The 144,179-nt window shown below is 36.9% G+C and overlaps 1 long non-coding RNA gene across 5 annotated transcripts; it reads left to right on the top strand.

Moving 5' to 3' along the window:
• The first annotated feature begins 44,595 nt into the window (after positions 1-44,595).
• Positions 44,596-48,530, top strand: LOC146951649 (uncharacterized). Of its 5 annotated transcripts, XR_015027971.1 has the most exons (5): positions 44,596-44,761; positions 45,751-45,830; positions 47,103-47,238; positions 47,999-48,101; positions 48,255-48,530. It is a non-coding gene; the product is annotated as an uncharacterized LOC146951649 (long non-coding RNA). The 5 variants fall into 5 exon arrangements; XR_015027974.1 differs by lacking the exons at positions 47,999-48,101; positions 48,255-48,530 and adding an exon at positions 47,803-47,895 and having other exon boundaries at positions 44,599-44,761; XR_015027973.1 differs by lacking the exons at positions 47,999-48,101; positions 48,255-48,530 and adding an exon at positions 47,503-47,597 and having other exon boundaries at positions 44,599-44,761.
• Positions 48,531-144,179: the final 95,649 nt, after the last annotated feature.

The following is a 144,179-nucleotide window of genomic DNA, read 5'->3' as shown; positions in this document are numbered from 1 at the left end:
TAGGAAGGCCATAATGTGGCCGATTTGCATTGAATCTTAGCGTGTGACAATTCGTTGGATAGGTAAACAACATAACTACGACTTCCATGGGATATTTTTGCATTCTCTAAAAATTCGGCCAAAATGGAGGTTAAGAAAATCTCCTCGTTAATTTAGGACATAACTCGTTTTCGACCCATTTTTACTAGGAAGGCCATAAAGTGGAAGATTTGTATTGAATCTTAGCATGTGACAATTCGTTGGATAGGTAAACAACATACCTACGATTTCCATGGGATATTTTTGCATTCTCTAAAAATTCGGCAAAAAGGGAGGTTAAGAAAATCCCCTCGTTAATTTAGGACATTACTCGTTTTCGACCCTTTTTTACTAGGAAGGCCATAATGTGGCCGATTTGCATTGAATCTTAGCATGTGACAATTTGTTGGAAAGGTAAACAACATAACTACGACTTCCATGGGATATTTTTGCATTCTCTAAAAATTCGGCCAAAATGGAGGTTAAGAAAATCTCCTTGTTAATTTGGGACATTACTCGTTTTCGACCCTTTTTTAGTAGGAAGGCCATAATGTGGCCGATTTGCATTGAATCTTAGCGTGTGACAATTCGTTGGATAGGTAAACAACATAACTACGACTTCCATGGGATATTTTTGCATTCTCTAAAAATTCGGCCAAAATGGAGGTTAAGAAAATCTCCTCGTTAATTTAGGACATTACTCGTTTTCGACCCATTTTTACTAGGAAGGCCATAAAGTGGCCGATTTGTATTGAATCTTAGCATGTGACAATTCGTTGGATAGGTAAACAACATACCTACGATTTCCATGGGATATTTTTGCATTCTCTAAAAATTCGGCCAAAAGGGAGGTTAAGAAAATCCCCTCGTTAATTTAGGACATTACTCGTTTTCGACCCTTTTTTACTAGGAAGGCCATAATGTGGCCGATTTGCATTGAATCTTAGCATGTGACAATTCGTTGGAAAGGTAAACAACATAACTACGACTTCCATGGGATATTTTTGCATTCTCTAAAAATTCGGCCAAAATGGAGGTTAAGAAAATCTCCTTGTTAATTTGGGACATTACTCGTTTTCGACCCTTTTTTAGTAGGAAGGCCATAATGTGGCCGATTTGCATTGAATCTTAGCGTGTGACAATTCGTTGGATAGGTAAACAACATAACTACGACTTCCATGGGATATTTTTGCATTCTCTAAAAATTCGGCCAAAATGGAGGTTAAGAAAATCTCCTCGTTAATTTAGGACATTACTCGTTTTCGACCCTTTTTTTATAAGGAAGGCCATAAAGTGGCCGGTTTGTATTGAATCTTAGCATGGGACAATTCGTTGGATAGGTAAACAACATAGCTACGACTTCCATGGGATATTTTTGCATTTTTTAAAAATTCAGCCAAAATGGAGGTTAAGAAAATCCTTGCGTTAATTTGGGACATTACTCGTTTTCGACCCTTTTTTACTAGGAAGGCCATAATGTGGCCGATTTGCATTGACTTTTTTACTAGGAAGGCCATAATGTTGCCGATTTGCATTGAATTTTAGCGTGTGACAATTCGTTGGATAGGTAAACAACATAACTACGACTTCCATGGGATATTTTTGCATTCTCTAAAAATTCGGCCAAAATGGAGGTTAAGAAAATCTCCTCGTTAATTTAGGACATTACTCGTTTTCGACCCATTTTTACTAGGAAGGCCATAAAGTGGCCGATTTGTATTGAATCTTAGCATGTGACAATTCGTTGGATAGGTAAACAACATACCTACGATTTCCATGGGATATTTTTGCATTCTCTAAAAATTCGGCCAAAAGGGAGGTTAAGAAAATCCCCTCGTTAATTTAGGACATTACTCGTTTTCGACCCTTTTTTACTAGGAAGGCCATAATGTGGCCGATTTGCATTGAATCTTAGCACGTGACAATTCGTTGGAAAGGTAAACAACATAACTACGACTTCCATGGGATATTTTTGCATTCTCTAAAAATTCGGCCAAAATGGAGGTTAAGAAAATCTCCTTGTTAATTTGGGACATTACTCGTTTTCGACCCTTTTTTAGTAGGAAGGCCATAATGTGGCCGATTTGCATTGAATCTTAGCGTGTGACAATTCTTTGGATAGGTAAACAACATAACTACGACTTCCATGGGATATTTTTGCATTCTCTAAAAATTCGGCCAAAATGGAGGTTAAGAAAATCTCCTCGTTAATTTAGGACATTACTCGTTTTCGACCCTTTTTTTATAAGGAAGGCCATAAAGTGGCCGGTTTGTATTGAATCTTAGCAAGGGACAATTCGTTGGATAGGTAAACAACATAGCTACGACTTCCATGGGATATTTTTGCATTTTTTAAAAATTCAGCCAAAATGGAGGTTAAGAAAATCCTTGCGTTAATTTGGGACATTACTCGTTTTCGACCCTTTTTTACTAGGAAGGCCATAATGTGGCCGATTTGCATTGACTTTTTTACTAGGAAGGCCATAATGTTGCCGATTTGCATTGAATTTTAGCGTGTGACAATTCGTTGGATAGGTAAACAACATAACTACGACTTCCATGGGATATTTTTGCATTCTCTAAAAATTCGGCCAAAATGGAGGTTAAGGAAATCTCCTCGTTAATTTAGGACATTACTCGTTTTCGACCCTTTTTTACTAGGAAGGCCATAATGTGGCCGATTTGCATTGAATCTTAGCATGTGACAATTCGTTGGATAGATAAACAACATAACTACGACTTCCATGGGATATTTTCGCATTCTCTAAAAATTCGGCCAAAATGGAGGTTAAGAAAATCTCCTCGTTAATTTAGGACATAACTCGTTTTCAACCCTTTTTTAGTAGGAAGGCCATAATGTGGCCGATTTGCATTGAATCTTAGCGTGTGACAATTCGTTGGATAGGTAAACAACATAACTACGACTTCCTTGGGATATTTTTGCATTCTCTAAAAATTCGGCCAAAATGGAGGTTAAGAAAATCTCCTCGTTAATTTAGGACATTACTCGTTTTCGACCCATTTTTACTAGGAAGGCCATAAAGTGGCCGATTTGTATTGAATCTTAGCATGTGACAAATCGTTGGATAGGTAAACAACATACCTACGATATCCATGGGATATTTTTGCATTCTCTAAAAATTCGGCCAAAATGGAGGCTAAGAAAATCCCCTCGTTAATTTAGGACATTACTCGTTTTCGACCCTTTTTTACTAGGAAGGCCATAATGTGGCCGATTTGCATTGAATCTTAGCATGTGACAATTCGTTGGAAAGGTAAACAACATAACTACGACTTCCATGGGATATTTTTGCATTCTCTAAAAATTCGGCCAAAACGGAGGTTAAGGAAATCTCCTCGTTAATTTGGGACATTACTCGTTTTCGACCCTTTTTTAGTAGGAAGGCCATAATGTGGCCGATTTGCATTGAATCTTAGCATGTGACAATTCGTTGGATAGATAAACAACATAACTACGACTTCCATGGGATATTTTCGCATTCTCTAAAAATTCGGCCAAAATGGAGGTTAAGAAAATCTCCTCGTTAATTTAGGACATAACTCGTTTTCAACCCTTTTTTAGTAGGAAGGCCATAATGTGGCCGATTTGCATTGAATCTTAGCGTGTGACAATTCGTTGGATAGGTAAACAACATAACTACGACTTCCATGGGATATTTTTGCATTCTCTAAAAATTTGGCCAAAATGGAGGTTAAGAAAATATCCTCGTTAATTTGGGACATTACTCGTTTTCGACCCTTTTTTAGTAGGAAGGCCATAATGTAGCCGATTTGCATTGAATCTAAGCGTGTGACAATTCGTTGGATAGGTAAAAAAACATAACTACGACTTCCATGGGATATTTTTGCATTCTCTAAAAATTCGGCCAAAATGGAGGTTAAGAAAATCTCCTCGTTAATTTAGGACATTACTCGTTTTCGACCCATTTTTACTAGGAAGGCCATAAAGTGGCCGATTTGTATTGAATCTTAGCATGTGACAATTCGTTGGATAGGTAAACAACATACCTACGATTTCCGTGGGATATTTTTGCATTCTCTAAAAATTCGGCCAAAATGGAGGTTAAGAAAATCTCCTCGTTAATTTAGGACATTACTCGTTTTCGACCCATTTTTACTAGGAAGGCCATAAAGTGGCCGATTTGTATTGAATCTTAGCATGTGACAATTCGTTGGATAGGTAAACAACATACCTACAATTTCCATGGGATATTTTTGCATTCTCTAAAAATTCGTCCAAAATGGAGGTTAAGAAAATCTCCTTGTTAATTTAGGACATTACTCGTTTTCGACCCATTTTTACTAGGAAGGCCATAAAGTGGCCGATTTGTATTGAATCTTAGCATGTGACAATTCGTTGGATAGGTAAACAACATACCTACAATTTCCATGGGATATTTTTGCATTCTCTAAAAATTCGGCCAAAACGGAGGTTAAGGAAATCTCCTCGTTAATTTGGGACATTACTCGTTTTCAACCCTTTTTTAGTAGGAAGGCCATAATGTGGCCGATTTGCATTGAATCTTAGCGTGTGACAATTCGTTGGATAGGTAAACAACATAACTACGACTTCCATGGGATATTTTTGCATTCTCTAAAAATTTGGCCAAAATGGAGGTTAAGAAAATATCCTCGTTAATTTGGGACATTACTCGTTTTCGACCCTTTTTTAGTAGGAAGGCCATAATGTAGCCGATTTGCATTGAATCTAAGCGTGTGACAATTCGTTGGATAGGTAAAAAAACATAACTACGACTTCCATGGGATATTTTTGCATTCTCTAAAAATTCGGCCAAAATGGAGGTTAAGAAAATCTCCTCGTTAATTTAGGACATTACTCGTTTTCGACCCATTTTTACTAGGAAGGCCATAAAGTGGCCGATTTGTATTGAATCTTAGCATGTGACAATTCGTTGGATAGGTAAACAACATACCTACGATTTCCGTGGGATATTTTTGCATTCTCTAAAAATTCGGCCAAAATGGAGGTTAAGAAAATCTCCTCGTTAATTTAGGACATTACTCGTTTTCGACCATTTTTTTATAAGGAAGGCCATAAAGTGGCCGGTTTGTATTGAATCTTAGCATGAGACAATTCGTTGGATAGGTAAACAACATACCTACAATTTCCATGGGATATTTTTGCATTCTCTAAAAATTCGTCCAAAATGGAGGTTAAGAAAATCTCCTTGTTGATTTGGGACATTACTCGTTTTCGACCCTTTTTTAGTAGGAAGGCCATAATGTGGCCGATTTGCATTGAATCTTAGCGTGTGACAATTCGTTGGATAGGTAAACAACATAACTACGACTTCCATGGGATATTTTTGCATTCTCTAAAAATTCGGCCAAAATGGAGGTTAAGAAAATCTCCTCGTTAATTTAGGACATTACTCGTTTTCGACCATTTTTTTATAAGGAAGGCCATAAAGTGGCCGGTTTGTATTGAATCTTAGCATGAGACAATTCGTTGGATAGGTAAACAACATAGCTACGACTTCCATGGGATATTTTTGCATTTTTTAAAAATTCAGCCAAAATGGAGGTTAAGAAAATCCTTGCGTTAATTTGGGACATTACTCGTTTTCGACCCTTTTTTACTAGGAAGGCCATAAAGTGGCCGATTTGTATTGAATCTTAGCATGTGACAATTTGTTGGATAGGTAAACAACATACCTACGATATCCATGGGATATTTTTGCATTCTCTAAAAATTCGGCCAAAATGGAGGCTAAGAAAATCCCCTCGTTAATTTAGGACATTACTCGTTTTCGACCCTTTTTTACTAGGAAGGCCATAATGTGGCCGATTTGCATTGAATCTTAGCATGTGACAATTCGTTGGATAGATAAACAACATAACTACGACTTCCATGGGATATTTTCGCATTCTCTAAAAATTCGGCCAAAATGGAGGTTAAGAAAATCTCCTCGTTAATTTAGGACATAACTCGTTTTCAACCCTTTTTTAGTAGGAAGGCCATAATGTGGCCGATTTGCATTGAATCTTAGCGTGTGACAATTCGTTGGATAGGTAAACAACATAACTACGACTTCCATGGGATATTTTTGCATTCTCTAAAAATTTGGCCAAAATGGAGGTTAAGAAAATCTCCTCGTTAATTTGGGACATTACTCGTTTTCGACCCATTTTTACTAGGAAGGCCATAAAGTGGCCGATTTGTATTGAATCTTAGCATGTGACAATTCGTTGGATAGGTAAACAACATACCTACGATTTCCGTGGGATATTTTTGCATTCTCTAAAAATTCGGCCAAAATGGAGGTTAAGAAAATCTCCTCGTTAATTTAGGACATTACTCGTTTTCGACCCATTTTTACTAGGAAGGCCATAAAGTGGCCGATTTGTATTGAATCTTAGCATGTGACAATTCGTTGGATAGGTAAACAACATACCTACAATTTCCATGGGATATTTTTGCATTCTCTAAAAATTCGTCCAAAATGGAGGTTAAGAAAATCTCCTTGTTAATTTAGGACATTACTCGTTTTCGACCCATTTTTACTAGGAAGGCCATAAAGTGGCCGATTTGTATTGAATCTTAGCATGTGACAATTCGTTGGATAGGTAAACAACATACCTACAATTTCCATGGGATATTTTTGCATTCTCTAAAAATTCGGCCAAAACGGAGGTTAAGGAAATCTCCTCGTTAATTTGGGACATTACTCGTTTTCAACCCTTTTTTAGTAGGAAGGCCATAATGTGGCCGATTTGCATTGAATCTTAGCGTGTGACAATTCGTTGGATAGGTAAACAACATAACTACGACTTCCATGGGATATTTTTGCATTCTCTAAAAATTTGGCCAAAATGGAGGTTAAGAAAATATCCTCGTTAATTTGGGACATTACTCGTTTTCGACCCTTTTTTAGTAGGAAGGCCATAATGTAGCCGATTTGCATTGAATCTAAGCGTGTGACAATTCGTTGGATAGGTAAAAAAACATAACTACGACTTCCATGGGATATTTTTGCATTCTCTAAAAATTCGGCCAAAATGGAGGTTAAGAAAATCTCCTCGTTAATTTAGGACATTACTCGTTTTCGACCCATTTTTACTAGGAAGGCCATAAAGTGGCCGATTTGTATTGAATCTTAGCATGTGACAATTCGTTGGATAGGTAAACAACATACCTACGATTTCCGTGGGATATTTTTGCATTCTCTAAAAATTCGGCCAAAATGGAGGTTAAGAAAATCTCCTCGTTAATTTAGGACATTACTCGTTTTCGACCATTTTTTTATAAGGAAGGCCATAAAGTGGCCGGTTTGTATTGAATCTTAGCATGAGACAATTCGTTGGATAGGTAAACAACATACCTACAATTTCCATGGGATATTTTTGCATTCTCTAAAAATTCGTCCAAAATGGAGGTTAAGAAAATCTCCTTGTTGATTTGGGACATTACTCGTTTTCGACCCTTTTTTAGTAGGAAGGCCATAATGTGGCCGATTTGCATTGAATCTTAGCGTGTGACAATTCGTTGGATAGGTAAACAACATAACTACGACTTCCATGGGATATTTTTGCATTCTCTAAAAATTCGGCCAAAATGGAGGTTAAGAAAATCTCCTCGTTAATTTAGGACATTACTCGTTTTCGACCATTTTTTTATAAGGAAGGCCATAAAGTGGCCGGTTTGTATTGAATCTTAGCATGAGACAATTCGTTGGATAGGTAAACAACATAGCTACGACTTCCATGGGATATTTTTGCATTTTTTAAAAATTCAGCCAAAATGGAGGTTAAGAAAATCCTTGCGTTAATTTGGGACATTACTCGTTTTCGACCCTTTTTTACTAGGAAGGCCATAAAGTGGCCGATTTGTATTGAATCTTAGCATGTGACAATTTGTTGGATAGGTAAACAACATACCTACGATATCCATGGGATATTTTTGCATTCTCTAAAAATTCGGCCAAAATGGAGGCTAAGAAAATCCCCTCGTTAATTTAGGACATTACTCGTTTTCGACCCTTTTTTACTAGGAAGGCCATAATGTGGCCGATTTGCATTGAATCTTAGCATGTGACAATTCGTTGGAAAGGTAAACAACATAACTACGACTTCCATGGGATATTTTTGCATTCTCTAAAAATTCGGCCAAAATGGAGGTTAAGAAAATATCCTCGTTAATTTGGGACATTACTCGTTTTCGACCCTTTTTTAGTAGGAAGGCCATAATGTAGCCGATTTGCATTGAATCTTAGCGTGTGACAATTCGTTGGATAGGTAAACAACATAACTACGACTTCCATGGGATATTTTTGCATTCTCTAAAAATTCGGCCAAAATGGAGGTTAAGAAAATCTCCTCGTTAATTTGGGACATTACTCGTTTTCGACCCATTTTTACTAGGAAGGCCATAAAGTGGCCGATTTGTATTGAATCTTAGCATGTGACAATTCGTTGGATAGGTAAACAACATACCTACGATTTCCGTGGGATATTTTTGCATTCTCTAAAAATTCGGCCAAAATGGAGGTTAAGAAAATCTCCTCGTTAATTTAGGACATTACTCGTTTTCGACCCATTTTTACTAGGAAGGCCATAAAGTGGCCGATTTGTATTGAATCTTAGCATGTGACAATTCGTTGGATAGGTAAACAACATACCTACGATTTCCATGGGATATTTTTGCATTCTCTAAAAATTCGGCCAAAATGGAGGTTAAGAAAATCTCCTTGTTAATTTGGGACATTACTCGTTTTCGACCCTTTTTTAGTAGGAAGGCCATAATGTGGCCGATTTGCATTGAATCTTAGCGTGTGACAATTCGTTGGATAGGTAAACAACATAACTACGACTTCCATGGGATATTTTTGCATTCTCTAAAAATTTGGCCAAAATGGAGGTTAAGAAAATCTCCTCGTTAATTTAGGACATTACTCGTTTTCGACCCTTTTTTTATAAGGAAGGCCATAAAGTGGCCGGTTTGTATTGAATCTTAGCATGGGACAATTCGTTGGATAGGTAAACAACATAGCTACGACTTCCATGGGATATTTTTGCATTTTTTAAAAATTCAGCCAAAATGGAGGTTAAGAAAATCCTTGCGTTAATTTGGGACATTACTCGTTTTCGACCCTTTTTTACTAGGAAGGCCATAATGTGGCCGATTTGCATTGAATTTTAGCGTGTGAGAATTCGTTGGATAGGTAAACAACATAAGTACAACTTCCATGGGATATTTTTGCATTCTCTAAAAATTCGGCCAAAATGGAGGTTAAGAAAATCTCCTCGTTAATTTAGGACATTACTCGTTTTCGACCCATTTTTACTAGGAAGGCCATAAAGTGGCCGATTTGTATTGAATCTTAGCATGTGACAATTTGTTAGATAGGTAAACAACATACCTACGATTTCCATGGGATATTTTCGCATTCTCTAAAAATTCGGCCAAAATGGAGGTTAAGAAAATCCCCTCGTTAATTTAGGACATTACTCGTTTTCGACCCTTTTTTACTAGGAAGGCCATAATGTGGCCGATTTGCATTGAATCTTAGCATGTGACAATTCGTTGGATAGGTAAACAACATAACTACGACTTCCATGGGATATTTTTGCATTCTCTAAAAATTCGGCCAAAATGGAGGTTAAGAAAATCTCCTCGTTAATTTAGGACATTACTCGTTTTCGACCCTTTTTTTATAAGGAAGGCCATAAAGTGGCCGGTTTGTATTGAATCTTAGCATGGGACAATTCGTTGGATAGGTAAACAACATAGCTACGACTTCCATGGGATATTTTTGCATTTTTTAAAAATTCAGCCAAAATGGAGGTTAAGAAAATCCTTGCGTTAATTTGGGACATTACTCGTTTTCGACCCTTTTTTACTAGGAAGGCCATAAAGTGGCCGATTTGTATTGAATCTTAGCATGTGACAATTCGTTGGATAGGTAAACAACATACCTACGATATCCATGGGATATTTTTGCATTCTCTAAAAATTCGGCCAAAATGGAGGCTAAGAAAATCCCCTCGTTAATTTAGGACATTACTCGTTTTCGACCCTTTTTTACTAGGAAGGCCATAATGTGGCCGATTTGCATTGAATCTTAGCATGTGACAATTCGTTGGATAGATAAACAACATAACTACGACTTCCATGGGATATTTTTGCATTCTCTAAAAATTCGGCCAAAACGGAGGTTAAGAAAATCTCCTCGTTAATTTAGGACATTACTCATTTTCGACCCATTTTTACTAGGAAGGCCATAAAGTGGCCGATTTGTATTGAATCTTAGCATGTGACAATTCGTTGGATAGGTAAACAACATAACTACGACTTCCATGGGATATTTTTGCATTCTCTAAAAATTCGGCCAAAATGGAGGTTAAGAAAATCTCCTCGTTAATTTAGGACATTACTCGTTTTCGACCCTTTTTTACTAGGAAGGCCATAATGTGGCCGATTTGCATTGAATCTTAGCATGTGACAATTCGTTGGATAGATAAACAACATAACTACGACTTCCATGGGATATTTTCGCATTCTCTAAAAATTCGGCCAAAATGGAGGTTAAGAAAATCTCCTCGTTAATTTAGGACATAACTCGTTTTCAACCCTTTTTTAGTAGGAAGGCCATAATGTGGCCGATTTGCATTGAATCTTAGCGTGTGACAATTCGTTGGATAGGTAAACAACATAACTACGACTTCCATGGGATATTTTTGCATTCTCTAAAAATTCGGCCAAAATGGAGGTTAAGGAAATCTCCTCGTTAATTTAGGACATTACTCGTTTTCGACCCATTTTTACTAGGAAGGCCATAAAGTGGCCGATTTGTATTGAATCTTAGCATGTGACAATTCGTTGGATAGGTAAACAACATACCTACGATATCCTTGGGATATTTTTGCATTCTCTAAAAATTCGGCCAAAATGTAGGCTAAGAAAATCCCCTCGTTAATTTAGGACATTACTCGTTTTCGACCCTTTTTTACTAGGAAGGCCATAATGTGGCCGATTTGCATTGAATCTTAGCATGTGACAATTCGTTGGAAAGGTAAACAACATAACTACGACTTCCATGGGATATTTTTGCATTCTCTAAAAATTTGGCCAAAATGGAGGTTAAGAAAATATCCTCGTTAATTTGGGACATTACTCGTTTTCGACCCTTTTTTAGTAGGAAGGCCATAATGTAGCCGATTTGCATTGAATCTTAGCGTGTGACAATTCGTTGGATAGGTAAACAACATAACTACGACTTCCACGGGATATTTTTGCATTCTCTAAAAATTCGGCCAAAATGGAGGTTAGGAAAATCTCATCGTTAATTTAGGACATTACTCGTTTTCGACCCATTTTTACTAGGAAGGCCATAAAGTGGCCGATTTGTATTGAATCTTAGCATGTGACAATTCGTTGGATAGGTAAACAACATACCTACGATTACCGTGGGATATTTTTGCATTCTCTAAAAATTCGGCCAAAATGGAGGTTAAGAAAATCTCCTCGTTAATTTAGGACATAACTCGTTTTTGACCCTTTTTTACTAGGAAGGCCATAATGTGGCCGATTTGCATTGAATCTTAGCATGTGACAATTCGTTGGGTAGGTAAACAACATAAATACGACTTCCATGGGATATTTTTGCATTCTCTAAAAATTCGGCCAAAACGGAGGTTAAGAAAATCTCCTCGTTAATTTAGGACATTACTCGTTTTCGACCCTTTTTTACTAGGAAGGCCATAATGTGGCCGATTTGCATTGAATCTTAGCATGTGACAATTCGTTGGATAGATAAACAACATAACTACGACTTCCATGGGATATTTACGCATTCTCTAAAAACTCGGCCAAAATGGAGGTTAAGAAAATCTCCTCGTTAATTTAGGACATAACTCGTTTTCAACCCTTTTTTAGTAGGAAGGCCATAATGTGGCCGATTTGCATTGAATCTTAGCGTGTGACAATTCGTTGGATAGGTAAACAACATAACTACGACTTCCATGGGATATTTTTGCATTCTCTAAAAATTCGGCCAAAATGGAGGTTAAGAAAATCTCCTCGTTAATTTAAGACATTACTCGTTTTCGACCCATTTTTACTAGGAAGGCCATAAAGTGGCCGATTTGTATTGAATCTTAGCATGTGACAATTCGTTGGATAGGTAAACAACATAACTACGACTTCCATGGGATATTTTTGCATTCTCTAAAAATTCGGCCAAAACGGAGGTTAAGAAAATCTCCTCGTTAATTTAGGAAATTACTCGTTTTCGACCCTTTTTTACTAGGAAGGCCATAATGTGGCCGATTTGCATTGAATCTTAGCATGTGACAATTCGTTGGATAGATAAACAACATAACTACGACTTCCATGGGATATTTTCGCATTCTCAAAAAACTCGGCCAAAATGGAGGTTAAGAAAATCTCCTCGTTAATTTAGGACATAACTCGTTTTCAACCCTTTTTTAGTAGGAAGGCCATAATGTGGCCGATTTGCATTGAATCTTAGCGTGTGACAATTCGTTGGATAGGTAAACAACATAACTACGACTTCCATGGGATATTTTTGCATTCTCTAAAAATTCGGCCAAAATGGAGGTTAAGAAAATCTCCTCGTTAATTTAGGACATTACTCGTTTTCGACCCATTTTTACTAGGAAGGCCATAAAGTGGCCGATTTGTATTGAATCTTAGCATGTGACAATTCGTTGGATAGGTAAACAACATACCTACGATATCCATGGGATATTTTTGCATTCTCTAAAAATTCGGCCAAAATGGAGGCTAAGAAAATCCCCTCGTTAGTTTAGGACATTACTCGTTTTCGACCCTTTTTTACTAGGAAGGCCATAATGTGGTCGATTTGCATTGAATCTTAGCATGTGACAATTCGTTGGAAAGGTAAACAACATAACTACGACTTCCATGGGATATTTTTGCATTCTCTAAAAATTTGGCCAAAATGGAGGTTAAGAAAATCTCCTCGTTAATTTGGGACATTACTCGTTTTCGACCCTTTTTTACTAGGAAGGCCATAATGTGGCCGATTTGCATTGAATCTTAGCATGTGACAATTCGTTGGATAGATAAACAACATAACTACGACTTCCATGGGATATTTTTGCATTCTCTAAAAATTCGGCCAAAACGGAGGTTAAGAAAATCTCCTCGTTAATTTAGGACATTACTCATTTTCGACCCATTTTTACTAGGAAGGCCATAAAGTGGCCGATTTGTATTGAATCTTAGCATGTGACAATTCGTTGGATAGGTAAACAACATAACTACGACTTCCATGGGATATTTTTGCATTCTCTAAAAATTCGGCCAAAATGGAGGTTAAGAAAATCTCCTCGTTAATTTAGGACATTACTCGTTTTCGACCCTTTTTTACTAGGAAGGCCATAATGTGGCCGATTTGCATTGAATCTTAGCATGTGACAATTCGTTGGATAGATAAACAACATAACTACGACTTCCATGGGATATTTTCGCATTCTCTAAAAATTCGGCCAAAATGGAGGTTAAGAAAATCTCCTCGTTAATTTAGGACATAACTCGTTTTCAACCCTTTTTTAGTAGGAAGGCCATAATGTGGCCGATTTGCATTGAATCTTAGCGTGTGACAATTCGTTGGATAGGTAAACAACATAACTACGACTTCCATGGGATATTTTTGCATTCTCTAAAAATTCGGCCAAAATGGAGGTTAAGGAAATCTCCTCGTTAATTTAGGACATTACTCGTTTTCGACCCATTTTTACTAGGAAGGCCATAAAGTGGCCGATTTGTATTGAATCTTAGCATGTGACAATTCGTTGGATAGGTAAACAACATACCTACGATATCCTTGGGATATTTTTGCATTCTCTAAAAATTCGGCCAAAATGTAGGCTAAGAAAATCCCCTCGTTAATTTAGGACATTACTCGTTTTCGACCCTTTTTTACTAGGAAGGCCATAATGTGGCCGATTTGCATTGAATCTTAGCATGTGACAATTCGTTGGAAAGGTAAACAACATAACTACGACTTCCATGGGATATTTTTGCATTCTCTAAAAATTTGGCCAAAATGGAGGTTAAGAAAATATCCTCGTTAATTTGGGACATTACTCGTTTTCGACCCTTTTTTAGTAGGAAGGCCATAATGTAGCCGATTTGCATTGAATCTTAGCGTGTGACAATTCGTTGGATAGGTAAACAACATAACTACGACTTCCACGGGATATTTTTGCATTCTCTAAAAATTCGGCCAAAATGGAGGTTAGGAAAATCTCATCGTTAATTTAGGACATTACTCGTTTTCGACCCATTTTTACTAGGAAGGCCATAAAGTGGCCGATTTGTATTGAATCTTAGCATGTGACAATTCGTTGGATAGGTAAACAACATACCTACGATTACCGTGGGATATTTTTGCATTCTCTAAAAATTCGGCCAAAATGGAGGTTAAGAAAATCTCCTCGTTAATTTAGGACATAACTCGTTTTTGACCCTTTTTTACTAGGAAGGCCATAATGTGGCCGATTTGCATTGAATCTTAGCATGTGACAATTCGTTGGGTAGGTAAACAACATAAATACGATTTCCATGGGATATTTTTGCATTCTCTAAAAATTCGGCCAAAACGGAGGTTAAGAAAATCTCCTCGTTAATTTAGGACATTACTCGTTTTCGACCCTTTTTTACTAGGAAGGCCATAATGTGGCCGATTTGCATTGAATCTTAGCATGTGACAATTCGTTGGATAGATAAACAACATAACTACGACTTCCATGGGATATTTACGCATTCTCTAAAAACTCGGCCAAAATGGAGGTTAAGAAAATCTCCTCGTTAATTTAGGACATAACTCGTTTTCAACCCTTTTTTAGTAGGAAGGCCATAATGTGGCCGATTTGCATTGAATCTTAGCGTGTGACAATTCGTTGGATAGGTAAACAACATAACTACGACTTCCATGGGATATTTTTGCATTCTCTAAAAATTCGGCCAAAATGGAGGTTAAGAAAATCTCCTCGTTAATTTAAGACATTACTCGTTTTCGACCCATTTTTACTAGGAAGGCCATAAAGTGGCCGATTTGTATTGAATCTTAGCATGTGACAATTCGTTGGATAGGTAAACAACATAACTACGACTTCCATGGGATATTTTTGCATTCTCTAAAAATTCGGCCAAAACGGAGGTTAAGAAAATCTCCTCGTTAATTTAGGAAATTACTCGTTTTCGACCCTTTTTTACTAGGAAGGCCATAATGTGGCCGATTTGCATTGAATCTTAGCATGTGACAATTCGTTGGATAGATAAACAACATAACTACGACTTCCATGGGATATTTTCGCATTCTCAAAAAACTCGGCCAAAATGGAGGTTAAGAAAATCTCCTCGTTAATTTAGGACATAACTCGTTTTCAACCCTTTTTTAGTAGGAAGGCCATAATGTGGCCGATTTGCATTGAATCTTAGCGTGTGACAATTCGTTGGATAGGTAAACAACATAACTACGACTTCCATGGGATATTTTTGCATTCTCTAAAAATTCGGCCAAAATGGAGGTTAAGAAAATCTCCTCGTTAATTTAGGACATTACTCGTTTTCGACCCATTTTTACTAGGAAGGCCATAAAGTGGCCGATTTGTATTGAATCTTAGCATGTGACAATTCGTTGGATAGGTAAACAACATACCTACGATATCCATGGGATATTTTTGCATTCTCTAAAAATTCGGCCAAAATGGAGGCTAAGAAAATCCCCTCGTTAGTTTAGGACATTACTCGTTTTCGACCCTTTTTTACTAGGAAGGCCATAATGTGGTCGATTTGCATTGAATCTTAGCATGTGACAATTCGTTGGAAAGGTAAACAACATAACTACGACTTCCATGGGATATTTTTGCATTCTCTAAAAATTTGGCCAAAATGGAGGTTAAGAAAATCTCCTCGTTAATTTGGGACATTACTCGTTTTCGACCCTTTTTTAGTAGGAAGGCCATAATGTAGCCGATTTTCATTGAATCTTAGCGTGTGACAATTCGTTGGATAGGTAAACAACATAACTACGACTTCCATGGGATATTTTTGCATTCTCTAAAAATTCAGCCAAAATGGAGGTTAAGAAAATCCCCTCGTTAATTTAGGACATTACTCGTTTTCGACCCTTTTTTATAAGGAAGGCCATAAAGTGGCCGGTTTGTATTGAATCTTAGCATGGGACAATTTGTTGGATAGGTAAACAACATACCTACGACTTCTACGGGATATTTTTGCATTTTTTAAAAATTCAGCCAAAATGGAGGTTAAGAAAATCATTGCGTTAATTTGGGACATTACTCGTTTTCGACCCTTTTTTACTAGGAAGGCCATAATGTGGCCGATTTGCATTGAATTTTAGCGTGTGACAATTCGTTGGATAGGTAAACAACATAACTACGACTTCCATGGGATATTTTTGCATTCTCTAAAAATTCAGCCAAAATGGAGGTTAAGAAAATCTCCTCGTTAATTTAGGACATTACTCGTTTTCGACCCATTTTTACTAGGAAGGCCATAAAGTGGCCGATTTGTATTGAATCTTAGCATGTGACAATTCGTTGGATAGGTAAACAACATACCTACGATTTCCATGGGATATTTTTGCATTCTCTAAAAATTAGGCCAAAATGGAGGTTAAGAAAATCCCCTCGTTAATTTAGGACATTACTAGTTTTCGACCCTTTTTTACTAGGAAGGCCATAATGTGGCCGATTTGCATTGAATCTTAGCATGTGACAATTCGTTGGATAGGTAAACAACATAACTACGACTTCCATGGGATATTTTTGCATTCTCTAAAAATTCGGCCAAAATGGAGGTTAAGAAAATCTCCTCGTTAATTTAGGACATTACTCGTTTTCGACCCATTTTTACTAGGAAGGCCATAAAGTGGCCGATTTGTATTGAATCTTAGCATGTGACAATTCGTTGGATAGGCAAACAACATAACTACGACTTCCATGGGATATTTTTGCATTCTCTAAAAATTCGGCCAAAACGGAGGTTAAGAAAATCTCCTCGTTAATTTAGGACATTACTCGTTTTCGACCCTTTTTTACTAGGAAGGCCATAATGTGGCCGATTTGCATTGAATCTTAGCATGTGACAATTCGTTGGATAGATAAACAACATAACTACGACTTCCATGGGATATTTTCGCATTCTCTAAAAATTCGGCCAAAATGGAGGTTCAGAAAATCTCCTCGTTAATTTAGGACATAACTCGTTTTCAACCCTTTTTTAGTAGGAAGGCCAGAATGTGGCCGATTTGCATTGAATCTTAGCGTGTGACAATTCGTTGGATAGGTAAACAACATAACTACGACTTCCATGGGATATTTTTGCATTCTCTAAAAATTCGGCCAAAATGGAGGTTAAGAAAATCTCCTCGTTAATTTAGGACATTACTCGTTTTCGACCCTTTTTTATAAGGAAGGCCATAAAGTGGCCGGTTTGTATTGAATCTTAGCATGGGACAATTTGTTGGATAGGTAAACAACATAGCTACGACTTCCATGGGATATTTTTGCATTTTTTAAAAATTCAGCCAAAATGGAGGTTAAGAAAATCCTTGCGTTAATTTGGGACATTACTCGTTTTCGACCCTTTTTTACTAGGAAGGCCATAATGTGGCCGATTTGCATTGAATTTTAGCGTGTGACAATTCGTTGGATAGGTAAACAACATAACTACGACTTCCATGGGATATTTTTGCATTCTCTAAAAATTCGGCCAAAATGGAGGTTAAGAAAATCTCCTCGTTAATTTAGGACATTACTCGTTTTCGACCCATTTTTACTAGGAAGGCCATAAAGTGGCCGATTTGTATTGAATCTTAGCATGTGACAATTCGTTGGATAGGTAAACAACATACCTACGATTTCCATGGGATATTTTTGCATTCTCTAAAAATTCGGCCAAAATGGAGGTTAAGAAAATCCCCTCGTTAATTTAGGACATTACTAGTTTTCGACCCTTTTTTACTAGGAAGGCCATAATGTGGCCGATTTGCATTGAATCTTAGCATGTGACAATTCGTTGGATAGGTAAACAACATAACTACGACTTCCATGGGATATTTTTGCATTCTCTAAAAATTCGGCCAAAATGGAGGTTAAGAAAATCTCCTCGTTAATTTAGGAAATTACTCGTTTTCGACCCATTTTTACTAGGAAGGCCATAAAGTGGCCGATTTGTATTGAATCTTAGCATGTGACAATTCATTGGATAGGTAAACAACATAACTACGACTTCCATGGGATATTTTTGCATTCTCTAAAAATTCGGCCAAAACGGAGGTTAAGAAAATCTCCTCGTTAATTTAGGACATTACTCGTTTTCGACCCTTTTTTACTAGGAAGGCCATAATGTGGCCGATTTGCATTGAATCTTAGCATGTGACAATTCGTTGGATAGATAAACAACATAACTACGACTTCCATGGGATATTTTCGCATTCTCTAAAAATTCGGCCAAAATGGAGGTTCAGAAAATCTCCTCGTTAATTTAGGACATAACTCGTTTTCAACCCTTTTTTAGTAGGAAGGCCAGAATGTGGCCGATTTGCATTGAATCTTAGCGTGTGACAATTCGTTCGATAGGTAAACAACATAACTACGACTTCCATGGGATATTTTTGCATTCTCTAAAAATTCGGCCAAAATGGAGGTTAAGAAAATCTCCTCGTTAATTTAGGACATTACTCGTTTTCGACCCATTTTTACTAGGAAGGCCATAAAGTGGCCGATTTGTATTGAATCTTAGCATGTGACAATTCGTTGGATAGGTAAACAACATACCTACGATATCCATGGGATATTTTTGCATTCTCTAAAAATTCGGCCAAAATGGAGGCTAAGAAAATCCCCTCGTTAATTTAGGACATTACTCGTTTTCGACCCTTTTTTACTAGGAAGGCCATAAAGTGGCCGATTTGTATTGAATCTTAGCATGTGACAATTCGTTGGATAGGTAAACAACATACCTACGATTTCCATGGGATATTTTTGCATTCTCTAAAAATTCGGCCAAAATGGAGGTTAAGAAAATCCCCTCGTTAATTTAGGACATTACTAGTTTTCGACCCTTTTTTACTAGGAAGGCCATAATGTGGCCGATTTGCATTGAATCTTAGCATGTGACAATTCGTTGGATAGGTAAACAACATAACTACGACTTCCATGGGATATTTTTGCATTCTCTAAAAATTCGGCCAAAATGGAGGTTAAGAAAATCTCCTCGTTAATTTAGGACATTACTCGTTTTCGACCCATTTTTACTAGGAAGGCCATAAAGTGGCCGATTTGTATTGAATCTTAGCATGTGACAATTCGTTGGATAGGTAAACAACATAACTACGACTTCCATGGGATATTTTTGCATTCTCTAAAAATTCGGCCAAAACGGAGGTTAAGAAAATCTCCTCGTTAATTTAGGACATTACTCGTTTTCGACCCTTTTTTACTAGGAAGGCCATAATGTGGCCGATTTGCATTGAATCTTAGCATGTGACAATTCGTCGGATAGATAAACAACATAACTACAACTTCCATGGGATATTTTCGCATTCTCTAAAAATTCGGCCAAAATGGAGGTTCAGAAAATCTCCTCGTTAATTTAGGACATAACTCGTTTTCAACCCTTTTTTAGTAGGAAGGCCAGAATGTGGCCGATTTGCATTGAATCTTAGCGTGTGACAATTCGTTGGATAGGTAAACAACATAACTACGACTTCCATGGGATATTTTTGCATTCTCTAAAAATTCGGCCAAAATGGAGGTTAAGAAAATCTCCTCGTTAATTTAGGACATTACTCGTTTTCGACCCATTTTTACTAGGAAGGCCATAAAGTGGCCGATTTGTATTGAATCTTAGCATGTGACAATTCGTTGGATAGGTAAACAACATACCTACGATATCCATGGGATATTTTTGCATTCTCTAAAAATTTGGCCAAAATGGAGGCTAAGAAAATCCCCTCGTTAATTTAGGACATTACTCGTTTTCGACCCTTTTTTACTAGGAAGGCCATAATGTGGCCGATTTGAATTGAATCTTAGCATGTGAGAATTCGTTGGAAAGGTTAACAACATAACTACGACTTCCATGGGATATTTTTGCATTCTCTAAAAATTTGGCCAAAATGGAGGTTAAGAAAATCTCCTCGTTAATTTGGGACATTACTCGTTTTCGACCCTTTTTTATAAGGAAGGCCATAAAGTGGCCGGTTTATATTGAATCTTAGCGTGGGACAATTTGTTGGATAGGTAAACAACATAGCTACGACTTCCATGGGATTTTTTTGCATTCTCTAAAAATTCCGCCAAAATGGAGGTTAAGAAAATCTCCTCGTTAATTTGGGACATTACTCGTTTTCGACCCTTCTTTACTAGGAAGTCCATAATGTGGCATATTTGCATTGAATCTTAGCGTGTGACAATTCGTTGGATAGGTAAACAACATAACTACGACTTCCATGGGATATTTTTGCATTCTCTAAAAATTCGGCCAAAATGGAGGTTAAGAAAATCTCCTCGTTAATTTAGGACATTACTCGTTTTCGACCCATTTTTACTAGGAAGGCCATAAAGTGGCCGATTTGTATTGAATCTTAGCATGTGACAATTCGTTGGATAGGTTAATAACATAACTACGACTTCCATGGGATATTTTTGCATTCTCTAAAAATTCAGCCAAAATGGGGGTTAAGAAAATATCCTCGTTAATTTGGGACATTACTCGTTTTCGACCCTTTTTTAGTAGGAAGGCCATAATGTGGCCGATTTGCATTGAATCTTAGCGTGTGACAATTCGTTGGATAGGTAAACAACATAACTATGACTTCCATGGGATATTTTTGCATTCTCTAAAAATTCGGCCAAAATGGAGGTTAAGAAAATCTCCTCGTTAATTTAGGACATTACTCGTTTTCGACCCATTTTTACTAGGAAGGCCATAAAGTGGCCGATTTGTATTGAATCTTAGCATGTGACAATTCGTTGGATAGGTAAACAACATAACTACGACTTCCATGGGATATTTTTGCATTCTCTAAAAATTCGGCCAAAATGGAGGTTAAGAAAATCTCCTCGTTAATTTAGGACATTACTCGTTTTCGACCCATTTTTACTAGGAAGGCCATAAAGTGGCCGATTTGTATTGAATCTTAGCATGTGACAATTCGTTGGATAGGTAAACAACATAACTACGACTTCCATGGGATATTTTTGCATTCTCTAAAAATTCGGCCAAAACGGAGGTTAAGAAAATCTCCTCGTTAATTTAGGACATTACTCGTTTTCGACCCTTTTTTACTAGGAAGGCCATAATGTGGCCGATTTGCATTGAATCTTAGCATGTGACAATTCGTCGGATAGATAAACAACATAACTACGACTTCCATGGGATATTTTCGCATTCTCTAAAAATTCGGCCAAAATGGAGGTTCAGAAAATCTCCTCGTTAATTTAGGACATAACTCGTTTTCAACCCTTTTTTAGTAGGAAGGCCAGAATGTGGCCGATTTGCATTGAATCTTAGCGTGTGACAATTCGTTGGATAGGTAAACAACATAACTACGACTTCCATGGGATATTTTTGCATTCTCTAAAAATTCGGCCAAAATGGAGGTTAAGAAAATCTCCTCGTTAATTTAGGACATTACTCGTTTTCGACCCATTTTTACTAGGAAGGCCATAAAGTGGCCGATTTGTATTGAATCTTAGCATGTGACAATTCGTTGGATAGGTAAACAACATACCTACGATATCCATGGGATATTTTTGCATTCTCTAAAAATTTGGCCAAAATGGAGGCTAAGAAAATCCCCTCGTTAATTTAGGACATTACTCGTTTTCGACCCTTTTTTACTAGGAAGGCCATAATGTGGCCGATTTGAATTGAATCTTAGCATGTGAGAATTCGTTGGAAAGGTTAACAACATAACTACGACTTCCATGGGATATTTTTGCATTCTCTAAAAATTTGGCCAAAATGGAGGTTAAGAAAATCTCCTCGTTAATTTGGGACATTACTCGTTTTCGACCCTTTTTTATAAGGAAGGCCATAAAGTGGCCGGTTTATATTGAATCTTAGCGTGGGACAATTTGTTGGATAGGTAAACAACATAGCTACGACTTCCATGGGATTTTTTTGCATTCTCTAAAAATTCCGCCAAAATGGAGGTTAAGAAAATCTCCTCGTTAATTTGGGACATTACTCGTTTTCGACCCTTCTTTACTAGGAAGTCCATAATGTGGCATATTTGCATTGAATCTTAGCGTGTGACAATTCGTTGGATAGGTAAACAACATAACTACGACTTCCATGGGATATTTTTGCATTCTCTAAAAATTCGGCCAAAATGGAGGTTAAGAAAATCTCCTCGTTAATTTAGGACATTACTCGTTTTCGACCCATTTTTACTAGGAAGGCCATAAAGTGGCCGATTTGTATTGAATCTTAGCATGTGACAATTCGTTGGATAGGTTAATAACATAACTACGACTTCCATGGGATATTTTTGCATTCTCTAAAAATTCAGCCAAAATGGGGGTTAAGAAAATATCCTCGTTAATTTGGGACATTACTCGTTTTCGACCCTTTTTTAGTAGGAAGGCCATAATGTGGCCGATTTGCATTGAATCTTAGCGTGTGACAATTCGTTGGATAGGTAAACAACATAACTATGACTTCCATGGGATATTTTTGCATTCTCTAAAAATTCGGCCAAAATGGAGGTTAAGAAAATCTCCTCGTTAATTTAGGACATTACTCGTTTTCGACCCATTTTTACTAGGAAGGCCATAAAGTGGCCGATTTGTATTGAATCTTAGCATGTGACAATTCGTTGGATAGGTAAACAACATACCTACGATATCCATGGGATATTTTTGCATTCTCTAAAAATTCGGCCAAAATGGAGGCTAAGAAAATCCCCTCGTTAGTTTAGGACATTACTCGTTTTCGACCCTTTTTTACTAGGAAGGCCATAATGTGGCCGATTTGCATTGAATCTTAGGATGTGACAATTCGTTGGAAAGGTAAACAACATAACTATGACTTCCATGGGATATTTTTGCATGTTCTAAAAATTTGGCCAAAATGGAGGTTAAGAAAATCTCCTCGTTAATTTGGGACATTACTCGTTTTCGACACTTTTTTAGTAGGAAGGCCATAATGTAGCCGATTTGCATTGAATCTTAGCGTGTGACAATTCGTTGGATAGGTAAACAACATAACTACGACTTCCATGGGATATTTTTGCATTCTCTAAAAATTCAGCCAAAATGGAGGTTAAGAAAATCCCCTCGTTAATTTAGGACATTACTCGTTTTCGACCCTTTTTTATAAGGAAGGCCATAAAGTGGCCGGTTTATATTGAATCTTAGCATGGGACAATTTGTTGGATAGGTAAACAACATAGCTACGACTTCCATGGGATTTTTTTGCATTCTCTAAAAATTCAGCCAAAATGGAGGTTAAGAAAATCTCCTCGTTAATTTGGGACATTACTCGTTTTCGACCCTTCTTTACTAGGAAGGCCATAATGTGGCATATTTGCATTGAATCTTAGCATGTGACAATTCGTTGGATAGGTTAATAACATAACTACGACTTCCATGGGATATTTTTGCATTCTCTAAAAATTCAGCCAAAATGGGGGTTAAGAAAATATCCTCGTTAATTTGGGACATTACTCGTTTTCGACCCTTTTTTAGTAGGAAGGCCATAATGTGGCCGATTTGCATTGAATCTTAGCGTGTGACAATTCGTTGGATAGGTAAACAACATAACTATGACTTCCATGGGATATTTTTGCATTCTCTAAAAATTCGGCCAAAATGGAGGTTAAGAAAATCTCCTCGTTAATTTAGGACATTACTCGTTTTCGACCCATTTTTACTAGGAAGGCCATAAAGTGGCCGATTTGTATTGAATCTTAGCATGTGACAATTCGTTGGATAGGTAAACAACATACCTACGATATCCATGGGATATTTTTGCATTCTCTAAAAATTCGGCCAAAATGGAGGCTAAGAAAATCCCCTCGTTAGTTTAGGACATTACTCGTTTTCGACCCTTTTTTACTAGGAAGGCCATAATGTGGCCGATTTGCATTGAATCTTAGCATGTGAGAATTCGTTGGAAAGGTTAACAACATAACTACGACTTCCATGGGATATTTTTGCATTCTCTAAAAATTTGGCCAAAATGGAGGTTAAGAAAATCTCCTCGTTAATTTGGGACATTACTCGTTTTCGACCCTTTTTTAGTAGGAAGGCCATAATGTAGCCGATTTGCATTGAATCTTAGCGTGTGACAATTCGTTGGATAGGTAAACAACATAACTACGACTTCCATGGGATATTTTTGCATTCTCTAAAAATTCAGCCAAAATGGAGGTTAAGAAAATCCAGTCGTTAATTTAGGACATTACTCGTTTTCGACCCTTTTTTTTAAGGAAGGCCATAAAGTGGCCGGTTTATATTGAATCTTAGCATGGGACAATTTGTTGGATAGGTAAACAACATAGCTACGACTTCCATGGGATTTTTTTGCATTCTCTAAAAATTCAGCCAAAATGGAGGTTAAGAAAATCTCCTCGTTAATTTGGGACATTACTCGTTTTCGACCCTTCTTTACTAGGAAGGCCATAATGTGGCATATTTGCATTGAATCTTAGCGTGTGACAATTCGTTGGATAGGTAAACAACATAACTACGACTTCCATGGGATATTTTTGCATTCTCTAAAAATTCGGCCAAAATGGAGGTTAAGAAAATCTCCTCGTTAATTTAGGACATTACTCGTTTTCGACCCATTTTTACTAGGAAGGCCATAAAGTGGCCGATTTGCATTGAATCTTAGCATGTGACAATTCGTTGGATAGGTTAATAACATAACTACGACTTCCATGGGATATTTTTGCATTCTCTAAAAATTCAACCAAAATGGGGGTTAAGAAAATATCCTCGTTAATTTGGGACATTACTCGTTTTCGACCCTTTTTTAGTAGGAAGGCCATAATGTGGCCGATTTGCATTGAATCTTAGCGTGTGACAATTCGTTGGATAGGTAAACAACATAACTATGACTTCCATGGGATATTTTTGCATTCTCTAAAAATTCGGCCAAAATGGAGGTTAAGAAAATCTCCTCGTTAATTTAGGACATTACTCGTTTTCGACCCATTTTTACTAGGAAGGCCATAAAGTGGCCGATTTGTATTGAATCTTAGCATGTGACAATTCGTTGGATAGGTAAACAACATACCTACGATATCCATGGGATATTTTTGCATTCTCTAAAAATTCGGCCAAAATGGAGGCTAAGAAAATCCCCTCGTTAGTTTAGGACATTACTCGTTTTCGACCCTTTTTTACTAGGAAGGCCATAATGTGGCCGATTTGCATTGAATCTTAGCATGTGAGAATTCGTTGGAAAGGTTAACAACATAACTACGACTTCCATGGGATATTTTTGCATTCTCTAAAAATTCAGCCAAAATGGAGGTTAAGAAAATCCCCTCGTTAATTTAGGACATTACTCGTTTTCGACCCTTTTTTTTAAGGAAGGCCATAAAGTGGCCGGTTTATATTGAATCTTAGCATGGGACAATTTGTTGGATAGGTAAACAACATAGCTACGACTTCCATGGGATTTTTTTGCATTCTCTAAAAATTCAGCCAAAATGGAGGTTAAGAAAATCTCCTCGTTAATTTGGGACATTACTCGTTTTCGACCCTTCTTTACTAGGAAGGCCATAATGTGGCATATTTGCATTGAATCTTAGCGTGTGACAATTCGTTGGATAGGTAAACAACATAACTACGACTTCCATGGGATATTTTTGCATTCTCTAAAAATTCGGCCAAAATGGAGGTTAAGAAAATCTCCTCGTTAATTTAGGACATTACTCGTTTTCGACCCATTTTTACTAGGAAGGCCATAAAGTGGCCGATTTGCATTGAATCTTAGCATGTGACAATTCGTTGGATAGGTTAATAACATAACTACGACTTCCATGGGATATTTTTGCATTCTCTAAAAATTCAGCCAAAATGGGGGTTAAGAAAATATCCTCGTTAATTTGGGACATTACTTGTTTTCGACCCTTTTTTAGTAGGAAGGCCATAATGTGGCCGATTTGCATTGAATCTTAGCGTGTGACAATTCGTTGGATAGGTAAACAACATAACTATGACTTCCATGGGATATTTTTGCATTCTCTAAAAATTCGGCCAAAATGGAGGTTAAGAAAATCTCCTCGTTAATTTAGGACATTACTCGTTTTCGACCCATTTTTACTAGGAAGGCCATAAAGTGGCCGATTTGTATTGAATCTTAGCATGTGACAATTCGTTGGATAGGTAAACAACATACCTACGATATCCATGGGATATTTTTGCATTCTCTAAAAATTCGGCCAAAATGGAGGCTAAGAAAATCCCCTCGTTAGTTTAGGACATTACTCGTTTTCGACCCTTTTTTACTAGGAAGGCCATAATGTGGCCGATTTGCATTGAATCTTAGCATGTGACAATTCGTTGGAAAGGTAAACAACATAACTACGACTTCCATGGGATATTTTTGCATTCTCTAAAAATTTGGCCAAAATGGAGGTTAAGAAAATCTCCTCGTTAATTTGGGACATTACTCGTTTTCGACCCTTTTTTAGTAGGAAGGCCATAATGTAGCCGATTTGCATTGAATCTTAGCGTGTGACAATTCGTTGGATAGGTAAACAACATAACTACGACTTCCATGGGATATTTTTGCATTCTCTAAAAATTCATCCAAAATGGAGGTTAAGAAAATCCCCTCGTTAATTTAGGACATTACTCGTTTTCGACCCTTTTTTATAAGGAAGGCCATAAAGTGGCCGGTTTGTATTGAATCTTAGCATGGGAGAATTTGTTGGATAGGTAAACAACATAGCTACGACTTCCATGGGATATTTTTGCATTTTTTAAAAATTCAGCCAAAATGGAGGTTAAGAAAATCCTTGCGTTAATTTGGGACATTACTCGTTTTCGACCCTTTTTTACTAGGAAGGCCATAATGTGGCCGATTTGCATTGAATTTTAGCGTGTGACAATTCGTTGGATAGGTAAACAACATAACTACGACTTCCATGGGATATTTTTGCATTCTCTTAAAATTCGGCCAAAATGGAGGTTAAGAAAATCTCCTCGTTAATTTAGGACATTACTCGTTTTCGACCCATTTTTACTAGGAAGGCCTTAAAGTGGCCGATTTGTATTGAATCTTAGCATGTGACAATTCGTTGGATAGGTAAACAACATACCTACGATTTCCATGGGATATTTTTGCATTCTCTAAAAATTCGGCCAAAATGGAGGTTAAGAAAATCTCCTCGTTAATTTAGGACATAACTCGTTTTCAACCCTTTTTTAGTAGGAAGGCCATAAAGTGGTCGATTTGTATTGAATCTTAGCATGTGAAAATTCGTTGGATAGGTAAACAACATAGCTACGACTTCCATGGGATATTTTTGCATTCTCTAAAAATTCGGCCAAAATGGAGGTTAAGAAAATCCCCTCGTTAATTTAGGACATTACTCGTTTTCGACCCTTTTATTATAAGGAAGGCCATAAAGTGGCCGGTTTGTATTGAATCTTAGCATGGGACAATTCGTTGGATAGGTAAACAACATAGCTACGACTTCCATGGGATATTTTTGCATTTTTTAAAAATTCAGCCAAAATGGAGGTTAAGAAAATCCTTGCGTTAATTTGGGACATTACTCGTTTTCGACCCTTTTTTACTAGGAAGGCCATAATGTGGCCGATTTGCATTGAATCTTAGCGTGTGACAATTCGTTGGATAGGTAAACAACATAACTACGACTTCCATGGGATATTTTTGCATTCTCTAAAAATTCGGCCAAAATGGAGGTTAAGAAAATCTCCTCGTTAATTTGGGACATTACTCGTTTTCGACCCTTTTTTAGTAGGAAGGCCATAATGTGGTCGATTTGCATTGAATCTTAGCGTGTGATAATTCGTTGGATAGGTAAACAACATAACTACGACTTCCATGGGATATTTTTGCATTCTCTAAAAATTCATCCAAAATGGAGGTTAAGAAAATCCCCTCGTTAATTTAGGACATTACTCGTTTTCGACCCTTTTTTATAAGGAAGGCCATAAAGTGGCCGGTTTGTATTGAATCTTAGCATGGGAGAATTTGTTGGATAGGTAAACAACATAGCTACGACTTCCATGGGATATTTTTGCATTTTTTAAAAATTCAGCCAAAATGGAGGTTAAGAAAATCCTTGCGTTAATTTGGGACATTACTCGTTTTCGACCCTTTTTTACTAGGAAGGCCATAATGTGGCCGATTTGCATTGAATTTTAGCGTGTGACAATTCGTTGGATAGGTAAACAACATAACTACGACTTCCATGGGATATTTTTGCATTCTCTTAAAATTCGGCCAAAATGGAGTTTAAGAAAATCTCCTCGTTAATTTAGGACATTACTCGTTTTCGACCCATTTTTACTAGGAAGGCCTTAAAGTGGCCGATTTGTATTGAATCTTAGCATGTGACAATTCGTTGGATAGGTAAACAACATACCTACGATTTCCATGGGATATTTTTGCATTCTCTAAAAATTCGGCCAAAATGGAGGTTAAGAAAATCCCCTCGTTAATTTAGGACATTACTAGTTTTCGACCCTTTTTTACTAGGAAGGCCATAATGTGGCCGATTTGCATTGAATCTTAGCATGTGACAATTCGTTGGATAGGTAAACAACATAACTACGACTTCCATGGGATATTTTCGCATTCTCTAAAAATTCGGCCAAAATGGAGGTTAAGAAAATCTCCTCGTTAATTTAGGACATAACTCGTTTTCAACCCTTTTTTAGTAGGAAGGCCATAAAGTGGTCGATTTGTATTGAATCTTAGCATGTGAAAATTCGTTGGATAGGTAAACAACATAGCTACGACTTCCATGGGATATTTTTGCATTCTCTAAAAATTCGGCCAAAATGGAGGTTAAGAAAATCCCCTCGTTAATTTAGGACATTACTCGTTTTCGACCCTTTTATTATAAGGAAGGCCATAAAGTGGCCGGTTTGTATTGAATCTTAGCATGGGACAATTCGTTGGATAGGTAAACAACATAGCTACGACTTCCATGGGATATTTTTGCATTTTTTAAAAATTCAGCCAAAATGGAGGTTAAGAAAATCCTTGCGTTAATTTGGGACATTACTCGTTTTCGACCCTTTTTTACTAGGAAGGCCATAATGTGGCCGATTTGCATTGAATCTTAGCGTGTGACAATTCGTTGGATAGGTAAACAACATAACTACGACTTCCATGGGATATTTTTGCATTCTCTAAAAATTCGGCCAAAATGGAGGTTAAGAAAATCTCCTCGTTAATTTGGGACATTACTCGTTTTCGACCCTTTTTTAGTAGGAAGGCCATAATGTGGTCGATTTGCATTGAATCTTAGCGTGTGATAATTCGTTGGATAGGTAAACAACATAACTACGACTTCCATGGGATATTTTTGCATTCTCTAAAAATTCGGCCAAAATGGAGGTTAAGAAAATCTCCTCGTTAATTTAGGACATTACTCGTTTTCGACCCATTTTTACTAGGAAGGCCATAAAGTGGCCGATTTGTATTGAATCTTAGCATGTGACAATTCGTTGCATAGGTAAACAACATACCTACGATTTCCATGGGATATTTTTGCATTCTCTAAAAATTCGGCCAAAATGGAGGTTAAGAAAATCCCCTCGTTAATTTAGGACATTACTCGTTTTCGACCCTTTTTTACTAGGAAGGCCATAAGGTGGCCGGTTTGTATTGAATCTTAGCATGTGACAATTCGTTGGATAGGTAAACAACATAGCTACGACTTCCATGGGATATTTTTGCATTCTCTAAAAATTCAGCCAAAATGGAGGTTAAGAAAATCTCCTCGTTAATTTGGGACATTACTCGTTTTCGACCCTTTTTTAGTAGGAAGGCCATAATGTGGTCGATTTGCATTGAATCTTAGCGTGTGATAATTCGTTGGATAGGTAAACAACATAACTACGACTTCCATGGGATATTTTTGCATTCTCTAAAAATTCATCCAAAATGGAGGTTAAGAAAATCCCCTCGTTAATTTAGGACATTACTCGTTTTCGACCCTTTTTTATAAGGAAGGCCATAAAGTGGCCGGTTTGTATTGAATCTTAGCATGGGAGAATTTGTTGGATAGGTAAACAACATAGCTACGACTTCCATGGGATATTTTTGCATTTTTTAAAAATTCAGCCAAAATGGAGGTTAAGAAAATCCTTGCGTTAATTTGGGACATTACTCGTTTTCGACCCTTTTTTACTAGGAAGGCCATAATGTGGCCGATTTGCATTGAATTTTAGCGTGTGACAATTCGTTGGATAGGTAAACAACATAACTACGACTTCCATGGGATATTTTTGCATTCTCTTAAAATTCGGCCAAAATGGAGGTTAAGAAAATCTCCTCGTTAATTTAGGACATTACTCGTTTTCGACCCATTTTTACTAGGAAGGCCTTAAAGTGGCCGATTTGTATTGAATCTTAGCATGTGACAATTCGTTGGATAGGTAAACAACATACCTACGATTTCCATGGGATATTTTTGCATTCTCTAAAAATTCGGCCAAAATGGAGGTTAAGAAAATCCCCTCGTTAATTTAGGACATTACTAGTTTTCGACCCTTTTTTACTAGGAAGGCCATAATGTGGCCGATTTGCATTGAATCTTAGCATGTGACAATTCGTTGGATAGGTAAACAACATAACTACGACTTCCATGGGATATTTTCGCATTCTCTAAAAATTCGGCCAAAATGGAGGTTAAGAAAATCTCCTCGTTAATTTAGGACATAACTCGTTTTCAACCCTTTTTTAGTAGGAAGGCCATAAAGTGGTCGATTTGTATTGAATCTTAGCATGTGAAAATTCGTTGGATAGGTAAACAACATAGCTACGACTTCCATGGGATATTTTTGCATTCTCTAAAAATTCGGCCAAAATGGAGGTTAAGAAAATCTCCTCGTTAATTTAGGACATTACTCGTTTTCGACCCATTTTTACTAGGAAGGCCATAAAGTGGCCGATTTGTATTGAATCTTAGCATGTGACAATTCGTTGCATAGGTAAACAACATACCTACGATTTCCATGGGATATTTTTGCATTCTCTAAAAATTCGGCCAAAATGGAGGTTAAGAAAATCCCCTCGTTAATTTAGGACATTACTCGTTTTCGACCCTTTTTTACTAGGAAGGCCATAAGGTGGCCGGTTTGTATTGAATCTTAGCATGTGACAATTCGTTGGATAGGTAAACAACATAGCTACGACTTCCATGGGATATTTTTGCATTCTCTAAAAATTCAGCCAAAATGGAGGTTAAGAAAATCTCCTCGTTAATTTGGGACATTACTCGTTTTCGACCCTTTTTTAGTAGGAAGGCCATAATGTGGCCGATTTGCATTGAATCTTAGCGTGTGACAATTCGTTGGATAGGTAAACAACATAACTACGACTTCCATGGGATATTTTTGCATTCTCTAAAAATTCGGCCAAAACGGAGGTTAAGAAAATCTCCTCGTTAATTTAGAACATTACTCGTTTTCGACCCTTTTTTACTAGGAAGGCCATAATGTGGCCGATTTGCATTGAATCTTAGCGTGTGATAATTCGTTGGATAGGTAAACAACATAACTACGACTTCCATGGGATATTTTTGCATTCTCTAAAAATTCGGCGAAAATGGAGGTTAAGAAAATCTCCTCGTTAATTTAGGACATTACTCGTTTTCGACCCATTTTTACTAGGAAGGCCATAAAGTGGCCGATTTGTATTGAATCTTAGCATGTGACAATTCGTTGCATAGGTAAACAACATACCTACGATTTCCATGGGATATTTTTGCATTCTCTAAAAATTCGGCCAAAATGGAGGTTAAGAAAATCCCCTCGTTAATTTAGGACATTACTCGTTTTCGACCCTTTTTTACTAGGAAGGCCATAAAGTGGCCGGTTTATATTGAATCTTAGCATGTGACAATTCGTTGGATAGGTAAACAACATAGCTACGACTTCCATGGGATATTTTTGCATTCTCTAAAAATTCAGCCAAAATGGAGGTTAAGAAAATCTCCTCGTTAATTTGGGACATTACTCGTTTTCGACCCTTTTTTACTAGGAAGGCCATAATGTGGCCGATTTGCATTGAATTTTAGCGTGTGACAATTCGTTGGATAGGTAAACAACATAACTACGACTTCCATGGGATATTTTTGCATTCTCTTAAAATTCGGCCAAAATGGAGGTTAAGAAAATCTCCTCGTTAATTTAGGACATTACTCGTTTTCGACCCATTTTTACTAGGAAGGCCTTAAAGTGGCCGATTTGTATTGAATCTTAGCATGTGACAATTCGTTGGATAGGTAAACAACATACCTACGATTTCCATGGGATATTTTTGCATTCTCTAAAAATTCGGCCAAAATGGAGGTTAAGAAAATCCCCTCGTTAATTTAGGACATTACTAGTTTTCGACCCTTTTTTACTAGGAAGGCCATAATGTGGCCGATTTGCATTGAATCTTAGCATGTGACAATTCGTTGGATAGGTAAACAACATAACTACGACTTCCATGGGATATTTTCGCATTCTCTAAAAATTCGGCCAAAATGGAGGTTAAGAAAATCTCCTCGTTAATTTAGGACATAACTCGTTTTCAACCCTTTTTTAGTAGGAAGGCCATAAAGTGGTCGATTTGTATTGAATCTTAGCATGTGAAAATTCGTTGGATAGGTAAACAACATAGCTACGACTTCCATGGGATATTTTTGCATTCTCTAAAAATTCGGCCAAAATGGAGGTTAAGAAAATCTCCTCGTTAATTTAGGACATTACTCGTTTTCGACCCATTTTTACTAGGAAGGCCATAAAGTGGCCGATTTGTATTGAATCTTAGCATGTGACAATTCGTTGCATAGGTAAACAACATACCTACGATTTCCATGGGATATTTTTGCATTCTCTAAAAATTCGGCCAAAATGGAGGTTAAGAAAATCCCCTCGTTAATTTAGGACATTACTCGTTTTCGACCCTTTTTTACTAGGAAGGCCATAAGGTGGCCGGTTTGTATTGAATCTTAGCATGTGACAATTCGTTGGATAGGTAAACAACATAGCTACGACTTCCATGGGATATTTTTGCATTCTCTAAAAATTCAGCCAAAATGGAGGTTAAGAAAATCTCCTCGTTAATTTGGGACATTACTCGTTTTCGACCCTTTTTTAGTAGGAAGGCCATAATGTGGCCGATTTGCATTGAATCTTAGCGTGTGACAATTCGTTGGATAGGTAAACAACATAACTACGACTTCCATGGGATATTTTTGCATTCTCTAAAAATTCGGCCAAAACGGAGGTTAAGAAAATCTCCTCGTTAATTTAGAACATTACTCGTTTTCGACCCTTTTTTACTAGGAAGGCCATAATGTGGCCGATTTGCATTGAATCTTAGCGTGTGATAATTCGTTGGATAGGTAAACAACATAACTACGACTTCCATGGGATATTTTTGCATTCTCTAAAAATTCGGCGAAAATGGAGGTTAAGAAAATCTCCTCGTTAATTTAGGACATTACTCGTTTTCGACCCATTTTTACTAGGAAGGCCATAAAGTGGCCGATTTGTATTGAATCTTAGCATGTGACAATTCGTTGCATAGGTAAACAACATACCTACGATTTCCATGGGATATTTTTGCATTCTCTAAAAATTCGGCCAAAATGGAGGTTAAGAAAATCCCCTCGTTAATTTAGGACATTACTCGTTTTCGACCCTTTTTTACTAGGAAGGCCATAAAGTGGCCGGTTTATATTGAATCTTAGCATGTGACAATTCGTTGGATAGGTAAACAACATAGCTACGACTTCCATGGGATATTTTTGCATTCTCTAAAAATTCAGCCAAAATGGAGGTTAAGAAAATCTCCTCGTTAATTTGGGACATTACTCGTTTTCGACCCTTTTTTAGTAGGAAGGCCATAATGTGGCCGATTTGCATTGAATCTTAGCGTGTGACAATTCGTTGGATAGGTAAACAACATAACTACGACTTCCATGGGATATTTTTGCATTCTCTAAAAATTCGGCCAAAACGGAGGTTAAGAAAATCTCCTCGTTAATTTAGGACATTACTCGTTTTCGACCCTTTTATTATAAGGAAGGCCATAAAGTGGCCGGTTTGTATTGAATCTTAGCATGGGACAATTCATTGGATAGGTAAACAACATAGCTACGACTTCCATGGGATATTTTTGCATTTTTTAAAAATTCAGCCAATATGGAGGTTAAGAAAATCCTTGCGTTAATTTGGGACATTACTCGTTTTCGACCCTTTTGTACTAGGAAGGCCATAATGTGGTCGATTTGCATTGAATCTTAGCGTGTGATAATTCGTTGGATAGGTAAACAACATAACTACGACTTCCATGGGATATTTTTGCATTCTCTAAAAATTCGGCCAAAACGGAGGTTAAGAAAATCTCCTCGTTAATTTAGGACATTACTCGTTTTCGACCCTTTTATTATAAGGAAGGCCATAAAGTGGCCGGTTTGTATTGAATCTTAGCGTGTGACAATTCGTTGGATAGGTAAACAACATAACTACGACTTCCATGGGATATTTTTGCATTCTCTAAAAATTCGGCCAAAATGGAGGTTAAGAAAATCTCCTCGTTAATTTGGGACATTACTCGTTTTCGACCCTTTTTTAGTAGGAAGGCCATAATGTGGTCGATTTGCATTGAATCTTAGCGTGTGATAATTCGTTGGATAGGTAAACAACATAACTACGACTTCCATGGGATATTTTTGCATTCTCTAAAAATTCGGCCAAAATGGAGGTTAAGAAAATCTCCTCGTTAATTTAGGACATTACTCGTTTTCGACCCATTTTTACTAGGAAGGCCATAAAGTGGCCGATTTGTATTGAATCTTAGCATGTGACAATTCGTTGCATAGGTAAACAACATACCTACGATTTCCATGGGATATTTTTGCATTCTCTAAAAATTCGGCCAAAATGGAGGTTAAGAAAATCCCCTCGTTAATTTCGGACATTACTCGTTTTCGACCCTTTTTTACTAGGAAGGCCATAAGGTGGCCGGTTTGTATTGAATCTTAGCATGTGACAATTCGTTGGATAGGTAAACAACATAGCTACGACTTCCATGGGATATTTTTGCATTCTCTAAAAATTCAGCCAAAATGGAGGTTAAGAAAATCTCCTCGTTAATTTGGGACATTACTCGTTTTCGACCCTTTTTTAGTAGGAAGGCCATAATGTGGCCGATTTGCATTGAATCTTAGCGTGTGACAATTCGTTGGATAGGTAAACAACATAACTACGACTTCCATGGGATATTTTTGCATTCTCTAAAAATTCGGCCAAAACGGAGGTTAAGAAAATCTCCTCGTTAATTTAGAACATTACTCGTTTTCGACCCTTTTTTACTAGGAAGGCCATAATGTGGCCGATTTGCATTGAATCTTAGCGTGTGATAATTCGTTGGATAGGTAAACAACATAACTACGACTTCCATGGGATATTTTTGCATTCTCTAAAAATTCGGCGAAAATGGAGGTTAAGAAAATCTCCTCGTTAATTTAGGACATTACTCGTTTTCGACCCATTTTTACTAGGAAGGCCATAAAGTGGCCGATTTGTATTGAATCTTAGCATGTGACAATTCGTTGCATAGGTAAACAACATACCTACGATTTCCATGGGATATTTTTGCATTCTCTAAAAATTCGGCCAAAATGGAGGTTAAGAAAATCCCCTCGTTAATTTAGGACATTACTCGTTTTCGACCCTTTTTTACTAGGAAGGCCATAAAGTGGCCGGTTTATATTGAATCTTAGCATGTGACAATTCGTTGGATAGGTAAACAACATAGCTACGACTTCCATGGGATATTTTTGCATTCTCTAAAAATTCAGCCAAAATGGAGGTTAAGAAAATCTCCTCGTTAATTTGGGACATTACTCGTTTTCGACCCTTTTTTAGTAGGAAGGCCATAATGTGGCCGATTTGCATTGAATCTTAGCGTGTGACAATTCGTTGGATAGGTAAACAACATAACTACGACTTCCATGGGATATTTTTGCATTCTCTAAAAATTCGGCCAAAACGGAGGTTAAGAAAATCTCCTCGTTAATTTAGGACATTACTCGTTTTCGACCCTTTTATTATAAGGAAGGCCATAAAGTGGCCGGTTTGTATTGAATCTTAGCATGGGACAATTCATTGGATAGGTAAACAACATAGCTACGACTTCCATGGGATATTTTTGCATTTTTTAAAAATTCAGCCAATATGGAGGTTAAGAAAATCCTTGCGTTAATTTGGGACATTACTCGTTTTCGACCCTTTTGTACTAGGAAGGCCATAATGTGGTCGATTTGCATTGAATCTTAGCGTGTGATAATTCGTTGGATAGGTAAACAACATAACTACGACTTCCATGGGATATTTTTGCATTCTCTAAAAATTCGGCCAAAACGGAGGTTAAGAAAATCTCCTCGTTAATTTAGGACATTACTCGTTTTCGACCCTTTTATTATAAGGAAGGCCATAAAGTGGCCGGTTTGTATTGAATCTTAGCGTGTGACAATTCGTTGGATAGGTAAACAACATAACTACGACTTCCATGGGATATTTTTGCATTCTCTAAAAATTCGGCCAAAATGGAGGTTAAGAAAATCTCCTCGTTAATTTGGGACATTACTCGTTTTCGACCCTTTTTTAGTAGGAAGGCCATAATGTGGTCGATTTGCATTGAATCTTAGCGTGTGATAATTCGTTGGATAGGTAAACAACATAACTACGACTTCCATGGGATATTTTTGCATTCTCTAAAAATTCGGCCAAAATGGAGGTTAAGAAAATCTCCTCGTTAATTTAGGACATTACTCGTTTTCGACCCATTTTTACTAGGAAGGCCATAAAGTGGCCGATTTGTATTGAATCTTAGCATGTGACAATTCGTTGCATAGGTAAACAACATACCTACGATTTCCATGGGATATTTTTGCATTCTCTAAAAATTCGGCCAAAATGGAGGTTAAGAAAATCCCCTCGTTAATTTCGGACATTACTCGTTTTCGACCCTTTTTTACTAGGAAGGCCATAAGGTGGCCGGTTTGTATTGAATCTTAGCATGTGACAATTCGTTGGATAGGTAAACAACATAGCTACGACTTCCATGGGATATTTTTGCATTCTCTAAAAATTCAGCCAAAATGGAGGTTAAGAAAATCTCCTCGTTAATTTGGGACATTACTCGTTTTCGACCCTTTTTTAGTAGGAAGGCCATAATGTGGCCGATTTGCATTGAATCTTAGCGTGTGACAATTCGTTGGATAGGTAAACAACATAACTACGACTTCCATGGGATATTTTTGCATTCTCTAAAAATTCGGCCAAAACGGAGGTTAAGAAAAACTCCTCGTTAATTTAGAACATTACTCGTTTTCGACCCTTTTTTACTAGGAAGGCCATAATGTGGCCGATTTGCATTGAATCTTAGCGTGTGACAATTCGTTGGATAGGTAAACAACATAACTACGACTTCCATGGGATATTTTTGCATTCTCTAAAAATTCGGCCAAAACGGAGGTTAAGAAAATCTCCTCGTTAATTTGGGACATTACTCGTTTTCGACCCTTTTTTAGTAGGAAGGCCATAATGTGGCCGATTTGCATTGAATCTTAGCGTGTGACAATTCGTTGGATAGGTAAACAACATAACTACGACTTCCATGGGATATTTTTGCATTCTCTAAAAATTCGGCCAAAACGGAGGTTAAGAAAAACTCCTCGTTAATTTAGAACATTACTCGTTTTCGACCCTTTTTTACTAGGAAGGCCATAATGTGGCCGATTTGCATTGAATCTTAGCGTGTGACAATTCGTTGGATAGGTAAACAACATAACTACGACTTCCATGGGATATTTTTGCATTCTCTAAAAATTCGGCCAAAATGGAGGTTAAGAAAATCCCCTCGTTAATTTCGGACATTACTCGTTTTCGACCCATTTTTACTAGGAAGGCCATAAAGTGGCCCATTTGTATTGAATCTTAGCATGTGACAATTCGTTGCATAGGTAAACAACATACCTACGATTTCCATGGGATATTTTTGCATTCTCTAAAAATTCGGCCAAAATGGAGGTTAAGAAAATCCCCTCGTTAATTTAGGACATTACTCGTTTTCGACCCTTTTTTACTAGGAAGGCCATAAAGTGGCCGGTTTGTATTGAATCTTAGCATGTGACAATTCGTTGGATAGGTAAACAACATAGCTACGACTTCCATGGGATATTTTTGCATTCTCTAAAAATTCAGCCAAAATGGAGGTTGAGAAAATCTCCTCGTTAATTTGGGACATTACTCGTTTTCGACCCTTTTTTAGTAGGAAGGCCATAATGTGGCCGATTTGCATTGAATCTTAGCGTGTGACAATTCGTTGGATAGGTAAACAACATAACTACGACTTCCATGGGATATTTTTGCATTCTCTAAAAATTCGGCCAAAACGGAGGTTAAGAAAATCTCCTCGTTAATTTAGGACATTACTCGTTTTCGACCCTTTTTTACTAGGAAGGCCATAATGTGGCCGATTTGCATTGAATCTTAGCATGTGACAATTCGTTGGATAGATAAACAACATAACTACGACTTCCATGGGATATTTTCGCATTCTCTAAAAATTCGGCCAAAATGGAGGTTAAGAAAATCTCCTCGTTAATTTAGGACATTACTCGTTTTCGACCCATTTTTACTAGGAAGGCCATAAAGTGGTCGATTTGTATTGAATCTTAGCATGTGAAAATTCGTTGGATAGGTAAACAACATAGCTACAACTTCCATGGGATATTTTTGCATTCTCTAAAAATTCGGCCAAAATGGAGGTTAAGAAAATCCCCTCGTTAATTTAGGACATTACTCGTTTTCGACCCTTTTATTAGAGAATGCAAATCGGACATTACTCGTTAATTTTTAGAGAATGCAAAAATATCCCATGGAAGTCGTTGTTATGTTGTTTACCTATCCAACGAATTGTCACATGCTAAGATTAAATGCAAATCGGCCACTTTATGGCCTTCCTAGTAAAAAAGGGTCGAAACGAGTAATGTCCTAGATTAACGAGGGGATTTTCTTAACCTCCATTTTGGCCGAATTTTTAGAGAATGCAAAAATATCCCATGGAAGTCGTAGTTATGTTCTTTACCTATCCAACGAATTGTCACATGCTAAGATTCAATACAAATCGGCCACTTTATGGCCTTCCTAGTAAAAATGGGTCGAAAACGAGTAATGTCCTAAATTAACGAGGAGATTTTCTTAACCTCCATTTTGGCCGAATTTTTAGAGAATGCAAAAATATCCCATGGAAGTCGTAGTTATGTTGTTTACCTATCCAACAAATTGTCACACGCTAAGATTCAATGCAAATCAGCCACATTATGGCCTTCCTACTAAAAAAGGGTCGAAAACGAGTAATGTCCCAAACTGACGAGGAGATTTTCTTAACCTCCATTTTGGCTGAATTTTTAGAAAATGCAAAAAAATCCCATGGAAGTCGTAGCTATATTGTTTACCTATCCAACGAATTGTCCCATGCTAAGATTCAATACAAACCGGCCACTTTATGGCCTTCCTTCTAAAAAAGGGTCGAAAACGAGTAATGTCCTAAATTAACGAGGGGATTTTCTTAACCTCCATTTTGGCTGAATTTTTAGAGAATGCAAAAATATCCCATGGAAGTCGTAGTTATGTTGTTTACCTATCCAACGAATTGTCACATGCTAAGATTAAATGCAAATCGGCCACTTTATGGCCTTCCTAGTAAAAAAGGGTCGAAAACGAGTAATGTCCTAGATTAACGAGGGGATTTTCTTAACCTCCATTTTGGCCGAATTTTTAGAGAATGCAAAAATATCCCATGGAAGTCGTAGTTATGTTGTTTACCTATCCAACGAATTGTCACATGCTAAGATTCAATACAAATCGGCCACTTTATGGCCTTCCTAGTAAAAATGGGTCAAAAACGAGTAATGTCCTAAATTAACGAGGAGATTTTCTAAACCTCCATTTTGGCCAAATTTTAAGAGAATGCAAAAATATCCCATGGAAGTCATAGTTATGTTGTTTACCTATCCAACGAATTGTCACACGCTAAGATTCAATACAAATCGGCCACATTATGGCCTTCCTACTAAAAAAGGGTCGAAAACGAGTAATGTCCCAAATTAACGAGGAGATTTTCTTAACCTCCATTTTGGCTGAATTTTTATAGAATGCAAAAATATCCCATGGAAGTCGTAGTTATGTTGTTTACCTATCCAATGAATTGTCACATGCTAAGATTCAATACAAATTGCCCACTTTATGGCCTTCCTAGTAAAAATGGGTCGAAAACGAGTAATGTCCTAAATTAACGAGGAGATTTTCTTAACCTCCATTTTGGCCAAATTTTTAGAGAATGCAAAAATATCCCATGGAAGTCATAGTTATGTTGTTTATCTATCCAACGAATTGTCACATGCTAAGATTCAATACAAACCGGCCACTTTATGGCCTTCCTTCTAAAAAATGGTCGAAAACGAGTAATGTCCTAAATTAACGAGGGGATTTTCTTAACTTCCATTTTGTCTGAATTTTTAGAGAATGCAAAAATATCCCATGGAAGTCGTAGTTATGTTGTTTACCTATCCAACGAATTGTCACATGCTAAGATTCAATACAAATCGGCCACTTTAAGGCCTTCCTAGTAAAAATGGGTCGAAAACGAGTAATGTCCTAAATTAACGAGGAGTTTTTCCTAACCTCCATTTTGGCCGAATTTTTAGAGAATGCAAAAATATCCCATGGAAGTCGTTGTTATGTTGTTTACCTATCCAACGAATTGTCACATGCTAAGATTAAATGCAAATCGGCCACTTTATGGCCTTCCTAGTAAAAAAGGGTCGAAACGAGTAATGTCCTAGATTAACGAGGGGATTTTCTTAACCTCCATTTTGGCCGAATTTTTAGAGAATGCAAAAATATCCCATGGAAGTCGTAGTTATGTTGTTTACCTATCCAACGAATTGTCACATGCTAAGATTCAATACAAATCGGCCACTTTATGGCCTTCCTAGTAAAAATGGGTCGAAAACGAGTAATGTCCTAAATTAACGAGGAGATTTTCTTAACCTCCATTTTGGCCGAATTTTTAGAGAATGCAAAAATATCCCATGGAAGTCGTAGTTATGTTGTTTACCTATCCAACAAATTGTCACACGCTAAGATTCAATGCAAATCAGCCACATTATGGCCTTCCTACTAAAAAAGGGTCGAAAACGAGTAATGTCCCAAACTGACGAGGAGATTTTCTTAACCTCCATTTTGGCTGAATTTTTAGAGAATGCAAAAAAATCCCATGGAAGTCGTAGCTATATTGTTTACCTATCCAACGAATTGTCCCATGCTAAGATTCAATACAAACCGGCCACTTTATGGCCTTCCTTCTAAAAAAGGGTCGAAAACGAGTAATGTCCTAAATTAACGAGGGGATTTTCTTAACCTCCATTTTGGCTGAATTTTTAGAGAATGCAAAAATATCCCATGGAAGTCGTAGTTATGTTGTTTACCTATCCAACGAATTGTCACATGCTAAGATTCAATACAAATCGGCCACTTTATGGCCTTCCTAGTAAAAATGGGTCAAAAACGAGTAATGTCCTAAATTAACGAGGAGATTTTCTAAACCTCCATTTTGGCCAAATTTTAAGAGAATGCAAAAATATCCCATGGAAGTCATAGTTATGTTGTTTACCTATCCAACGAATTGTCACACGCTAAGATTCAATACAAATCGGCCACATTATGGCCTTCCTACTAAAAAAGGGTCGAAAACGAGTAATGTCCCAAATTAACGAGGAGATTTTCTTAACCTCCATTTTGGCTGAATTTTTATAGAATGCAAAATATCCCATGGAAGTCGTAGTTATGTTGTTTACCTATCCAATGAATTGTCACATGCTAAGATTCAATACAAATTGCCCACTTTAAGGCCTTCCTAGTAAAAATGGGTCGAAAACGAGTAATGTCCTAAATTAACGAGGAGATTTTCTTAACCTCCATTTTGGCCAAATTTTTAGAGAATGCAAAAATATCCCATGGAAGTCATAGTTATGTTGTTTATCTATCCAACGAATTGTCACACGCTAAGATTCAATGCAAATCAGCCACATTATGGCCTTCCTACTAAAAAAGGGTCGAAAACGAGTAATGTCCCAAATTAACGAGGAGATTTTCTTAACCTCCATTTTGGCTGAATTTTTAGAGAATGCAAAAATATCTCATGGAAGTCGTAGTTATGTTGTTTACCTATCCAATGAATTGTCACATGCTAAGATTCAATACAAATTGCCCACTTTATGGCCTTCCTAGTAAGAAAGGGTCGAAAACGAGTAATGTCCTAGATTAACGAGGGGATTTTCTTAACCTCCATTTTGGCCGAATTTTTAGAGAATGCAAAAATATCCCATGGAAGTCGTAGTTATGTTGTTTACCTATCCAACGAATTGTCACATGCTAAGATTCAATACAAATCGGCCACTTTATGGCCTTCCTAGTAAAAATGGGTCGAAAACGAGTAATGTCCTAAATTAACGAGGAGATTTTCTTAACCTCCATTTTGGCCAAATTTTTACAGAATGCAAAAAAATCCCATGGAAGTCGTAGCTATATTGTTTACCTATCCAACGAATTGTCCCATGCTAAGATTCAATACAAACCGGCCACTTTATGGCCTTCCTTCTAAAAAAGGGTCGAAAATGAGTAATGTCCTAAATTAACGAGGGGATTTTCTTAACCTCCATTTTGGCTGAATTTTTAGAGAATGCAAAAATATCCCATGGAAGTCGTAGTTATGTTGTTTACCTATCCAACGAATTGTCACATGCTAAGATTCAATACAAATCGGCCACTTTAAGGCCTTCCTAGTAAAAATGGGTCGAAAACGAGTAATGTCCTAAATTAACGAGGAGTTTTTCCTAACCTCCATTTTGGCCTAATTTTTAGAGAATGCAAAAATATCCCATGGAAGTCGTTGTTATGTTGTTTACCTATCCAACGAATTGTCACATGCTAAGATTAAATGCAAATCGGCCACTTTATGGCCTTCCTAGTAAAAAAGGGTCGAAAACGAGTAATGTCCTAGATTAACGAGGGGATTTTCTTAACCTCCATTTTGGCCGAATTTTTAGAGAATGCAAAAATATCCTATGGAAGTCGTAGTTATGTTGTTTACCTATCCAACGAATTGTCACATGCTAAGATTCAATACAAATCGGCCACTTTATGGCCTTCCTAGTAAAAAAGGGTCGAAAACGAGTAATGTCCTAGATTAACGAGGGGATTTTCTTAACCTCCATTTTGGCCGAATTTTTAGAGAATGCAAAAATATCCTATGGAAGTCGTAGTTATGTTGTTTACCTATCCAACGAATTGTCACATGCTAAGATTCAATACAAATTGCCCACTTTATGGCCTTCCTAGTAAAAATGGGTCGAAAACGAGTAATGTCCCAAATTAACGAGGAGATTTTCTTAACCTCCATTTTGGCTGAATTTTTAAGAAATGCAAAAATATCCCATGGAAGTCGTAGCTATGTTGTTTACCTATCCAACGAATTGTCCCATGTTAAGATTCAATGCAAACCGGCCACATTATGGCCTTCCTACTAAAAAAGGGTCGAAAACGAGTAATGTCCCAAATTCACGAGGAGATTTTCTTAACCTCCATTTTGGCTGAATTTTTAGAGAATGCAAAAAAATCCCATGGAAGTCGTAGCTATGTTGTTTACCTATCCAACGACTTGTCCCATGCTAAGATTCAATACAAACCGGCCACTTTATGGCTTTCCTTCCAAAAAAGGGTCGAAAACGAGTAATGTCCTAAATTAACGAGGGGATTTTCTAAACCTCCATTTTGGCTGAATTTTTAGAGAATGCAAAAATATCCCATGGAAGTCGTAGTTATGTTGTTTACCTATCCAACGAATTGTCACATGCTAAGATTCAATACAAATCGGCCACTTTATGGCCTTCCTAGTAAAAATGGGTCGAAAACGAGTAATGTGCTAAATTAACGAGGAGATTTTCTTAACCTCCATTTTGGCCAAATTTCACTACTACAAAATATATATTTAACATCATAGGAGTTTTTGTTTTCACATCAGCACAGAAAATATCTGAAGGGAAAATTACACACAGTGAGTTTTTACATCAGTTGACATAAGCACATGATGGGAATTCCTAATAGCATATAACATTTACATCAGTGCATAATTGAAATGATGGGAAAAACACGCGGTGGCATTTTTGCAATTTAAGTGAAAATTTTGACTATCTTATTCACATCAGTGGTTAGAAGTTAGAACTACCTGAAGTCAAAACAAATTTTCAACCTTATCCTTTCCTCCATTTGTAAAACGCATCACACGTTGTATCTTTTTCACTCAGTCAAAAAACGCTCGCTTTGCTGTTCAATCGGAACACTCGCCGTCCAAGCCCTTGGTTGTTCAATCGACTCCTCTCAATCGGTGAGTTCTCTCTCTCTCTCTCTCTCTCTCTCTCTCTCTCTCTCTCTCTCTCTCTCTCTCTAAATTTTCAATTGAAACCCTAACCCCTTTACTGTTAAAATAAAATCGTGAAACCCTAATCCTTTTCAATCAGTGGAACACGATTTTACAAATTACAAATTAGGGATGATTTTCAATCAGTGGAACACGATTTGGATATGAATTGGGTTTTATTAGTTTCATGTGTTTGTTGGTTTGTTTGTCAGATTTGATGAAATTAAAATTTTGTAGCTTAAATTTTGAACTGGGTGTTCTTATTGAGGTTCAGTTGTTTGTTAGATTTGATGAAGATAAAATCGTACTTTTTTTTTGTAGCTTGAATTTTGAATTGGGTGTTTTTAGGATTTGTTTAGTTTTAGGTATCAACCATATAAAATGGTTAGGGAAAAAAGTGTCAACTACTCTGTTTATTTTTTTTATCAGTAGCAATGGAGTTCAATATTCTGGGATTTACAAGTCCACTTGACATAAATTAAGAACAAAAGAAAAAAAATTATGCCATGAAATTAGGAATAAGTTTTAGTTCTTTGTACCTTGCTGCAGATTTGTTACTTAGTTTCCTTTTATCAGGACAGATTTTAAGCCATTAGTGTAGCTCTATTATTGGAAAGTAGTAATAAGGAATAGTCTATATAATGTAAATACATTGTACAATTGTCACCATAGAATGATGTTTACGATATTTCCTTTCAACTAACGGTATATTTTCCCTAGTAAGTAATAACAACCAGAGTAAGAGATGCCTGACAGGACAAGTGACTTGAAAATGTAACATAAATAATTAAATTATTGAATGAGGAATTGAGTGTATTTAAGGTACATATGTGATATATTGAGTACTCAGGCTTAATTTCTCATGTTTTTTAAGGGTAAAATATAAATAAGCATTTAAATAGGTTTTAGATTATATGATTATCTCAGGTATAACTTCTCAGACATAACTTCTTCAGGGCACAACTTGAAATAAAACTAGAATGCTGGGATGGTTTACTTTGAAGCTGTAGCGTTTTAGGACCTTGACACTTGCCAGGTTCACTTGTTTATCATGTTTGTTTATCATGTTTGTTTATCATAAGAGTGTTAATTTCTCCTATTATAGTGTAAATTTCTCCTATTATAGTGTAAATATTTCAATGTAATTGTTTATATGATTGATGATTTATTCTGTAACAAATATGATAAAGGGATCCCTTTTAGATAGTGGTTCTGTCTTTGATAGAATGTAAGCTTGTAATCTTCATGAAGGTTGTCTATTACAAGCTGAGCAGCTTCCATGAAATTTGTGTGGAGAGTTTCAGCTTCGAGCATTTGTACTTTATTCTAATGTTCTACATATGATCAGTCCAATTAAATAGGGGTAATAACAAAAAGAAAATAAATTGTTATGAATGTCAAACTCTTGTGCATGTTGGTGTTTTGATTAGTGTTTTTAAGATTGTAATGGTCCTTTTAGTGATGCATGTAGTCAACCCTTGCTTCCAATTCTGAGTGCAGAAAACTCAAACCTTGGGGTAGTTTCAAGTATAGATCACTCTTAGTTTTGTAGATTTTCTAGATGTGCTTTTCTTCTTAGTTTTCTATTTAGTACTATATGTGTATTTGTTGCTCATCTAAATTACTCCCTCCGTTTCAAAATGAGTGTCACTTTAGCCAAAAAAAATTGTTTCAAAATGAATGTCGTTTTACATTTCCAATACAACTTTAATTTTTTTCTTCCAACTTTACCCTCTCAAACTTTTCTCTCACACAATTTTCAATGCAACTTTAAGTTTGTCTTTTTCTAATAAAGTAAGGACAGTTTAGTAAAAGCGTTGTATCCAATGATTATTTCATTCCATTTCTTAATCTGTGTGCCAAAGCCTAAAGCGACACTCATTTTGAAACGGAGGGAGTAAGATTTAGGGGCTATAGTTGAAAAATGAATATAGGATATTTACTTGTTCATGTCAGTTCAGTCAAGTTAGTTAAGGAATATATAATAGCAATATTTGAAAGCCACACCGACAAAGTAACTATAAAAAATTGATAAGTAAACCCATTATGCACTACTACAAAATATATATCAAGTTGAATATAATAATCTTCAGTTTTACTCTACTAGTATGTTTATTGCTTAATGTGTGAAATTCATGTACATCTGAGTTTATTATTATTTTTTCTCATGTTTTTTTGAATAATTATGAATTATTGAGTGAGAAGGTTAATCGTATGATGTTTAAGTTTCATTGTTTGACCACTGCCAATTATCATTATTATGGCTTAAAACACTTTCCCTTCCTCGCTTTTGATTTCATTTTTGTAGATTTCGTTTGATTTGACTGTCCTTCTCACTTTACAAAAACTTCTTCTCGATCGAGCACTACCTGTACGAGAAAGGAGTATCAGTGATCTTCATCGTCCTTATATTCTCACAGCAAGCAAGTATCAACTCAGATAAGGTTTGTGTTTTTTCTTCTTCTTACTTCACCATGTATGTTGGAGCAGTTACCCATGTTCAAGGAAATCAACTACCTTGTGTGTTTCAAGTATTGCTTACAATCAATGCTCCATTTCTTTGAGTCCCACCACTGTTGTGCTTACAAAGTGTTCGACGTATGGGATTTTTGTACTGTGATCCTTACTCTTTGTTTTCGATTGTCACATTGTAAATCTCGGATGCTCCTTGATTGCTGATATTGTTTATTATTACGTGACTTGTCCAGCTCAATTCTCTCTTTTGGTTGATGCTGATGTTAGGGGATTTACTGCCCCACGTTTAGTTTGTCTTCTTTTTCAGGCTTCGACCCTATGTAATTAAAAAAAAACTTAGCCACCATACTCACAATGACAGTTTTTGCGTGTCATCTAAGAGATTTCTAGCTAGTAGTAATCTCGTACCTCCGCGTAAGTAGTTACGTAGCTTAAGCACCAAGTTTTTTACTTGGTCAAACTCCAAGTCTTCTAAGTTCTAATAGTTATGTAGGCATCACAATTCCTTTATAAAAATGGTCATTCATTTGTAGCCAAGAAAGCAACCTAATGGCAATGATTGTGGATACTATGTGATGAAGAATATGCTAGATATCATCTCTGCTAATATTACTAAGTCTTGGATGGAGGTATTTTAATTTTATGATAACATGTTTATACTACATGTATTGTCAAATATAAACATATCCTTATTAATATTAATTACTTATATTAACCTACACATTGTAGGTCTTCAATGATCCAACGCCATTAACTGATGATGACTTATATGATTTGCGAAACCAATGGGCAACTTGTTTTCTTGACTTGTATAAGGCTTAGGATTTACATGGTATGTTTCAAAGCCAATCTCATAATTTGACATTTGTAGAGAGTAGAATTTTGAACGGACTTGTATCTGTGTTAATGTGTGGTGGTTTTGGTGTGTCAAGTGCGTCTGCAGTTGAGATAACTTTTTCAATTGATTTGTTTTTTTTTTTTGTAGCTGAAAATTGATTATGATGTGGCTGAGATGAGACATTGCCGATGCTTACGACTGAGATGAGATGAGATGCTTTTTGCAGCTGAAGTTTAGCGTATTTACGATGATGATTCTGCTGTGGATTATTTTTTGTTTGAAATTTCTACTTAAGTTGTTGGATTATTTCTACCTATATTGTATTCAGATGCCTCTTTTCTAGCTTGGAATATTGACGTGGAAAATTGAGGATTGATTATGTAATATCCAATTAGATAATATAACTCTTTTTTTGCATTAAAATTATCCATAATTTGTTTTCATATTATTACTATAAAAAAAAAGCAGGGGTCAAGCTTATTTGATAAGCCATTTAAAAAAAATTAAAAAAAAATTTATTTCACTACAGTGGATTTGAAAAAACTGATGTGAAATATACGTATTTAACTTCAGTGTCGAACGTACAACTGATGTGAAAACTGTTGGGTTAATTTTCAAAGTGCGTCTATTACATCAGTGCAAGCGGACCTGATGTAGAAATTCAATATTTCACATCAGTTGAAACCTGATGTGAAAGGATACTGACTTACCACATCATATCGGTTTACATCGGTTAGAAACTGATGTAAAAAGTCAATTCCAACTGATGTAAAAACTAATTTCTGTAGTAGTGTTTTTACAGAATGCAAAAAAAATCCCATGGAAGTCGTAGCTATATTGTTTACCTATCCAACGAATTGTCCCATGCTAAGATTCAATACAAACCGGCCACTTTATGGCCTTCCTTCTAAAAAAGGGTCGAAAATGAGTAATGTCCTAAATTAACGAGGGGATTTTCTTAACCTCCATTTTGGCTGAATATTTAGAGAATGCAAAAATATCCCATGGAAGTCGTAGTTATGTTGTTTACCTATCCAACGAATTGTCACATGCTAAGATTCAATACAAATCGGCCACTTTAAGGCCTTCCTAGTAAAAATGGGTCGAAAACGAGTAATGTCCTAAATTAACGAGGAGTTTTTCCTAACCTCCATTTTGGCCTAATTTTTAGAGAATGCAAAAATATCCCATGGAAGTCGTTGTTATGTTGTTTACCTATCCAACGAATTGTCGCATGCTAAGATTAAATGCAAATCGGCCACTTTATGGCCTTCCTAGTAAAAAAGGGTCGAAAACGAGTAATGTCCTAGATTAACGAGGGGATTTTCTTAACCTCCATTTTGGCCGAATTTTTAGAGAATGCAAAAATATCCTATGGAAGTCGTAGTTATGTTGTTTACCTATCCAACGAATTGTCACATGCTAAGATTCAATACAAATCGGCCACTTTATGGCCTTCCTAGTAAAAAAGGGTCGAAAACGAGTAATGTCCTAGATTAACGAGGGGATTTTCTTAACCTCCATTTTGGCCGAATTTTTAGAGAATGCAAAAATATCCTATGGAAGTCGTAGTTATGTTGTTTACCTATCCAACGAATTGTCACATGCTAAGATTCAATACAAATTGCCCACTTTATGGCCTTCCTAGTAAAAATGGGTCGAAAACGAGTAATGTCCCAAATTAACGAGGAGATTTTCTTAACCTCCATTTTGGCTGAATTTTTAAGAAATGCAAAAATATCCCATGGAAGTCGTAGCTATGTTGTTTACCTATCCAACGAATTGTCCCATGTTAAGATTCAATGCAAACCGGCCACATTATGGCCTTCCTACTAAAAAAGGGTCGAAAACGAGTAATGTCCCAAATTCACGAGGAGATTTTCTTAACCTCCATTTTGGCTGAATTTTTAGAGAATGCAAAAAAATCCAATGGAAGTCGTAGCTATGTTGTTTACCTATCCAACGAATTGTCCCATGCTAAGATTCAATACAAACCGGCCACTTTATGGCCTTCCTTCTAAAAAAGGGTCGAAAATGAGTAATGTCCTAAATTAACGAGGGGATTTTCTTAACCTCCATTTTGGCTGAATTTTTAGAGAATGCAAAAATATCCCATGGAAGTCGTAGTTATGTTGTTTACCTATCCAACGAATTGTCACATGCTAAGATTCAATACAAATCGGCCACTTTATGGCCTTCCTAGTAAAAATGGGTCGAAAACGAGCAATGTCCGAAATTAACGAGGAGATTTCCTTAACCTCCATTTTGGCCGTATTTTTAGAGAATGCAAAAATATCCCATGGAAGTCGTAGTTATGTTGTTTACCTATCCAACGAATTGTCACATGCTAAGATTCAATACAAATCGGCCACTTTATGGCCTTCCTAGTAAAAATGGGTCGAAAACGAGTAATGTGCTAAATTAACGAGGAGATTTTCTTAACCTCCATTTTGGCCAAATTTTTACAGAATGCAAAAAAAATCCCATGGAAGTCGTAGCTATATTGTTTACCTATCCAACGAATTGTCCCATGCTAAGATTCAATACAAACCGGCCACTTTATGGCCTTCCTTCTAAAAAAGGGTCGAAAACGAGTAATGTCCTAAATTAACGAGGGGATTTTCTAAACCTCCATTTTGGCTGAATTTTTAGAGAATGCAAAAATATCCCATGGAAGTCGTAGTTATGTTGTTTACCTATCCAACGAATTGTCACATGCTAAGATTCAATACAAATCGGCCACTTTATGGCCTTCCTAGTAAAAATGGGTCGAAAACGAGCAATGTCCGAAATTAACGAGGAGATTTCCTTAACCTCCATTTTGGCCGTATTTTTAGAGAATGCAAAAATATCCCATGGAAGTCGTAGTTATGTTGTTTACCTATCCAACGAATTGTCACATGCTAAGATTCAATACAAATCGGCCACTTTATGGCCTTCCTAGTAAAAATGGGTCGAAAACGAGTAATGTGCTAAATTAACGAGGAGATTTTCTTAACCTCCATTTTGGCCAAATTTTTACAGAATGCAAAAAAAATCCCATGGAAGTCGTAGCTATATTGTTTACCTATCCAACGAATTGTCCCATGCTAAGATTCAATACAAACCGGCCACTTTATGGCCTTCCTTCTAAAAAAGGGTCGAAAACGAGTAATGTCCTAAATTAACGAGGGGATTTTCTTAACATCCATTTTGGCTGAATTTTTAGAGAATGCAAAAATATCCCATGGAAGTCGTAGTTATGTTGTTTACCTATCCAACGAATTGTCACATGCTAAGATTCAATACAAATCGGCCACTTTAAGGCCTTCCTAGTAAAAATGGGTCGAAAACGAGTAATGTCCTAAATTAACGAGGAGTTTTTCCTAACCTCCATTTTGGCCGAATTTTTAGAGAATGCAAAAATATCCCATGGAAGTCGTTGTTATGTTGTTTACCTATCCAACGAATTGTCACATGCTAAGATTAAATGCAAATCGGCCACTTTATGGCCTTCCTAGTAAAAAAGGGTCGAAACGAGTAATGTCCTAGATTAACGAGGGGATTTTCTTAACCTCCATTTTGGCCGAATTTTTAGAGAATGCAAAAATATCCCATGGAAGTCGTAGTTATGTTGTTTACCTATCCAACGAATTGTCACATGCTAAGATTCAATACAAATCGGCCACTTTATGGCCTTCCTAGTAAAAATGGGTCGAAAACGAGTAATGTCCTAAATTAACGAGGAGATTTTCTTAACCTCCATTTTGGCCGAATTTTTAGAGAATGCAAAAATATCCCATGGAAGTCGTAGTTATGTTGTTTACCTATCCAACAAATGGTCACACGCTAAGATTCAATGCAAATCAGCCACATTATGGCCTTCCTACTAAAAAAGGGTCGAAAACGAGTAATGTCCCAAACTGACAAGGAGATTTTCTTAACCTCCATTTTGGCTGAATTTTTAGAGAATGCAAAAAAATCCCATGGAAGTCGTAGCTATATTGTTTACCTATCCAACGAATGGTCCCATGCTAAGATTCAATACAAATCGGCCACTTTATGGCCTTCCTAGTAAAAATGGGTCGAAAACGAGCAATGTCCGAAATTAACGAGGAGATTTCCTTAACCTCCATTTTGGCCGTATTTTTAGAGAATGCAAAAATATCCCATGGAAGTCGTAGTTATGTTGTTTACCTATCCAACGAATTGTCACATGCTAAGATTCAATACAAATCGGCCACTTTATGGCCTTCCTAGTAAAAATGGGTCGAAAACGAGTAATGTCCTAAATTAACGAGGAGATTTTCTTAACCTCCATTTTGGCCAAATTTTTACAGAATGCAAAAAAAATCTCATGGAAGTCGTAGCTATATTGTTTACCTATCCAACGAATTGTCCCATGCTAAGATTCAATACAAACCGGCCACTTTATGGCCTTCCTTCTAAAAAAGGGTCGAAAATGAGTAATGTCCTAAATTAACGAGGGGATTTTCTTAACCTCCATTTTGGCTGAATTTTTAGAGAATGCAAAAATATCCCATGGAAGTCGTAGTTATGTTGTTTACCTATCCAACGAATTGTCACATGCTAAGATTCAATACAAATCGGCCACTTTATGGCCTTCCTAGTAAAAATGGGTCGAAAACGAGCAATGTCCGAAATTAACGAGGAGATTTCCTTAACCTCCATTTTGGCCGTATTTTTAGAGAATGCAAAAATATCCCATGGAAGTCGTAGTTATGTTGTTTACCTATCCAACGAATTGTCACATGCTAAGATTCAATACAAATCGGCCACTTTATGGCCTTCCTAGTAAAAATGGGTCGAAAACGAGTAATGTCCTAAATTAACGAGGAGATTTTCTTAACCTCCATTTTGGCCGAATTTTTAGAGAATGCAAAAATATCCCATGGAAGTCGTAGTTATGTTGTTTACCTATCCAACAAATGGTCACACGCTAAGATTCAATGCAAATCAGCCACATTATGGCCTTCCTACTAAAAAAGGGTCGAAAACGAGTAATGTCCCAAACTGACAAGGAGATTTTCTTAACCTCCATTTTGGCTGAATTTTTAGAGAATGCAAAAAAATCCCATGGAAGTCGTAGCTATATTGTTTACCTATCCAACGAATGGTCCCATGCTAAGATTCAATACAAATCGGCCACTTTATGGCCTTCCTAGTAAAAATGGGTCGAAAACGAGCAATGTCCGAAATTAACGAGGAGATTTCCTTAACCTCCATTTTGGCCGTATTTTTAGAGAATGCAAAAATATCCCATGGAAGTCGTAGTTATGTTGTTTACCTATCCAACGAATTGTCACATGCTAAGATTCAATACAAATCGGCCACTTTATGGCCTTCCTAGTAAAAATGGGTCGAAAACGAGTAATGTCCTAAATTAACGAGGAGATTTTCTTAACCTCCATTTTGGCCAAATTTTTACAGAATGCAAAAAAAATCTCATGGAAGTCGTAGCTATATTGTTTACCTATCCAACGAATTGTCCCATGCTAAGATTCAATACAAACCGGCCACTTTATGGCCTTCCTTCTAAAAAAGGGTCGAAAATGAGTAATGTCCTAAATTAACGAGGGGATTTTCTTAACCTCCATTTTGGCTGAATTTTTAGAGAATGCAAAAATATCCCATGGAAGTCGTAGTTATGTTGTTTACCTATCCAACGAATTGTCACATGCTAAGATTCAATACAAATCGGCCACTTTATGGCCTTCCTAGTAAAAATGGGTCGAAAACGAGCAATGTCCGAAATTAACGAGGAGATTTCCTTAACCTCCATTTTGGCCGTATTTTTAGAGAATGCAAAAATATCCCATGGAAGTCGTAGTTATGTTGTTTACCTATCCAACGAATTGTCACATGCTAAGATTCAATACAAATCGGCCACTTTATGGCCTTCCTAGTAAAAATGGGTCGAAAACGAGTAATGTGCTAAATTAACGAGGAGATTTTCTTAACCTCCATTTTGGCCAAATTTTTACAGAATGCAAAAAAAATCTCATGGAAGTCGTAGCTATATTGTTTACCTATCCAACGAATTGTCCCATGCTAAGATTCAATACAAACCGGCCACTTTATGGCCTTCCTTCTAAAAAAGGGTCGAAAATGAGTAATGTCCTAAATTAACGAGGGGATTTTCTTAACCTCCATTTTGGCTGAATTTTTAGAGAATGGAAAAATATCCCATGGAAGTCGTAGTTATGTTGTTTACCTATCCAACGAATTGTCACATGCTAAGATTCAATACAAATCGGCCACTTTAAGGCCTTCCTAGTAAAAATGGGTCGAAAACGAGTAATGTCCTAAATTAACGAGGAGTTTTTCCTAACCTCCATTTTGGCCTAATTTTTAGAGAATGCAAAAATATCCCACGGAAGTCGTTGTTATGTTGTTTACCTATCCAACGAATTGTCACATGCTAAGATTAAATGCAAATCGGCCACTTTATGGCCTTCCTAGTAAAAAAGGGTCGAAAACGAGTAATGTCCTAGATTAACGAGGGGATTTTCTTAACCTCCATTTTGGCCGAATTTTTAGAGAATGCAAAAATATCCTATGGAAGTCGTAGTTATGTTGTTTACCTATCCAACGAATTGTCACATGCTAAGATTCAATAAAAATCGGCCACTTTATGGCCTTCCTAGTAAAAAAGGGTCGAAAACGAGTAATGTCCTAGATTAACGAGGGGATTTTCTTAACCTCCATTTTGGCCGAATTTTTAGAGAATGCAAAAATATCCTATGGAAGTCGTAGTTATGTTGTTTACCTATCCAACGAATTGTCACATGCTAAGATTCAATACAAATTGCCCACTTTATGGCCTTCCTAGTAAAAATGGGTCGAAAACGAGTAATGTCCCAAATTAACGAGGAGATTTTCTTAACCTCCATTTTGGCTGAATTTTTAAGAAATGCAAAAATATCCCATGGAAGTCGTAGCTATGTTGTTTACCTATCCAACGAATTGTCCCATGTTAAGATTCAATGCAAACCGGCCACATTATGGCCTTCCTACTAAAAAAGGGTCGAAAACGAGTAATGTCCCAAATTCACGAGGAGATTTTCTTAACCTCCATTTTGGCTGAATTTTTAGAGAATGCAAAAAAATCCCATGGAAGTCGTAGCTATGTTGTTTACCTATCCAACGACTTGTCCCATGCTAAGATTCAATACAAACCGGCCACTTTATGGCTTTCCTTCCAAAAAAGGGTCGAAAACGAGTAATGTCCTAAATTAACGAGGGGATTTTCTAAACCTCCATTTTGGCTGAATTTTTAGAGAATGCAAAAATATCCCATGGAAGTCGTAGTTATGTTGTTTACCTATCCAACGAATTGTCACATGCTAAGATTCAATACAAATCGGCCACTTTATGGCCTTCCTAGTAAAAATGGGTCGAAAACGAGCAATGTCCGAAATTAACGAGGAGATTTCCTTAACCTCCATTTTGGCCGTATTTTTAGAGAATGCAAAAATATCCCATGGAAGTCGTAGTTATGTTGTTTACCTATCCAACGAATTGTCACATGCTAAGATTCAATACAAATCGGCCACTTTATGGCCTTCCTAGTAAAAATGGGTCGAAAACGAGTAATGTGCTAAATTAACGAGGAGATTTTCTTAACCTCCATTTTGGCCAAATTTTTACAGAATGCAAAAAAAATCCCATGGAAGTCGTAGCTATATTGTTTACCTATCCAACGAATTGTCCCATGCTAAGATTCAATACAAACCGGCCACTTTATGGCCTTCCTTCTAAAAAAGGGTCGAAAACGAGTAATGTCCTAAATTAACGAGGGGATTTTCTTAACCTCCATTTTGGCCGAATTTTTAGAGAATGCAAAAATATCCCATGGAAGTCGTAGTTATGTTGTTTACCTATCCAACGAATTGTCACATGCTAAGATTCAATACAAATCGGCTACTTTATGGCCTTCCTAGTAAAAATGGGTCGAAAACGAGTAATGTCCTAAATTAACGAGGAGATTTTCTTAACCTCCATTTTGGCCGAATTTTTAGAGAATGCAAAAATATCCCATGGAAGTCGTAGTTATGTTGTTTACCTATCCAACAAATGGTCACACGCTAAGATTCAATGCAAATCAGCCACATTATGGCCTTCCTACTAAAAAAGGGTCGAAAACGAGTAATGTCCCAAACTGACAAGGAGATTTTCTTAACCTCCATTTTGGCTGAATTTTTAGAGAATGCAAAAAAATCCCATGGAAGTCGTAGCTATATTGTTTACCTATCCAACGAATGGTCCCATGCTAAGATTCAATACAAATCGGCCACTTTATGGCCTTCCTAGTAAAAATGGGTCGAAAACGAGCAATGTCCGAAATTAACGAGGAGATTTCCTTAACCTCCATTTTGGCCGTATTTTTAGAGAATGCAAAAATATCCCATGGAAGTCGTAGTTATGTTGTTTACCTATCCAACGAATTGTCACATGCTAAGATTCAATACAAATCGGCCACTTTATGGCCTTCCTAGTAAAAATGGGTCGAAAACGAGTAATGTCCTAAATTAACGAGGAGATTTTCTTAACCTCCATTTTGGCCAAATTTTTAAAGAATGCAAAAAAAATCCCATGGAAGTCGTAGCTATATTGTTTACCTATCCAACGAATTGTCCCATGCTAAGATTCAATACAAACCGGCCACTTTATGGCCTTCCTTCTAAAAAAGGGTCGAAAACGAGTAATGTCCTAAATTAACGAGGGGATTTTCTTAACCTCCATTTTGGCTGAATTTTTAGAGAATGCAAAAATATCCCATGGAAGTCGTAGTTATGTTGTTTACCTATCCAACGAATTGTCACATGCTAAGATTCAATACAAATCGGCCACTTTAAGGCCTTCCTAGTAAAAATGGGTCGAAAACGAGTAATGTCCTAAATTAACGAGGAGTTTTTCCTAACCTCCATTTTGGCCGAATTTTTAGAGAATGCAAAAATATCCCATGGAAGTCGTTGTTATGTTGTTTACCTATCCAACGAATTGTCACATGCTAAGATTAAATGCAAATCGGCCACTTTATGGCCTTCCTAGTAAAAAAGGGTCGAAACGAGTAATGTCCTAGATTAACGAGGGGATTTTCTTAACCTCCATTTTGGCCGAATTTTTAGAGAATGCAAAAATATCCCATGGAAGTCGTAGTTATGTTGTTTACCTATCCAACGAATTGTCACATGCTAAGATTCAATACAAATCGGCCACTTTATGGCCTTCCTAGTAAAAATGGGTCGAAAACGAGTAATGTCCTAAATTAACGAGGAGATTTTCTTAACCTCCATTTTGGCCGAATTTTTTGAGAATGCAAAAATATCCCATGGAAGTCGTAGTTATGTTGTTTACCTATCCAACAAATGGTCACACGCTAAGATTCAATGCAAATCAGCCACATTATGGCCTTCCTACTAAAAAAGGGTCGAAAACGAGTAATGTCCTAAATTAACGAGGAGATTTTCTAAACCTCCATTTTGGCCAAATTTTAAGAGAATGCAAAAATATCCCATGGAAGTCATAGTTATGTTGTTTACCTATCCAACGAATTGTCACACGCTAAGATTCAATACAAATCGGCCACATTATGGCCTTCCTACTAAAAAAGGGTCGAAAACGAGTAATGTCCCAAATTAACGAGGAGATTTTCTTAACCTCCATTTTGGCTGAATTTTTATAGAATGCAAAAATATCCCATGGAAGTCGTAGTTATGTTGTTTACCTATCCAATGAATTGTCACATGCTAAGATTCAATACAAATTGCCCACTTTAAGGCCTTCCTAGTAAAAATGGGTCGAAAACGAGTAATGTCCTAAATTAACGAGGAGATTTTCTTAACCTCCATTTTGGCCAAATTTTTAGAGAATGCAAAAATATCCCATGGAAGTCATAGTTATGTTGTTTATCTATCCAACGAATTGTCACACGCTAAGATTCAATGCAAATCAGCCACATTATGGCCTTCCTACTAAAAAAGGGTCGAAAACGAGTAATGTCCCAAATTAACGAGGAGATTTTCTTAACCTCCATTTTGGCTGAATTTTTAGAGAATGCAAAAATATCTCATGGAAGTCGTAGTTATGTTGTTTACCTATCCAATGAATTGTCACATGCTAAGATTCAATACAAATTGCCCACTTTATGGCCTTCCTAGTAAGAAAGGGTCGAAAACGAGTAATGTCCTAGATTAACGAGGGGATTTTCTTAACCTCCATTTTGGCCGAATTTTTAGAGAATGCAAAAATATCCCATGGAAGTCGTAGTTATGTTGTTTACCTATCCAACGAATTGTCACATGCTAAGATTCAATACAAATCGGCCACTTTATGGCCTTCCTAGTAAAAATGGGTCGAAAACGAGTAATGTCCTAAATTAACGAGGAGATTTTCTTAACCTCCATTTTGGCCAAATTTTTACAGAATGCAAAAAAATCCCATGGAAGTCGTAGCTATATTGTTTACCTATCCAACGAATTGTCCCATGCTAAGATTCAATACAAACCGGCCACTTTATGGCCTTCCTTCTAAAAAAGGGTCGAAAATGAGTAATGTCCTAAATTAACGAGGGGATTTTCTTAACCTCCATTTTGGCTGAATTTTTAGAGAATGCAAAAATATCCCATGGAAGTCGTAGTTATGTTGTTTACCTATCCAACGAATTGTCACATGCTAAGATTCAATACAAATCGGCCACTTTAAGGCCTTCCTAGTAAAAATGGGTCGAAAACGAGTAATGTCCTAAATTAACGAGGAGTTTTTCCTAACCTCCATTTTGGCCGAATTTTTAGAGAATGCAAAAATATCCCATGGAAGTCGTTGTTATGTTGTTTACCTATCCAACGAATTGTCACATGCTAAGATTAAATGCAAATCGGCCACTTTATGGCCTTCCTAGTAAAAAAGGGTCGAAACGAGTAATGTCCTAGATTAACGAGGGGATTTTCTTAACCTCCATTTTGGCCGAATTTTTAGAGAATGCAAAAATATCCCATGGAAGTCGTAGTTATGTTGTTTACCTATCCAACGAATTGTCACATGCTAAGATTCAATACAAATCGGCCACTTTATGGCCTTCCTAGTAAAAATGGGTCGAAAACGAGTAATGTCCTAAATTAACGAGGAGATTTTCTTAACCTCCATTTTGGCCGAATTTTTTGAGAATGCAAAAATATCCCATGGAAGTCGTAGTTATGTTGTTTACCTATCCAACAAATGGTCACACGCTAAGATTCAATGCAAATCAGCCACATTATGGCCTTCCTACTAAAAAAGGGTCGAAAACGAGTAATGTCCTAAATTAACGAGGAGATTTTCTAAACCTCCATTTTGGCCAAATTTTAAGAGAATGCAAAAATATCCCATGGAAGTCATAGTTATGTTGTTTACCTATCCAACGAATTGTCACACGCTAAGATTCAATACAAATCGGCCACATTATGGCCTTCCTACTAAAAAAGGGTCGAAAACGAGTAATGTCCCAAATTAACGAGGAGATTTTCTTAACCTCCATTTTGGCTGAATTTTTATAGAATGCAAAAATATCCCATGGAAGTCGTAGTTATGTTGTTTACCTATCCAATGAATTGTCACATGCTAAGATTCAATACAAATTGCCCACTTTAAGGCCTTCCTAGTAAAAATGGGTCGAAAACGAGTAATGTCCTAAATTAACGAGGAGATTTTCTTAACCTCCATTTTGGCCAAATTTTTAGAGAATGCAAAAATATCCCATGGAAGTCATAGTTATGTTGTTTATCTATCCAACGAATTGTCACACGCTAAGATTCAATGCAAATCAGCCACATTATGGCCTTCCTACTAAAAAAGGGTCGAAAACGAGTAATGTCCCAAATTAACGAGGAGATTTTCTTAACCTCCATTTTGGCTGAATTTTTAGAGAATGCAAAAATATCTCATGGAAGTCGTAGTTATGTTGTTTACCTATCCAATGAATTGTCACATGCTAAGATTCAATACAAATTGCCCACTTTATGGCCTTCCTAGTAAGAAAGGGTCGAAAACGAGTAATGTCCTAGATTAACGAGGGGATTTTCTTAACCTCCATTTTGGCCGAATTTTTAGAGAATGCAAAAATATCCCATGGAAGTCGTAGTTATGTTGTTTACCTATCCAACGAATTGTCACATGCTAAGATTCAATACAAATCGGCCACTTTATGGCCTTCCTAGTAAAAATGGGTCGAAAACGAGTAATGTCCTAAATTAACGAGGAGATTTTCTTAACCTCCATTTTGGCCAAATTTTTACAGAATGCAAAAAAATCCCATGGAAGTCGTAGCTATATTGTTTACCTATCCAACGAATTGTCCCATGCTAAGATTCAATACAAACCGGCCACTTTATGGCCTTCCTTCTAAAAAAGGGTCGAAAATGAGTAATGTCCTAAATTAACGAGGGGATTTTCTTAACCTCCATTTTGGCTGAATTTTTAGAGAATGCAAAAATATCCCATGGAAGTCGTAGTTATGTTGTTTACCTATCCAACGAATTGTCACATGCTAAGATTCAATACAAATCGGCCACTTTAAGGCCTTCCTAGTAAAAATGGGTCGAAAACGAGTAATGTCCTAAATTAACGAGGAGTTTTTCCTAACCTCCATTTTGGCCTAATTTTTAGAGAATGCAAAAATATCCCATGGAAGTCGTTGTTATGTTGTTTACCTATCCAACGAATTGTCACATGCTAAGATTAAATGCAAATCGGCCACTTTATGGCCTTCCTAGTAAAAAAGGGTCGAAAACGAGTAATGTCCTAGATTAACGAGGGGATTTTCTTAACCTCCATTTTGGCCGAATTTTTAGAGAATGCAAAAATATCCTATGGAAGTCGTAGTTATGTTGTTTACCTATCCAACGAATGGTCACATGCTAAGATTCAATACAAATCGGCCACTTTATGGCCTTCCTAGTAAAAATGGGTCAAAAACGAGTAATGTCCTAAATTAACGAGGAGATTTTCTAAACCTCCATTTTGGCCAAATTTTTAGAGAATGCAAAAATATCCCATGGAAATCATAGTTATGTTGTTTACCTATCCAACGAATTGTCACACGCTAAGATTCAATGCAAATCGGCCACATTATGGCCTTCCTACTAAAAAAGGGTCGAAAACGAGTAATGTCCCAAATTAACGAGGAGATTTTCTTAACCTCCATTTTGGCTGAATTTTTAGAGAATGCAAAAATATCGCATGGAAGTCGTAGTTATGTTGTTTACCTATCCAATGAATTGTCACACGCTAAGATTCAATACAAATTGCCCACTTTATGGCCTTCCTAGTAAAAATGGGTCGAAAACGAGTAATGTCCCAAATTAACGAGGAGATTTTCTTAACCTCCATTTTGGCTGAATTTTTAAGAAATGCAAAAATATCCCATGGAAGTCGTAGCTATGTTGTTTACCTATCCAACGAATTGTCCCATGTTAAGATTCAATGCAAACCGGCCACATTATGGCCTTCCTACTAAAAAAGGGTCGAAAACGAGTAATGTCCCAAATTCACGAGGAGATTTTCTTAACCTCCATTTTGGCTGAATTTTTAGAGAATGCAAAAAAATCCCATGGAAGTCGTAGCTATGTTGTTTACCTATCCAACGACTTGTCCCATGCTAAGATTCAATACAAACCGGCCACTTTATGGCTTTCCTTCCAAAAAAGGGTCGAAAACGAGTAATGTCCTAAATTAACGAGGGGATTTTCTAAACCTCCATTTTGGCTGAATTTTTAGAGAATGCAAAAATATCCCATGGAAGTCGTAGTTATGTTGTTTACCTATCCAACGAATTGTCACATGCTAAGATTCAATACAAATCGGCCACTTTATGGCCTTCCTAGTAAAAATGGGTCGAAAACGAGCAATGTCCGAAATTAACGAGGAGATTTCCTTAACCTCCATTTTGGCCGTATTTTTAGAGAATGCAAAAATATCCCATGGAAGTCGTAGTTATGTTGTTTACCTATCCAACGAATTGTCACATGCTAAGATTCAATACAAATCGGCCACTTTATGGCCTTCCTAGTAAAAATGGGTCGAAAACGAGTAATGTCCTAAATTAACGAGGAGATTTTCTTAACCTCCATTTTGGCCAAATTTTTACAGAATGCAAAAAAAATCCCATGGAAGTCGTAGCTATATTGTTTACCTATCCAACGAATTGTCCCATGCTAAGATTCAATACAAACCGGCCACTTTATGGCCTTCCTTCTAAAAAAGGGTCGAAAACGAGTAATGTCCTAAATTAACGAGGGGATTTTCTTAACCTCCATTTTGGCTGAATTTTAAGAGAATGCAAAAATATCCCATGGAAGTCGTAGTTATGTTGTTTACCTATCCAACGAATTGTCACATGCTAAGATTCAATACAAATCGGCCACTTTAAGGCCTTCCTAGTAAAAATGGGTCGAAAACGAGTAATGTCCTAAATTAACGAGGAGTTTTTCCTAACCTCCATTTTGGCCTAATTTTTAGAGAATGCAAAAATATCCCATGGAAGTCGTTGTTATGTTGTTTACCTATCCAACGAATTGTCACATGCTAAGATTAAATGCAAATCGGCCACTTTATGGCCTTCCTAGTAAAAAAGGGTCGAAAACGAGTAATGTCCTAGATTAACGAGGGGATTTTCTTAACCTCCATTTTGGCCGAATTTTTAGAGAATGCAAAAATATCCCATGGAAGTCGTAGTTATGTTGTTTACCTATTCAACGAATTGTCACATGCTAAGATTCAATACAAATAGGCTACTTTATGGCCTTCCTAGTAAAAATGGGTCGAAAACGAGTAATGTCCTAAATTAACGAGGAGATTTTCTAAACCTCCATTTTGGCCAAATTTTTAGAGAATGCAAAAATATCCCATGGAAGTCATAGTTATGTTGTTTACCTATCCAACAAATTGTAACACGCTAAGATTCAATGCAAATCGGCCACATTATGGCCTTCCTAGTAAAAAAGGGTCGAAAACGAGTAATGTCCCAAATTAACGAGGAGATTTTCTTAACCTCCATTTTGGCTGAATTTTTAAGAAATGCAAAAATATCCCATGGAAGTCGTAGCTATGTTGTTTACCTATCCAACGAATGGTCACATGCTAAGATTCAATACAAATCGGCCACTTTATGGCCTTCCTAGTAAAAATGGGTCAAAAACGAGTAATGTCCTAAATTAACGAGGAGATTTTCTAAACCTCCATTTTGGCCAAATTTTTAGAGAATGCAAAAATATCCCATGGAAATCATAGTTATGTTGTTTACCTATCCAACGAATTGTCACACGCTAAGATTCAATGCAAATCGGCCACATTATGGCCTTCCTACTAAAAAAGGGTCGAAAACGAGTAATGTCCCAAATTAACGAGGGGATTTTCTTAACCTCCATTTTGGCTGAATTTTTAAGAAATGCAAAAATATCCCATGGAAGTCGTAGCTATGTTGTTTACCTATCCAACGAATTGTCCCATGTTAAGATTCAATGCAAACCGGCCACATTATGGCCTTCCTACTAAAAAAGGGTCGAAAACGAGTAATGTCCCAAATTCACGAGGAGATTTTCTTAACCTCCATTTTGGCTGAATTTTTAGAGAATGCAAAAAAATCCCATGGAAGTCGTAGCTATGTTGTTTACCTATCCAACGACTTGTCCCATGCTAAGATTCAATACAAACCGGCCACTTTATGGCTTTCCTTCCAAAAAAGGGTCGAAAACGAGTAATGTCCTAAATTAACGAGGGGATTTTCTAAACCTCCATTTTGGCTGAATTTTTAGAGAATGCAAAAATATCCCATGGAAGTCGTAGTTATGTTGTTTACCTATCCAACGAATTGTCACATGCTAAGATTCAATACAAATCGGCCACTTTATGGCCTTCCTAGTAAAAATGGGTCGAAAACGAGCAATGTCCGAAATTAACGAGGAGATTTCCTTAACCTCCATTTTGGCCGTATTTTTAGAGAATGCAAAAATATCCCATGGAAGTCGTAGTTATGTTGTTTACCTATCCAACGAATTGTCACATGCTAAGATTCAATACAAATCGGCCACTTTATGGCCTTCCTAGTAAAAATGGGTCGAAAACGAGTAATGTCCCAAATTAACGAGGAGATTTTCTTAACCTCCATTTTGGCTGAATTTTTAGAGAATGCAAAAATATCTCATGGAAGTCGTAGTTATGTTGTTTACCTATCCAATGAATTGTCACATGCTAAGATTCAATACAAATTGCCCACTTTATGGCCTTCCTAGTAAGAAAGGGTCAAAAACGAGTAATGTCCTAGATTAACGAGGGGATTTTCTTAACCTCCATTTTGGCCGAATTTTTAGAGAATGCAAAAATATCCCATGGAAGTCGTAGTTATGTTGTTTACCTATCCAACGAATTGTCACATGCTAAGATTCAATACAAATCGGCCACTTTATGGCCTTCCTAGTAAAAATGGGTCGAAAACGAGTAATGTCCTAAATTAACGAGGAGATTTTCTTAACCTCCATTTTGGCCAAATTTTTACAGAATGCAAAAAAATCCCATGGAAGTCGTAGCTATATTGTTTACCTATCCAACGAATTGTCCCATGCTAAGATTCAATACAAACCGGCCACTTTATGGCCTTCCTTCTAAAAAAGGGTCGAAAATGAGTAATGTCCTAAATTAACGAGGGGATTTTCTTAACCTCCATTTTGGCTGAATTTTTAGAGAATGCAAAAATATCCCATGGAAGTCGTAGTTATGTTGTTTACCTATCCAACGAATTGTCACATGCTAAGATTCAATACAAATCGGCCACTTTAAGGCCTTCCTAGTAAAAATGGGTCGAAAACGAGTAATGTCCTAAATTAACGAGGAGTTTTTCCTAACCTCCATTTTGGCCTAATTTTTAGAGAATGCAAAAATATCCCATGGAAGTCGTTGTTATGTTGTTTACCTATCCAACGAATTGTCACATGCTAAGATTAAATGCAAATCGGCCACTTTATGGCCTTCCTAGTAAAAAAGGGTCGAAAACGAGTAATGTCCTAGATTAACGAGGGGATTTTCTTAACCTCCATTTTGGCCGAATTTTTAGAGAATGCAAAAATATCCTATGGAAGTCGTAGTTATGTTGTTTACCTATCCAACGAATGGTCACATGCTAAGATTCAATACAAATCGGCCACTTTATGGCCTTCCTAGTAAAAATGGGTCAAAAACGAGTAATGTCCTAAATTAACGAGGAGATTTTCTAAACCTCCATTTTGGCCAAATTTTTAGAGAATGCAAAAATATCCCATGGAAATCATAGTTATGTTGTTTACCTATCCAACGAATTGTCACACGCTAAGATTCAATGCAAATCGGCCACATTATGGCCTTCCTACTAAAAAAGGGTCGAAAACGAGTAATGTCCCAAATTAACGAGGAGATTTTCTTAACCTCCATTTTGGCTGAATTTTTAGAGAATGCAAAAATATCGCATGGAAGTCGTAGTTATGTTGTTTACCTATCCAATGAATTGTCACACGCTAAGATTCAATACAAATTGCCCACTTTATGGCCTTCCTAGTAAAAATGGGTCGAAAACGAGTAATGTCCCAAATTAACGAGGAGATTTTCTTAACCTCCATTTTGGCTGAATTTTTAAGAAATGCAAAAATATCCCATGGAAGTCGTAGCTATGTTGTTTACCTATCCAACGAATTGTCCCATGTTAAGATTCAATGCAAACCGGCCACATTATGGCCTTCCTACTAAAAAAGGGTCGAAAACGAGTAATGTCCCAAATTCACGAGGAGATTTTCTTAACCTCCATTTTGGCTGAATTTTTAGAGAATGCAAAAAAATCCCATGGAAGTCGTAGCTATGTTGTTTACCTATCCAACGACTTGTCCCATGCTAAGATTCAATACAAACCGGCCACTTTATGGCTTTCCTTCCAAAAAAGGGTCGAAAACGAGTAATGTCCTAAATTAACGAGGGGATTTTCTAAACCTCCATTTTGGCTGAATTTTTAGAGAATGCAAAAATATCCCATGGAAGTCGTAGTTATGTTGTTTACCTATCCAACGAATTGTCACATGCTAAGATTCAATACAAATCGGCCACTTTATGGCCTTCCTAGTAAAAATGGGTCGAAAACGAGCAATGTCCGAAATTAACGAGGAGATTTCCTTAACCTCCATTTTGGCCGTATTTTTAGAGAATGCAAAAATATCCCATGGAAGTCGTAGTTATGTTGTTTACCTATCCAACGAATTGTCACATGCTAAGATTCAATACAAATCGGCCACTTTATGGCCTTCCTAGTAAAAATGGGTCGAAAACGAGTAATGTCCTAAATTAACGAGGAGATTTTCTTAACCTCCATTTTGGCCAAATTTTTACAGAATGCAAAAAAAATCCCATGGAAGTCGTAGCTATATTGTTTACCTATCCAACGAATTGTCCCATGCTAAGATTCAATACAAACCGGCCACTTTATGGCCTTCCTTCTAAAAAAGGGTCGAAAACGAGTAATGTCCTAAATTAACGAGGGGATTTTCTTAACCTCCATTTTGGCTGAATTTTAAGAGAATGCAAAAATATCCCATGGAAGTCGTAGTTATGTTGTTTACCTATCCAACGAATTGTCACATGCTAAGATTCAATACAAATCGGCCACTTTAAGGCCTTCCTAGTAAAAATGGGTCGAAAACGAGTAATGTCCTAAATTAACGAGGAGTTTTTCCTAACCTCCATTTTGGCCTAATTTTTAGAGAATGCAAAAATATCCCATGGAAGTCGTTGTTATGTTGTTTACCTATCCAACGAATTGTCACATGCTAAGATTAAATGCAAATCGGCCACTTTATGGCCTTCCTAGTAAAAAAGGGTCGAAAACGAGTAATGTCCTAGATTAACGAGGGGATTTTCTTAACCTCCATTTTGGCCGAATTTTTAGAGAATGCAAAAATATCCCATGGAAGTCGTAGTTATGTTGTTTACCTATTCAACGAATTGTCACATGCTAAGATTCAATACAAATAGGCTACTTTATGGCCTTCCTAGTAAAAATGGGTCGAAAACGAGTAATGTCCTAAATTAACGAGGAGATTTTCTAAACCTCCATTTTGGCCAAATTTTTAGAGAATGCAAAAATATCCCATGGAAGTCATAGTTATGTTGTTTACCTATCCAACAAATTGTAACACGCTAAGATTCAATGCAAATCGGCCACATTATGGCCTTCCTAGTAAAAAAGGGTCGAAAACGAGTAATGTCCCAAATTAACGAGGAGATTTTCTTAACCTCCATTTTGGCTGAATTTTTAAGAAATGCAAAAATATCCCATGGAAGTCGTAGCTATGTTGTTTACCTATCCAACGAATGGTCACATGCTAAGATTCAATACAAATCGGCCACTTTATGGCCTTCCTAGTAAAAATGGGTCAAAAACGAGTAATGTCCTAAATTAACGAGGAGATTTTCTAAACCTCCATTTTGGCCAAATTTTTAGAGAATGCAAAAATATCCCATGGAAATCATAGTTATGTTGTTTACCTATCCAACGAATTGTCACACGCTAAGATTCAATGCAAATCGGCCACATTATGGCCTTCCTACTAAAAAAGGGTCGAAAACGAGTAATGTCCCAAATTAACGAGGGGATTTTCTTAACCTCCATTTTGGCTGAATTTTTAAGAAATGCAAAAATATCCCATGGAAGTCGTAGCTATGTTGTTTACCTATCCAACGAATTGTCCCATGTTAAGATTCAATGCAAACCGGCCACATTATGGCCTTCCTACTAAAAAAGGGTCGAAAACGAGTAATGTCCCAAATTCACGAGGAGATTTTCTTAACCTCCATTTTGGCTGAATTTTTAGAGAATGCAAAAAAATCCCATGGAAGTCGTAGCTATGTTGTTTACCTATCCAACGACTTGTCCCATGCTAAGATTCAATACAAACCGGCCACTTTATGGCTTTCCTTCCAAAAAAGGGTCGAAAACGAGTAATGTCCTAAATTAACGAGGGGATTTTCTAAACCTCCATTTTGGCTGAATTTTTAGAGAATGCAAAAATATCCCATGGAAGTCGTAGTTATGTTGTTTACCTATCCAACGAATTGTCACATGCTAAGATTCAATACAAATCGGCCACTTTATGGCCTTCCTAGTAAAAATGGGTCGAAAACGAGCAATGTCCGAAATTAACGAGGAGATTTCCTTAACCTCCATTTTGGCCGTATTTTTAGAGAATGCAAAAATATCCCATGGAAGTCGTAGTTATGTTGTTTACCTATCCAACGAATTGTCACATGCTAAGATTCAATACAAATCGGCCACTTTATGGCCTTCCTAGTAAAAATGGGTCGAAAACGAGTAATGTCCTAAATTAACGAGGAGATTTTCTTAACCTCCATTTTGGCCAAATTTTTACAGAATGCAAAAAAAATCCCATGGAAGTCGTAGCTATATTGTTTACCTATCCAACGAATTGTCCCATGCTAAGATTCAATACAAACCGGCCACTTTATGGCCTTCCTTCTAAAAAAGGGTCGAAAACGAGTAATGTCCTAAATTAACGAGGGGATTTTCTTAACCTCCATTTTGGCTGAATTTTTAGAGAATGCAAAAATATCCCATGGAAGTCGTAGTTATGTTGTTTACCTATCCAACGAATTGTCACATGCTAAGATTCAATACAAATCGGCCACTTTAAGGCCTTCCTAGTAAAAATGGGTCGAAAACGAGTAATGTCCTAAATTAACGAGGAGTTTTTCCTAACCTCCATTTTGGCCTAATTTTTAGAGAATGCAAAAATATCCCATGGAAGTCGTTGTTATGTTGTTTACCTATCCAACGAATTGTCACATGCTAAGATTAAATGCAAATCGGCCACTTTATGGCCTTCCTAGTAAAAAAGGGTCGAAAACGAGTAATGTCCTAGATTAACGAGGGGATTTTCTTAACCTCCATTTTGGCCGAATTTTTAGAGAATGCAAAAATATCCCATGGAAGTCGTAGTTATGTTGTTTACCTATTCAACGAATTGTCACATGCTAAGATTCAATACAAATCGGCTACTTTATGGCCTTCCTAGTAAAAATGGGTCGAAAACGAGTAATGTCCTAAATTAACGAGGAGATTTTCTAAACCTCCATTTTGGCCAAATTTTTCGAGAATGCAAAAATATCCCATGGAAGTCATAGTTATGTTTATTACCTATCCAACAAATTGTAACACGCTAAGATTCAATGCAAATCGGCCACATTATGGCCTTCCTAGTAAAAAAGGGTCGAAAACGAGTAATGTCCCAAATTAACGAGGAGATTTTCTTAACCTCCATTTTGGCTGAATTTTTAAGAAATGCAAAAATATCCCATGGAAGTCGTAGCTATGTTGTTTACCTATCCAACGAATTGTCCCATGTTAAGATTCAATACAAACCGGCCACTTTATGGCCTTCCTTATAAAAAAGGGTCGAAAACGAGTAATGTCCTAAATTAACGAGGGGAATTTCTTAACCTCCATTTTGGCTGAATTTTTAGAGAATGCAAAAATATCCCATGGAAGTCGTAGTTATGTTGTTTACCTATCCAACGAATTGTCAAACGCTAAGATTCAATGCAAATCGGCCACATTATGGCCTTCCTACTAAAAAAGGGTCGAAAACGAGTAATGTCCCAAATTAACGAGGATATTTTCTTAACCCCCATTTTGGCTGAATTTTTAGAGAATGCAAAAATATCCCATGGAAGTCGTAGTTATGTTGTTTACCTAACCAACGAATTGTCACACGCTAAGATTCAATGCAAATCGGCCACATTATGGCCTTCCTAGTAAAAAAGGGTCGAAAACGAGTAATGTCCCAAATTAACGAGGAGATTTTCTTAACCTCCATTTTGGCTGAATTTTTAAGAAATGCAAAAATATCCCATGGAAGTCGTAGCTATGTTGTTTACCTATCCAACGAATGGTCACATGCTAAGATTCAATACAAATCGGCCACTTTATGGCCTTCCTAGTAAAAATGGGTCAAAAACGAGTAATGTCCTAAATTAACGAGGAGATTTTCTAAACCTCCATTTTGGCCAAATTTTTAGAGAATGCAAAAATATCCCATGGAAGTCATAGTTATGTTGTTTACCTATCCAACAAATTGTAACACGCTAAGATTCAATGCAAATCGGCCACATTATGGCCTTCCTAGTAAAAAAGGGTCGAAAACGAGTAATGTCCCAAATTAACGAGGAGATTTTCTTAACCTCCATTTTGGCTGAATTTTTAAGAAATGCAAAAATATCCCATGGAAGTCGTAGCTATGTTGTTTACCTATCCAACGAATGGTCACATGCTAAGATTCAATACAAATCGGCCACTTTATGGCCTTCCTAGTAAAAATGGGTCAAAAACGAGTAATGTCCTAAATTAACGAGGAGATTTTCTAAACCTCCATTTTGGCCAAATTTTTAGAGAATGCAAAAATATCCCATGGAAATCATAGTTATGTTGTTTACCTATCCAACGAATTGTCACACGCTAAGATTCAATGCAAATCGGCCACATTATGGCCTTCCTACTAAAAAAGGGTCGAAAACGAGTAATGTCCCAAATTAACGAGGGGATTTTCTTAACCTCCATTTTGGCTGAATTTTTAAGAAATGCAAAAATATCCCATGGAAGTCGTAGCTATGTTGTTTACCTATCCAACGAATTGTCCCATGTTAAGATTCAATGCAAACCGGCCACATTATGGCCTTCCTACTAAAAAAGGGTCGAAAACGAGTAATGTCCCAAATTCACGAGGAGATTTTCTTAACCTCCATTTTGGCTGAATTTTTAGAGAATGCAAAAAAATCCCATGGAAGTCGTAGCTATGTTGTTTACCTATCCAACGACTTGTCCCATGCTAAGATTCAATACAAACCGGCCACTTTATGGCTTTCCTTCCAAAAAAGGGTCGAAAACGAGTAATGTCCTAAATTAACGAGGGGATTTTCTAAACCTCCATTTTGGCTGAATTTTTAGAGAATGCAAAAATATCCCATGGAAGTCGTAGTTATGTTGTTTACCTATCCAACGAATTGTCACATGCTAAGATTCAATACAAATCGGCCACTTTATGGCCTTCCTAGTAAAAATGGGTCGAAAACGAGCAATGTCCGAAATTAACGAGGAGATTTCCTTAACCTCCATTTTGGCCGTATTTTTAGAGAATGCAAAAATATCCCATGGAAGTCGTAGTTATGTTGTTTACCTATCCAACGAATTGTCACATGCTAAGATTCAATACAAATCGGCCACTTTATGGCCTTCCTAGTAAAAATGGGTCGAAAACGAGTAATGTCCTAAATTAACGAGGAGATTTTCTTAACCTCCATTTTGGCCAAATTTTTACAGAATGCAAAAAAAATCCCATGGAAGTCGTAGCTATATTGTTTACCTATCCAACGAATTGTCCCATGCTAAGATTCAATACAAACCGGCCACTTTATGGCCTTCCTTCTAAAAAAGGGTCGAAAACGAGTAATGTCCTAAATTAACGAGGGGATTTTCTTAACCTCCATTTTGGCTGAATTTTTAGAGAATGCAAAAATATCCCATGGAAGTCGTAGTTATGTTGTTTACCTATCCAACGAATTGTCACATGCTAAGATTCAATACAAATCGGCCACTTTAAGGCCTTCCTAGTAAAAATGGGTCGAAAACGAGTAATGTCCTAAATTAACGAGGAGTTTTTCCTAACCTCCATTTTGGCCTAATTTTTAGAGAATGCAAAAATATCCCATGGAAGTCGTTGTTATGTTGTTTACCTATCCAACGAATTGTCACATGCTAAGATTAAATGCAAATCGGCCACTTTATGGCCTTCCTAGTAAAAAAGGGTCGAAAACGAGTAATGTCCTAGATTAACGAGGGGATTTTCTTAACCTCCATTTTGGCCGAATTTTTAGAGAATGCAAAAATATCCCATGGAAGTCGTAGTTATGTTGTTTACCTATTCAACGAATTGTCACATGCTAAGATTCAATACAAATCGGCTACTTTATGGCCTTCCTAGTAAAAATGGGTCGAAAACGAGTAATGTCCTAAATTAACGAGGAGATTTTCTAAACCTCCATTTTGGCCAAATTTTTAGAGAATGCAAAAATATCCCATGGAAGTCATAGTTATGTTTATTACCTATCCAACAAATTGTAACACGCTAAGATTCAATGCAAATCGGCCACATTATGGCCTTCCTAGTAAAAAAGGGTCGAAAACGAGTAATGTCCCAAATTAACGAGGAGATTTTCTTAACCTCCATTTTGGCTGAATTTTTAAGAAATGCAAAAATATCCCATGGAAGTCGTAGCTATGTTGTTTACCTATCCAACGAATTGTCCCATGTTAAGATTCAATACAAACCGGCCACTTTATGGCCTTCCTTATAAAAAAGGGTCGAAAACGAGTAATGTCCTAAATTAACGAGGGGAATTTCTTAACCTCCATTTTGGCTGAATTTTTAGAGAATGCAAAAATATCCCATGGAAGTCGTAGTTATGTTGTTTACCTATCCAACGAATTGTCAAACGCTAAGATTCAATGCAAATCGGCCACATTATGGCCTTCCTACTAAAAAAGGGTCGAAAACGAGTAATGTCCCAAATTAACGAGGATATTTTCTTAACCCCCATTTTGGCTGAATTTTTAGAGAATGCAAAAATATCCCATGGAAGTCGTAGTTATGTTGTTTACCTAACCAACGAATTGTCACACGCTAAGATTCAATGCAAATCGGCCACATTATGGCCTTCCTACTAAAAAAGGGTCGAAAACGAGTAATGTCCCAAATTAACGAGGATATTTTCTTAACCCCCATTTTGGCTGAATTTTTAGAGAATGCAAAAATATCCCATGGAAGTCATAGTTATGTTGTTTACCTATCCAACGAATTGTCACACGCTAAGATTCAATGCAAATCGGCCACATTATGGCCTTCCTACTAAAAAAGGGTCGAAAACGAGTAATGTCCCAAATTAACGAGGATATTTTCTTAACCCCCATTTTGGCAGAATTTTTAGAGAATGCAAAAATATCCCATGGAAGTCGTAGTTATGTTGTTTACCTATCCAATGAATTGTCACATGCTAAGATTCAATACAAATCGGCCACTTTATGGCCTTCCTAGTAAAAATGGGTCGAAAACGAGTAATGTCCTAAATTAACGAGGAGATTTTCTTAACCTCCATTTTGGCCGAATTTTTAGAGAATGCAAAAATATCCCATGGAAGTCGTTGTTATGTTGTTTACCTATCCAACGAATTGTCACATGCTAAGATTAAATGCAAATCGGCCACTTTATGGCCTTCCTAGTAAAAAAGGGTCGAAAACGATTAATGTCCTAGATTAACGAGGGGATTTTCTTAACCTCCATTTTGGCCGAATTTTTAGAGAGTGCAAAAATATCCCATGGAAGTCGTAGTTATGTTTTTTACCTATCCAACGAATTGTCACATGCTAAGATTCAATACAAATCGGCCACTTTATGGCCTTCCTAGTAAAAATGGGTCGAAAACGAGTAATGTCCTAAATTAACGAGGAGATTTTCTTAACCTCCATTTTGGCCAAATTTTTAGAGAATGCAAAAATATCCCATGGAAGTCATAGTTATGTTGTTTACCTATCCAACGAATTGTCACACGCTAAGATTCAATGCAAATCGGCCACATTATGGCCTTCCTAGTAAAAAAGGGCCGAAAACGAGTAATGTCCCAAATTAACGAGGAGATTTTCTTAACCTCCATTTTGGCTGAATTTTTAAAAAATGCAAAAATATCCCATGGAAGTCGTAGCTATGTTGTTTACCTATCCAACGAATTGTCCCATGCTAAGATTCAATACAAACCGGCCACTTTATGGCCTTCCTTATAAAAAAGGGTCGAAAACGAGTAATGTCCTAAATTAAGGAGGGGATTTTCTTAACCTCCATTTTGGCCGAATTTTTAGAGAATGCAAAAATATCCCATGGAGGTTGTAGTTATGTTGTTTACCTATCCAACGAATTGTCACACGCTACGATTCAATGCAAATCGGCCACACTATGGCCTTCCTACTAAAAATGGGTCGAAAACGATTAATGTCCCAAATTAACAAGGATATTTTCTTAACCCCCATTTTGGCTGAATTTTTAGAGAATGCAAAAATATCCCATGGAAGTCGTAGTTATGTTGTTTACCTATCCAACGAATTGTCACACGCTAAGATTCAATGCAAATCGGCCACATTATGGCCTTCCTACTAAAAAAGGGTCGAAAACGAGTAATGTCCCAAATTAACGAGGATATTTTCTTAACCCCCATTTTGGCTGAATTTTTAGAGAATGCAAAAATATCCCATGGAAGTCGTAGTTATGTTGTTTACCTATCCAACGAATTGTCACACGCTAAGATTCAATGCAAATCGGCCACATTATGGCCTTCCTACTAAAAAAGGGTCGAAAACGAGTAATGTCCCAAATTAACGAGGATATTTTCTTAACCCCCATTTTGGCTGAATTTTTAGAGAATGAAAAAATATCCCATGGAAGTCGTAGTTATGTTGTTTACCTATCCAACGAATTGTCACACGCTAAGATTCAATGCAAATCGGCCACATTATGGCCTTCCTACTAAAAAAGGGTCGAAAACGAGTAATGTCCCAAATTAACGAGGATATTTTCTTAACCCCCATTTTGGCTGAATTTTTAGAGAATGCAAAAATATCCCATGGAAGTCGTTGTTATGTTGTTTACCTATCCAACGAATTGTCACACGCTAAGATTCAATGCAAATCGGCCACATTATGGCCTTCCTACTAAAAAAGGGTCGAAAACGAGTAATGTCCCAAATTAACGAGGATATTTTCTTAACCCCCATTTTGGCTGAATTTTTAGAGAATGCAAAAATATCCCATGGAAGTCGTAGTTATGTTGTTTACCTATCCAACAAATTGTCACACGCTAAGATTCAATGCAAATCGGCTACATTATGGCCTTCCTACTAAAAAAGGGTCGAAAACGAGTAATGTCCCAAATTAACGAGGAGATTTTCTTAACCTCCATTTTGGATGAATTTTTAGAGAATGCAAAAATATCCCATGGAAGTCGTAGTTATGTTGTTTACCTATCCAATGAATTGTCACATGCTAAGATTCAATACAAATCGGCCACTTTATGGCCTTCCTAGTAAAAATGGGTCGAAAACGAGTAATGTCCTAAATTAACGAGGAGATTTTCTTAACCTCCATTTTGGCCGAATTTTTAGAGAATGCAAAAATATCCCATGGAAGTCGTTGTTATGTTGTTTACCTATCCAACGAATTGTCACATGCTAAGATTAAATGCAAATCGGCCACTTTATGGCCTTCCTAGTAAAAAAGGGTCGAAAACGATTAATGTCCTAGATTAACGAGGGGATTTTCTTAACCTCCATTTTGGCCGAATTTTTAGAGAGTGCAAAAATATCCCATGGAAGTCGTAGTTATGTTTTTTACCTATCCAACGAATTGTCACATGCTAAGATTCAATACAAATCGGCCACTTTATGGCCTTCCTAGTAAAAATGGGTCGAAAACGAGTAATGTCCTAAATTAACGAGGAGATTTTCTTAACCTCCATTTTGGCCAAATTTTTAGAGAATGCAAAAATATCCCATGGAAGTCATAGTTATGTTGTTTACCTATCCAACGAATTGTCACACGCTAAGATTCAATGCAAATCGGCCACATTATGACCTTCCTAGTAAAAAAGGGCCGAAAACCAGTAATGTCCCAAATTAACGAGGAGATTTTCTTAACCTCCATTTTGGCTGAATTTTTAAAAAATGCAAAAATATCCCATGGAAGTCGTAGCTATGTTGTTTACCTATCCAACGAATTGTCCCATGCTAAGATTCAATACAAACCGGCCACTTTATGGCCTTCCTTATAAAAAAGGGTCGAAAACGAGTAATGTCCTAAATTAACGAGGGGATTTTCTTAACCTCCATTTTGGCCGAATTTTTAGAGAATGCAAAAATATCCCATGGAGGTTGTAGTTATGTTGTTTACCTATCCAACGAATTGTCACACGCTAAGATTCAATGCAAATCGGCCACATTATGGCCTTCCTACTAAAAAAGGGTCGAAAACGAGTAATGTCCCAAATTAACGAGGTATTTTCTTAACCCCCATTTTGGCTGAATTTTTAGAGAATGCAAAAATATCCCATGGAAGTCATTGCTATGTTGTTTACCTATCCAACGAATTGTCACACGCTAAGATTCAATGCAAATCGGCCACATTATGGCCTTCCTAGTAAAAAAGGGTCGAAAACGAGTAATGTCCCAAATTAACGAGGAGATTTTCTTAACCTCCATTTTGGCTGAATTTTTAAAAAATGCAAAAATATCCAATGGAAGTCGTAGCTATGTTGTTTACCTATCCAACGAATTGTCCCATGCTAAGATTCAATACAAACCGGCTACTTTATGGCCTTCCTTATAAAAAAGGGTCGAAAACGAGTAATTTCCTAAATTAACGAGGGGATTTTCTTAACCTCCATTTTGGCTGAATTTTTAAAGAATGCAAAAATATCCCATGGAAGTCGTAGTTATGTTGTTTACCTATCCAACGAATTGTCACATGCTAAGATTCAATACAAATCGGCCACTTTAAGGCCTTCCTAGTAAAAATGGGTCGAAAACGAGTAATGTCCTAAATTAACGAGGAGTTTTTCTTAACCTCCATTTTGGCCGAATTTTTAGAGAATGCAAAAATATCCCATGGAAGTCGTTGTTATGTTGTTTACCTATCCAACGAATTGTCACATGCTAAGATTCAATGCAAATCGGCCACTTTATGGCCTTCCTAGTAAAAAAGGGTCGAAAACGAGTAATGTCCTAGATTAACGAGGGGATTTTCTTAACCTCCATTTTGGCCGAATTTTTAGAGAATGCAAAAATATCCCATGGAAGTCGTAGTTATGTTGTTTACCTATTCAACGAATTGTCACATGCTAAGATTCAATACAAATCGGCTACTTTATGACCTTCCTAGTAAAAATGGGTCGAAAACGAGTAATGTCCTAAATTAACGAGGAGATTTTCTTAACCTCCATTTTGGCCAAATTTTTACAGAATGCAAAAATATCCCATGGAAGTCGTAGTTATGTTGTTTACCTATCCAACGAATTGTCACACGCTAAGATTCAATGCAAATCGGCCACATTATGGCCTTCCTAGTAAAAAAGGGTCGAAAACGAGTAATGTCCCAAATTAACGAGGAGATTTTCTTAACCTCCATTTTGGCTGAATTTTTATGAAATGCAAAAATATCCCATGGAAGTCGTAGCTATGTTGTTTACCTATCCAACGAATTGTCCCATGTTAAGATTCAATACAAACCGGCCACTTTATGGCCTTCCTTATAAAAAAAGGGTCGAAAACGAGTAATGTCCTAAATTAACGAGGGGATTTTCTTAACCTCCATTTTGGCTGAATTTTTAGAGAATGCAAAAATATCCCATGGAAGTCGTAGTTATGTTGTTTACCTATCCAACGAATTGTCACACGCTAAGATTCAATGCAAATCGGCCACATTATGGCCTTCCTACTAAAAAAGGGTCGAAAATGAGTAATGTCCCAAATTAACGAGGATATTTTCTTAACCCCCATATTGGCTGAATTTTTAGAGAATGCAAAAATATCCCATGGAAGTCGTAGTTATGTTGTTTACCTAGCCAACGAATTGTCACACGCTAAGATTCAATGCAAATCGGCCACATTATGGCCTTCCTACTAAAAAAGGGTCGAAAACGAGTAATGTCCTAAATTAACGAGGAGATTTTCTTAACCTCCATTTTGGCCGAATTTTTAGAGAATGCAAAAATATCCCATGGAAGTCGTTGTTATGTTGTTTACCTATCCAACGAATTGTCACATGCTAAGATTAAATGCAAATCGGCCACTTTATGGCCTTCCTAGTAAAAAAGGGTCGAAAACGATTAATGTCCTAGATTAACGAGGGGATTTTCTTAACCTCCATTTTGGCCGAATTTTTAGAGAGTGCAAAAATATCCCATGGAAGTCGTAGTTATGTTTTTTACCTATCCAACGAATTGTCACATGCTAAGATTCAATACAAATCGGCCACTTTATGGCCTTCCTAGTAAAAATGGGTCGAAAACGAGTAATGTCCTAAATTAACGAGGAGATTTTCTTAACCTCCATTTTGGCCAAATTTTTAGAGAATGCAAAAATATCCCATGGAAGTCATAGTTATGTTGTTTACCTATCCAACGAATTGTCACACGCTAAGATTCAATGCAAATCGGCCACATTATGACCTTCCTAGTAAAAAAGGGCCGAAAACCAGTAATGTCCCAAATTAACGAGGAGATTTTCTTAACCTCCATTTTGGCTGAATTTTTAAAAAATGCAAAAATATCCCATGGAAGTCGTAGCTATGTTGTTTACCTATCCAACGAATTGTCCCATGCTAAGATTCAATACAAACCGGCCACTTTATGGCCTTCCTTATAAAAAAGGGTCGAAAACGAGTAATGTCCTAAATTAACGAGGGGATTTTCTTAACCTCCATTTTGGCCGAATTTTTAGAGAATGCAAAAATATCCCATGGAGGTTGTAGTTATGTTGTTTACCTATCCAACGAATTGTCACACGCTAAGATTCAATGCAAATCGGCCACATTATGGCCTTCCTACTAAAAAAGGGTCGAAAACGAGTAATGTCCCAAATTAACGAGGTATTTTCTTAACCCCCATTTTGGCTGAATTTTTAGAGAATGCAAAAATATCCCATGGAAGTCATTGCTATGTTGTTTACCTATCCAACGAATTGTCACACGCTAAGATTCAATGCAAATCGGCCACATTATGTCCTTCTTAGTAAAAAAGGGTCGAAAACGAGTAATGTCCCAAATTAACGAGGAGATTTTCTTAACCTCCATTTTGGCTGAATTTTTAAAAAATGCAAAAATATCCAATGGAAGTCGTAGCTATGTTGTTTACCTATCCAACGAATTGTCCCATGCTAAGATTCAATACAAACCGGCTACTTTATGGCCTTCCTTATAAAAAAGGGTCGAAAACGAGTAATTTCCTAAATTAACGAGGGGATTTTCTTAACCTCCATTTTGGCTGAATTTTTAAAGAATGCAAAAATATCCCATGGAAGTCGTAGTTATGTTGTTTACCTATCCAACGAATTGTCACATGCTAAGATTCAATACAAATCGGCCACTTTAAGGCCTTCCTAGTAAAAATGGGTCGAAAACGAGTAATGTCCTAAATTAACGAGGAGTTTTTCTTAACCTCCATTTTGGCCGAATTTTTAGAGAATGCAAAAATATCCCATGGAAGTCGTTGTTATGTTGTTTACCTATCCAACGAATTGTCACATGCTAAGATTCAATGCAAATCGGCCACTTTATGGCCTTCCTAGTAAAAAAGGGTCGAAAACGAGTAATGTCCTAGATTAACGAGGGGATTTTCTTAACCTCCATTTTGGCCGAATTTTTAGAGAATGCAAAAATATCCCATGGAAGTCGTAGTTATGTTGTTTACCTATTCAACGAATTGTCACATGCTAAGATTCAATACAAATCGGCTACTTTATGACCTTCCTAGTAAAAATGGGTCGAAAACGAGTAATGTCCTAAATTAACGAGGAGATTTTCTTAACCTCCATTTTGGCCAAATTTTTACAGAATGCAAAAATATCCCATGGAAGTCGTAGTTATGTTGTTTACCTATCCAACGAATTGTCACACGCTAAGATTCAATGCAAATCGGCCACATTATGGCCTTCCTAGTAAAAAAGGGTCGAAAACGAGTAATGTCCCAAATTAACGAGGAGATTTTCTTAACCTCCATTTTGGCTGAATTTTTATGAAATGCAAAAATATCCCATGGAAGTCGTAGCTATGTTGTTTACCTATCCAACGAATTGTCCCATGTTAAGATTCAATACAAACCGGCCACTTTATGGCCTTCCTTATAAAAAAAGGGTCGAAAACGAGTAATGTCCTAAATTAACGAGGGGATTTTCTTAACCTCCATTTTGGCTGAATTTTTAGAGAATGCAAAAATATCCCATGGAAGTCGTAGTTATGTTGTTTACCTATCCAACGAATTGTCACACGCTAAGATTCAATGCAAATCGGCCACATTATGGCCTTCCTACTAAAAAAGGGTCGAAAATGAGTAATGTCCCAAATTAACGAGGATATTTTCTTAACCCCCATTTTGGCTGAATTTTTAGAGAATGCAAAAATATCCCATGGAAGTCGTAGTTATGTTGTTTACCTAGCCAACGAATTGTCACACGCTAAGATTCAATGCAAATCGGCCACATTATGGCCTTCCTACTAAAAAAGGGTCGAAAACGAGTAATGTCCTAAATTAACGAGGGGATTTTCTTAACCTCCATTTTGGCTGAATTTTTAGAGAATGCAAAAATATCCCATGGAAGTCGTAGTTATGTTGTTTACCTATCCAACGAATTGTCCCATGCTAAGATTCAATACAAACCGGCCACTTTATGGCCTTCCTTATAAAAAAGGGTCGAAAACGAGTAATGTCCTAAATTAACGAGGGGATTTTCTTAACCTCCATTTTGGCCGAATTTTTAGAGAATGCAAAAATATCCCATGGAGGTTGTAGTTATGTTGTTTACCTATCCAACGAATTGTCACACGCTAAGATTCAATGCAAATCGGCCACATTATGGCCTTCCTACTAAAAAAGGGTCGAAAACGAGTAATGTCCCAAATTAACGAGGTATTTTCTTAACCCCCATTTTGGCTGAATTTTTAGAGAATGCAAAAATATCCCATGGAAGTCATTGCTATGTTGTTTACCTATCCAACGAATTGTCACACGCTAAGATTCAATGCAAATCGGCCACATTATGGCCTTCCTAGTAAAAAAGGGTCGAAAACGAGTAATGTCCCAAATTAACGAGGAGATTTTCTTAACCTCCATTTTGGCTGAATTTTTAAAAAATGCAAAAATATCCAATGGAAGTCGTAGCTATGTTGTTTACCTATCCAACGAATTGTCCCATGCTAAGATTCAATACAAACCGGCTACTTTATGGCCTTCCTTATAAAAAAGGGTCGAAAACGAGTAATTTCCTAAATTAACGAGGGGATTTTCTTAACCTCCATTTTGGCTGAATTTTTAAAGAATGCAAAAATATCCCATGGAAGTCGTAGTTATGTTGTTTACCTATCCAACGAATTGTCACATGCTAAGATTCAATACAAATCGGCCACTTTAAGGCCTTCCTAGTAAAAATGGGTCGAAAACGAGTAATGTCCTAAATTAACGAGGAGTTTTTCTTAACCTCCATTTTGGCCGAATTTTTAGAGAATGCAAAAATATCCCATGGAAGTCGTTGTTATGTTGTTTACCTATCCAACGAATTGTCACATGCTAAGATTCAATGCAAATCGGCCACTTTATGGCCTTCCTAGTAAAAAAGGGTCGAAAACGAGTAATGTCCTAGATTAACGAGGGGATTTTCTTAACCTCCATTTTGGCCGAATTTTTAGAGAATGCAAAAATATCCCATGGAAGTCGTAGTTATGTTGTTTACCTATTCAACGAATTGTCACATGCTAAGATTCAATACAAATCGGCTACTTTATGACCTTCCTAGTAAAAATGGGTCGAAAACGAGTAATGTCCTAAATTAACGAGGAGATTTTCTTAACCTCCATTTTGGCCAAATTTTTACAGAATGCAAAAATATCCCATGGAAGTCGTAGTTATGTTGTTTACCTATCCAACGAATTGTCACACGCTAAGATTCAATGCAAATCGGCCACATTATGGCCTTCCTAGTAAAAAAGGGTCGAAAACGAGTAATGTCCCAAATTAACGAGGAGATTTTCTTAACCTCCATTTTGGCTGAATTTTTAAAAAATGCAAAAATATCCAATGGAAGTCGTAGCTATGTTGTTTACCTATCCAACGAATTGTCCCATGCTAAGATTCAATACAAACCGGCTACTTTATGGCCTTCCTTATAAAAAAGGGTCGAAAACGAGTAATTTCCTAAATTAACGAGGGGATTTTCTTAACCTCCATTTTGGCTGAATTTTTAAAGAATGCAAAAATATCCCATGGAAGTCGTAGTTATGTTGTTTACCTATCCAACGAATTGTCACATGCTAAGATTCAATACAAATCGGCCACTTTAAGGCCTTCCTAGTAAAAATGGGTCGAAAACGAGTAATGTCCTAAATTAACGAGGAGTTTTTCTTAACCTCCATTTTGGCCGAATTTTTAGAGAATGCAAAAATATCCCATGGAAGTCGTTGTTATGTTGTTTACCTATCCAACGAATTGTCACATGCTAAGATTCAATGCAAATCGGCCACTTTATGGCCTTCCTAGTAAAAAAGGGTCGAAAACGAGTAATGTCCTAGATTAACGAGGGGATTTTCTTAACCTCCATTTTGGCCGAATTTTTAGAGAATGCAAAAATATCCCATGGAAGTCGTAGTTATGTTGTTTACCTATTCAACGAATTGTCACATGCTAAGATTCAATACAAATCGGCTACTTTATGACCTTCCTAGTAAAAATGGGTCGAAAACGAGTAATGTCCTAAATTAACGAGGAGATTTTCTTAACCTCCATTTTGGCCAAATTTTTACAGAATGCAAAAATATCCCATGGAAGTCGTAGTTATGTTGTTTACCTATCCAACGAATTGTCACACGCTAAGATTCAATGCAAATCGGCCACATTATGGCCTTCCTAGTAAAAAAGGGTCGAAAACGAGTAATGTCCCAAATTAACGAGGAGATTTTCTTAACCTCCATTTTGGCTGAATTTTTATGAAATGAAAAAATATCCCATGGAAGTCGTAGCTATGTTGTTTACCTATCCAACGAATTGTCCCATGTTAAGATTCAATACAAACCGGCCACTTTATGGCCTTCCTTATAAAAAAAGGGTCGAAAACGAGTAATGTCCTAAATTAACGAGGGGATTTTCTTAACCTCCATTTTGGCTGAATTTTTAGAGAATGCAAAAATATCCCATGGAAGTCGTAGTTATGTTGTTTACCTATCCAACGAATTGTCACACGCTAAGATTCAATGCAAATCGGCCACATTATGGCCTTCCTACTAAAAAAGGGTCGAAAATGAGTAATGTCCCAAATTAACGAGGATATTTTCTTAACCCCCATTTTGGCTGAATTTTTAGAGAATGCAAAAATATCCCATGGAAGTCGTAGTTATGTTGTTTACCTAGCCAACGAATTGTCACACGCTAAGATTCAATGCAAATCGGCCACATTATGACCTTCCTAGTAAAAAAGGGTCGAAAACCAGTAATGTCCCAAATTAACGAGGAGATTTTCTTAACCTCCATTTTGGCTGAATTTTTAAAAAATACAAAAATATCCCATGGAAGTCGTAGCTATGTTGTTTACCTATCCAACGAATTGTCCCATGCTAAGATTCAATACAAACCGGCCACTTTGTGGCCTTCCTTATAAAAAAGGGTCGAAAACGAGTAATGTCCTAAATTAACGAGGGGATTTTCTTAACCTCCATTTTGGCCGAATTTTTAGAGAATGCAAAAATATCCCATGGAGGTTGTAGTTATGTTGTTTACCTATCCAACGAATTGTCACACGCTAAGATTCAATGCAAATCGGCCACATTATGGCCTTCCTACTAAAAAAGGGTCGAAAACGAGTAATGTCCCAAATTAACGAGGTATTTTCTTAACCCCCATTTTGGCTGAATTTTTAGAGAATGCAAAAATATCCCATGGAAGTCATTGCTATGTTGTTTACCTATCCAACGAATTGTCACACGCTAAGATTCAATGCAAATCGGTCACATTATGGCCTTCCTAGTAAAAAAGGGTCGAAAACGAGTAATGTCCCAAATTAACGAGGAGATTTTCTTAACCTCCATTTTGGCTGAATTTTTAAAAAATGCAAAAATATCCAATGGAAGTCGTAGCTATGTTGTTTACCTATCCAACGAATTGTCCCATGCTAAGATTCAATACAAACCGGCTACTTTATGGCCTTCCTTATAAAAAAGGGTCGAAAACGAGTAATTTCCTAAATTAACGAGGGGATTTTCTTAACCTCCATTTTGGCTGAATTTTTAAAGAATGCAAAAATATCCCATGGAAGTCGTAGTTATGTTGTTTAGCTATCCAACGAATTGTCACATGCTAAGATTCAATACAAATCGGCCACTTTAAGGCCTTCCTAGTAAAAATGGGTCAAAAACGAGTAATGTCCTAAATTAACGAGGAGTTTTTCTTAACCTCCATTTTGGCCGAATTTTTAGAGAATGCAAAAATATCCCATGGAAGTCGTTGTTATGTTGTTTACCTATCCAACGAATTGTCACATGCTAAGATTCAATGCAAATCGGCCACTTTATGGCCTTCCTAGTAAAAAAGGGTCGAAAACGAGTAATGTCCTAGATTAACGAGGGGATTTTCTTAACCTCCATTTTGGCCGAATTTTTAGAGAATGCAAAAATATCCCATGGAAGTCGTAGTTATGTTGTTTACCTAGCCAACGAATTGTCACACGCTAAGATTCAATGCAAATCGGCCACATTATGACCTTCCTAGTAAAAAAGGGCCGAAAACCAGTAATGTCCCAAATTAACGAGGAGATTTTCTTAACCTCCATTTTGGCTGAATTTTTAAAAAATGCAAAAATATCCCATGGAAGTCGTAGCTATGTTGTTTACCTAGCCAACGAATTGTCACACGCTAAGATTCAATACAAATCGGCCACATTATGGCCTTCCTACTAAAAAAGGGTCGAAAACGAGTAATGTCCCAAATTAACGAGGTCTTTTCTTAACCCCCATTTTGGCTGAATTTTTAGAGAATGCAAAAATATCCCATGGAAGTCATTGCTATGTTGTTTACCTATCCAACGAATTGTCACACGCTAAGAGTCAATGCAAATCGGCCACATTATGGCCTTCCTAGTAAAAAAGGGTCGAAAACGAGTAATGTCCCAAATTAACGAGGAGATTTTCTTAACCTCCATTTTGGCTGAATTTTTAAAAAATGCAAAAATATCCAATGGAAGTCGTAGCTATGTTGTTTACCTATCCAACGAATTGTCCCATGCTAAGATTCAATACAAACCGGCTACTTTATGGCCTTCCTTATAAAAAAGGGTCGAAAACGAGTAAGTTCCTAAATTAACGAGGGGATTTTCTTAACCTCCATTTTGGCTGAATTTTTAAAGAATGCAAAAATATCCCATGGAAGTCGTAGTTATGTTGTTTACCTATCCAACGAATTGTCACATGCTAAGATTCAATACAAATCGGCCACTTTAAGGCCTTCCTAGTAAAAATGGGTCGAAAACGAGTAATGTCCTAAATTAACGAGGAGTTTTTCTTAACCTCCATTTTGGCCGAATTTTTAGAGAATGCAAAAATATCCCATGGAAGTCGTTGTTATGTTGTTTACCTATCCAACGAATTGTCACATGCTAAGATTCAATGCAAATCGGCCACTTTATGGCCTTCCTAGTAAAAAAGGGTCGAAAACGAGTAATGTCCTAGATTAACGAGGGGATTTTCTTAACCTCCATTTTGGCCGAATTTTTAGAGAATGCAAAAATATCCCATGGAAGTCGTAGTTATGTTGTTTACCTATTCAACGAATTGTCACATGCTAAGATTCAATACAAATCGGCTACTTTATGACCTTCCTAGTAAAAATGGGTCGAAAACGAGTAATGTCCTAAATTAACGAGGAGATTTTCTTAACCTCCATTTTTGCCAAATTTTTATAGAATGCAAAAATATCCCATGGAAGTCGTAGTTATGTTGTTTACCTATCCAACGAATTGTCACACGCTAAGATTCAATGCAAATCGGCCACATTATGGCCTTCCTAGTAAAAAAGGGTCGAAAACGAGTAATGTCCCAAATTAACGAGGAGATTTTCTTAACCTCCATTTTGGCTGAATTTTTATGAAATGCAAAAATATCCCATGGAAGTCGTAGCTATGTTGTTTACCTATCCAACGAATTGTCCCATGTTAAGATTCAATACAAACCGGCCACTTTATGGCCTTCCTTATAAAAAATGGGTCGAAAACGAGTAATGTCCTAAATTAACGAGGGGATTTTCTTAACCTCCATTTTGGCTGAATTTTTAGAGAATGCAAAAATATCCCATGGAAGTCGTAGTTATGTTGTTTACCTATCCAACGAATTGTCACACGCTAAGATTCAATGCAAATCGGCCACATTATGGCCTTCCTACTAAAAAAGGGTCGAAAACGAGTAATGTCCTAAATTAACGAGGGGATTTTCTTAACCTCCATTTTGGCTGAATTTTTAGAGAATGCAAAAATATCCCATGGAAGTCGTAGTTATGTTGTTTACCTATCCAACGAATTGTCACACGCTAAGATTCAATGCAAATCGGCTACATTATGGCCTTCCTACTAAAAAAGGGTCGAAAACGAGTAATGTCCCAAATTAACGAGGATATTTTCTTAACCCCCATTTTGGCTAAATTTTTAGAGAATGCAAAAATATCCCATGGAAGTCGTAGTTATGTTGTTTACCTATCCAACGAATTGTCACATGCTAAGATTCAATACAAATCGGCCACTTTAAGGCCTTCCTAGTAAAAATGGGTCGAAAACGAGTAATGTCCTAAATTAACGAAGAGTTTTTCTTAACCTCCATTTTTGCCGAATTTTTAGAGAATGCAAAAATATCCCATGGAAGTCATTGTTATGTTGTTTACCTATCCAACGAATTGTCACATGCTAAGATTCAATGCAAATCGGCCACTTTATGGCCTTCCTAGTAAAAAAGGGTCAAAAACGAGTAATGTCCTAGATTAACGAGGGGATTTTCTTAACCTCCATTTTGGCCGAATTTTTAGAGAATGCAAAAATATCCCATGGAAGTCGTAGTTATGTTGTTTACCTATTCAACGAATTGTCACATGCTAAGATTCAATACAAATCGGCCACTTTATGGCCTTCCTATTAAAAATGGGTCGAAAACGAGTAATGTCCTAAATTAACGAGGAGATTTTCTTAACCTCCATTTTGGCCAAATTTTTATAGAATGCAAAAATATCCCATGGAAGTCGTAGTTATGTTGTTTACCTATCCAACGAATTGTCACACGCTAAGATTCAATGCAAATCGGCCACATTATGGCCTTCCTAGTAAAAAAGGGTCGAAAACGAGTAAAGTCCCAAATTAACGAGGAGATTTTCTTAACCTCCATTTTGGCTGAATTTTTAAAAAATGCAAAAATATCCCATGGAAGTCGTAGCTATGTTGTTTACCTATCCAACGAATTATCCCATGCTAAGATTCAATACAAACCGGCCACTTTATGGCCTTCCTTATAAAAAAGGGTCGAAAACGAGTAATGTCCTAAATTAACGAGGGGATTTTCTTAACCTCCATTTTGGCTGAATTTTTAAAGAATGCAAAAATATCCCATGGAAGTCATAGTTATGTTGTTTACCTATCCAACGAATTGTCACACGCTAAGATTCAATGCAAATCGGCCACATTATGGCCTTCCTAGTAAAAAAGGGTCGAAAACGAGTAATGTCCCAAATTAACGAGGAGATTTTCTTAACCTCCATTTTGGCTGAATTTTTAAAAAATGCAAAAATATCCCATGGAAGTCGTAGCTATGTTGTTTACCTATCCAACGAATTGTCCCATGCTAAGATTCAATACAAACCGGCCACATTATGGCCTTCCTACTAAAAAAGGGTCGAAAACGAGTAATGTCCCAAATTAACGAGGAGATTTTCTTAACCTCCATTTTGGATGAATTTTTAGATAATGCAAAAATATCCCATGGAAGTCGTAGTTATGTTGTTTACCTATCCAACAAATTGTCACACGCTAAGATTCAATGCAAATCGGCTACATTATGGCCTTCCTACTAAAAAAGGGTCGAAAACGAGTAATGTCCCAAATTAACGAGGAGATTTTCTTAACCTCCATTTTGGATGAATTTTTAGATAATGCAAAAATATCCCATGGAAGTCGTAGTTATGTTGTTTACCTATCCAATGAATTGTCACATGCTAAGATTCAATACAAATCGGCCACATTATGGCCTTCCTAGTAAAAATGGGTCGAAAACGAGTAATGTCCTAAATTAACGAGGAGATTTTCTTAACCTCCATTTTGGCCGAATTTTTAGAGAATGCAAAAATATCCCATGGAAGTCGTAGTTATGTTGTTTACCTATCCAACAAATTGTCACACGCTAAGATTCAATGCAAATCGGCCACATTATGGCCTTCCTACTAAAAAAGGGTCGAAAACGAGTAATGTCCCAAATTGACGAGGAGATTTACTTAACCTCCATTTTGGCTGAATTTTTAGAGAATGCAAAAAAATCCCATGGAAGTCGTTGTTATGTTGTTTACCTATCCAACGAATTGTCACATGCTAAGATTAAATGCAAATCGGCCACTTTATGGCCTTCCTAGTAAAAAAGGGTCGAAAACGCGTAATGTCCTAGATTAACGAGGGGATTTTCTTAACCTCCATTTTGGCCGAATTTTTAGAGAATGCAAAAATATCCCATGGAAGTCGTTGTTATGTTGTTTACCTATCCAACGAATTGTCACATGCTAAGATTAAATGCAAATCGGCCACTTTATGGCCTTCCTAGTAAAAAAGGGTCGAAAACGAGTAATGTCCTAGATTAACGAGGGGATTTTCTTAACCTCCATTTTGGCCGAATTTTTAGAGAATGCAAAAATATCCCATGGAAGTCGTAGTTATGTTGTTTACCTATCCAACGAATTGTCACATGCTAAGATTCAATGCAAATCGGCCACTTTAAGGCCTTCCTAGTAAAAATGGGTCGAAAACGAGTAATGTCCTAAATTAACGAGGAGATTTTAACCCCCATTTTGGCTGAATTTTTAGAGAATGCAAAAATATCCCATGGAAGTCATAGTTATGTTGTTTACCTATCCAACGAATTGTCACACACTAAGATTCAATGCAAATCGGCCACATTATGGCCTTCCTAGTAAAAAAGGGTCGAAAACGAGTAATGTCCCAAATTAACGAGGAGATTTTCTTAACCTCCATTTTGGATGAATTTTTAGATAATGCAAAAATATCCCATGGAAGTCGTAGTTATGTTGTTTACCTATCCAACAAATTGTCACACGCTAAGATTCAATGCAAATCGGCTACATTATAGCCTTCCTACTAAAAAAGGGTCGAAAACGAGTAATGTCCCAAATTAACGAGGAGATTTTCTTGACCTCCATTTTGGATGAATTTTTAGATAATGCAAAAATATCCCATGGAAGTCGTAGTTATGTTGTTTACCTATCCAATGAATTGTCACATGCTAAGATTCAATACAAATCGGCCACATTATGGCCTTCCTAGTAAAAATGGGTCGAAAACGAGTAATGTCCTAAATTAACGAGGAGATTTTCTTAACCTCCATTTTGGCCGAATTTTTAGAGAATGCAAAAATATCCCATGGAAGTGATAGTTATGTTGTTTACCTATCCAACGAATTGTCACACGCTAAGATTCAATGCAAATCGGCCACATTATGGCCTTCCTACTAAAAAAGGGTCGAAAACGAGTAATGTCCCAAATTGACGAGGAGATTTACTTAACCTCCATTTTGGCTGAATTTTTAGAGAATGCAAAAAAATCCCATGGAAGTCGTAGCTATGTTGTTTACCTATCCAACGAATTGTCCCATGCTAAGATTCAATACAAACCGGCCACTTTATGGCCTTCCTTTTAAAAAAGGGTCGAAAACGAGTAATGTCCTAAATTAACGAGGGGATTTTCTTAACCTCCATTTTGGCTGAATTTTTAGAGAATGCAAAAATATCCCATGGAAGTCGTAGTTATGTTGTTTACCTATCCAACGAATTGTCACATGCTAAGATTCAATACAAATCGGCCACTTTAAGGCCTTCCTAGTAAAAATGGGTCGAAAACGAGTAATGTCCTAAATTAACGAGGAGTTTTTCCTAACCTCCATTTTGGCCGAATTTTTAGAGAATGCAAAAATATCCCATGGAAGTCGTTGTTATGTTGTTTACCTATCCAACGAATTGTCACATGCTAAGATTAAATGCAAATCGGCCACTTTACGGCCTTCCTAGTAAAAAAGGGTCGAAAACGAGTAATGTCCTAGATTAACGAGGGGATTTTCTTAACCTCCATTTTGGCCGAATTTTTAGAGAATGCAAAAATATCCCATGGAAGTCGTAGTTATGTTGTTTACCTATCCAACGAATTGTCACATGCTAAGATTCAATGCAAATCGGCCACTTTAAGGCCTTCCTAGTAAAAATGGGTCGAAAACGAGTAATGTCCTAAATTAACGAGGAGATTTTAACCCCCATTTTGGCTGAATTTTTAGAGAATGCAAAAATATCCCATGGAAGTCGTAGCTATGTTGTTTACCTAGCCAACGAATTGTCACACGCTAAGATTCAATGCAAATCGGCCACATTATGGCCTTCCTACTAAAAAAGGGTCGAAAACGAGTAATGTCCCAAATTAACGAGGTCTTTTCTTAACCCCCATTTTGGCTGAATTTTTAGAGAATGCAAAAATATCCCATGGAAGTCATTGCTATGTTGTTTACCTATCCAACGAATTGTCACACGCTAAGATTCAATGCAAATCGGCCACATTATGGCCTTCCTAGTAAAAATGGGTCGAAAACGAGTAATGTCCTAAATTAACGAGGAGATTTTCTTAACCTCCATTTTGGCCGAATTTTTAGAGAATGCAAAAATATCCCATGGAAGTCGTAGTTATGTTGTTTACCTATCCAACAAATTGTCACACACTAAGATTCAATGCAAATCGGCCACATTATGGCCTTCCTACTAAAAAAGGGTCGAAAACGAGTAATGTCCCAAATTGACGAGGAGATTTACTTAACCTCCATTTTGGCTGAATTTTTAGAGAATGCAAAAAAATCCCATGGAAGTCGTTGTTATGTTGTTTACCTATCCAACGAATTGTCACATGCTAAGATTAAATGCAAATCGGCCACTTTATGGCCTTCCTAGTAAAAAAGGGTCGAAAACGCGTAATGTCCTAGATTAACGAGGGGATTTTCTTAACCTCCATTTTGGCCGAATTTTTAGAGAATGCAAAAATATCCCATGGAAGTCGTTGTTATGTTGTTTACCTATCCAACGAATTGTCACATGCTAAGATTAAATGCAAATCGGCCACTTTATGGCCTTCCTAGTAAAAAAGGGTCGAAAACGAGTAATGTCCTAGATTAACGAGGGGATTTTCTTAACCTCCATTTTGGCCGAATTTTTAGAGAATGCAAAAATATCCCATGGAAGTCGTAGTTATGTTGTTTACCTATCCAACGAATTGTCACATGCTAAGATTCAATGCAAATCGGCCACTTTAAGGCCTTCCTAGTAAAAATGGGTCGAAAACGAGTAATGTCCTAAATTAACGAGGAGATTTTAACCCCCATTTTGGCTGAATTTTTAGAGAATGCAAAAATATCCCATGGAAGTCATAGTTATGTTGTTTACCTATCCAACGAATTGTCACACACTAAGATTCAATGCAAATCGGCCACATTATGGCCTTCCTAGTAAAAAAGGGTCGAAAACGAGTAATGTCCCAAATTAACGAGGAGATTTTCTTAACCTCCATTTTGGATGAATTTTTAGATAATGCAAAAATATCCCATGGAAGTCGTAGTTATGTTGTTTACCTATCCAACAAATTGTCACACGCTAAGATTCAATGCAAATCGGCTACATTATAGCCTTCCTACTAAAAAAGGGTCGAAAACGAGTAATGTCCCAAATTAACGAGGAGATTTTCTTGACCTCCATTTTGGATGAATTTTTAGATAATGCAAAAATATCCCATGGAAGTCGTAGTTATGTTGTTTACCTATCCAATGAATTGTCACATGCTAAGATTCAATACAAATCGGCCACATTATGGCCTTCCTAGTAAAAATGGGTCGAAAACGAGTAATGTCCTAAATTAACGAGGAGATTTTCTTAACCTCCATTTTGGCCGAATTTTTAGAGAATGCAAAAATATCCCATGGAAGTGATAGTTATGTTGTTTACCTATCCAACGAATTGTCACACGCTAAGATTCAATGCAAATCGGCCACATTATGGCCTTCCTACTAAAAAAGGGTCGAAAACGAGTAATGTCCCAAATTGACGAGGAGATTTACTTAACCTCCATTTTGGCTGAATTTTTAGAGAATGCAAAAAAATCCCATGGAAGTCGTAGCTATGTTGTTTACCTATCCAACGAATTGTCCCATGCTAAGATTCAATACAAACCGGCCACTTTATGGCCTTCCTTTTAAAAAAGGGTCGAAAACGAGTAATGTCCTAAATTAACGAGGGGATTTTCTTAACCTCCATTTTGGCTGAATTTTTAGAGAATGCAAAAATATCCCATGGAAGTCGTAGTTATGTTGTTTACCTATCCAACGAATTGTCACATGCTAAGATTCAATACAAATCGGCCACTTTAAGGCCTTCCTAGTAAAAATGGGTCGAAAACGAGTAATGTCCTAAATTAACGAGGAGTTTTTCCTAACCTCCATTTTGGCCGAATTTTTAGAGAATGCAAAAATATCCCATGGAAGTCGTTGTTATGTTGTTTACCTATCCAACGAATTGTCACATGCTAAGATTAAATGCAAATCGGCCACTTTATGGCCTTCCTAGTAAAAAAGGGTCGAAAACGAGTAATGTCCTAGATTAACGAGGGGATTTTCTTAACCTCCATTTTGGCCGAATTTTTAGAGAATGCAAAAATATCCCATGGAAGTCGTAGTTATGTTGTTTACCTATCCAACGAATTGTCACATGCTAAGATTCAATGCAAATCTGCCACTTTAAGGCCTTCCTAGTAAAAATGGGTCGAAAACGAGTAATGTCCTAAATTAACGAGGAGATTTTAACCCCCATTTTGGCTGAATTTTTAGAGAATGCAAAAATATCCCATGGAAGTCGTAGCTATGTTGTTTACCTAGCCAACGAATTGTCACACGCTAAGATTCAATGCAAATCGGCCACATTATGGCCTTCCTACTAAAAAAGGGTCGAAAACGAGTAATGTCCCAAATTAACGAGGTCTTTTCTTAACCCCCATTTTGGCTGAATTTTTAGAGAATGCAAAAATATCCCATGGAAGTCATTGCTATGTTGTTTACCTATCCAACGAATTGTCACACGCTAAGATTCAATGCAAATCGGCCACATTATGGCCTTCCTAGTAAAAATGGGTCGAAAACGAGTAATGTCCTAAATTAACGAGGAGATTTTCTTAACCTCCATTTTGGCCGAATTTTTAGAGAATGCAAAAATATCCCATGGAAGTCGTAGTTATGTTGTTTACCTATCCAACAAATTGTCACACACTAAGATTCAATGCAAATCGGCCACATTATGGCCTTCCTACTAAAAAAGGGTCGAAAACGAGTAATGTCCCAAATTGACGAGGAGATTTACTTAACCTCCATTTTGGCTGAATTTTTAGAGAATGCAAAAAAATCCCATGGAAGTCGTTGTTATGTTGTTTACCTATCCAACGAATTGTCACATGCTAAGATTAAATGCAAATCGGCCACTTTATGGCCTTCCTAGTAAAAAAGGGTCGAAAACGCGTAATGTCCTAGATTAACGAGGGGATTTTCTTAACCTCCATTTTGGCCGAATTTTTAGAGAATGCAAAAATATCCCATGGAAGTCGTTGTTATGTTGTTTACCTATCCAACGAATTGTCACATGCTAAGATTAAATGCAAATCGGCCACTTTATGGCCTTCCTAGTAAAAAAGGGTCGAAAACGAGTAATGTCCTAGATTAACGAGGGGATTTTCTTAACCTCCATTTTGGCCGAATTTTTAGAGAATGCAAAAATATCCCATGGAAGTCGTAGTTATGTTGTTTACCTATCCAACGAATTGTCACATGCTAAGATTCAATGCAAATCGGCCACTTTAAGGCCTTCCTAGTAAAAATGGGTCGAAAACGAGTAATGTCCTAAATTAACGAGGAGATTTTAACCCCCATTTTGGCTGAATTTTTAGAGAATGCAAAAATATCCCATGGAAGTCATAGTTATGTTGTTTACCTATCCAACGAATTGTCACACACTAAGATTCAATGCAAATCGGCCACATTATGGCCTTCCTAGTAAAAAAGGGTCGAAAACGAGTAATGTCCCAAATTAACGAGGAGATTTTCTTAACCTCCATTTTGGATGAATTTTTAGATAATGCAAAAATATCCCATGGAAGTCGTAGTTATGTTGTTTACCTATCCAACAAATTGTCACACGCTAAGATTCAATGCAAATCGGCTACATTATAGCCTTCCTACTAAAAAAGGGTCGAAAACGAGTAATGTCCCAAATTAACGAGGAGATTTTCTTGACCTCCATTTTGGATGAATTTTTAGATAATGCAAAAATATCCCATGGAAGTCGTAGTTATGTTGTTTACCTATCCAATGAATTGTCACATGCTAAGATTCAATACAAATCGGCCACATTATGGCCTTCCTAGTAAAAATGGGTCGAAAACGAGTAATGTCCTAAATTAACGAGGAGATTTTCTTAACCTCCATTTTGGCCGAATTTTTAGAGAATGAAAAAATATCCCATGGAAGTGATAGTTATGTTGTTTACCTATCCAACGAATTGTCACACGCTAAGATTCAATGCAAATCGGCCACATTATGGCCTTCCTACTAAAAAAGGGTCGAAAACGAGTAATGTCCCAAATTGACGAGGAGATTTACTTAACCTCCATTTTGGCTGAATTTTTAGAGAATGCAAAAAAATCCCATGGAAGTCGTAGCTATGTTGTTTACCTATCCAACGAATTGTCCCATGCTAAGATTCAATACAAACCGGCCACTTTATGGCCTTCCTTTTAAAAAAGGGTCGAAAACGAGTAATGTCCTAAATTAACGAGGGGATTTTCTTAACCTCCATTTTGGCTGAATTTTTAGAGAATGCAAAAATATCCCATGGAAGTCGTAGTTATGTTGTTTACCTATCCAACGAATTGTCACATGCTAAGATTCAATACAAATCGGCCACTTTAAGGCCTTCCTAGTAAAAATGGGTCGAAAACGAGTAATGTCCTAAATTAACGAGGAGTTTTTCCTAACCTCCATTTTGGCCGAATTTTTAGAGAATGCAAAAATATCCCATGGAAGTCGTTGTTATGTTGTTTACCTATCCAACGAATTGTCACATGCTAAGATTAAATGCAAATCGGCCACTTTATGGCCTTCCTAGTAAAAAAGGGTCGAAAACGAGTAATGTCCTAGATTAACGAGGGGATTTTCTTAACCTCCATTTTGGCCGAATTTTTAGAGAATGCAAAAATATCCCATGGAAGTCGTAGTTATGTTGTTTACCTATCCAACGAATTGTCACATGCTAAGATTCAATGCAAATCTGCCACTTTAAGGCCTTCCTAGTAAAAATGGGTCGAAAACGAGTAATGTCCTAAATTAACGAGGAGATTTTAACCCCCATTTTGGCTGAATTTTTAGAGAATGCAAAAATATCCCATGGAAGTCGTAGCTATGTTGTTTACCTAGCCAACGAATTGTCACACGCTAAGATTCAATGCAAATCGGCCACATTATGGCCTTCCTACTAAAAAAGGGTCGAAAACGAGTAATGTCCCAAATTAACGAGGTCTTTTCTTAACCCCCATTTTGGCTGAATTTTTAGAGAATGCAAAGATATCCCATGGAAGTCATTGCTATGTTGTTTACCTATCCAACGAATTGTCACACGCTAAGATTCAATGCAAATCGGCCACATTATGGCCTTCCTAGTAAAAATGGGTCGAAAACGAGTAATGTCCTAAATTAACGAGGAGATTTTCTTAACCTCCATTTTGGCCGAATTTTTAGAGAATGCAAAAATATCCCATGGAAGTCGTAGTTATGTTGTTTACCTATCCAACAAATTGTCACACACTAAGATTCAATGCAAATCGGCCACATTATGGCCTTCCTACTAAAAAAGGGTCGAAAACGAGTAATGTCCCAAATTGACGAGGAGATTTACTTAACCTCCATTTTGGCTGAATTTTTAGAGAATGCAAAAAAATCCCATGGAAGTCGTTGTTATGTTGTTTACCTATCCAACGAATTGTCACATGCTAGGATTAAATGCAAATCGGCCACTTTATGGCCTTCCTAGTAAAAAAGGGTCGAAAACGCGTAATGTCCTAGATTAACGAGGGGATTTTCTTAACCTCCATTTTGGCCGAATTTTTAGAGAATGCAAAAATATCCCATGGAAGTCGTTGTTATGTTGTTTACCTATCCAACGAATTGTCACATGCTAAGATTAAATGCAAATCGGCCACTTTATGGCCTTCCTAGTAAAAAAGGGTCGAAAACGAGTAATGTCCTAGATTAACGAGGGGATTTTCTTAACCTCCATTTTGGCCGAATTTTTAGAGAATGCAAAAATATCCCATGGAAGTCGTAGTTATGTTGTTTACCTATCCAACGAATTGTCACATGCTAAGATTCAATGCAAATCGGCCACTTTAAGGCCTTCCTAGTAAAAATGGGTCGAAAACGAGTAATGTCCTAAATTAACGAGGAGATTTTAACCCCCATTTTGGCTGAATTTTTAGAGAATGCAAAAATATCCCATGGAAGTCATAGTTATGTTGTTTACCTATCCAACGAATTGTCACACACTAAGATTCAATGCAAATCGGCCACATTATGGCCTTCCTAGTAAAAAAGGGTCGAAAACGAGTAATGTCCCAAATTAACGAGGAGATTTTCTTAACCTCCATTTTGGATGAATTTTTAGATAATGCAAAAATATCCCATGGAAGTCGTAGTTATGTTGTTTACCTATCCAACAAATTGTCACACGCTAAGATTCAATGCAAATCGGCTACATTATAGCCTTCCTACTAAAAAAGGGTCGAAAACGAGTAATGTCCCAAATTAACGAGGAGATTTTCTTGACCTCCATTTTGGATGAATTTTTAGATAATGCAAAAATATCCCATGGAAGTCGTAGTTATGTTGTTTACCTATCCAATGAATTGTCACATGCTAAGATTCAATACAAATCGGCCACATTATGGCCTTCCTAGTAAAAATGGGTCGAAAACGAGTAATGTCCTAAATTAACGAGGAGATTTTCTTAACCTCCATTTTGGCCGAATTTTTAGAGAATGCAAAAATATCCCATGGAAGTGATAGTTATGTTGTTTACCTATCCAACGAATTGTCACACGCTAAGATTCAATGCAAATCGGCCACATTATGGCCTTCCTACTAAAAAAGGGTCGAAAACGAGTAATGTCCCAAATTGACGAGGAGATTTACTTAACCTCCATTTTGGCTGAATTTTTAGAGAATGCAAAAAAATCCCATGGAAGTCGTAGCTATGTTGTTTACCTATCCAACGAATTGTCCCATGCTAAGATTCAATACAAACCGGCCACTTTATGGCCTTCCTTTTAAAAAAGGGTCGAAAACGAGTAATGTCCTAAATTAACGAGGGGATTTTCTTAACCTCCATTTTGGCTGAATTTTTAGAGAATGCAAAAATATCCCATGGAAGTCGTAGTTATGTTGTTTACCTATCCAACGAATTGTCACATGCTAAGATTCAATACAAATCGGCCACTTTAAGGCCTTCCTAGTAAAAATGGGTCGAAAACGAGTAATGTCCTAAATTAACGAGGAGTTTTTCCTAACCTCCATTTTGGCCGAATTTTTAGAGAATGCAAAAATATCCCATGGAAGTCGTTGTTATGTTGTTTACCTATCCAACGAATTGTCACACGCTAAGATTCAATGCAAATCGGCCACATTATGGCCTTCCTACTAAAAAACGGTCGAAAACGAGTAATGTCCCAAATTAACGAGGTCTTTTCTTAACCCCCATTTTGGCTGAATTTTTAGAGAATGCAAAAATATCCCATGGAAGTCATTGCTATGTTGTTTACCTATCCAACGAATTGTCACACGCTAAGATTCAATGCAAATCGGCCACATTATGGCCTTCCTAGTAAAAATGGGTCGAAAACGAGTAATGTCCTAAATTAACGAGGAGATTTTCTTAACCTCCATTTTGGCCGAATTTTTAGAGAATGCAAAAATATCCCATGGAAGTCGTAGTTATGTTGTTTACCTATCCAACAAATTGTCACAAGCTAAGATTCAATGCAAATCGGCCACATTATGGCCTTCCTACTAAAAAAGGGTCGAAAACGAGTAATGTCCCAAATTGACGAGGAGATTTACTTAACCTCCATTTCGGCTGAATTTTTAGAGAATGCAAAAAAATCCCATGGAAGTCGTTGTTATGTTGTTTACCTATCCAACGAATTGTCACATGCTAAGATTAAATGCAAATCGGCCACTTTATGGCCTTCCTAGTAAAAAAGGGTCGAAAACGCGTAATGTCCTAGATTAACGAGGGGATTTTCTTAACCTCCATTTTGGCCGAATTTTTAGAGAATGCAAAAATATCCCATGGAAGTCGTAGTTATGTTGTTTACCTATCCAACGAATTGTCACATGCTAAGATTCAATGCAAATCGGCCACTTTAAGGCCTTCCTAGTAAAAATGGGTCGAAAACGAGTAATGTCCTAAATTAACGAGGAGATTTTAACCCCCATTTTGGCTGAATTTTTAGAGAATGCAAAAATATCCCATGGAAGTCATAGTTATGTTGTTTACCTATCCAACGAATTGTCACACACTAAGATTCAATGCAAATCGGCCACATTATGGCCTTCCTAGTAAAAAAGGGTCGAAAACGAGTAATGTCCCAAATTAACGAGGAGATTTTCTTAACCTCCATTTTGGATGAATTTTTAGATAATGCAAAAATATCCCATGGAAGTCGTAGTTATGTTGTTTACCTATCCAACAAATTGTCACACGCTAAGATTCAATGCAAATCGGCTACATTATAGCCTTCCTACTAAAAAAGGGTCGAAAACGAGTAATGTCCCAAATTAACGAGGAGATTTTCTTGACCTCCATTTTGGATGAATTTTTAGATAATGCAAAAATATCCCATGGAAGTCGTAGTTATGTTGTTTACCTATCCAATGAATTGTCACATGCTAAGATTCAATACAAATCGGCCACATTATGGCCTTCCTAGTAAAAATGGGTCGAAAACGAGTAATGTCCTAAATTAACGAGGAGATTTTCTTAACCTCCATTTTGGCCGAATTTTTAGAGAATGCAAAAATATCCCATGGAAGTGATAGTTATGTTGTTTACCTATCCAACGAATTGTCACACGCTAAGATTCAATGCAAATCGGCCACATTATGGCCTTCCTACTAAAAAAGGGTCGAAAACGAGTAATGTCCTAGATTAACGAGGGGATTTTCTTAACCTCCATTTTGGCCGAATTTTTAGAGAATGCAAAAATATCCCATGGAAGTCGTAGTTATTTTGTTTACCTATCCAACGAATTGTCACATGCTAAGATTCAATGCAAACCGGCCACTTTATGGCCTTCCTTTTAAAAAAGGGTCGAAAACGAGTAATGTCCTAAATTAACGAGGGGATTTTCTTAACCTCCATTTTGGCTGAATTTTTAGAGAATGCAAAAATATCCCATGGAAGTCGTAGTTATGTTGTTTACCTATCCAACGAATTGTCACATGCTAAGATTCAATACAAATCGGCCACTTTAAGGCCTTCCTAGTAAAAATGGGTCGAAAACGAGTAATGTCCTAGATTAACGAGGGGATTTTCTTAACCTCCATTTTGGCCGAATTTTTAGAGAATGCAAAAATATCCCATGGAAGTCGTAGTTATGTTGTTTACCTATCCAACGAATTGTCACATGCTAAGATTCAATGCAAATCGGCCACTTTAAGGCCTTCCTAGTAAAAATGGGTCGAAAACGAGTAATGTCCTAAATTAACGAGGAGATTTTAACCCCCATTTTGGCTGAATTTTTAGAGAATGCAAAAATATCCCATGGAAGTCGTAGCTATGTTGTTTACCTAGCCAACGAATTGTCACACGCTAAGATTCAATGCAAATCGGCCACATTATGGCCTTCCTACTAAAAAAGGGTCGAAAACGAGTAATGTCCCAAATTAACGAGGTCTTTTCTTAACCCCCATTTTGGCTGAATTTTTAGAGAATGCAAAAATATCCCATGGAAGTCATTGCTATGTTGTTTACCTATCCAACGAATTGTCACACGCTAAGATTCAATGCAAATCGGCCACATTATGGCCTTCCTAGTAAAAAAGGGTCGAAAACGAGTAATGTCCCAAATTAACGAGGAGATTTTCTTAACCTCCATTTTGGCTGAATTTTTAAAAAATGCAAAAATATCCCATGGAAGTCGTAGCTATGTTGTTTACCTATCCAACGAATTGTCCCATGCTAAGATTCAATACAAACCGGCCACATTATGGCCTTCCTAGTAAAAAAGGGTCGAAAACGAGTAATGTCCCAAATTAACGAGGAGATTTTCTTAACCTCCATTTTGGATGAATTTTTAGAGAATGCAAAAATATCCCATGGAATTCGTAGCTATGTTGTTTACCTATCCAACAAATTGTTACACGCTAAGATTCAATACAAACCGGCCACATTATGGCCTTCCTACTAAAAAAGGGTCGAAAACGAGTAATGACCCAAATTAACGAGGAGATTTTCTTAACCTCCATTTTGGATGAATTTTTAGAGAATGCAAAAATATCCCATGGAAGTCGTAGTTATGTTGTTTACCTATCCAACAAATTGTCACACGCTAAGATTCAATGCAAATCGGCTACATTATGGCCTTCCTACTAAAAAAGGGTCGAAAACGAGTAATGTCCCAAATTAACGAGGAGATTTTCTTAACCTCCATTTTGGATGAATTTTTAGAGAATGCAAAAATATCCCATGGAAGTCGTAGTTATGTTGTTTACCTATCCAATGAATTGTCACATGCTAAGATTCAATACAAATCGGCCACATTATGGCCTTCCTAGTAAAAATGGGTCGAAAACGAGTAATGTCCTAAATTAACGAGGAGATTTTCTTAACCTCCATTTTGGCCGAATTTTTAGAGAATGCAAAAATATCCCATGGAAGTCATAGTTATGTTGTTTACCTATCCAACAAATTGTCACACGCTAAGATTCAATGCAAATCGGCCACATTATGGCCTTCCTACTAAAAAAGGGTCGAAAACGAGTAATGTCCTAGATTAACGAGGGGATTTTCTTAACCTCCATTTTGGCCGAATTTTTAGAGAATGCAAAAATATCCCATGGAAGTCGTAGTTATGTTGTTTACCTATCCAACGAATTGTCACATGCTAAGATTCAATGCAAATCGGCCACTTTAAGGCCTTCCTAGTAAAAATGGGTCGAAAACGAGTAATGTCCTAAATTAACGAGGAGATTTTAACCCCCATTTTGGCTGAATTTTTAGAGAATGCAAAAATATCCCATGGAAGTCGTAGCTATGTTGTTTACCTAGCCAACGAATTGTCACACGCTAAGATTCAATGCAAATCGGCCACATTATGGCCTTCCTACTAAAAAAGGGTCGAAAACGAGTAATGTCCCAAATTAACGAGGTCTTTTCTTAACCCCCATTTTGGCTGAATTTTTAGAGAATGCAAAAATATCCCATGGAAGTCATTGCTATGTTGTTTACCTATCCAACGAATTGTCACACGCTAAGATTCAATGCAAATCGGCCACATTATGGCCTTCCTAGTAAAAAAGGGTCGAAAACGAGTAATGTCCCAAATTAACGAGGAGATTTTCTTAACCTCCATTTTGGCTGAATTTTTAAAAAATGCAAAAATATCCCATGGAAGTCGTAGCTATGTTGTTTACCTATCCAACGAATTGTCCCATGCTAAGATTCAATACAAACCGGCCACATTATGGCCTTCCTAGTAAAAAAGGGTCGAAAACGAGTAATGTCCCAAATTAACGAGGAGATTTTCTTAACCTCCATTTTGGATGAATTTTTAGAGAATGCAAAAATATCCCATGGAATTCGTAGCTATGTTGTTTACCTATCCAACAAATTGTTACACGCTAAGATTCAATACAAACCGGCCACATTATGGCCTTCCTACTAAAAAAGGGTCGAAAACGAGTAATGTCCCAAATTAACGAGGAGATTTTCTTAACCTCCATTTTGGATGAATTTTTAGAGAATGCAAAAATATCCCATGGAAGTCGTAGTTATGTTGTTTACCTATCCAACAAATTGTCACACGCTAAGATTCAATGCAAATCGGCTACATTATGGCCTTCCTACTAAAAAAGGGTCGAAAACGAGTAATGTCCCAAATTAACGAGGAGATTTTCTTAACCTCCATTTTGGATGAATTTTTAGAGAATGCAAAAATATCCCATGGAAGTCGTAGTTATGTTGTTTACCTATCCAATGAATTGTCACATGCTAAGATTCAATACAAATCGGCCACATTATGGCCTTCCTAGTAAAAATGGGTCGAAAACGAGTAATGTCCCAAATTAACGAGGAGATTTTCTTAACCTCCATTTTGGCTGAATTTTTAAAAAATGCAAAAATATCCCATGGAAGTCGTAGCTATGTTGTTTACCTATCCAACGAATTGTCCCATGCTAAGATTCAATACAAATCGGCCACTTTAAGGCCTTCCTAGTAAAAATGGGTCGAAAACGAGTAATGTCCTAAATTAACGAGGAGTTTTTCTTAACCTCCATTTTGGCCGAATTTTTAGAGAATGCAAAAATATCCCATGGAAGTCGTAGTTATGTTGTTTACCTATCCAACGAATTGTCACATGCTAAGATTCAATGCAAATCGGCCACTTTAAGGCCTTCCTAGTAAAAATGGGTCGAAAACGAGTAATGTCCTAAATTAACGAGGAGATTTTAACCCCCATTTTGGCTGAATTTTTAGAGAATGCAAAAATATCCCATGGAAGTCGTAGCTATGTTGTTTACCTAGCCAACGAATTGTCACACGCTAAGATTCAATGCAAATCGGCCACATTATGGCCTTCCTACTAAAAAAGGGTCGAAAACGAGTAATGTCCCAAATTAACGAGGAGATTTTCTTAACCTCCATTTTGGCTGAATTTTTAAAAAATGCAAAAATATCCCATGGAAGTCGTAGCTATGTTGTTTACTTATCCAACGAATTGTCCCATGCTAAGATTCAATACAAACCGGCCACATTATGGCCTTCCTAGTAAAAAAGGGTCGAAAACGAGTAATGTCCCAAATTAACGAGGAGATTTTCTTAACCTCCATTTTGGATGAATTTTTAGAGAATGCAAAAATATCCCATGGAATTCGTAGCTATGTTGTTTACCTATCCAACAAATTGTTACACGCTAAGATTCAATACAAACCGGCCACATTATGGCCTTCCTACTAAAAAAGGGTCGAAAACGAGTAATGTCCCAAATTAACGAGGAGATTTTCTTAACCTCCATTTTGGATGAATTTTTAGAGAATGCAAAAATATCCCATGGAAGTCGTAGTTATGTTGTTTACCTATCCAACAAATTGTCACACGCTAAGATTCAATGCAAATCGGCTACATTATGGCCTTCCTACTAAAAAAGGGTCGAAAACGAGTAATGTCCCAAATTAACGAGGAGATTTTCTTAACCTCCATTTTGGATGAATTTTTAGAGAATGCAAAAATATCCCATGGAAGTCGTAGTTATGTTGTTTACCTATCCAATGAATTGTCACATGCTAAGATTCAATACAAATCGGCCACATTATGGCCTTCCTAGTAAAAATGGGTCGAAAACGAGTAATGTCCTAAATTAACGAGGAGATTTTCTTAACCTCCATTTTGGCCGAATTTTTAGAGAATGCAAAAATATCCCATGGAAGTCATAGTTATGTTGTTTACCTATCCAACAAATTGTCACACGCTAAGATTCAATGCAAATCGGCCACATTATGGCCTTCCTACTAAAAAAGGGTCGAAAACGAGTAATGTCCTAGATTAACGAGGGGATTTTCTTAACCTCCATTTTGGCCGAATTTTTAGAGAATGCAAAAATATCCCATGGAAGTCGTAGTTATGTTGTTTACCTATCCAACGAATTGTCACATGCTAAGATTCAATGCAAATCGGCCACTTTAAGGCCTTCCTAGTAAAAATGGGTCGAAAACGAGTAATGTCCTAAATTAACGAGGAGATTTTAACCCCCATTTTGGCTGAATTTTTAGAGAATGCAAAAATATCCCATGGAAGTCGTAGCTATGTTGTTTACCTAGCCAACGAATTGTCACACGCTAAGATTCAATGCAAATCGGCCACATTATGGCCTTCCTACTAAAAAAGGGTCGAAAACGAGTAATGTCCCAAATTAACGAGGTCTTTTCTTAACCCCCATTTTGGCTGAATTTTTAGAGAATGCAAAAATATCCCATGGAAGTCATTGCTATGTTGTTTACCTATCCAACGAATTGTCACACGCTAAGATTCAATGCAAATCGGCCACATTATGGCCTTCCTAGTAAAAAAGGGTCGAAAACGAGTAATGTCCCAAATTAACGAGGAGATTTTCTTAACCTCCATTTTGGCTGAATTTTTAAAAAATGCAAAAATATCCCATGGAAGTCGTAGCTATGTTGTTTACGTATCCAACGAATTGTCCCATGCTAAGATTCAATACAAACCGGCCACATTATGGCCTTCCTAGTAAAAAAGGGTCGAAAACGAGTAATGTCCCAAATTAACGAGGAGATTTTCTTAACCTCCATTTTGGATGAATTTTTAGAGAATGCAAAAATATCCCATGGAATTCGTAGCTATGTTGTTTACCTATCCAACAAATTGTTACACGCTAAGATTCAATACAAACCGGCCACATTATGGCCTTCCTACTAAAAAAGGGTCGAAAACGAGTAATGTCCCAAATTAACGAGGAGATTTTCTTAACCTCCATTTTGGATGAATTTTTAGAGAATGCAAAAATATCCCATGGAAGTCGTAGTTATGTTGTTTACCTATCCAACAAATTGTCACACGCTAAGATTCAATGCAAATCGGCTACATTATGGCCTTCCTACTAAAAAAGGGTCGAAAACGAGTAATGTCCCAAATTAACGAGGAGATTTTCTTAACCTCCATTTTGGATGAATTTTTAGAGAATGCAAAAATATCCCATGGAAGTCGTAGTTATGTTGTTTACCTATCCAATGAATTGTCACATGCTAAGATTCAATACAAATCGGCCACATTATGGCCTTCCTAGTAAAAATGGGTCGAAAACGAGTAATGTCCCAAATTAACGAGGAGATTTTCTTAACCTCCATTTTGGCTGAATTTTTAAAAAATGCAAAAATATCCCATGGAAGTCGTAGCTATGTTGTTTACCTATCCAACGAATTGTCCCATGCTAAGATTCAATACAAATCGGCCACTTTAAGGCCTTCCTAGTAAAAATGGGTCGAAAACGAGTAATGTCCTAAATTAACGAGGAGTTTTTCCTAACCTCCATTTTGGCCGAATTTTTAGAGAATGCAAAAATATCCCATGGAAGTCGTTGTTATGTTGTTTACCTATCCAACGAATTGTCACATGCTAAGATTAAATGCAAATCGGCCACTTTATGGCCTTCCTAGTAAAAAAGGGTCGAAAACGAGTAATGTCCTAGATTAACGAGGGGATTTTCTTAACCTCCATTTTGGCCGAATTTTTAGAGAATGCAAAAATATCCCATGGAAGTCGTAGTTATGTTGTTTACCTATCCAACGAATTGTCACATGCTAAGATTCAATGCAAATCGGCCACTTTAAGGCCTTCCTAGTAAAAATGGGTCGAAAACGAGTAATGTCCTAAATTAACGAGGAGATTTTAACCCCCATTTTGGCTGAATTTTTAGAGAATGCAAAAATATCCCATGGAAGTCGTAGCTATGTTGTTTACCTAGCCAACGAATTGTCACACGCTAAGATTCAATGCAAATCGGCCACATTATGGCCTTCCTACTAAAAAAGGGTCGAAAACGAGTAATGTCCCAAATTAACGAGGTCTTTTCTTAACCCCCATTTTGGCTGAATTTTTAGAGAATGCAAAAATATCCCATGGAAGTCATTGCTATGTTGTTTACCTATCCAACGAATTGTCACACGCTAAGATTCAATGCAAATCGGCCACATTATGGCCTTCCTAGTAAAAAAGGGTCGAAAACGAGTAATGTCCCAAATTAACGAGGAGATTTTCTTAACCTCCATTTTGGCTGAATTTTTAAAAAATGCAAAAATATCCCATGGAAGTCGTAGCTATGTTGTTTACCTATCCAACGAATTGTCCCATGCTAAGATTCAATACAAACCGGCCACATTATGGCCTTCCTAGTAAAAAAGGGTCGAAAACGAGTAATGTCCCAAATTAACGAGGAGATTTTCTTAACCTCCATTTTGGATGAATTTTTAGAGAATGCAAAAATATCCCATGGAATTCGTAGCTATGTTGTTTACCTATCCAACAAATTGTTACACGCTAAGATTCAATACAAACCGGCCACATTATGGCCTTCCTACTAAAAAAGGGTCGAAAACGAGTAATGTCCCAAATTAACGAGGAGATTTTCTTAACCTCCATTTTGGATGAATTTTTAGAGAATGCAAAAATATCCCATGGAAGTCGTAGTTATGTTGTTTACCTATCCAACAAATTGTCACACGCTAAGATTCAATGCAAATCGGCTACATTATGGCCTTCCTACTAAAAAAGGGTCGAAAACGAGTAATGTCCCAAATTAACGAGGAGATTTTCTTAACCTCCATTTTGGATGAATTTTTAGAGAATGCAAAAATATCCCATGGAAGTCGTAGTTATGTTGTTTACCTATCCAATGAATTGTCACATGCTAAGATTCAATACAAATCGGCCACATTATGGCCTTCCTAGTAAAAATGGGTCGAAAACGAGTAATGTCCTAAATTAACGAGGAGATTTTCTTAACCTCCATTTTGGCCGACTTTTTAGAGAATGCAAAAATATCCCATGGAAGTCATAGTTATGTTGTTTACCTATCCAACAAATTGTCACACGCTAAGATTCAATGCAAATCGGCCACATTATGGCCTTCCTACTAAAAAAGGGTCGAAAACGAGTAATGTCCTAGATTAACGAGGGGATTTTCTTAACCTCCATTTTGGCCGAATTTTTAGAGAATGCAAAAATATCCCATGGAAGTCGTAGTTATTTTGTTTACCTATCCAACGAATTGTCACATGCTAAGATTCAATGCAAATCGGCCACTTTAAGGCCTTCCTAGTAAAAATGGGTCGAAAACGAGTAATGTCCTAAATTAACGAGGAGATTTTAACCCCCATTTTGGCTGAATTTTTAGAGAATGCAAAAATATCCCATGGAAGTCGTAGCTATGTTGTTTACCTAGCCAACGAATTGTCACACGCTAAGATTCAATGCAAATCGGCCACATTATGGCCTTCCTACTAAAAAAGGGTCGAAAACGAGTAATGTCCCAAATTAACGAGGTCTTTTCTTAACCCCCATTTTGGCTGAATTTTTAGAGAATGCAAAAATATCCCATGGAAGTCATTGCTATGTTGTTTACCTATCCAACGAATTGTCACACGCTAAGATTCAATGCAAATCGGCCACATTATGGCCTTCCTAGTAAAAAAGGGTCGAAAACGAGTAATGTCCCAAATTAACGAGGAGATTTTCTTAACCTCCATTTTGGCTGAATTTTTAAAAAATGCAAAAATATCCCATGGAAGTCGTAGCTATGTTGTTTACCTATCCAACGAATTGTCCCATGCTAAGATTCAATACAAACCGGCCACATTATGGCCTTCCTAGTAAAAAAGGGTCGAAAACGAGTAATGTCCCAAATTAACGAGGAGATTTTCTTAACCTCCATTTTGGCTGAATTTTTAAAAAATGCAAAAATATCCCATGGAAGTCGTAGCTATGTTGTTTACTTATCCAACGAATTGTCCCATGCTAAGATTCAATACAAACCGGCCACATTATGGCCTTCCTAGTAAAAAAGGGTCGAAAACGAGTAATGTCCCAAATTAACGAGGAGATTTTCTTAACCTCCATTTTGGCTGAATTTTTAAAAAATGCAAAAATATCCCATGGAAGTCGTAGCTATGTTGTTTACCTATCCAACGAATTGTCCCATGCTAAGATTCAATACAAACCGGCCACATTATGGCCTTCCTACTAAAAAAGGGTCGAAAACGAGTAATGTCCCAAATTAACGAGGAGATTTTCTTAACCTCCATTTTGGCTGAATTTTTAAAAAATGCAAAAATATCCCATGGAAGTCGTAGCTATGTTGTTTACTTATCCAACGAATTGTCCCATGCTAAGATTCAATACAAACCGGCCACATTATGGCCTTCCTAGTAAAAAAGGGTCGAAAACGAGTAATGTCCCAAATTAACGAGGAGATTTTCTTAACCTCCATTTTGGATGAATTTTTAGAGAATGCAAAAATATCCCATGGAATTCGTAGCTATGTTGTTTACCTATCCAACAAATTGTTACACGCTAAGATTCAATACAAACCGGCCACATTATGGCCTTCCTACTAAAAAAGGGTCGAAAACGAGTAATGTCCCAAATTAACGAGGAGATTTTCTTAACCTCCATTTTGGATGAATTTTTAGAGAATGCAAAAATATCCCATGGAAGTCGTAGTTATGTTGTTTACCTATCCAACAAATTGTCACACGCTAAGATTCAATGCAAATCGGCTACATTATGGCCTTCCTACTAAAAAAGGGTCGAAAACGAGTAATGTCCCAAATTAACGAGGAGATTTTCTTAACCTCCATTTTGGATGAATTTTTAGAGAATGCAAAAATATCCCATGGAAGTCGTAGTTATGTTGTTTACCTATCCAATGAATTGTCACATGCTAAGATTCAATACAAATCGGCCACATTATGGCCTTCCTAGTAAAAATGGGTCGAAAACGAGTAATGTCCTAAATTAACGAGGAGATTTTCTTAACCTCCATTTTGGCCGAATTTTTAGAGAATGCAAAAATATCCCATGGAAGTCATAGTTATGTTGTTTACCTATCCAACAAATTGTCACACGCTAAGATTCAATGCAAATCGGCCACATTATGGCCTTCCTACTAAAAAAGGGTCGAAAACGAGTAATGTCCTAGATTAACGAGGGGATTTTCTTAACCTCCATTTTGGCCGAATTTTTAGAGAATGCAAAAATATCCCATGGAAGTCGTAGTTATGTTGTTTACCTATCCAACGAATTGTCACATGCTAAGATTCAATGCAAATCGGCCACTTTAAGGCCTTCCTAGTAAAAATGGGTCGAAAACGAGTAATGTCCTAAATTAACGAGGAGATTTTAACCCCCATTTTGGCTGAATTTTTAGAGAATGCAAAAATATCCCATGGAAGTCGTAGCTATGTTGTTTACCTAGCCAACGAATTGTCACACGCTAAGATTCAATGCAAATCGGCCACATTATGGCCTTCCTACTAAAAAAGGGTCGAAAACGAGTAATGTCCCAAATTAACGAGGTCTTTTCTTAACCCCCATTTTGGCTGAATTTTTAGAGAATGCAAAAATATCCCATGGAAGTCATTGCTATGTTGTTTACCTATCCAACGAATTGTCACACGCTAAGATTCAATGCAAATCGGCCACATTATGGCCTTCCTAGTAAAAAAGGGTCGAAAACGAGTAATGTCCCAAATTAACGAGGAGATTTTCTTAACCTCCATTTTGGCTGAATTTTTAAAAAATGCAAAAATATCCCATGGAAGTCGTAGCTATGTTGTTTACGTATCCAACGAATTGTCCCATGCTAAGATTCAATACAAACCGGCCACATTATGGCCTTCCTAGTAAAAAAGGGTCGAAAACGAGTAATGTCCCAAATTAACGAGGAGATTTTCTTAACCTCCATTTTGGATGAATTTTTAGAGAATGCAAAAATATCCCATGGAATTCGTAGCTATGTTGTTTACCTATCCAACAAATTGTTACACGCTAAGATTCAATACAAACCGGCCACATTATGGCCTTCCTACTAAAAAAGGGTCGAAAACGAGTAATGTCCCAAATTAACGAGGAGATTTTCTTAACCTCCATTTTGGATGAATTTTTAGAGAATGCAAAAATATCCCATGGAAGTCGTAGTTATGTTGTTTACCTATCCAACAAATTGTCACACGCTAAGATTCAATGCAAATCGGCTACATTATGGCCTTCCTACTAAAAAAGGGTCGAAAACGAGTAATGTCCCAAATTAACGAGGAGATTTTCTTAACCTCCATTTTGGATGAATTTTTAGAGAATGCAAAAATATCCCATGGAAGTCGTAGTTATGTTGTTTACCTATCCAATGAATTGTCACATGCTAAGATTCAATACAAATCGGCCACATTATGGCCTTCCTAGTAAAAATGGGTCGAAAACGAGTAATGTCCCAAATTAACGAGGAGATTTTCTTAACCTCCATTTTGGCTGAATTTTTAAAAAATGCAAAAATATCCCATGGAAGTCGTAGCTATGTTGTTTACCTATCCAACGAATTGTCCCATGCTAAGATTCAATACAAATCGGCCACTTTAAGGCCTTCCTAGTAAAAATGGGTCGAAAACGAGTAATGTCCTAAATTAACGAGGAGTTTTTCCTAACCTCCATTTTGGCCGAATTTTTAGAGAATGCAAAAATATCCCATGGAAGTCGTTGTTATGTTGTTTACCTATCCAACGAATTGTCACATGCTAAGATTAAATGCAAATCGGCCACTTTATGGCCTTCCTAGTAAAAAAGGGTCGAAAACGAGTAATGTCCTAGATTAACGAGGGGATTTTCTTAACCTCCATTTTGGCCGAATTTTTAGAGAATGCAAAAATATCCCATGGAAGTCGTAGTTATGTTGTTTACCTATCCAACGAATTGTCACATGCTAAGATTCAATGCAAATCGGCCACTTTAAGGCCTTCCTAGTAAAAATGGGTCGAAAACGAGTAATGTCCTAAATTAACGAGGAGATTTTAACCCCCATTTTGGCTGAATTTTTAGAGAATGCAAAAATATCCCATGGAAGTCGTAGCTATGTTGTTTACCTAGCCAACGAATTGTCACACGCTAAGATTCAATGCAAATCGGCCACATTATGGCCTTCCTACTAAAAAAGGGTCGAAAACGAGTAATGTCCCAAATTAACGAGGTCTTTTCTTAACCCCCATTTTGGCTGAATTTTTAGAGAATGCAAAAATATCCCATGGAAGTCATTGCTATGTTGTTTACCTATCCAACGAATTGTCACACGCTAAGATTCAATGCAAATCGGCCACATTATGGCCTTCCTAGTAAAAAAGGGTCGAAAACGAGTAATGTCCCAAATTAACGAGGAGATTTTCTTAACCTCCATTTTGGCTGAATTTTTAAAAAATGCAAAAATATCCCATGGAAGTCGTAGCTATGTTGTTTACCTATCCAACGAATTGTCCCATGCTAAGATTCAATACAAACCGGCCACATTATGGCCTTCCTAGTAAAAAAGGGTCGAAAACGAGTAATGTCCCAAATTAACGAGGAGATTTTCTTAACCTCCATTTTGGATGAATTTTTAGAGAATGCAAAAATATCCCATGGAATTCGTAGCTATGTTGTTTACCTATCCAACAAATTGTTACACGCTAAGATTCAATACAAACCGGCCACATTATGGCCTTCCTACTAAAAAAGGGTCGAAAACGAGTAATGTCCCAAATTAACGAGGAGATTTTCTTAACCTCCATTTTGGATGAATTTTTAGAGAATGCAAAAATATCCCATGGAAGTCGTAGTTATGTTGTTTACCTATCCAACAAATTGTCACACGCTAAGATTCAATGCAAATCGGCTACATTATGGCCTTCCTACTAAAAAAGGGTCGAAAACGAGTAATGTCCCAAATTAACGAGGAGATTTTCTTAACCTCCATTTTGGATGAATTTTTAGAGAATGCAAAAATATCCCATGGAAGTCGTAGTTATGTTGTTTACCTATCCAATGAATTGTCACATGCTAAGATTCAATACAAATCGGCCACATTATGGCCTTCCTAGTAAAAATGGGTCGAAAACGAGTAATGTCCTAAATTAACGAGGAGATTTTCTTAACCTCCATTTTGGCCGACTTTTTAGAGAATGCAAAAATATCCCATGGAAGTCATAGTTATGTTGTTTACCTATCCAACAAATTGTCACACGCTAAGATTCAATGCAAATCGGCCACATTATGGCCTTCCTACTAAAAAAGGGTCGAAAACGAGTAATGTCCTAGATTAACGAGGGGATTTTCTTAACCTCCATTTTGGCCGAATTTTTAGAGAATGCAAAAATATCCCATGGAAGTCGTAGTTATTTTGTTTACCTATCCAACGAATTGTCACATGCTAAGATTCAATGCAAATCGGCCACTTTAAGGCCTTCCTAGTAAAAATGGGTCGAAAACGAGTAATGTCCTAAATTAACGAGGAGATTTTAACCCCCATTTTGGCTGAATTTTTAGAGAATGCAAAAATATCCCATGGAAGTCGTAGCTATGTTGTTTACCTAGCCAACGAATTGTCACACGCTAAGATTCAATGCAAATCGGCCACATTATGGCCTTCCTACTAAAAAAGGGTCGAAAACGAGTAATGTCCCAAATTAACGAGGTCTTTTCTTAACCCCCATTTTGGCTGAATTTTTAGAGAATGCAAAAATATCCCATGGAAGTCATTGCTATGTTGTTTACCTATCCAACGAATTGTCACACGCTAAGATTCAATGCAAATCGGCCACATTATGGCCTTCCTAGTAAAAAAGGGTCGAAAACGAGTAATGTCCCAAATTAACGAGGAGATTTTCTTAACCTCCATTTTGGCTGAATTTTTAAAAAATGCAAAAATATCCCATGGAAGTCGTAGCTATGTTGTTTACCTATCCAACGAATTGTCCCATGCTAAGATTCAATACAAACCGGCCACATTATGGCCTTCCTAGTAAAAAAGGGTCGAAAACGAGTAATGTCCCAAATTAACGAGGAGATTTTCTTAACCTCCATTTTGGATGAATTTTTAGAGAATGCAAAAATATCCCATGGAATTCGTAGCTATGTTGTTTACCTATCCAACAAATTGTTACACGCTAAGATTCAATACAAACCGGCCACATTATGGCCTTCCTACTAAAAAAGGGTCGAAAACGAGTAATGTCCCAAATTAACGAGGAGATTTTCTTAACCTCCATTTTGGATGAATTTTTAGAGAATGCAAAAATATCCCATGGAAGTCGTAGTTATGTTGTTTACCTATCCAACGAATTGTCCCATGCTAAGATTCAATACAAACCGGCCACTTTATGGCCTTCCTTCTAAAAAAGGGTCGAAAACGAGTAATGTCCTAAATTAACGAGGGGATTTTCTTAACCTCCATTTTGGCTGAATTTTTAGAGAATGCAAAAATATCCCATGGAAGTCGTAGTTATGTTGTTTACCTATCCAACGAATTGTCACATGCTAAGATTCAATACAAATCGGCCACTTTAAGGCCTTCCTAGTAAAAATGGGTCGAAAATGAGTAATGTCCTAAATTAACGAGGAGTTTTTCCTAACCTCCATTTTGGCCGAATTTTTAGAGAATGCAAAAATATCCCATGGAAGTCGTTGTTATGTTGTTTACCTATCCAACGAATTGTCACATGCTAAGATTAAATGCAAATCGGCCACTTTATGGCCTTCCTAGTAAAAAAGGGTCGAAAACGAGTGATGTCCTAGATTAACGAGGGGATTTTCTTAACCTCCATTTTGGCCGAATTTTTAGAGAATGCAAAAATATCCCATGGAAGTCGTAGTTATGTTGTTTACCTATCCAACGAATTGTCACATGCTAAGATTCAATACAAATCGGCCACTTTAAGGCCTTCCTAGTAAAAATGGGTCAAAAACGGGTAATGTCCTAAATTAACGAGGAGATTTTCTAAACCTCCATTTTGGCCAAATTTTTAGAGAATGCAAAAATATCCCATGGAAGTCGTAGTTATGTTGTTTACCTATCCAACGAATTGTCCCATGCTAAGATTCAATACAAACCGGCCACTTTATGGCCTTCCTTCTAAAAAAGGGTCGAAAACGAGTAATGTCCTAAATTAACGAGGGGATTTTCTTAACCTCCATTTTGGCTGAATTTTTAGAGAATGCAAAAATATCCCATGGAAGTCGTAGTTATGTTGTTTACCTATCCAACGAATTGTCACATGCTAAGATTCAATACAAATCGGCCACTTTAAGGCCTTCCTAGTAAAAATGGGTCGAAAACGAGTAATGTCCTAAATTAACGAGGAGTTTTTCCTAACCTCCATTTTGGCCGAATTTTTAGAGAATGCAAAAATATCCCATGGAAGTCGTTGTTATGTTGTTTACCTATCCAACGAATTGTCACATGCTAAGATTAAATGCAAATCGGCCACTTTATGGCCTTCCTAGTAAAAAAGGGTCGAAAACGAGTGATGTCCTAGATTAACGAGGGGATTTTCTTAACCTCCATTTTGGCCGAAATTTTAGAGAATGCAAAAATATCCCATGGAAGTCGTAGTTATGTTGTTTACCTATCCAACGAATTGTCACATGCTAAGATTCAATACAAATCGGCCACTTTAAGGCCTTCCTAGTAAAAATGGGTCAAAAACGGGTAATGTCCTAAATTAACGAGGAGATTTTCTAAACCTCCATTTTGGCCAAATTTTTAGAGAATGCAAAAATATCCCATGGAAGTCATAGTTATGTTGTTTACCTATCCAACGAATTGTCACACGCTAAGATTCAATGCAAATCGGCCACATTATGACCTTCCTACTAAAAAAGGGTCGAAAACGAGTAATGTCCCAAATTAACGAGGAGATTTTCTTAACCTCCATTTTGGCTGAATTTTTAGAGAATGCAAAAATATCCCATGGAAGTCGTAGTTATGTTGTTTACCTATCCAATGAATTGTCACATGCTAAGATTTAATACAAATCGGCCACTTTATGGCCTTCCTTCTAAAAAAGGGTCGAAAACGAGTAATGTCCTAAATTAACGAGGAGATTTTCCTAACCTCCATTTTGGCCGAATTTTTAGAGAATGAAAAAATATCCCATGGAAGTCGTAGTTATGTTGTTTACCTATCCAACGAATTGTCACACGCTAAGATTCAATGCAAATCGGCCACATTGTGGCCTTCCTACTAAAAAAGGGTCGAAAACGAGTAATGTCCCAAATTAACGAGGAGATTTTCTTAACCTCCATTTTGGCTGAATTTTTAGAGAATGCAAAAATATCCCATGGAAGTCGTAGTTATGTTGTTTACCTATCCAATGAATTGTCACATGCTAAGATTCAATACAAATCGACCACTTTATGGCCTTCCTAGTAAAAATGGGTCGAAAACGAGTAATGTGCTAAATTAACGAGGAGATTTTCTTAACCTCCATTTTGGCCGAATTTTTAGAGAATGCAAAAATATCCCATGTAAGTCGTAGTTATGTTGTTTACCTATCCAACAAATTGTCACACGCTAAGATTCAATGCAAATCGGCCACATTATGGCCTTCCTACTAAAAAAGGTCGAAAACGAGTAATGTCCCAAATTGACGAGGAGATTTTCTTAACCTCCATTTTGGCTGAATTTTTAGAGGATGCAAAAAAATCCCATGGAAGTCGTAGCTATATTGTTTACCTATCCAACGAATTGTCCCATGCTAAGATTCAATACAAACCGGCCACTTTATGGCCTTGCTTCTAAAAAAGGGTCGAAAACGAGTAATGTCCTAAATTAACGAGGGGATTTTCTTAACCTCCATTTTGGCTGAATTTTTAGAGAATGCAAAAATATCCCATGGAAGTCGTAGTTATGTTGTTTACCTATCCAACGAATTGTCACATGCTAAGATTAAATGCAAATCGGCCACTTTATGGCCTTCCTAGTAAAAAAGGGTCGAAAACGAGTAATGTCCTAGATTAACGAGGGGATTTTCTTAACCTCCATTTTGGCCGAATTTTTAGAGAATGCAAAAATATCCCATGGAAGTCGTAGTTATGTTGTTTACCTATCCAACGAATTGTCACATGCTAAGATTCAATACAAATCGGCCACTTTATGGCCTTCCTAGTAAAAATGGGTCAAAAACGAGTAATGTCCTAAATTAACGAGGAGATTTTCTAAACCTCCATTTTGGCCAAATTTTAAGAGAATGCAAAAATATCCCATGGAAGTCGTAGTTATGTTGTTTACATATCCAACGAATTGTCACACGCTAAGATTCAATGCAAATCGGCCACATTATGGCCTTCCTACTAAAATAGGGTCGAAAACGAGTAATGTCCCAAATTGACGAGGAGATTTACTTAACCTCCATTTTGGCTGAATTTTTAGAGAATGCAAAAAAATCCCATGGAAGTCGTAGTTATGTTGTTTACCTATCCAACGAATTGTCCCATGCTAAGATTCAATACAAACCGGCCACTTTATGGCCTTCCTTCTAAAAAAGGGTCGAAAACGAGTAATGTCCTAAATTAACGAGGGGATTTTCTTAACCTCCATTTTGGCTGAATTTTTAGAGAATGCAAAAATATCCCATGGAAGTCGTAGTTATGTTGTTTACCTATCCAACGAATTGTCACATGCTAAGATTCAATCCAAATCGGCCACTTTAAGGCCTTCCTAGTAAAAATGGATCGAAAACGAGTAATGTCCTAAATTAACGAGGAGTTTTTCCTAACCTCCATTTTGGCCGAATTTTTAGAGAATGCAAAAATATCCCATGGAAGTCGTTGTTATGTTGTTTACCTATCCAACGAATTGTCACATGCTAAGATTAAATGCAAATCGGCCACTTTATGGCCTTCCTAGTAAAAAAGGGTCGAAAACGAGTAATGTCCTAGATTAACGAGGGGATTTTCTTAACCTCCATTTTGGCCGAATTTTTAGAGAATGCAAAAATATCCCATGGAAGTCGTAGTTATGTTGTTTACCTATCCAACGAATTGTCACATGCTAAGATTCAATACAAATCGGCCACTTTAAGGCCTTCCTAGTAAAAATGGGTCAAAAACGGGTAATGTCCTAAATTAACGAGGAGATTTTCTAAACCTCCATTTTGGCCAAATTTTTAGAGAATGCAAAAATATCCCATGGAAGTCATAGTTATGTTGTTTACCTATCCAACGAATTGTCACACGCTAAGATTCAATGCAAATCGGCCACATTATGACCTTCCTACTAAAAAAGGGTCGAAAACGAGTAATGTCCCAAATTAACGAGGAGATTTTCTTAACCTCCATTTTGGCTGAATTTTTAGAGAATGCAAAAATATCCCATGGAAGTCGTAGTTATGTTGTTTACCTATCCAATGAATTGTCACATGCTAAGATTTAATACAAATCGGCCACTTTATGGCCTTCCTTCTAAAAAAGGGTCGAAAACGAGTAATGTCCTAAATTAACGAGGAGATTTTCCTAACCTCCATTTTGGCCGAATTTTTAGAGAATGAAAAAATATCCCATGGAAGTCGTAGTTATGTTGTTTACCTATCCAACGAATTGTCACACGCTAAGATTCAATGCAAATCGGCCACATTGTGGCCTTCCTACTAAAAAAGGGTCGAAAACGAGTAATGTCCCAAATTAACGAGGAGATTTTCTTAACCTCCATTTTGGATGAATTTTTAGAGAATGCAAAAATATCCCATGGAAGTCGTAGTTATGTTGTTTACCTATCCAATGAATTGTCACATGCTAAGATTCAATACAAATCGACCACTTTATGGCCTTCCTAGTAAAAATGGGTCGAAAACGAGTAATGTGCTAAATTAACGAGGAGATTTTCTTAACCTCCATTTTGGCCGAATTTTTAGAGAATGCAAAAATATCCCATGTAAGTCGTAGTTATGTTGTTTACCTATCCAACAAATTGTCACACGCTAAGATTCAATGCAAATCGGCCACATTATGGCCTTCCTACTAAAAAAGGTCGAAAACGAGTAATGTCCCAAATTGACGAGGAGATTTTCTTAACCTCCATTTTGGCTGAATTTTTAGAGGATGCAAAAAAATCCCATGGAAGTCGTAGCTATATTGTTTACCTATCCAACGAATTGTCCCATGCTAAGATTCAATACAAACCGGCCACTTTATGGCCTTGCTTTTAAAAAAGGGTCGAAAACGAGTAATGTCCTAAATTAACGAGGGGATTTTCTTAACCTCCATTTTGGCTGAATTTTTAGAGAATGCAAAAATATCCCATGGAAGTCGTAGTTATGTTGTTTACCTATCCAACGAATTGTCACATGCTAAGATTAAATGCAAATCGGCCACTTTATGGCCTTCCTAGTAAAAAAGGGTCGAAAACGAGTAATGTCCTAGATTAACGAGGGGATTTTCTTAACCTCCATTTTGGCCGAATTTTTAGAGAATGCAAAAATATCCCATGGAAGTCGTAGTTATGTTGTTTACCTATCCAACGAATTGTCACATGCTAAGATTCAATACAAATCGGCCACTTTATGGCCTTCCTAGTAAAAATGGGTCAAAAACGAGTAATGTCCTAAATTAACGAGGAGATTTTCTAAACCTCCATTTTGGCCAAATTTTAAGAGAATGCAAAAATATCCCATGGAAGTCGTAGTTATGTTGTTTACCTATCCAACGAATTGTCACACGCTAAGATTCAATGCAAATCGGCCACATTATGGCCTTCCTACTAAAAAAGGGTCGAAAACGAGTAATGTCCCAAATTGACGAGGAGATTTACTTAACCTCCATTTTGGCTGAATTTTTAGAGAATGCAAAAAAATCCCATGGAAGTCGTAGTTATGTTGTTTACCTATCCAACGAATTGTCCCATGCTAAGATTCAATACAAACCGGCCACTTTATGGCCTTCCTTCTAAAAAAGGGTCGAAAACGAGTAATGTCCTAAATTAACGAGGGGATTTTCTTAACCTCCATTTTGGCTGAATTTTTAGAGAATGCAAAAATATCCCATGGAAGTCGTAGTTATGTTGTTTACCTATCCAACGAATTGTCACATGCTAAGATTCAATCCAAATCGGCCACTTTAAGGCCTTCCTAGTAAAAATGGGTCGAAAACGAGTAATGTCCTAAATTAACGAGGAGTTTTTCCTAACCTCCATTTTGGCCGAATTTTTAGAGAATGCAAAAATATCCCATGGAAGTCGTTGTTATGTTGTTTACCTATCCAACGAATTGTCACATGCTAAGATTAAATGCAAATCGGCCACTTTATGGCCTTCCTAGTAAAAAAGGGTCGAAAACGAGTAATGTCCTAGATTAACGAGGGGATTTTCTTAACCTCCATTTTGGCCGAATTTTTAGAGAATGCAAAAATATCCCATGGAAGTCATAGTTATGTTGTTTACCTATCCAACGAATTGTCACACGCTAAGATTCAATGCAAATCGGCCACATTATGACCTTCCTACTAAAAAAGGGTCGAAAACGAGTAATGTCCCAAATTAACGAGGAGATTTTCTTAACCTCCATTTTGGCTGAATTTTTAGAGAATGCAAAAATATCCCATGGAAGTCGTAGTTATGTTGTTTACCTATCCAATGAATTGTCACATGCTAAGATTCAATACAAATCGACCACTTTATGGCCTTCCTAGTAAAAATGGGTCGAAAACGAGTAATGTCCTAAATTAACGAGGAGATTTTCTTAACCTCCATTTTGGCCGAATTTTTAGAGAATGCAAAAATATCCCATGGAAGTCGTTGTTATGTTGTTTACCTATCCAAAGAATTGTCACATGCTAAGATTAAATGCAAATCGGCCACTTTATGGCCTTCCTAGTAAAAAAGGGTCGAAAACGAGTAATGACCTAGATTAACGAGGGGATTTTCTTAACCTCCATTTTGGCCGAATTTTTAGAGAATGCAAAAATATCCCATGGAAGTCGTAGTTATGTTGTTTACCTATCCAACGAATTGTCACACGCTAAGATTCAATGCAAATCGGCCACATTATGGCCTTCCTACTAAAAAAGGGTCGAAAACGAGTAATGTCCCAAATTAACAAGGAGATTTTCTTAACCTCCATTTTGGCTGAATTTTTAGAGAATGCAAAAATATCCCATGGAAGTCGTAGTTATGTTGTTTACCTATCCAATGAATTGTCACATGCTAAGATTCAATACAAATCGGCCACTTTAAGGCCTTCCTAGTAAAAATGGGTCAAAAACGGGTAATGTCCTAAATTAACGAGGAGATTTTCTAAACCTCCATTTTGGCCAAATTTTTAGAGAATGCAAAAATATCCCATGGAAGTCATAGTTATGTTGTTTACCTATCCAACGAATTGTCACACGCTAGGATTCAATGCAAATCGGCCACATTATGACCTTCCTACTAAAAAAGGGTCGAAAACGAGTAATGTCCCAAATTAACGAGGAGATTTTCTTAACCTCCATTTTGGCTGAATTTTTAGAGAATGCAAAAATATCCCATGGAAGTCGTAGTTATGTTGTTTACCTATCCAATGAATTGTCACATGCTAAGATTCAATACAAATCGACCACTTTATGGCCTTCCTAGTAAAAATGGGTCGAAAACGAGTAATGTCCTAAATTAACGAGGAGATTTTCTTAACCTCCATTTTGGCCGAATTTTTAGAGAATGCAAAAATATCCCATGGAAGTCGTTGTTATGTTGTTTACCTATCCAAAGAATTGTCACATGCTAAGATTAAATGCAAATCGGCCACTTTATGGCCTTCCTAGTAAAAAAGGGTCGAAAACGAGTAATGACCTAGATTAACGAGGGGATTTTCTTAACCTCCATTTTGGCCGAATTTTTAGAGAATGCAAAAATATCCCATGGAAGTCGTAGTTATGTTGTTTACCTATCCAACGAATTGTCACACGCTAAGATTCAATGCAAATCGGCCACATTATGGCCTTCCTACTAAAAAAGGGTCGAAAACGAGTAATGTCCCAAATTAACAAGGAGATTTTCTTAACCTCCGTTTTGGCTGAATTTTTAGAGAATGCAAAAATATCCCATGGAAGTCGTAGTTATGTTGTTTACCTATCCAATGAATTGTCACATGCTAAGATTCAATACAAATCGGCCACTTTATGGCCTTCCTAGTAAAAATGGGTCGAAAACGAGTAATGTCCTAAATTAACGAGGAGATTTTCTTAACCTCCATTTTGGCCGAATTTTTAGAGAATGCAAAAATATCCCATGTAAGTCGTAGTTATGTTGTTTACCTATCCAACAAATTGTCACACGCTAAGATTCAATGCAAATCGGCCACATTATGGCCTTCCTACTAAAAAAGGTCGAAAACGAGTAATGTCCCAAATTGACGAGGAGATTTTCTTAACCTCCATTTTGGCTGAATTTTTAGAGGATGCAAAAAAATCCCATGGAAGTCGTAGCTATATTGTTTACCTATCCAACGAATTGTCCCATGCTAAGATTCAATACAAACCGGCCACTTTATGGCCTTCCTTCTAAAAAAGGGTCGAAAACGAGTAATGTCCTAAATTAACGAGGGGATTTTCTTAACCTCCATTTTGGCTAAATTTTTAGAGAATGCAAAAATATCCCATGGAAGTCGTAGTTATGTTGTTTACCTATCCAACGAATTGTCACATGCTAAGATTAAATGCAAATCGGCCACTTTATGGCCTTCCTAGTAAAAAAGGGTCGAAAACGAGTAATGTCCTAGATTAACGAGGGGATTTTCTTAACCTCCATTTTGGCCGAATTTTTATAGAATGCAAAAATATCCCATGGAAGTCGTAGTTATGTTGTTTACCTATCCAACGAATTGTCACATGCTAAGATTCAATACAAATCGGCCACTTTATGGCCTTCCTAGTAAAAATGGGTCAAAAACGAGTAATGTCCTAAATTAACGAGGAGATTTTCTAAACCTCCATTTTGGCCAAATTTTAAGAGAATGCAAAAATATCCCATGGAAGTCGTAGTTATGTTGTTTACCTATCCAACGAATTGTCACACGCTAAGATTCAATGCAAATCGGCCACATTATGGCCTTCCTACTAAAAAAGGGTCGAAAACGAGTAATGTCCCAAATTAACGAGGAGATTTTCTTAACCTCCATTTTGGCTGAATTTTTAGAGAATGCAAAAATATCTCATGGAAGTCGTAGTTATGTTGTTTACCTATCCAATGAATTGTCACATGCTAAGATTCAATACAAATTGCCCACTTTATGGCCTTCCTAGTAAAAATGGGTCGAAAACGAGTAATGTCCTAAATTAACGAGGAGATTTTCTTAACCTCCATTTTGGCCAAATTTTTAGAGAATGCAAAAATATCCCATGGAAGTCATAGTTATGTTGTTTATCTATCCAACGAATTGTCACACGCTAAGATTCAATGCAAATCAGCCACATTATGGCCTTCCTACTAAAAAAGGGTCGAAAACGAGTAATGTCCTAGATTAACGAGGGGATTTTCTTAACCTCCATTTTGGCCGAATTTTTAGAGAATGCAAAAATATCCCATGGAAGTCGTAGTTATGTTGTTTACCTATCCAACGAATTGTCACATGCTAAGATTCAATACAAATCGGCCACTTTAAGGCCTTCCTAGTAAAAATGGGTCAAAAACGGGTAATGTCCTAAATTAACGAGGAGATTTTCTAAACCTCCATTTTGGCCAAATTTTTAGAGAATGCAAAAATATCCCATGGAAGTCATAGTTATGTTGTTTACCTATCCAACGAATTGTCACACGCTAAGATTCAATGCAAATCGGCCACATTATGACCTTCCTACTAAAAAAGGGTCGAAAACGAGTAATGTCCCAAATTAACGAGGAGATTTTCTTAACCTCCATTTTGGCTGAATTTTTAGAGAATGCAAAAATATCCCATGGAAGTCGTAGTTATGTTGTTTACCTATCCAATGAATTGTCACATGCTAAGATTCAATACAAATCGACCACTTTATGGCCTTCCTAGTAAAAATGGGTCGAAAACGAGTAATGTCCTAAATTAACGAGGAGATTTTCTTAACCTCCATTTTGGCCGAATTTTTAGAGAATGCAAAAATATCCCATGGAAGTCGTTGTTATGTTGTTTACCTATCCAAAGAATTGTCACATGCTAAGATTAAATGCAAATCGGCCACTTTATGGCCTTCCTAGTAAAAAAGGGTCGAAAACGAGTAATGACCTAGATTAACGAGGGGATTTTCTTAACCTCCATTTTGGCCGAATTTTTAGAGAATGCAAAAATATCCCATGGAAGTCGTAGTTATGTTGTTTACCTATCCAACGAATTGTCACACGCTAAGATTCAATGCAAATCGGCCACATTATGGCCTTCCTACTAAAAAAGGGTCGAAAACGAGTAATGTCCCAAATTAACAAGGAGATTTTCTTAACCTCCATTTTGGCTGAATTTTTAGAGAATGCAAAAATATCCCATGGAAGTCGTAGTTATGTTGTTTACCTATCCAATGAATTGTCACATGCTAAGATTCAATACAAATCGACCACTTTATGGCCTTCCTAGTAAAAATGGGTCGAAAACGAGTAATGTCCTAAATTAACGAGGAGATTTTCTTAACCTCCATTTTGGCCGAATTTTTAGAGAATGCAAAAATATCCCATGGAAGTCGTTGTTATGTTGTTTACCTATCCAAAGAATTGTCACATGCTAAGATTAAATGCAAATCGGCCACTTTATGGCCTTCCTAGTAAAAAAGGGTCGAAAACGAGTAATGACCTAGATTAACGAGGGGATTTTCTTAACCTCCATTTTGGCCGAATTTTTAGAGAATGCAAAAATATCCCATGGAAGTCGTAGTTATGTTGTTTACCTATCCAACGAATTGTCACACGCTAAGATTCAATGCAAATCGGCCACATTATGGCCTTCCTACTAAAAAAGGGTCGAAAACGAGTAATGTCCCAAATTAACAAGGAGATTTTCTTAACCTCCATTTTGGCTGAATTTTTAGAGAATGCAAAAATATCCCATGGAAGTCGTAGTTATGTTGTTTACCTATCCAATGAATTGTCACATGCTAAGATTCAATACAAATCGGCCACTTTAAGGCCTTCCTAGTAAAAATGGGTCAAAAACGGGTAATGTCCTAAATTAACGAGGAGATTTTCTAAACCTCCATTTTGGCCAAATTTTTAGAGAATGCAAAAATATCCCATGGAAGTCATAGTTATGTTGTTTACCTATCCAACGAATTGTCACACGCTAAGATTCAATGCAAATCGGCCACATTATGACCTTCCTACTAAAAAAGGGTCGAAAACGAGTAATGTCCCAAATTAACGAGGAGATTTTCTTAACCTCCATTTTGGCTGAATTTTTAGAGAATGCAAAAATATCCCATGGAAGTCGTAGTTATGTTGTTTACCTATCCAATGAATTGTCACATGCTAAGATTCAATACAAATCGACCACTTTATGGCCTTCCTAGTAAAAATGGGTCGAAAACGAGTAATGTCCTAAATTAACGAGGAGATTTTCTTAACCTCCATTTTGGCCGAATTTTTAGAGAATGCAAAAATATCCCATGGAAGTCGTTGTTATGTTGTTTACCTATCCAAAGAATTGTCACATGCTAAGATTAAATGCAAATCGGCCACTTTATGGCCTTCCTAGTAAAAAAGGGTCGAAAACGAGTAATGACCTAGATTAACGAGGGGATTTTCTTAACCTCCATTTTGGCCGAATTTTTAGAGAATGCAAAAATATCCCATGGAAGTCGTAGTTATGTTGTTTACCTATCCAACGAATTGTCACACGCTAAGATTCAATGTAAATCGGCCACATTATGGCCTTCCTACTAAAAAAGGGTCGAAAACGAGTAATGTCCCAAATTAACAAGGAGATTTTCTTAACCTCCATTTTGGCTGAATTTTTAGAGAATGCAAAAATATCCCATGGAAGTCGTAGTTATGTTGTTTACCTATCCAATGAATTGTCACATGCTAAGATTCAATACAAATCGGCCACTTTATGGCCTTCCTAGTAAAAATGGGTCGAAAACGAGTAATGTCCTAAATTAACGAGGAGATTTTCTTAACCTCCATTTTGGCCGAATTTTTAGAGAATGCAAAAATATCCCATGTAAGTCGTAGTTATGTTGTTTACCTATCCAACAAATTGTCACACGCTAAGATTCAATGCAAATCGGCCACATTATGGCCTTCCTACTAAAAAAGGTCGAAAACGAGTAATGTCCCAAATTGACGAGGAGATTTTCTTAACCTCCATTTTGGCTGAATTTTTAGAGGATGCAAAAAAATCCCATGGAAGTCGTAGCTATATTGTTTACCTATCCAACGAATTGTCCCATGCTAAGATTCAATACAAACCGGCCACTTTATGGCCTTCCTTCTAAAAAAGGGTCGAAAACGAGTAATGTCCTAAATTAACGAGGGGATTTTCTTAACCTCCATTTTGGCTGAATTTTTAGAGAATGCAAAAATATCCCATGGAAGTCGTAGTTATGTTGTTTACCTATCCAACGAATTGTCACATGCTAAGATTAAATGCAAATCGGCCACTTTATGGCCTTCCTAGTAAAAAAGGGTCGAAAACGAGTAATGTCCTAGATTAACGAGGGGATTTTCTTAACCTCCATTTTGGCCGAATTTTTATAGAATGCAAAAATATCCCATGGAAGTCGTAGTTATGTTGTTTACCTATCCAACGAATTGTCACATGCTAAGATTCAATACAAATCGGCCACTTTATGGCCTTCCTAGTAAAAATGGGTCAAAAACGAGTAATGTCCTAAATTAACGAGGAGATTTTCTAAACCTCCATTTTGGCCAAATTTTAAGAGAATGCAAAAATATCCCATGGAAGTCGTAGTTATGTTGTTTACCTATCCAACGAATTGTCACACGCTAAGATTCAATGCAAATCGGCCACATTATGGCCTTCCTACTAAAAAAGGGTCGAAAACGAGTAATGTCCCAAATTAACGAGGAGATTTTCTTAACCTCCATTTTGGCTGAATTTTTAGAGAATGCAAAAATATCTCATGGAAGTCGTAGTTATGTTGTTTACCTATCCAATGAATTGTCACATGCTAAGATTCAATACAAATTGCCCACTTTATGGCCTTCCTAGTAAAAATGGGTCGAAAACGAGTAATGTCCTAAATTAACGAGGAGATTTTCTTAACCTCCATTTTGGCCAAATTTTTAGAGAATGCAAAAATATCCCATGGAAGTCATAGTTATGTTGTTTATCTATCCAACGAATTGTCACACGCTAAGATTCAATGCAAATCAGCCACATTATGGCCTTCCTACTAAAAAAGGGTCGAAAACGAGTAATGTCCTAGATTAACGAGGGGATTTTCTTAACCTCCATTTTGGCCGAATTTTTAGAGAATGCAAAAATATCCCACGGAAGTCGTAGTTATGTTGTTTACCTATCCAACGAATTGTCACATGCTAAGATTCAATACAAATCGGCCACTTTAAGGCCTTCCTAGTAAAAATGGGTCAAAAACGGGTAATGTCCTAAATTAACGAGGAGATTTTCTAAACCTCCATTTTGGCCAAATTTTTAGAGAATGCAAAAATATCCCATGGAAGTCATAGTTATGTTGTTTACCTATCCAACGAATTGTCACACGCTAAGATTCAATGCAAATCGGCCACATTATGACCTTCCTACTAAAAAAGGGTCGAAAACGAGTAATGTCCCAAATTAACGAGGAGATTTTCTTAACCTCCATTTTGGCTGAATTTTTAGAGAATGCAAAAATATCCCATGGAAGTCGTAGTTATGTTGTTTACCTATCCAATGAATTGTCACATGCTAAGATTCAATACAAATCGACCACTTTATGGCCTTCCTAGTAAAAATGGGTCGAAAACGAGTAATGTCCTAAATTAACGAGGAGATTTTCTTAACCTCCATTTTGGCCGAATTTTTAGAGAATGCAAAAATATCCCATGGAAGTCGTTGTTATGTTGTTTACCTATCCAAAGAATTGTCACATGCTAAGATTAAATGCAAATCGGCCACTTTATGGCCTTCCTAGTAAAAAAGGGTCGAAAACGAGTAATGACCTAGATTAACGAGGGGATTTTCTTAACCTCCATTTTGGCCGAATTTTTAGAGAATGCAAAAATATCCCATGGAAGTCGTAGTTATGTTGTTTACCTATCCAACGAATTGTCACACGCTAAGATTCAATGCAAATCGGCCACATTATGGCCTTCCTACTAAAAAAGGGTCGAAAACGAGTAATGTCCCAAATTAACAAGGAGATTTTCTTAACCTCCATTTTGGCTGAATTTTTAGAGAATGCAAAAATATCCCATGGAAGTCGTAGTTATGTTGTTTACCTATCCAATGAATTGTCACATGCTAAGATTCAATACAAATCGGCCACTTTATGGCCTTCCTAGTAAAAATGGGTCGAAAACGAGTAATGTCCTAAATTAACGAGGAGATTTTCTTAACCTCCATTTTGGCCGAATTTTTAGAGAATGCAAAAATATCCCATGTAAGTCGTAGTTATGTTGTTTACCTATCCAACAAATTGTCACACGCTAAGATTCAATGCAAATCGGCCACATTATGGCCTTCCTACTAAAAAAGGTCGAAAACGAGTAATGTCCCAAATTGACGAGGAGATTTTCTTAACCTCCATTTTGGCTGAATTTTTAGAGGATGCAAAAAAATCCCATGGAAGTCGTAGCTATATTGTTTACCTATCCAACGAATTGTCCCATGCTAAGATTCAATACAAACCGGCCACTTTATGGCCTTCCTTCTAAAAAAGGGTCGAAAACGAGTAATGTCCTAAATTAACGAGGGGATTTTCTTAACCTCCATTTTGGCTGAATTTTTAGAGAATGCAAAAATATCCCATGGAAGTCGTAGTTATGTTGTTTACCTATCCAACGAATTGTCACACGCTAAGATTCAATGCAAATCGGCCACATTATGGCCTTCCTACTAAAAAAGGGTCGAAAACGAGTAATGTCCCAAATTAACAAGGAGATTTTCTTAACCTCCATTTTGGCTGAATTTTTAGAGAATGCAAAAATATCCCATGGAAGTCGTAGTTATGTTGTTTACCTATCCAATGAATTGTCACATGCTAAGATTCAATACAAATCGGCCACTTTATGGCCTTCCTAGTAAAAATGGGTCGAAAACGAGTAATGTCCTAAATTAACGAGGAGATTTTCTTAACCTCCATTTTGGCCGAATTTTTAGAGAATGCAAAAATATCCCATGTAAGTCGTAGTTATGTTGTTTACCTATCCAACAAATTGTCACACGCTAAGATTCAATGCAAATCGGCCACATTATGGCCTTCCTACTAAAAAAGGTCGAAAACGAGTAATGTCCCAAATTGACGAGGAGATTTTCTTAACCTCCATTTTGGCTGAATTTTTAGAGGATGCAAAAAAATCCCATGGAAGTCGTAGCTATATTGTTTACCTATCCAACGAATTGTCCCATGCTAAGATTCAATACAAACCGGCCACTTTATGGCCTTCCTTCTAAAAAAGGGTCGAAAACGAGTAATGTCCTAAATTAACGAGGGGATTTTCTTAACCTCCATTTTGGCTGAATTTTTAGAGAATGCAAAAATATCCCATGGAAGTCGTAGTTATGTTGTTTACCTATCCAACGAATTGTCACATGCTAAGATTCAATACAAATCGGCCACTTTAAGGCCTTCCTAGTAAAAATGGGTCGAAAACGAGTAATGTCCTAAATTAACGAGGAGTTTTTCCTAACCTCCATTTTGGCCGAATTTTTAGAGAATGCAAAAATATCCCATGGAAGTCGTTGTTATGTTGTTTACCTATCCAACGAATTGTCACATGCTAAGATTAAATGCAAATCGGCCACTTTATGGCCTTCCTAGTAAAAAAGGGTCGAAACGAGTAATGTCCTAGATTAACGAGGGGATTTTCTTAACCTCCATTTTGGCCGAATTTTTAGAGAATGCAAAAATATCCCATGGAAGTCGTAGTTATGTTGTTTACCTATCCAACGAATTGTCACATGCTAAGATTCAATACAAATCGGCCACTTTATGGCCTTCCTAGTAAAAATGGGTCGAAAACGAGTAATGTCCTAAATTAACGAGGAGATTTTCTTAACCTCCATTTTGGCCGAATTTTTAGAGAATGCAAAAATATCCCATGGAAGTCGTAGTTATGTTGTTTACCTATCCAACAAATTGTCACACGCTAAGATTCAATGCAAATCAGCCACATTATGGCCTTCCTACTAAAAAAGGGTCAAAAACGAGTAATGTCCCAAATTGACGAGGAGATTTTCTTAACCTCCATTTTGGCTGAATTTTTAGAGGATGCAAAAAAATCCCATGGAAGTCGTAGCTATATTGTTTACCTATCCAACGAATTGTCCCATGCTAAGATTCAATACAAACCGGCCACTTTATGGCCTTCCTTCTAAAAAAGGGTCGAAAACGAGTAATGTCCTAAATTAACGAGGGGATTTTCTTAACCTCCATTTTGGCTGAATTTTTAGAGAATGCAAAAATATCCCATGGAAGTCGTAGTTATGTTGTTTACCTATCCAACGAATTGTCACATGCTAAGATTAAATGCAAATCGGCCACTTTATGGCCTTCCTAGTAAAAAAGGGTGGAAAACGAGTAATGTCCTAGATTAACGAGGGGATTTTCTTAACCTCCATTTTGGCCGAATTTTTAGAGAATGCAAAAATATCCCACGGAAGTCGTAGTTATGTTGTTTACCTATCCAACGAATTGTCACATGCTAAGATTCAATACAAATCGGCCACTTTAAGGCCTTCCTAGTAAAAATGGGTCAAAAACGGGTAATGTCCTAAATTAACGAGGAGATTTTCTAAACCTCCATTTTGGCCAAATTTTTAGAGAATGCAAAAATATCCCATGGAAGTCATAGTTATGTTGTTTACCTATCCAACGAATTGTCAAACGCTAAGATTCAATGCAAATCGGCCACATTATGACCTTCCTACTAAAAAAGGGTCGAAAACGAGTAATGTCCCAAATTAACGAGGAGATTTTCTTAACCTCCATTTTGGCTGAATTTTTAGAGAATGCAAAAATATCCCATGGAAGTCGTAGTTATGTTGTTTACCTATCCAATGAATTGTCACATGCTAAGATTCAATACAAATCGACCACTTTATGGCCTTCCTAGTAAAAATGGGTCGAAAACGAGTAATGTCCTAAATTAACGAGGAGATTTTCTTAACCTCCATTTTGGCCGAATTTTTAGAGAATGCAAAAATATCCCATGGAAGTCGTTGTTATGTTGTTTACCTATCCAAAGAATTGTCACATGCTAAGATTAAATGCAAATCGGCCACTTTATGGCCTTCCTAGTAAAAAAGGGTCGAAAACGAGTAATGACCTAGATTAACGAGGGGATTTTCTTAACCTCCATTTTGGCCGAATTTTTAGAGAATGCAAAAATATCCCATGGAAGTCGTAGTTATGTTGTTTACCTATCCAACGAATTGTCACACGCTAAGATTCAATGCAAATCGGCCACATTATGGCCTTCCTACTAAAAAAGGGTCGAAAACGAGTAATGTCCCAAATTAACAAGGAGATTTTCTTAACCTCCATTTTGGCTGAATTTTTAGAGAATGCAAAAATATCCCATGGAAGTCGTAGTTATGTTGTTTACCTATCCAATGAATTGTCACATGCTAAGATTCAATACAAATCGGCCACTTTATGGCCTTCCTAGTAAAAATGGGTCGAAAACGAGTAATGTCCTAAATTAACGAGGAGATTTTCTTAACCTCCATTTTGGCCGAATTTTTAGAGAATGCAAAAATATCCCATGTAAGTCGTAGTTATGTTGTTTACCTATCCAACAAATTGTCACACGCTAAGATTCAATGCAAATCGGCCACATTATGGCCTTCCTACTAAAAAAGGTCGAAAACGAGTAATGTCCCAAATTGACGAGGAGATTTTCTTAACCTCCATTTTGGCTGAATTTTTAGAGGATGCAAAAAAATCCCATGGAAGTCGTAGCTATATTGTTTACCTATCCAACGAATTGTCCCATGCTAAGATTCAATACAAACCGGCCACTTTATGGCCTTCCTTCTAAAAAAGGGTCGAAAACGAGTAATGTCCTAAATTAACGAGGGGATTTTCTTAACCTCCATTTTGGCTGAATTTTTAGAGAATGCAAAAATATCCCATGGAAGTCGTAGTTATGTTGTTTACCTATCCAACGAATTGTCACATGCTAAGATTCAATACAAATCGGCCACTTTAAGGCCTTCCTAGTAAAAATGGGTCGAAAACGAGTAATGTCCTAAATTAACGAGGAGTTTTTCCTAACCTCCATTTTGGCCGAATTTTTAGAGAATGCAAAAATATCCCATGGAAGTCGTTGTTATGTTGTTTACCTATCCAACGAATTGTCACATGCTAAGATTAAATGCAAATCGGCCACTTTATGGCCTTCCTAGTAAAAAAGGGTCGAAACGAGTAATGTCCTAGATTAACGAGGGGATTTTCTTAACCTCCATTTTGGCCGAATTTTTAGAGAATGCAAAAATATCCCATGGAAGTCGTAGTTATGTTGTTTACCTATCCAACGAATTGTCACATGCTAAGATTCAATACAAATCGGCCACTTTATGGCCTTCCTAGTAAAAATGGGTCGAAAACGAGTAATGTCCTAAATTAACGAGGAGATTTTCTTAACCTCCATTTTGGCCGAATTTTTAGAGAATGCAAAAATATCCCATGGAAGTCGTAGTTATGTTGTTTACCTATCCAACAAATTGTCACACGCTAAGATTCAATGCAAATCAGCCACATTATGGCCTTCCTACTAAAAAAGGGTCAAAAACGAGTAATGTCCCAAATTGACGAGGAGATTTTCTTAACCTCCATTTTGGCTGAATTTTTAGAGGATGCAAAAAAATCCCATGGAAGTCGTAGCTATATTGTTTACCTATCCAACGAATTGTCCCATGCTAAGATTCAATACAAACCGGCCACTTTATGGCCTTCCTTCTAAAAAAGGGTCGAAAACGAGTAATGTCCTAAATTAACGAGGGGATTTTCTTAACCTCCATTTTGGCTGAATTTTTAGAGAATGCAAAAATATCCCATGGAAGTCGTAGTTATGTTGTTTACCTATCCAACGAATTGTCACATGCTAAGATTAAATGCAAATCGGCCACTTTATGGCCTTCCTAGTAAAAAAGGGTCGAAAACGAGTAATGTCCTAGATTAACGAGGGGATTTTCTTAACCTCCATTTTGGCCGAATTTTTACAGAATGCAAAAATATCCCATGGAAGTCGTAGTTATGTTGTTTACCTATCCAACGAATTGTCACATGCTAAGATTCAATACAAATCGGCCACTTTATGGCCTTCCTAGTAAAAATGGGTCAAAAACGAGTAATGTCCTAAATTAACGAGGAGATTTTCTAAACCTCCATTTTGGCCAAATTTTAAGAGAATGCAAAAATATCCCATGGAAGTCATAGTTATGTTGTTTACCTATCCAACGAATTGTCACACGCTAAGATTCAATGCAAATCGGCCACATTATGGCCTTTCTACTAAAAAAGGGTCGAAAACGAGTAATGTCCCAAATTAACGAGGAGATTTTCTTAACCTCCATTTTGGCTGAATTTTTAGAGAATGCAAAAATATCTCATGGAAGTCGTAGTTATGTTGTTTACCTATCCAATGAATTGTCACATGCTAAGATTCAATACAAATTGCCCACTTTATGGCCTTCCTAGTAAAAATGGGTCGAAAACGAGTAATGTCCTAAATTAACGAGGAGATTTTCTTAACCTCCATTTTGGCCAAATTTTTAGAGAATGCAAAAATATCCCATGGAAGTCATAGTTATGTTGTTTATCTATCCAACGAATTGTCACACGCTAAGATTCAATGCAAATCAGCCACATTATGGCCTTCCTACTAAAAAAGGGTCGAAAACGAGTAATGTCCCAAATTAACGAGGAGATTTTCTTAACCTCCATTTTGGCTGAATTTTTAGAGAATGCAAAAATATCTCATGGAAGTCGTCGTTATGTTGTTTACCTATCCAATGAATTGTCACATGCTAAGATTCAATACAAATTGCCCACTTTATGGCCTTCCTAGTAAGAAAGGGTCGAAAACGAGTAATGTCCTAGATTAACGAGGGGATTTTCTTAACCTCCATTTTGGCCGAATTTTTAGAGAATGCAAAAATATCCCATGGAAGTCGTAGTTATGTTGTTTACCTATCCAACGAATTGTCACATGCTAAGATTCAATACAAATCGGCCACTTTATGGCCTTCCTAGTAAAAATGGGTCGAAAACGAGTAATGTCCTAAATTAACGAGGAGATTTTCTTAACCTCCATTTTGGCCAAATTTTTACAGAATGCAAAAAAATCCCATGGAAGTCGTAGCTATATTGTTTACCTATCCAACGAATTGTCCCATGCTAAGATTCAATACAAACCGGCCACTTTATGGCCTTCCTTCTAAAAAAGGGTCGAAAACGAGTAATGTCCTAAATTAACGAGGGAATTTTCTTAACCTCCATTTTGGCTGAATTTTTAGAGAATGCAAAAATATCCCATGGAAGTCGTAGTTATGTTGTTTACCTATCCAACGAATTGTCACATGCTAAGATTCAATACAAATCGGCCACTTTAAGGCCTTCCTAGTAAAAATGGGTCGAAAACGAGTAATGTCCTAAATTAACGAGGAGTTTTTCCTAACCTCCATTTTGGCCTAATTTTTAGAGAATGCAAAAATATCCCATGGAAGTCGTAGTTATGTTGTTTACCTATCCAATGAATTGTCACATGCTAAGATTCAATACAAATCGGCCACTTTATGGCCTTCCTTCTAAAAAAGGGTCGAAAACGAGTAATGTCCTAAATTAACGAGGAGATTTTCCTAACCTCCATTTTGGCCGAATTTTTAGAGAATGCAAAAATATCCCATGGAAGTCGTTGTTATGTTGTTTACCTATCCAACGAATTGTCACATGCTAAGATTAAATGCAAATCGGCCACTTTATGGCCTTCCTAGTAAAAAAGGGTCGAAAACGAGTAATGTCCTAGATTAACGAGGGGATTTTCTTAACCTCCATTTTGGCCGAATTTTTAGAGAATGCAAAAATATCCCATGGAAGTCGTAGTTATGTTGTTTACCTATCCAACGAATGGTCACATGCTAAGATTCAATACAAATCGGCCACTTTAAGGCCTTCCTAGTAAAAATGGGTCAAAAACGAGTAATGTCCTAAATTAACGAGGGGATTTTCTTAACCTCCATTTTGGCTGAATTTTTAGAGAATGCAAAAATATCCCATGGAAGTCGTAGTTATGTTGTTTACCTATCCAACGAATTGTCACATGCTAAGATTAAATGCAAATCGGCCACTTTATGGCCTTCCTAGTAAAAAAGGGTCGAAAACGAGTAATGTCCTAGATTAACGAGGGGATTTTCTTAACCTCCATTTTGGCCGAATTTTTAGAGAATGCAAAAATATCCCATGGAAGTCGTAGTTATGTTGTTTACCTATCCAACGAATTGTCACATGCTAAGATTCAATACAAATCGGCCACTTTATGGCCTTCCTAGTAAAAATGGGTCGAAAACGAGTAATGTCCTAAATTAACGAGGAGATTTTCTTAACCTCCATTTTGGCCAAATTTTTACAGAATGCAAAAAAATCCCATGGAAGTCGTAGCTATATTGTTTACCTATCCAACGAATTGTCCCATGCTAAGATTCAATACAAACCGGCCACTTTATGGCCTTCCTTCTAAAAAAGGGTCGAAAACGAGTAATGTCCTAAATTAACGAGGGAATTTTCTTAACCTCCATTTTGGCTGAATTTTTAGAGAATGCAAAAATATCCCATGGAAGTCGTAGTTATGTTGTTTACCTATCCAACGAATTGTCACATGCTAAGATTCAATACAAATCGGCCACTTTAAGGCCTTCCTAGTAAAAATGGGTCGAAAACGAGTAATGTCCTAAATTAACGAGGAGTTTTTCCTAACCTCCATTTTGGCCTAATTTTTAGAGAATGCAAAAATATCCCATGGAAGTCGTAGTTATGTTGTTTACCTATCCAATGAATTGTCACATGCTAAGATTCAATACAAATCGGCCACTTTATGGCCTTCCTTCTAAAAAAGGGTCGAAAACGAGTAATGTCCTAAATTAACGAGGAGATTTTCCTAACCTCCATTTTGGCCGAATTTTTAGAGAATGCAAAAATATCCCATGGAAGTCGTTGTTATGTTGTTTACCTATCCAACGAATTGTCACATGCTAAGATTAAATGCAAATCGGCCACTTTATGGCCTTCCTAGTAAAAAAGGGTCGAAAACGAGTAATGTCCTAGATTAACGAGGGGATTTTCTTAACCTCCATTTTGGCCGAATTTTTAGAGAATGCAAAAATATCCCATGGAAGTCGTAGTTATGTTGTTTACCTATCCAACGAATTGTCACATGCTAAGATTCAATACAAATCGGCCACTTTAAGGCCTTCCTAGTAAAAATGGGTCAAAAACGAGTAATGTCCTAAATTAACGAGGGGATTTTCTTAACCTCCATTTTGGCTGAATTTTTAGAGAATGCAAAAATATCCCATGGAAGTCGTAGTTATGTTGTTTACCTATCCAACGAATTGTCACATGCTAAGATTAAATGCAAATCGGCCACTTTATGGCCTTCCTAGTAAAAAAGGGTCGAAAACGAGTAATGTCCTAGATTAACGAGGGGATTTTCTTAACCTCCATTTTGGCCGAATTTTTAGAGAATGCAAAAATATCCCATGGAAGTCGTAGTTATGTTGTTTACCTATCCAACGAATTGTCACATGCTAAGATTCAATACAAATCGGCCACTTTATGGCCTTCCTAGTAAAAATGGGTCAAAAACGAGTAATGTCCTAAATTAACGAGGAGATTTTCTAAACCTCCATTTTGGCCAAATTTTAAGAGAATGCAAAAATATCCCATGGAAGTCATAGTTATGTTGTTTACCTATCCGACGAATTGTCACACGCTAAGATTCAATGCAAATCGGCCACATTATGGCCTTCCTACTAAAAAAGGGTCGAAAACGAGTAATGTCCCAAATTAACGAGGAGATTTTCTTAACCTCCATTTTGGCTGAATTTTTAGAGAATGCAAAAATATCCCATGGAAGTCGTAGTTATGTTGTTTACCTATCCAATGAATTGTCACATGCTAAGATTCAATACAAATTGCCCACTTTATGGCCTTCCTAGTAAAAATGGGTCGAAAACGAGTAATGTCCTAAATTAACGAGGAGATTTTCTTAACCTCCATTTTGGCCAAATTTTTAGAGAATGCAAAAATATCCCATGGAAGTCATAGTTATGTTGTTTATCTATCCAACGAATTTTCACACGCTAAGATTCAATGCAAATCAGCCACATTATGGCCTTCCTACTAAAAAAGGGTCGAAAACGAGTAATGTCCCAAATTAACGAGGAGATTTTCTTAACCTCCATTTTGGCTGAATTTTTAGAGAATGCAAAAATATCCCATGGAAGTCGTAGTTATGTTGTTTACCTATCCAACGAATTGTCACATGCTAAGATTAAATGCAAATCGGCCACTTTATGGCCTTCCTAGTAAAAAAGGGTCGAAAACGAGTAATGTCCTAGATTAACGAGGGGATTTTCTTAACCTCCATTTTGGCCGAATTTTTAGAGAATGCAAAAATATCCCATGGAAGTCGTAGTTATGTTGTTTACCTATCCAACGAATTGTCACATGCTAAGATTCAATACAAATCGGCCACTTTATGGCCTTCCTAGTAAAAATGGGTCAAAAACGAGTAATGTCCTAAATTAACGAGGAGATTTTCTAAACCTCCATTTTGGCCAAATTTTAAGAGAATGCAAAAATATCCCATGGAAGTCATAGTTATGTTGTTTACCTATCCGACGAATTGTCACACGCTAAGATTCAATGCAAATCGGCCACATTATGGCCTTCCTACTAAAAAAGGGTCGAAAACGAGTAATGTCCCAAATTAACGAGGAGATTTTCTTAACCTCCATTTTGGCTGAATTTTTAGAGAATGCAAAAATATCCCATGGAAGTCGTAGTTATGTTGTTTACCTATCCAATGAATTGTCACATGCTAAGATTCAATACAAATTGCCCACTTTATGGCCTTCCTAGTAAAAATGGGTCGAAAACGAGTAATGTCCTAAATTAACGAGGAGATTTTCTTAACCTCCATTTTGGCCAAATTTTTAGAGAATGCAAAAATATCCCATGGAAGTCATAGTTATGTTGTTTATCTATCCAACGAATTTTCACACGCTAAGATTCAATGCAAATCAGCCACATTAAGGCCTTCCTACTAAAAAAGGGTCGAAAACGAGTAATGTCCCAAATTAACGAGGAGATTTTCTTAACCTCCATTTTGGCTGAATTTTTAGAGAATGCAAAAATATCCCATGGAAGTCGTAGTTATGTTGTTTACCTATCCAACGAATTGTCACATGCTAAGATTAAATGCAAATCGGCCACTTTATGGCCTTCCTAGTAAAAAAGGGTCGAAAACGAGTAATGTCCTAGATTAACGAGGGGATTTTCTTAACCTCCATTTTGGCCGAATTTTTAGAGAATGCAAAAATATCCCATGGAAGTCGTAGTTATGTTGTTTACCTATCCAACGAATTGTCACATGCTAAGATTCAATACAAATCGGCCACTTTATGGCCTTCCTAGTAAAAATGGGTCGAAAACGAGTAATGTCCTAAATTAACGAGGAGATTTTCTTAACCTCCATTTTGGCTGAATTTTTAGAGAATGCAAAAATATCCCATGGAAGTCGTAGTTATGTTGTTTACCTATCCAACGAATTGTCACATGCTAAGATTAAATGCAAATCGGCCACTTTATGGCCTTCCTAGTAAAAAAGGGTCGAAAACGAGTAATGTCCTAGATTAACGAGGGGATTTTCTTAACCTCCATTTTGGCCGAATTTTTAGAGAATGCAAAAATATCCCATGGAAGTCGTAGTTATGTTGTTTACCTATCCAACGAATTGTCACATGCTAAGATTCAATACAAATCGGCCACTTTATGGCCTTCCTAGTAAAAATGGGTCGAAAACGAGTAATGTCCTAAATTAACGAGGAGATTTTCTTAACCTCCATTTTGGCCAAATTTTTACAGAATGCAAAAAAATCCCATGGAAGTCGTAGCTATATTGTTTACCTATCCAACGAATTGTCCCATGCTAAGATTCAATACAAACCGGCCACTTTATGGCCTTCCTTCTAAAAAAGGGTCGAAAACGAGTAATGTCCTAAATTAACGAGGGAATTTTCTTAACCTCCATTTTGGCTGAATTTTTAGAGAATGCAAAAATATCCCATGGAAGTCGTAGTTATGTTGTTTACCTATCCAACGAATTGTCACATGCTAAGATTCAATACAAATCGGCCACTTTAAGGCCTTCCTAGTAAAAATGGGTCGAAAACGAGTAATGTCCTAAATTAACGAGGAGTTTTTCCTAACCTCCATTTTGGCCTAATTTTTAGAGAATGCAAAAATATCCCATGGAAGTCGTAGTTATGTTGTTTACCTATCCAATGAATTGTCACATGCTAAGATTCAATACAAATCGGCCACTTTATGGCCTTCCTTCTAAAAAAGGGTCGAAAACGAGTAATGTCCTAAATTAACGAGGAGATTTTCCTAACCTCCATTTTGGCCGAATTTTTAGAGAATGCAAAAATATCCCATGGAAGTCGTTGTTATGTTGTTTACCTATCCAACGAATTGTCACATGCTAAGATTAAATGCAAATCGGCCACTTTATGGCCTTCCTAGTAAAAAAGGGTCGAAAACGAGTAATGTCCTAGATTAACGAGGGGATTTTCTTAACCTCCATTTTGGCCGAATTTTTAGAGAATGCAAAAATATCCCATGGAAGTCGTAGTTATGTTGTTTACCTATCCAACGAATTGTCACATGCTAAGATTCAATACAAATCGGCCACTTTAAGGCCTTCCTAGTAAAAATGGGTCAAAAACGAGTAATGTCCTAAATTAACGAGGGGATTTTCTTAACCTCCATTTTGGCTGAATTTTTAGAGAATGCAAAAATATCCCATGGAAGTCGTAGTTATGTTGTTTACCTATCCAACGAATTGTCACATGCTAAGATTAAATGCAAATCGGCCACTTTATGGCCTTCCTAGTAAAAAAGGGTCGAAAACGAGTAATGTCCTAGATTAACGAGGGGATTTTCTTAACCTCCATTTTGGCCGAATTTTTAGAGAATGCAAAAATATCCCATGGAAGTCGTAGTTATGTTGTTTACCTATCCAACGAATTGTCACATGCTAAGATTCAATACAAATCGGCCACTTTATGGCCTTCCTAGTAAAAATGGGTCAAAAACGAGTAATGTCCTAAATTAACGAGGAGATTTTCTAAACCTCCATTTTGGCCAAATTTTAAGAGAATGCAAAAATATCCCATGGAAGTCATAGTTATGTTGTTTACCTATCCGACGAATTGTCACACGCTAAGATTCAATGCAAATCGGCCACATTATGGCCTTCCTACTAAAAAAGGGTCGAAAACGAGTAATGTCCCAAATTAACGAGGAGATTTTCTTAACCTCCATTTTGGCTGAATTTTTAGAGAATGCAAAAATATCCCATGGAAGTCGTAGTTATGTTGTTTACCTATCCAATGAATTGTCACATGCTAAGATTCAATACAAATTGCCCACTTTATGGCCTTCCTAGTAAAAATGGGTCGAAAACGAGTAATGTCCTAAATTAACGAGGAGATTTTCTTAACCTCCATTTTGGCCAAATTTTTAGAGAATGCAAAAATATCCCATGGAAGTCATAGTTATGTTGTTTATCTATCCAACGAATTTTCACACGCTAAGATTCAATGCAAATCAGCCACATTATGGCCTTCCTACTAAAAAAGGGTCGAAAACGAGTAATGTCCCAAATTAACGAGGAGATTTTCTTAACCTCCATTTTGGCTGAATTTTTAGAGAATGCAAAAATATCCCATGGAAGTCGTAGTTATGTTGTTTACCTATCCAACGAATTGTCACATGCTAAGATTAAATGCAAATCGGCCACTTTATGGCCTTCCTAGTAAAAAAGGGTCGAAAACGAGTAATGTCCTAGATTAACGAGGGGATTTTCTTAACCTCCATTTTGGCCGAATTTTTAGAGAATGCAAAAATATCCCATGGAAGTCGTAGTTATGTTGTTTACCTATCCAACGAATTGTCACATGCTAAGATTCAATACAAATCGGCCACTTTATGGCCTTCCTAGTAAAAATGGGTCAAAAACGAGTAATGTCCTAAATTAACGAGGAGATTTTCTAAACCTCCATTTTGGCCAAATTTTAAGAGAATGCAAAAATATCCCATGGAAGTCATAGTTATGTTGTTTACCTATCCGACGAATTGTCACACGCTAAGATTCAATGCAAATCGGCCACATTATGGCCTTCCTACTAAAAAAGGGTCGAAAACGAGTAATGTCCCAAATTAACGAGGAGATTTTCTTAACCTCCATTTTGGCTGAATTTTTAGAGAATGCAAAAATATCCCATGGAAGTCGTAGTTATGTTGTTTACCTATCCAATGAATTGTCACATGCTAAGATTCAATACAAATTGCCCACTTTATGGCCTTCCTAGTAAAAATGGGTCGAAAACGAGTAATGTCCTAAATTAACGAGGAGATTTTCTTAACCTCCATTTTGGCCAAATTTTTAGAGAATGCAAAAATATCCCATGGAAGTCATAGTTATGTTGTTTATCTATCCAACGAATTTTCACACGCTAAGATTCAATGCAAATCAGCCACATTAAGGCCTTCCTACTAAAAAAGGGTCGAAAACGAGTAATGTCCCAAATTAACGAGGAGATTTTCTTAACCTCCATTTTGGCTGAATTTTTAGAGAATGCAAAAATATCCCATGGAAGTCGTAGTTATGTTGTTTACCTATCCAACGAATTGTCACATGCTAAGATTAAATGCAAATCGGCCACTTTATGGCCTTCCTAGTAAAAAAGGGTCGAAAACGAGTAATGTCCTAGATTAACGAGGGGATTTTCTTAACCTCCATTTTGGCCGAATTTTTAGAGAATGCAAAAATATCCCATGGAAGTCGTAGTTATGTTGTTTACCTATCCAACGAATTGTCACATGCTAAGATTCAATACAAATCGGCCACTTTATGGCCTTCCTAGTAAAAATGGGTCGAAAACGAGTAATGTCCTAAATTAACGAGGAGATTTTCTTAACCTCCATTTTGGCCAAATTTTTACAGAATGCAAAAAAATCCCATGGAAGTCGTAGCTATATTGTTTACCTATCCAACGAATTGTCCCATGCTAAGATTCAATACAAACCGGCCACTTTATGGCCTTCCTTCTAAAAAAGGGTCGAAAACGAGTAATGTCCTAAATTAACGAGGAGTTTTTCCTAACCTCCATTTTGGCCTAATTTTTAGAGAATGCAAAAATATCCCATGGAAGTCGTAGTTATGTTGTTTACCTATCCAATGAATTGTCACATGCTAAGATTCAATACAAATCGGCCACTTTATGGCCTTCCTTCTAAAAAAGGGTCGAAAACGAGTAATGTCCTAAATTAACGAGGAGATTTTCCTAACCTCCATTTTGGCCGAATTTTTAGAGAATGCAAAAATATCCCATGGAAGTCGTTGTTATGTTGTTTACCTATCCAACGAATTGTCACATGCTAAGATTAAATGCAAATCGGCCACTTTATGGCCTTCCTAGTAAAAAAGGGTCGAAAACGAGTAATGTCCTAGATTAACGAGGGGATTTTCTTAACCTCCATTTTGGCCGAATTTTTAGAGAATGCAAAAATATCCCATGGAAGTCGTAGTTATGTTGTTTACCTATCCAACGAATTGTCACATGCTAAGATTCAATACAAATCGGCCACTTTAAGGCCTTCCTAGTAAAAATGGGTCAAAAACGAGTAATGTCCTAAATTAACGAGGGGATTTTCTTAACCTCCATTTTGGCTGAATTTTTAGAGAATGCAAAAATATCCCATGGAAGTCGTAGTTATGTTGTTTACCTATCCAACGAATTGTCACATGCTAAGATTAAATGCAAATCGGCCACTTTATGGCCTTCCTAGTAAAAAAGGGTCGAAAACGAGTAATGTCCTAGATTAACGAGGGGATTTTCTTAACCTCCATTTTGGCCGAATTTTTAGAGAATGCAAAAATATCCCATGGAAGTCGTAGTTATGTTGTTTACCTATCCAACGAATTGTCACATGCTAAGATTCAATACAAATCGGCCACTTTATGGCCTTCCTAGTAAAAATGGGTCAAAAACGAGTAATGTCCTAAATTAACGAGGAGATTTTCTAAACCTCCATTTTGGCCAAATTTTAAGAGAATGCAAAAATATCCCATGGAAGTCATAGTTATGTTGTTTACCTATCCGACGAATTGTCACACGCTAAGATTCAATGCAAATCGGCCACATTATGGCCTTCCTACTAAAAAAGGGTCGAAAACGAGTAATGTCCCAAATTAACGAGGAGATTTTCTTAACCTCCATTTTGGCTGAATTTTTAGAGAATGCAAAAATATCCCATGGAAGTCGTAGTTATGTTGTTTACCTATCCAATGAATTGTCACATGCTAAGATTCAATACAAATTGCCCACTTTATGGCCTTCCTAGTAAAAATGGGTCGAAAACGAGTAATGTCCTAAATTAACGAGGAGATTTTCTTAACCTCCATTTTGGCCAAATTTTTAGAGAATGCAAAAATATCCCATGGAAGTCATAGTTATGTTGTTTATCTATCCAACGAATTTTCACACGCTAAGATTCAATGCAAATCAGCCACATTAAGGCCTTCCTACTAAAAAAGGGTCGAAAACGAGTAATGTCCCAAATTAACGAGGAGATTTTCTTAACCTCCATTTTGGCTGAATTTTTAGAGAATGCAAAAATATCCCATGGAAGTCGTAGTTATGTTGTTTACCTATCCAACGAATTGTCACATGCTAAGATTAAATGCAAATCGGCCACTTTATGGCCTTCCTAGTAAAAAAGGGTCGAAAACGAGTAATGTCCTAGATTAACGAGGGGATTTTCTTAACCTCCATTTTGGCCGAATTTTTAGAGAATGCAAAAATATCCCATGGAAGTCGTAGTTATGTTGTTTACCTATCCAACGAATTGTCACATGCTAAGATTCAATACAAATCGGCCACTTTATGGCCTTCCTAGTAAAAATGGGTCGAAAACGAGTAATGTCCTAAATTAACGAGGAGATTTTCTTAACCTCCATTTTGGCCAAATTTTTACAGAATGCAAAAAAATCCCATGGAAGTCGTAGCTATATTGTTTACCTATCCAACGAATTGTCCCATGCTAAGATTCAATACAAACCGGCCACTTTATGGCCTTCCTTCTAAAAAAGGGTCGAAAACGAGTAATGTCCTAAATTAACGAGGGAATTTTCTTAACCTCCATTTTGGCTGAATTTTTAGAGAATGCAAAAATATCCCATGGAAGTCGTAGTTATGTTGTTTACCTATCCAACGAATTGTCACATGCTAAGATTCAATACAAATCGGCCACTTTATGGCCTTCCTAGTAAAAATGGGTCGAAAACGAGTAATGTCCTAAATTAACGAGGAGATTTTCTTAACCTCCATTTTGGCCAAATTTTTACAGAATGCAAAAAAATCCCATGGAAGTCGTAGCTATATTGTTTACCTATCCAACGAATTGTCCCATGCTAAGATTCAATACAAACCGGCCACTTTATGGCCTTCCTTCTAAAAAAGGGTCGAAAACGAGTAATGTCCTAAATTAACGAGGGAATTTTCTTAACCTCCATTTTGGCTGAATTTTTAGAGAATGCAAAAATATCCCATGGAAGTCGTAGTTATGTTGTTTACCTATCCAACGAATTGTC

Source organism: Medicago sativa, chromosome 2 (genome assembly GCF_051527215.1).
Source record: "Medicago sativa cultivar Bolivia chromosome 2, Bolivia_mono, whole genome shotgun sequence".
NCBI lineage: Eukaryota > Viridiplantae > Streptophyta > Magnoliopsida > Fabales > Fabaceae > Medicago > Medicago sativa.
This window is presented reverse-complemented; position numbering and strand designations above follow the sequence as displayed.